The sequence below is a fragment of the Haliotis rubra genome, unplaced genomic scaffold (assembly GCF_003918875.1).
Source record: "Haliotis rubra isolate DU_JTF1 unplaced genomic scaffold, ASM391887v1 Scf140, whole genome shotgun sequence".
Classification (NCBI taxonomy): Eukaryota; Metazoa; Mollusca; class Gastropoda; order Lepetellida; family Haliotidae; genus Haliotis; species Haliotis rubra.
The window spans coordinates 1,527,721-1,650,432 of record NW_025765337.1 but is presented as its reverse complement, the minus strand read 5'-3'; the positions used below and the strand labels follow the sequence as shown (position 1 = coordinate 1,650,432).

The 122,712-nt window shown below is 40.4% G+C and overlaps 6 protein-coding genes across 6 annotated transcripts; 4 read left to right on the top strand and 2 right to left on the bottom strand.

The window, feature by feature from the left end:
- Positions 1-11,163: 11,163 nt before the first annotated feature.
- Positions 11,164-18,081, bottom strand: LOC124268895 (tryptophanase-like). The gene is made up of 2 exons (XM_046703917.1): positions 17,998-18,081; positions 11,164-12,776 (listed from the first exon to the last, which is right to left on the bottom strand). Exon 2 carries the CDS (start codon positions 12,658-12,660, stop codon positions 11,398-11,400), a length of 1,263 nt encoding a protein of 420 aa, XP_046559873.1. The 5' UTR covers positions 12,661-12,776; positions 17,998-18,081; the 3' UTR covers positions 11,164-11,397.
- Positions 18,082-32,230: 14,149 nt separating this feature from the next.
- LOC124268857 (tripartite motif-containing protein 2-like) lies at positions 32,231-53,752 on the bottom strand. Its single transcript, XM_046703884.1, has 3 exons — positions 53,669-53,752; positions 35,008-35,314; positions 32,231-34,348 (listed from the first exon to the last, which is right to left on the bottom strand). The coding sequence occupies exons 2-3, from the start codon at positions 35,312-35,314 to the stop codon at positions 32,859-32,861; spliced, it is 1,797 nt and encodes a 598-aa protein (XP_046559840.1). The 5' UTR covers positions 53,669-53,752; the 3' UTR covers positions 32,231-32,858.
- A 12,052-nt stretch (positions 53,753-65,804) lies between these two features.
- Positions 65,805-68,472, top strand: LOC124268894. The gene is made up of 2 exons (XM_046703916.1): positions 65,805-65,893; positions 67,680-68,472. Exons 1-2 carry the CDS (start codon positions 65,825-65,827, stop codon positions 68,187-68,189), a joined length of 579 nt encoding a protein of 192 aa, XP_046559872.1. The 5' UTR covers positions 65,805-65,824; the 3' UTR covers positions 68,190-68,472.
- Positions 68,473-74,147: 5,675 nt separating this feature from the next.
- LOC124268893 lies at positions 74,148-76,156 on the top strand. Its single transcript, XM_046703915.1, has 2 exons — positions 74,148-74,327; positions 75,124-76,156. The coding sequence occupies exons 1-2, from the start codon at positions 74,193-74,195 to the stop codon at positions 75,502-75,504; spliced, it is 516 nt and encodes a 171-aa protein (XP_046559871.1). The 5' UTR covers positions 74,148-74,192; the 3' UTR covers positions 75,505-76,156.
- Positions 76,157-85,630: 9,474 nt separating this feature from the next.
- LOC124268856 (neuromedin-U receptor 2-like) lies at positions 85,631-89,685 on the top strand. The gene is made up of 2 exons (XM_046703883.1): positions 85,631-87,417; positions 89,069-89,685. Exons 1-2 carry the CDS (start codon positions 86,355-86,357, stop codon positions 89,134-89,136), a joined length of 1,131 nt encoding a protein of 376 aa, XP_046559839.1. The 5' UTR covers positions 85,631-86,354; the 3' UTR covers positions 89,137-89,685.
- Positions 89,686-104,090: 14,405 nt separating this feature from the next.
- Positions 104,091-114,136, top strand: LOC124268855. The gene is made up of 3 exons (XM_046703882.1): positions 104,091-104,959; positions 108,204-108,353; positions 112,504-114,136. The coding sequence occupies exons 1-3, from the start codon at positions 104,779-104,781 to the stop codon at positions 112,701-112,703; spliced, it is 531 nt and encodes a 176-aa protein (XP_046559838.1). The 5' UTR covers positions 104,091-104,778; the 3' UTR covers positions 112,704-114,136.
- Positions 114,137-122,712: the final 8,576 nt, after the last annotated feature.

The following is a 122,712-nucleotide window of genomic DNA, read 5'->3' as shown; positions in this document are numbered from 1 at the left end:
ATATTTCAGAATAACATTATTGTTTTACAAATGTAAATAAATACTTTAACTGCGGATCCAGCCACAGTCAGGCAGGCTAAGCTCACCACCAGCTCGGAGCCCTTGCCTACTTTACCCACAGCTCAAACAGGGAATGATACTTCTCCAAGGAATGAACTCCAAAACACCAATGGCACCAGAACGTAAAACGACCCCAGTCTCTGTCTTGTAAACCCACCCTTACCTCTCCCCTCGTTGTCCTTCCGTCGACGTTCGACAAAGTCGTCGTTGTCCAGTGTCCCGGCATCCACTGACCCCTACACGCTATTCTCCAGAAAATGGCTTCGTAACTCTGAATGCAACACATTAGCAGGGTCATCTGGTACTTGTAGACACCACTCAGGTATTCATGGACAATTTTGACCTCCACAGTAATTGACCAGCTGTAATACAGACGATGGGAGTTCTGAATCAATCCACGTGGTTAAGGGAGTGGGGTAGACAACAAGATTACAAGTCGTAACGTATCAGTTTGTTAATATAACAAAACAGCGTTCTTCCAGCGGTATGTTCTTGGTATAAATACGTTTGCTATTTAAAGCGGCTAGACAAGACGGCTATTAAGGTAATATTAAAACATAACAAAACAGCACTTTCCAGTCCTTGGGCATTCATAGACAAATACATACATAGATATACCTGTATGATATAATGGACAGAATATCATAGCATCTCTAAAGTCCACCTTGGTGGGACACAGTGACAGAAAGTGGTGTTAGGCGTCTGGGATCTGGGTTTCCAAGGCGACACCTGAAACTGACTTTGGTGACCTTGGTGCTGTTCTGTGTGTATTTTATCAAGTTGATAAATTTTAAGAGATGTGGATGACTTGGACCCCACTTGTTAAATCCTGTATGCTTCCCTTCAACGTGGTCGCTTGTACGCGTGCAGATCCCCTGAAATGTTTCTTCATCGTGCCCTGCTTCAGTCCACAGACACTCACCACTGAGTTTCCAAGTGTTTTGCCAATCAACATGCGTCATTTGTTTGTCTACCTTAAACAAGCGGACATTCCGAGAAGTCCCTATTCCAAGATGAGAAAGTCACCAGCTGTGATATCAACGCGTCCTTGATGAAGGAAGCTCTGTTTGCCTAGATCTTTGTTTAGGGAAATAAAACATACAGACCAATATTCAGTTCTATAGTTAATGCAGACATAAGAAGATACATGCTTCTTGGAATACAACACACAGACCAATGTTCAGTTCTATAGTTAATGTAGACATAAGAAGCTACATGCTTCATGAAATAAAACACACAGACCAATGTTCAGTTCTATAGTTAAAGTAGACATAAGAAGCTACATGCTTCATGAAATAAAACACACAGACCAATGTTCAGTTCTATAGTTAATGAAGACATAAGAAGCTACATGGTTCATGAAATACAACACAGAGACCAATGTTCAGTTCTATAGTTAATGTAGACATAAGAAGCCACATGCTTCATGAAATAAAACACACAGACCAATGTTCAGTTCTATAGTTAATGTAGACATAAGAAGCTACATGCTTCATGAAAAAACCCACATAGACCAATGTTCAGTTCTATAGTTAATGTAGACATAAGAAGCTACATGCTTCATGAAATAAAACACACAGACCAAAGTTCAGTTCTATAGTTAATGTAGACATAAGAAGCTACATGCTTCATGAAATAAAACACATAGACCAATATTCAGTTCTATAGTTAATGAAGACATAAGAAGCTACATGCTTCATGAAATAAAACACACAGACCAATATTCAGTTCTATAGTTAATGTAGACATAAGAAGCTACATGCTTCATGAAATAAAACACATAGACCAATATTCAGTTCTATACTTAATGTAGACTTAAGAAGCCACATGCTTCATGAAATAAATCACATAGACCAATATTCAGTTCTATACTTAATGTAGACTTAAGAAGCCACATGCTTCATGAAATAAATCACATAGACCAATGTTCAGTTCTATAGTTAATGTAGACATAAGAAGCTACATGGTTCATGAAATAAAACACATAGACCAAAGTTCAGTTCTATAGTTAATGAAGACATAGGAAGCTACATGCTTCATGGAATACACCACACAGACCAATGTTCAGTTCTATAGTTAATGTAGACATAGGAAGCTACATGGTTCATGAAATAAAACACAGAGACCAAAGTTCAGTTCTATAGTTAATGAAGACATAGGAAGCTACATGCTTCATGGAATACACCACACAGACCAATGTTCAGTTCTATAGTTAATGAAGACATAAGAAGCTACATGGTTCATGAAATAAAACACAGAGACCAAAGTTCAGTTCTATAGTTAATGAAGACATAGGAAGCTACATGCTTCATGGAATACACCACACAGACCAATGTTCAGTTCTATAGTTAATGAAGACATAAGAAGCTACATGGTTCATGAAATAAAACACAGAGACCAAAGTTCAGTTCTATAGTTAATGAAGACATAGGAAGCTACATGCTTCATGAAATAAAACACACAGACCAATGTTCAGTTCTATAGTTAATGAAGACATAAGAAGCTACATGCTTCATGAAATAAAACACAGAGACCAAAGTTCAGTTCTATAGTTAATGTAGACATAAGAAGCTACATGCTTCATGAAATAAAACACACAGACCAATGTTCAGTTCTATAGTTAATGTAGACATAAGAAGCTACATGCTTCATGAAATAAAACACATAGACCAATATTCAGTTCTATAGTTAATGTAGACATAAGAAGCTACATGCTTCATGAAATAAAACACACAGACCAAAGTTCAGTTCTATAGTTAATGTAGACATAAGAAGCTACATGCTTCATGAAATAAAACACAGAGACCAATGTTCAGTTCTATAGTTAATGAAGACATAAGAAGCTACATGCTTCATGAAATAAAACACAGAGACCAATGTTCAGTTCTATAGTTAATGTAGACATAAGAAGCTACATGCTTCATGAAATAAAACACACAGACCAATGTTCAGTTCTATAGTTAATGTAGACATAAGAAGCTACATGCTTCATGAAAAAACCCACACATACCAATGTTCAGTTCTATAGTTAATGTAGACATAAGAAGCTACATGCTTCATGAAAAAACCCACACATACCAATGTTCAGTTCTATAGTTCATGAAGACATAAGAAGCTACATGCTTCATGAAATGAAACACATAGACCAATATTCAGCTCTATAGTTAATGTAGACTTAAGAAGCTACATGCTTCATGAAAAAACCCACACATACCAATGTTCAGTTCTATAGTTAATGTAGACATAAGAAGCTACATGCTTCATGAAATAAAACACACAGACCAATGTTCAGTTCTATAGTTAATGAAGACATAAGAAGCCACATGCTACATGGAATAAAACACATAGACAAATGTTCAGCTCTACATTTATTTCCATCTGCTCACTTGTTCTATGGAAAGTTTTTTGATTTTCCAGCAGGACAACGACCCAAAACCTCGTTCAAAGTATTCACAGGCCTGGTTTAGGACCCAAAATATGACGTTATTAGATTGGCCAAGCTATAACCCTGACCTAAATCCAATAGAAAATGTTTGGGGACTTATGAAGGAAAGTGTCAATAAGAAAAAGTCTGACAAATATTGCTGAAATGAAAGAAGAGGTGGTCCGATATTGGGACAGCATGGACCACGACTTTCTAACTTGTTTGATTAGTAGTATGCCCCGCCGCATTGAAGCCTGCATTGCTGCCCGTGGTGACTTGACAAAATACTAACTGTTCACCTGTCTTTGAATCTGGAGTTATGTTCTGCTAATATTCACATTTAATACGTGAGTAATGAGTGAAAAAAAATGAAAAAATACAATCTTTAAATTCTCAATAATTTCTGGTTGCACTGTACATGAAATAAAACACACAGACCAATGTTCAGTTCTATAGTTAATGTAGACATAAGAAGCTACATGCCCCATACTGCGTTTAGTAGGGTTTACAGAGTATCTGTGTAACGTTTTCTTTAAAAACGCAACGTGCCCGTTCCCATGGAACGGCGCATCGGCAGTAGACATTCGCGGCTATTGTTCCCCACAAACTAGATTTTAATTGAGAAAAACGGAGACGGTTGTCTCTGTTTGACACCTTTGTTGACACCCGTGTACCACCAGGTAATCAATATGAAACATTGAAAGGGAATTTGATGATGAATACAATGCCAGACACTAACAAGAGAACAACTGCCAGGTGATCGTTGATGGGAATGGCATCCCAGTCGTGATGATCTCACTATCTACATCACATCCCCTTGCTGTCTGTCAGATGTAACATCTGGTTGAAGAATTCACAGATTATTTATATAATGAACATTCATTTAGTCTGCATTATGTGCACAGTCGGTTTAAACAGACAGTAATTTGTCTAAGTAAATGTCTACACCAATTTGCAAATTGCCAAATTACATGCATCACTGCTACAGATACACTTAAAGTATGTGTATGTACTGGGGAATAATTCATATGCCTTGATGGATGATGGTTTACTCAAATATTCATGCAGAGCAGGAGATGGCGTGTTTTGTTGACTGACAAAACAAATACTATTTTACTTTCATTTTTTCCATTTAGACCCAAAAATTATTATTTGTATAGTGAACTTATTTGTCATGTTAATACAACAATGCATAACGGCCATCGAAGCAGGGGGTAACAGTTGTCACACATATTCTTATGTATATTGAACACAGAAGGGATAAGTTCTTTATCTTTATTATAGATGACATGTATAGATAAGAGTATTTGCAATAGTGTTTCGACTTCAGTGTACTAGATGAACTTCACCTAATTTGAATAGACGTTTGTGAAATACTGAATGTAGACTTTCCTCAATCAGTATCTGTTGTGTAAAGTGGCACAACACCTCACTCTCTCCAGTTTTATACACAACACAACATATTCGATCGTCGACAGGTATTACACAATATCGGTGTGCCTGTTGTTATCGTATCGTGCTGTATGACTGCAGTATTTGTCTGCTTCGGTGTCAAGCTACAGTCTGGTTCCCGGGGTCTGCTGCGCTACGCTTCAACTCTGACCCCGGCAATGACTACCGAATAGCGGCCAATGGCGGCCTTCACTTCTGGGCGTCACGCCATATATTTACTATAGGAAAATCAGAGAACGGTTGGTTAAAGTTATTTTCATAGCATTTTCATCGATATTATGGCAAAGTATACATCACAAGATCAACGTCCATCGTTACTAACAAGTAAATGAAGCAGTATCGAGACGGTCAGGCTCGCTGACTTGGTTGACACATGTCATTGTATCCCAGTTACGTTGATCGATGTTCATGCTGTTGATCCTGGATTGTCTAGTCCAGACTCGATTGTTTACAGACCGCCGCCATATAGCTGGAATATTGCTGAGTGCGGCGTAAAACTAAACTTACTCACTTACTATTTTAGCAAAGTTAGTTATGTATATTTCAATGGTTTGAGACCAGTTTTCTTGTAATAGCGATGGTTGAGTCTGAAATTTGTCTAACTGACTGTATTTATGTTGTTACCACCTTATAACATTAATCATGAATAGATCTAATACATTTGAAATACATTTGAAACTGTTTAATTCAACCATGTATTGGGGTACATATATTTTTGGAACCTGTTGGTATTAAAATCACAATAGTGAACTGGTCAACAAATTCAGAGCAAATTCTCCAAAATTATAAGCAAGATTGTGTGTTTAGCCATGTATTGATGCACTGCTGTAAACAATAGGACTTGTAGCAGATGACTTCTAATAGACACATCAACTCAAAATGATCTATGTAGAGCAAATATATATAAGAATAACTTCGTGCCATAAAGATTACAGTACTCTGGACAGGTTTCATTGGTAAAAATCACCCTTAATTCAACAGTTCACAAATAATAGAATGTACATCTATATAAAAGTTATGTTCTATGTATGTTTATGGTAATGTATGTATGTTTATAGCAATGTATTAACATACTAATCATACTGTGTACTTTTATATTTTCAGTTTAGTCAATTATATGTGTCAAAATCATTGTATTAGGCAGTGTATGTGTGTGTATTTTTGCATACAGATAATTTCGTTCACCATGATTATGACAATCATAAACATTTCTGAATAATATTGGTATGATAATTTTTCACGTTTTGCAAACTGGTATAGACACAGATGTGACAACATTTTGTGAAAAATAAGTATATACATGGATCTGTTTAAATATTTTTACAAATGATATGTGCCAAAGTAACCCAAAATAATGAGTATATTTTCCCCACGGTTAAAAATAACCTTGATCAATCATGTCTTCATTATGCATTAGAATACAAATAGTTAATAAATGGCTTTTCTTCATAATAAAACTCCAGAGGCTAAATATTAGAATGACAAATCCTGTCATTAATATCATTCATATGGATCTAAAACGTTTACCGTAGCTATTTCACTGGGCAGTCGAAAAATATATCCGCAAAACCTACCATGTAACAACATGGGCGATATTTTTGCCATCAAATTTGCTAACATAAAGATGCTAATTATATTTAATCATTCTCGCTGACTCGCTTATCTCCTCCTATGACATATTCTCGCTGACTCGCTGTTTTCCTGTCATGACATCTTCTCACTAACTCGCTGCTCTCCTGTCATGATATCTTCTCACTAACTCGCTGTTCTCCTGCCATGACATCTTCTCACTAACTCGCTGCTCTCCTGTCATGATATCTTCTCGCTGACTCGCTGTTCTCCTGTCATGATATCTTCTCACTAACTCGCTGCTCTCCTGTCATGACATCTTCTCACTAACTCGCTGTTCTCCTGCCATGACATCTTCTCACTAACTCGCTGTTCTCCTGCCATGACATCTTCTCGCTGACTCGCTGTTCTCCTGTCATGATATCTTCTCGCTGACTCGCTGTTCTCCTGTCATGATATCTTCTCACTAACTCGCTGTTCTCCTGTCATGACATCTTCTCGCTGACTCGCTGTTCTCCTGCCATGACATCTTCTCGCTGACTCGCTGCTCTCCTGCCATGACATCTTCTCACTAACTCGCTGCTCTCCTGCCATGACATCTTCTCGCTGACTCGCTGTTCTCCTGCCATGACATCTTCTCACTAACTCGCTGCTCTCCTGCCATGACATGTTCTCACTAACTCGCTGCTCTCCTGACATGATATCTTCTCGCTGCTCTTCTGCCATGATATCTTCTCACTGATTCACTGATCTCTTACTATGACATATCGTTGACTCGCTGCTCTCCTGCCATGATATCTCCTCACTAACTCGCTTCTCACCTGACATGATATATCAGGTTGAACTGGTGCTTACAGCATAGAAATTTTAACTGGGACAATGTGATTTTCTCAGATGAAAGTTCTGTGTGGCTGTTACCTAATACACTGAAATTCTGGACCAAACAAACTGAAAAACCTTTGTATCAGTGCCCAAAGTACAGTCCGCAATTTACGTGTGGGGTGGCATATCTGTGTTAGGGACAACGCCCCTCTGTGTATTTGAAGGAATATGAACAGTGAGCTGTACACAGATATTCTCGAGGGACATTTATTTCCATCTGCTCACGTGTTCTAAAGAAATGTTTGTATTTTCCAGCAGGACAACGACCCAAAACATCGTTCAAAGTATTCACAGGCCTGGTTTCGGACCCAAAATATGACGTTATTAGATTGGCCAAGCTATAGCCCTGACCTAAATCCAATAGAAAATGTTTGGGGACTTATGAAGGAAAGTGTCAATAAGAAAAATCTGACAAATATTGCTGAAATGAAAGAAGAGGCCGGGGTGGTCCGATATTGGGACAGCATGGACCACGACTTTCTAACTTCTTTGATTAGTAGTATGCCCCGCCGCATTGAAGCCTGCATTGCTGCCCATGGTGACTTGACAAAATACTAACTGTTCACCTGTCTTTGAATCTGGAGTTATGTTCTGCTAATATCCACATTTAATACGTGAGTAATGAGTGAAAAAAATGAAACAATGTCAATCTTTAAATTCTCAATAGTTTCTGGTTGTACTGTACAACTACGTATACAGTGTTATAACTTTTTAATATTATGGCCTAGTAATGCCAAATAGTTTTGATCCGAGAAACACATATCACATATGATACACAGCATTAAATTATAACATGTTTATCATTTATGAGTGTTATACATATTTACACAACTGAGCTCTAAAGATAACTCACTGTAAGAAACTCACTGCCGTGCCGGCTTCATATTTAAGTATACGCATACATATTCAGAGTGAAAAGAAACTATCCACAAGACTGAAGAGGAATAACTTCCATATTCCTAAAGTCAAATACCTCTTTATCACCAAACAATATTCCAGCAGCTCAGTCTGTGGTATATACACATAAGACATTTGAGTGTAGTGTCAAGGCCTTCACACGACCTTGTTGAAAAGTTAGTGCACATGTGCCACAGAAACTGAAAGGTGTAGGAAATGTATAGGCGAGTACCTTACGAAAAAAGTCAAATCAGACGTTCATACTAATTGGAAAGATTAACTTGAAATTTAAAATTGTGAAAGAAAGCACGCGCACTTGTATCTTCAAAGAATCTACTACGGTTCCATGACTTCTTTGAGTGGCATTTTAGAAGTTGGAAGTCAGATAGAACAAGTGTAAATGGATGACAACTTCTTTCATTCTAGAGCACGACGTTTCGATACAGGTTCTTTTCAAGTGATAAAGGTTCAAGGAGAGAACAGGTGATATATATACAACAAGACTAATTAACAAGGCAAGGCGGAACAACAATGTGATGATAGTGAATAAAGGGTAGCAGAGGACAACAGGGATAAACATTGAAGCCAGTAGAAGCCAGTAATGTTTATACAAGAGGCTATGGTTGATTGATGACCTCATCGTATGCAGTGGGGATAAAGTAGTCTTGATCTCTATTAATCAGTGGTCGGTATCGTTTGATGTTAATTCCTTCAAGTATCTTGCGTTTGGTAAAGTCTGATTGGTTTGTAGCGAGGATGGTGAAGTCAGTCCAGTTGATTTGGTGATTGGGATGAGTTGCTATGTGGTCTGATATCGCTGATTTCTGGTCCGATTTGATGGTTGAAGTCTGATGTTCCTTGATTCTGGTGTTGACGGGCCTGGATGTTTCTCCTATGTAAGAGTGTCCACAATTGCAGTCAATTTTGTAAATTACGCCTTTGGGGTTTCTTGGTTTGTGGGTATTTTCTACCGTTGGCCCGCAGGAGGTTGTTGATGGTGGCGGAAGTTGAAAAGGTGGTATCTATGCCTGCTTGTTGCTTAAGGAGCCTGCTGATCTGGTGGGAAGGTTTGCCGATGTATGGGATGGAGATCTTTATGGGGGCAGATTCAGGTCGAGGAACTTTAGTAGTAGATGGTGATAATGTAGCTGGAATCGGTGCGGGATACAAGGACGTCTAGGAATGGGATCTGGTTGTTGGTTTCAGTCTCCATGGTAAATTTAACTCTCGTTGTTGTCAGGTTTCAGAACCACAAATGTGTCGTCCACCTTCCAATACCAGCACATAGGTTGGAAAGGTGATGTGAGGAGGGCTTTCTCTTCTAGATCTGACATATATATCTCAGTGAGGATTGGTGATAGTGGCGGGCCCATAGGTAGTCCATGTATTTGTTCATATACATCGTCACCCCATGTGAAGTAAGTGGACTCGATGCAGGCTGAGGTGAGGTTAATGATTGAGTCTATGGAAAAGCTGGTGTCAAGTGGCTGTTGAAGTTGGTTGAGTCGTTCCCGTAGGGCTAAAAGGGCTTCTTCTCGTGGAACATTAGTAAACAAGTCGACAACGTTATAGCTGACGATAGGACCAGGATCAGATACTTCACGCAGCTGTAGGTGTAGTGTAGGGACGCACACATAGAAGGGTTATTTGTGTTAGTGTGATGGTACACACATAGAAGGGTTATTTGTGTTAGTGTAGCTCATAGAAGGGTTATTTGTGTTAGTGTGGTGGTACACACATAGAAGTGCTATTTGTGTTAGTGTGGTGGTACACACACATAGAAGTGTTATTTGTGTAAGTGTGGTGGTACACACATAGAAGGGTTATTTGTGTTAGTGTAGAGGTCGACACATAGAAGTGTTATTTGTGTTAGTGTAGGGGTGCACACATAGAAGGTTTATTTGTGTAAGTGTGGTGGTACACACATAGAAGTGTTATTTGTGTTAGTGTAGTGGTACACACATAGAAGGGTTATTTGTGTTAGTGTGGTGGTACACACATAGAAGGGTTATTTGTGTTAGTGTGGTGGTGCACACATACAAGTGTTATTTGTGTTAGTGTGGTGGAACACACATAGAAGGAGTAGTATAGTAAATGGCGAGAAATCGACGGATTGGTGCACCCTGGCTAGGAGCTCGAGACGGTCCATCGCCTACAGAATAACGTGTGGACTAATTTCGGCGAGAACGATTTGGAGTTGCCTGCTGCAAGTCGAAATTGGTTGGTGGGTATAGGTAGACAAAATCTATTATTTGTCGTCTTCTACGAAGAAAACATAGTTTGAGAAACCGCCTTGGGATCTGGTATCGCTCGTAGAAGGTGTGTCCCGATCGCACCTGGATTTGTTTCTCTTTGTAGGAAAGCAAGAGATGGGGTTATTTGTGTTAGGCCTTATCTGTGGGAACAATTATCTGTTTCCTTTCCTTCAGATGACTGTCACCTGTATCAATCGCAATTGATCTTCCTCTCTGGAGGTCATTCCACATGTCCTTTTCTCATTTGGACCATTTGGCAGCATATGATTTGACAGCATTTATACTGATTTCGATGTTTGATCCCTATCGGCGGCATCAGGCTGCTCACGAAATTATAGTGGATTTTTGAATACCTGACGAAGGTTGCCACTGGCAACAATAGAAAAGTCACTTGTGATTAACTGACCAATAGAGTGGTATCCGTATCATGCTTCTTGGTAGCCTCAAGTAATGGAATTGATATCATTAGCTGCCAAGTACACGTTCAGCGACACCGCTTTCCATGAACTTAACTAACTGGGTGCAAAGGCATCAGTGCAGGATAATGAAATTGAAGGCAGTTTCTGAAATGTGAATTATAAGGGCGAAGAATTCAAGGGTATGAATGAGAGCGAGTGATATGTCTTTTCTTATTTCCTTATTTTATTGTTTTACACACAAAAAACCCGTAAGCACAATGACAATACTATACATGTATCATGTAAACTGTTATCAGGAAGAAAAAAACAATATATTGTGGGACAGCTTGGAAAACGATCCTTTGACTGAGACTGTTACCTAGGTTACCTAGGTTTTATGGATTCCCGATCCCCAAAGGTATTACGTGTAAATGAAATATCAAGAACTCTACTCTCCAGGTTAGCGTAGCTCCTGCAGTTTCTGAGTGACACGTTTGGCTTGGCCGGAACCAACTCTGTCAAATGATATAGACTCGAGATTTGTCGCATTCTGCGTCAAGCATAACCCTAAAATACGTTCCTTTCCTGCCAATACAGACTTAAACACCTCTCCGATGTACAACAGGTGAGAAAGGGTGTAAGACCGTATCGGAAGACAGACTCGTAGGAAGTGTTGAGGATTGTCTTGATTATTGTTTTCGACATCCAGCTGTTCTGGAAGGTGTGAACATCGTATACCGCCCTCTATGTACAGGGCACAGTGCAGGGCCCACGCTGGATACTGCTCTGTGGGAATGTGCGGCAAACATCTAGCAGCGTTGATGTAGATGGCGCTTCCTACTGGCTCAACTATTGGGACACCGGCTTTCTTCAAGATGTCACCAAACATCGACAAACTTTCAATTCTGTACTTTAGGTAGCGATCTTCAATCCCTTCTGCCAGTCCCATTGTAACAGTGACAGCATCTCTAGAAGGCATTCCACCATGTCTTCTGGTGCTACCAGTTACGGAAAATCTGTATCTAAATTGTCTAAAAAGGTCCCCACTTCTACAAGCAAAGAAACCCCCGATACTGCACATGTGTGCTGCCAGATACAAGCCATCACAATAGGAAAACATCTCTGTAGCTATATCTCTTGCTGAACTATTCACATACAACTCGTCTCTTAATTTGATGAAATAGGCATTTTCGGCGAAACGACTTCCATCCATGAACAGAGGGATATCCCATTTCTTGCAAATTTGAGAGACGCGTTTTATGTTGGCCATAGATACAGGCTGGCCGTTTTGACCATCACTTGTAACTATCAAGATAACCACGGCATTTCCAGGATAATTACTGGTTAATTCCGTCCCCAACTTTTCACAATCAAGGTCACCATTAAAACAGCCGTCAATGATAAATTTGCAAGGAAGATTTCTTACTGTAGCTCCTAACATTCTGGCGATTTTATGAGCTCCGGGATGCAAATAGTTACTGAATATGGCTAACTTTGGCATTGCGAAAATGGAGAACAGAGTGTGTTCTGACGCTCTTCTTTCATGAACAGGATATATCTGTTCATGAGGAAAACCTGTTAGAGATGCCACGTTTTGGATCATATTATCGAAACTGGTAGGATTATAGGAACCCTCATGTGCCTCAAACATGCTGGCCCACTGATGTTCACTCATCGATACTGTACCAGTATCCGACCACAGGTCAAAGGCATACTTCGTCATCTTTCAGCTTCAATGGGTTGAAATTGTTGTCCTTTAAGGTGCTTTTTCTTTCTTCTTTGGTAATAGTTGGTAAACGTTCCACCATTTTGATACGAAACGGCTCCACGAAAGACATTCTGAAAGGTGAACAGAATCAATACTTATGATATCCATTCGCAATCATTCATTTTTATGCGATACCCCTGGACGGTATACATATCATATTATGGCGTTTCAATGGGGCATGGCATTAGTGGACCAACACATGCAAATGCTTCAGTTTTACGGCATTAAAGACCTGAGTAAAGGTTTCAAAAAAGTTATGAAAGACATGAAGAGCATGTTTCAAGATAGACAAAATCTATCCAATGCAATTCCCTATTTTGATTTAGAAGTGTTTTCTCGGGTAAACAACTGACTTGCCCTGATTGTGACGGATGACACTAGTGGAGCATACTTTCTAAAATGACTAGTCTCAGAATCGCACTACCCATGATATAGTCGGAATTGTACAAGTGGTAGAGATTGTTGTGAAACGGACTAGATTTATTTATTTTGGTGTTTGATTGATTTTCAAAACTTTCTCAAAATGTGTGTAATTTTGTACTTTACTACCTTTGACTTTATGCATTTTACTCAACGTTAGTACTAATCAAACAACACTGACACCGTCGATATACATTCATCGGTATTGGGGTATTATGTTTATACCAGAGCTACGTTCCAGGGACCTGACTGTGTTACGGTCCTTTGTCTACTTGTAGCTGTGTACTGCTCTGTAGTCTTCTGAGGAACGTCAATGGCCAACATTTATTACAGTTTACTTTTTGCATTCAATGTATAACCTTACACGTAATATGGTACCGATCCATTTTCGTTAATTATCATCGGATAAAACATAGTTTGTTTGCTCTGTCGCACAGTGGCGTACAATAAAACGTCGCACCTCTGGCTCCTCTGTTTGCATTTAAATGTAACGACTTCAGATAGGACATTTAATGTTCTGCATTTCTGCTTGAAGTTATAGCCAAACGTAGATGGTCCTGCGCTGTGTGATTTCAATTCGTGTAAATAATTCACTATTCATAACTCATGACTTGATCATTGGGTCATATGTCTGTAAATAGATATAGTGACATTATCTTCAGGGCTTCAGGACAATTTGTCAAAAATGAAAGCAAATGTCATCTCCCCTTTTACTGTGAAATTCTGAGTATCCTCATATATTACACTTATGAGCAATTTAGACAGATATGAAGGGATAATATAGGCATCCCCATCAGTCTACATTGTCATTCATGCCTTTCGAATTGCTGCTCAGATTAGAAAAAACACAGAGGAAGGAGATTTAGCCAAGTCTGCCTACTTCTACAGATTAACCTATTTCTCCTCCAGACTATGTTGCCTCCACTATATTAATGCTTACTTCTAATCCATATCTACTAACTTCTCTTTCCGGTCCTCTTTTCTCTAATACTGACCTTTTCACTTTTACTCAACATCTCCTCCATGAACGCTTACTTCCACTACACACCTACTTAATTCTACCCAGTATCTCCTGACTTCTCTTCTAGGCCCTCTCACTTCCACTACACACTTACTTAATTCTACCCCTCATATTCTTACTTCTCTTCTAGGCCCTCTTACTTCCACTGCACACTTACTTAATTCTACCCCTCATCTCCTTACTTCTCTTCTAGGCCCTCTTACTTCCACTACACACCTACTTAATTCTACCCATCATCTCCTTACTTCTCTTCTAGGCCCTCTTACTTCCACTACACACTTACTTAATTCTACCCCTCATATCCTTACTTCTCTTCTAGGCCCTCTTACTTCCATTACACACCTACTTAATTCTACCCATTATCTCCTTACTTCTCTTCTAGGCCCTCTTACTTCCACTACACACCTACTTAATTCTACCCATTATCTCCTTACTTCTCTTCTAGGCCCTCTTACTTCCACTACACACCTACTTAATTCTACCCATTATATCCTTACTTCTCTTCTAGGCCCTCTTACTTCCACTACACACCTACTTAATTCTACCCCTCATATCCTTACTTCTCTTCTTCTAGGCCCTCTTACTTCCACTACACACCTACTTAATTCTACCCATCATCTCCTTACTTCTCTTCTAGGCCCCTCTTACTTCCACTACACACTTACTTAATTCTACCCATTATCTCCTTACTTCTCTTCCTAGGCCCTCTCCACTTCCACTACACACTTACTTCCTTCTTCTACCCATTATCTCCACACACTTCTCTTCTAGGCCCATCTTACTTCCCTAATACACACCTCTACTTTAATTCCCACCATTCATCTCCTTACTTCTCTTCTAGGCCCTCTTACTTCCACCACACACCTACTTAACTCTACCCCTCTTCTCTCCTTACTTCTCTTCTAGGTCCCTCTTATCTCCAATACACACCTCTACTTAATTCTACCTCCTTCATCTCCTTCCTTTCTTCTAGGCCCTCTTACTTCCACTACACACTTACTTAATCTCCTACCCCTCTTCTCCTTACTCACACACCTCTCTTCTAGGTCCTCTTACTTCCACACACTTTAATTTAATTCCACCCTACTTAATTCTACCCATCATATCTCCTTACTTCTCTTCTAGGCCCTCTTACTTCCACTACACACCCTACTTAATTCTACCCCTCTTCTCCTTCATTCTTACTCCAGGCCCTCTTCTTCTCCACTCACCACACCCACTTAATCTCTACCCCATTATCTCCTCGAACTTTATCTTCTCTTCTTGGCCCTTCTTAATCTACCACCTCACTCCTCTTCTTCTTCTTCTAGGCCCTCTCTCTTCCACTACACTACCTGCTCTTAATTCTACCCCTACTTAATCCTTCTTCCTTCTCTTCTAGGCCCTCTTACTTCCTTACACACCTTACTTTTAATTTCTACCCATTATCTCCTTACTTCTCTTCTAGGCCCTCTCTTGCTTCCACTCTACACACCTACTTAATTCTACCCATCATCTCCTTACTTCTCTTCTAGGCCCTCTTACTTCCACTACACACCTACTTAATTCTACCCATTATCTCCTTACTTCTCTTCTAGGCCCTCTTACTTCCACTACACACCTACTTAATTCTACCCATTATCTCCTTACTTCTCTTCTAGGCCCTCTTACTTCCACTACACACCTACCTAATTCTACCCATTATCTCCTTACTTCTCTTCTAGGCCCTCTTACTTCCACTTACACACCTACTTAATTCTACCCATTATCTCCTTACTTCTCTTCTAGGCCCTCTTACTTCCACTACACACCTACTTAATTCTACCCATTATCTCCTTACTTCTTCTTCCCCTCCACTCCACCACCCACCTAATTCCTACCCATCATCTCCTTTCTACTTACCCCTCTTCAGGGGCCACTTACTTCCACCACACCCTACTTAATTCCCACCCTATCATCTTCTCACTTCTCTGCAGGCCCTCTTACTCCACCACACACCCTACTCTTAACCCCACCTCTCATTCCTTACTTCTCTCTAGGCCCCTCTTACTTCCACTACACACCCTACTCTTAATTCTACCCATTCTCTCCTTACTCTTCTAGGCCCCTTACTCCACCACACACCTCTACTTAATTCCTACCCCTTCATCTCTCTCCTTTCTCTCTTCTAGGCCCTCTTACTCCACCACACACTTCTTAATTCCTACCCTCATATCCCATTTCTTCTGCTGGGCCCCTCTATGTAATCCACACACCCTCATTAATTCCCACCCTCATCTCCTTACTTCTCTTCAGGGCCCCTACTCCACCACACTTCACTTAATTCCCACCCATCATCCTCTTACTCCTTCTAGGCCCCTCTTACCTCACACACACTTACTTCATTCCCACCCCCATCTCCTTACTTGCTTCTCAGGCCCTCTCTTACTTCCACTACACACCTTACTCCAATTCCCACCCATTATCTCCTTGCTTCTCTTCTAGGCCCTCTTTACTTCCACTACACACTTCTACTTAGTTCCACCCACCCTTACTTCTCTAGGGCCTCTTACTTCCTTCATAACCCACTTAATTCTACCCGTTGTCCCCTCTCCCCAGGCCCCTCTTACTTCCACCATCTCCTTACTCTCAGGCTTCTCCGACATTTCTTCTTCTCCACCTACACCTACTTAATTCTACCCAGTATCTTCTCTTCTAGGCCCTCTTACTTCCACTGCACACTTGCCTACTTAATTCTACCCCTCTTCTCCTTCTACTTCTCTTCTAGGCCCTCTTACTTCCACTACACACCTACTTAATTCTACCCATTATCTCCTTACTTCTCTTCTAGACCCTCTTACTTCCACTACACACCTATTTACCTTTCTTCCTTACCTCCTTACTTTCCCTTCGGGTGGGCTTTCGTGAAAGCAAACCTATTCGTGGTGAGTGCTTGTAACCTAGTAGCTGTTCCCCCGTGTGGACCCTGGGCAGGTTATCAACACCCAATTGCTATTCGTAAGAGGTGACCAAATTGGAAACCTGTTTCCGTGGGTTGCGCCCCTGTGTCGGTTGAGAACGGGATTCTGGTGGTTTAGGGTACTGGTTCCCGGTGTTGCTTTGCTCAACACCCCACTTCGACCTTACTTCACCTAGACGGGTGGTAGAATGGGCCCGATTCCACCAATGGATGGTCACGCCATGCCCCGAGTATGACTATAAATGTCAGTTCTATTGATATAAATATACTTTTCACAGCTATTTGTAACCTAACACCAAACTGCATTTGGTTCTGAGGATAGTTAAACCTGGGTATTCCTTTGCTCTGCCATGGTATATTCTCGTGCTACATATGGATATAACACATCGGGCAATGGTTAGGGAGCCTAGACCTAACATTAAGAGAGATCTATCAAACAGTACGGGCTACATCCTTTAGATGTGTGCTTGATTATATAGAGTAGATCGATGCTCATGATGTTGATCATTACATTGTCTGGTTCAGACTCGATCGATTAGTTACAGGAAGCCGCCATATAGCTGGAATATTGCTGAGCGCGGCGTTAACCAACCGACCGACCGACCAACCAACCAACCAACATGTAGAAAAGAACATTTTAGATCTCACTGTACTATGCATTTCACAAGATTTAGCATATCTCAAAATTCTGGCACGGCTGTATAACGTCCTAGAACAAATAAACCAAGGTACATACAGAACAAGAATCGTTTGTAGTGTGGATAGGACCATTGTTAAATGTAACATAACTCCAAGCTAGAAATTTTCACAATTTACACGTGCTTTGTGGCGATCTTACTCTCATGCAGCTCTTCCCTTTAACCTCAAGAGTGCACCTATAACATCTGCGTATAAATCTGAATTAAGAACATACCTCTTCTGACACTACCACTGATAGCTGTTATCTGTCTTCTGTCTGTACGTATGAATATTATGATGTGCTTTGAGCAAATGCCCCGGTGATGTGGAAATAGCGCTATATAAACACCCATAACAGTTGTACTATTATAACAGACTGGAAGCTCATTAAAACCGGTATTGATGACGTTTCTGGATTATTGGTTCGTGTTACGGCCACTATTTGCCAATCAGCCTTCACTTGACAAGGCGGACTGCACGATCCCGCATATCAAACAAGTGTAAAGTGAATCGAGACTCATCAGTTGACAGCACGTCAACGACATTTAGCCAGGTGTCGTCGTTGTGTACAACAATGGCGTCTAGTGGTAGTATTGTGAAGTGGGATGGGGATATAGCACCGGTTTTCGTCCGTCCACCCGTCCGCTTCTCATTTGGGATAATAGTTATAATAGTTTCTCAAACCCTAATAAAGTTGGAGATCTCCAGTTTTACACAGTGATGATACTGGCCACCATATACAATGTGCTGGTGTCTGGAACTTACACGTGACAGCGTCGGCGTCCTCGCTATGTCGCCCAATGTAAATAGAAGCGACAAAACCCTTTCCACACCCATAAGAAAAATAAGCAAGTCGATTCTACAATTGTGAGAATATCATGAGTATGTCTTTGTTTCATCAGTATTACAGCTGTACGATGTAACTGAGTCTGAACCAGACATTCCAGTGATTGACACCATGACATACGATGACAGAGTTAGTGTTTAAGAATCACTACGAAATGGTGATGATACCAGGTGTTCGCGAAAAGGTGAGCGTATCCTGACCCACCGGTGACAACCGTCATGAACATATGCAATGTCTACTCAAATGTTCACTTGACAAAATTCGGGAACGTATAGTCCAAATGGGGAACTGTATCGGCGTGATGTGAAAGTTTTCTCAAAGCCTATATTGTCAAACGCCTGACATTTAAACCAGTTGATTTTACCGATCATAATAAAAAATTCGGTGACTTAAAATATTTTGTTTTCGCTAAGCGCATACTGCGTGAAAAGGGGGCACGTTTTCTCAGAAAAGATTACATGAAAATGTTCATCTGAGAGATATTTGTCAAGAATACAAGCACCAATCTAGTAGCCTGGACAAGTAGCTCTAGAAAGTAGAGATCCAGTTATAAGTTTAGTCATGGAAATAACTCTACAAAAATTATTTAGGGCACCAATTTTTAGAGTTCCTTCCATTTCTTGTTTATCTTGAGCACAAACAGATATACAGCTCTTTATTGGTGTTATTGTACTCAGTGCATCGCGTGGCAACTGGGACAAGTATTCTCAGAAAATACTGAAGTTACTGGATTAATTATTCTTGTACATACAAGGTCCTATTTGCGTATCCATTTCATCACTTTTTCTGATGGGCTATGCTGGTGCCTTGTCTTACAGATTCAGATGGAGGTAGTTGGAGTCCACTAAACTGACATAAGTCCAAGTAAATGATAACTGTATGACAAACAGAATCAATACGACTTATAGACGTATGGGTCCTCGGAGACAATATACCTTCCCTAACTGGTCCAAACTACAGAATGTGTTTTAGTATATGGTTTTACAGACATACACGTTAATACACTGGGTGCAGCGTGCAAGCGTTATCGTCACGGTCCTGACCCTGCTTCCATTCACGACATGGGTAGATATTTCTATTCCATTACCCCTCTGTTTTGTAAGGTACAACCGATACAGGAGGACGAAGATGTTTGATATCATGCATGTAATGTCTGGATCTTACACTATGCATTTCTTGTCCTATGATTTTGAGAAGTTTACCACTTTGTGTGACAGCTGAAGGTGTTTAGCTCTGTGTAGCTCTGTGTAGCCCTGTGTAGCCCTGTTTAGCCCTGTATAGGTCTGCGTAGTCCTGTATAGCCCTGCGTAGATCTGTAGCTCTGTTTAGCCCTGTATAGCCCTGTATAGCTCTGCGTAGCTCTGTTTAACCCTCTTTAGCCCTGTTTAGCCCTGTGTAACCCTGTGTAGCCACGTATGCATATCATTAGCACTACATTCTGTTGACAACCCCACCAGACATGTAGGAGATAAACTGAAGGGAAACTCACCACCAGCTGCAGAATTCTTTCTGGTTGTGTGTTGAGCATCTGTCTGAAGTCTGTTCATATAATGATCTAAACCTGGTTCATCAAGGATGTTTAAATTGTTTGCCGGGAGCCGCAACCGCAACATGTCATCCATGTACGGAGATAAGTAAGCGACGTTGTGGATCTGTGCTGAGGAGGTCAATGCTTGAACTCGTTTGTTTGAAAAGAGACCAACCTCTTCAAATGCGCTCTTCGCGTTTATTCAGCTGGCAAATTGACCGCCTTCGTTGAGAAATTACACTTCCCGGAAGAGAATTAACATATGGTTTCTTGACCATATGTAACCACTCAAGACCGACTCCGGAGCGGGGTGAGATAACTCGTCATATTTCTCTGAAGTAATTGTGAAGTAGACGGTATACATCAGAAATACATATTTTCGGTATGAATTAAGATTCGTTTGTCAATGATTTATTACAGACCCAATATTACTGGCCAACATTTTTCTAAATTCGGTTTGATAACTTCTTTTTAACTGATTAGTTCAGACAAATCAACGTTAACATCAGAAGATGTTATTTTCAGTAACATTTAAAGTATTGTTCAGAGGGGTTCGAGTCATTCTTTGGGCAATAATTTTTTTAAAAATAAATCTAGACTTTTGCAACGTATATTTTTTTTATATGTTGTGATTAACCTATATTTCAAATTAAAACGAGATCGGGGAGAAATGAATTTTTAAGAAAATTCCAACGCTACACTCACTGCATAAAATACACAAGGAGTGACACTCGCGATGCTCAAAACCTGATCGTAAACCGGACAGCCCGACTATTTCAACGTGCGGTTCAATCAAAACTTAAGTTTTCACAAAACATTGTGTTGAGCTTGTAGGCTATTCTTTTACCTTTCTGCTCATCGTATTCAAATTGTCTACCTGCTTTTAACATTTGAACATTGACCCTCGCATTAGCATTACCCTCTGCTTTGAACAAACGTCTGGCCTCTCTTCGGTAAACATCGACAGTTTCCGTAAATCTTTCAGTGTACGAAAACATTATATAAGCAGTTTCGAGACACGAAAATCGTTACATGGGCACAATGTCGACAATAACAAAGATTCCATTTTCAACACTGACATGTGCGATGATATTTCGTGTCAGCTCGCTATTGTCTCGAAATCGTACATGTAGTGTATTGGTGATAATAAGTTGTACCACTAGTATTATCTGGGTGACCGGAAGCAGCATGGCCTGTATGGGGTAGTCATGAATAAAGTATGGGACTGTCAAGACGTGTCTCTCATCTGTGCAGGTGAGGAACCATGTGGCAAACACTACATTTGGCGACGAGGATGCAGACTCAAGTTATGGTGGAACAGAAGAGGAAAACTGTATGTTGTTGATTCAGTTCGCCGTTACCACGAAATTAGGAAACATTACAGTGTTCAAGTTTAGAAAAACAATAGAGGAGAAAGAAGACTTGTTTTGTAAGTGAGGAACACTTAAGAAGACAATTTTGGAAGAGTATAGAGACATTTATGGCAAAATGACTGCAGAATATTCGCATAGTTTACCAACTTTTGAGTGTTCAGGCGATCAGACCGCGTTAGGTCCACGATGGGAGAGATGGCGTAGAGCATTTGAACTGTCAATCACAAGTGAGGGTGTCACTGACTCAACTGTAAAACGTGCTCGCTTGCTCACTAGGGCTGGTCTAGAAGTGCAAGACATAATTTTCACTTTAGATGACATTGGAGATGCTAAAGACTATGACAAAGCTGTGAAAGCTTTAGAAAAATACGTCAAACCTAAAGTCAATACTGTTTCTGAGAGACTGGTATTTAGAGACATGAAACAAGAAAGTAATGAGACTATGCTGCAATATGTGACAAGATTGAAAACACAGATAAGTGTTTGTGCTTATGCAGCTAGTGAATTGGAACAATTGTGAGATCAGATAGTCTATGGATGTAAATGTAACAACCTGAGAGAGAAATTGATACAGAAAGGGTCAGGTTTGACTGTGGATGAGACTTCAGAATTAGCATTGGCAGGAGAAGTAACTAAAGTGAGAAATGAACACGTCATGATTGGAAAAGACATGAATGTGAAACAAGAGCCAGTTTACTTCATGTCGAAAAAGGATCAGGTCGTTTTGCAAAGAATAGGACATTTGAAGGGCAAGAAGGACATTTGGTTCAGGATGAATCGTGTCCGGCACGCAACAAAACATGCCGAAGGTGTGGCATTGTAGGACATTTTATTGACTGTTGTAGAACAAACATGTCACTCTGGGGTCGAGGAAGAAATTTTCGAAATCCCCGATCATTACGATCCTCGTATGGAAGAGGTAGAGCTAGAGGTGATCAATCATATAGAGGACAGGATCATGTCAATCTAGTAGATGAAGATCAGACAGAAATGGGAAATGGTCAGAGGAGTTTGAAACTGTAGAGGATGAAGGGTATGCATTTCAAGTATCAGGGGACAAGATGTTAACAACTGTAACCATGTGTATAGGAGGAGCAAACCTAGAGATGATTATTGATTCAGGATGCAGTGTGAACATTATAAATCATGATCATTGGAACTCTTTAAAAGAACACAACATAAAATGTGCTACCCAGAAAACATCCAGAAAATATTTCCATATGATGCATCGAAACCGTTGGAAGTTATTGGCATTTTCACAGCTCAAGTCAAGGCTGCGGGTGATAGTGATAGTTTAGTTGGAATTTTCTTTAAAACTTATATCTTCACCGATCTCGTTCAAATTTGAAATATAGGTTAATCATAACATATAAAAACAACATACGATTGCAAAAACCTAGATTTTTATTTAAAAAAATTCTTGTCCAAACAGTGATTCGAACCCCTGTGGCTCGGAGTGTCATTTTTAATTACATATATGCTGTTTCACAAGTTGATAAAATATATATACTAGCCACATAAAGAAACTGTGCATTGTCAAAATATTATCCCAGTTGATAAGTACGATAACAATGTCAAAGGTACATATAAACTTTAATGGAGGGATCATGAGACCATAACAAGTCGGGAGAATTTCAATTGAAAAGTCAATCACAATGACGTCACGAGTCCACAAGCGGGACAGGGGTCAAACGACCATGTCACAAGCTAAATAACGGGTATGTCCACCATCGGCATTGAGAACAGCAGTGCATCGACGACGCATAGAGCCTATCAAACGTGCAAGGAAGGCTTTTGGGATGTTAACCCAGGTCCATGACGTTGCAGAAAAGGAATTGCCACAGGTCGAAGAATCTGATCCCTGTAGCCCACACCAGTAAAGTTGCCCTGAACAATCACCAAAGGAGTTCTTTGGCGTGCTGTTATTCCACCCCAAATCATCACGGAACCACCACCAAAGCGATTCCTCTCCAAGACACATGCCTGTGCATAACGTTCTCCCACGCGTCTATAGGCACGTTGACGTCCATCACTATGGGAAATGTTAAACCTGGACTCATCTGTAAAAACAACATTTCTCCACCAAAACAAGGGTCTGCGGACATGATTTCGGCACCACATTCGGCGAGCTTGTCGATGACGTTGTGTCAGGATAGGCCGTATGGCGGGACGTCGTGGTCTGATCCCGTGATGACGTAAACGTTGTAGAACTGTGTTTGGGTGGATAAAGCGAAGTCCTGGGATGGTTCGGACAGTCATCACTGCAGTCTAAAACCTGTGGCGCAGATGGGTCACCCTTATTCATCTGTCCTGTCTTGGCGTTGTTACACGTGGACGTCCTGAACGTGGCCGATCGATGACGTCATTTGTGTTCTGGTAGCGTCTCACCAGTGCAGAAATGGTGTTCCGGTGGCACCCACTTGTCGTTGAGACATTCCCCCACGAACCATCCCAATGGCCTCATGACGTTGTGTAGACGTGAGCCTTGGCATGCTATGCGTTTCAATAGCCGTTTAATTTTTGAACGATCGCAAGGGCAGGGGTTGAGCTTTCCAAAGTGACAGTATTGTGTGGCATTCATTTGCTCTGTTTCTCTTTCCCGGAATGCACGTGCAACAACGTATTGCACGTCTCAAGGACGAATCCACTGACGTCACGGAACGTGGCACGTGCATGCATGTTGGATACATGTCACTAATCTCTGAGTTTAAATCCTTATGTGCCTACACAGGTTTGATAAATTTAGATTTTAAATTTTTGTATGCACAATTTCTTTATGTGCCTAGTATATTATCTGATTTATTGTAAAATGTACATGACTTGATATACAATGATATGAATGTTTAAAAGTGTTTTCATTACAGATATGTTGTGATTAGGTGTCGTTAAAGACGACGGCTCTTTTCAAGGGTTTCACTCTTAATGTTATTAGATAGAACACACCGAATGTGTTTTCCGCTAAGGATTTAACCACATTCGGAAATATGCTAAGATGTAAATATGTCGTGTATTTGTTGATATTTGATACTCTCTGCATTGAAGGGGTTGTGACATGGAGTAATGGTTCAAAGCCATGTTGAACTTGGAATATCCATTACTAGCCGCTGAATCGGCTAAAATCTCCTGAGACTTGAGTTGAGTACTTCCAAATGTTTCATCGTAATGTCTGCTTGAAGGTTGTTATACTGAAATCCAGAAAGTTTGGTACATTCGACAGGTGTGTACTTGTGTATGAGTGTCGTGACGAATGAACAATCTCTGCACTTATACACAGCTGACGAAACTTACAGTTACATTTCTCGTTTACTGTACTGTCTATTGGATAGTTCAAAGCTATACTACTGGAAAATGGATGTTTACGATGCAACATCTAGTTGAAGAGTTCATCCATGACATTGTGGTTAGTGAATACAAAACCATTCCTTCCACTTAATGGTCACCAGCATTTGCACCAGCGGTTTAGCATAAGGGTAAATTGTAAATGCCAAATACCACTTTATCAAAATCACAGTCATATCTGTCCGCAGAAAAAAATATGTGTATTTAATGATGGAAAATAACACAATCTGTTTCGTTCGATCGATACAATCTTTACAATTTGATAATTCAAACTGTGCTGTCTGAAATAATAAATAAATGGTACACTATTTAAATTAATTTGTTACTAAAGTATTTGCCTGCCAATATTTTGTAACAAAACAGCAACAATATACAAATATTTGCTGAACACTACTTGGCGTTGGCCGTGGGTAACAGGCAGTTCAATCTCAGTTTGTTTGTCCACATAAAACGAAGAGAAAATATCATGAGAGTGTACGTGTTTCTGAATCATCATCAATTTTGAAACTCTCAGGTGACCGTCCTTTTCCACGCCATTGGGAGGTCAATGAGGCCACGCCATTGGAGGTCAAGGAAGCCACGCCAATGGGAGGCCAAGGAAGCCACGTCATTCATCTGGCCACATTCACATGATAACATTTTGAACGTTTTTCTACGGCATTTAGTTCCATAAAGCCATTATCCTGATCAAATAGTTTTTCGCAGCGCAGCGCGAAGTCGACTGTACCTTAGAACGTTGTGAAATACTGCTGAATGTTACTGTGAATGTTACTGCGAATGCTGCTGTTTGTTACTGTGAATTTTACTGTGAACGCTGCTGAATGTTACTGTGAATGCTGCTGATTGTACTGTGAATGTTACTGTGAATGCAGCTAAATGTTACCGTGAATGTTACCTGTGAAAGTTGCTGCGAATGTTACTGTGAATGTTACTGTGAATGCTGCTGAATGTTATTGTGAATGTTACTGCGAATGCTGCTGATTGTTACTGTGAATGTTACTGTGAATGTTACTGTGAAAGTTGCTGCGAATGTTACTGTGAATGCTGCTGAATTTTACTGTGAGTGTTACTGTGAAAGTTGCTGCGAATGTTACTGTGAATGCTGCTGAATTTTACTGTGAGTGTTACTGTGAAAGTTGCTGCGAATGTTACTGTGAATGCTGCTGAATTTTACTGTGAGTGTTACTGTGAATGTTACTGTGAATGTTACTGTGAAAGTTGCTGCGAATGTTACTGTGAATGCTGCTGAATTTTACTGTGAGTGTTACTGCGAATGCTGCTGAATGTACCTGTTAATGTTTCTGTGAATGCTACCGAATGTTACTGTGAATGTTACTGCGAATGCTGCTGAATGTTGCTGTGAATGTTACTGTGAATGCTGCTGAATGTTACTGTGAACGTTACTGTGAAAGTTGCTGCGAATGTTACTGTGAATGCTGCTGAATGTTACTGTGAACGTTTCTGTGAAAGTTGCTGCGAATGTTACTGTGAATGCTGCTGAATTTTACTGAGTGTTTCTGTGAATGCTACCGAATGTTACTGTGAATGTTACTGTGAATGCTGCTGAATGCTACTGTGAATGTTACTGTGAATGCTGCTGAATCTTACTGTGAATGTTACTGTGAAAGTTGCTGCGAATGTTACTGTGAATGCTACTGTGAATGTTACTGCGAATGCTGCTGAATGTACCTGTTAATGTTTCTGTGAATGCTACCGAATGTTACTGTGAATGTTACTGCGAATGCTGCTGAATGTTGCTGTGAATGTTACTGTGAATGCTGCTGAATGTTACTGTGAACGTTACTGTGAAAGTTGCTGCGAATGTTACTGTGAATGCTGCTGAATTTTACTGTGAGTGTTACTGCGAATGCTGGTGAATGTTACTGTGAATGCTACTGTGAATGTTACTGCGAATGCTGCTGAATGTACCTGTTAATGTTTCTGTGAATGCTGCTGAATGTTACTGTGAATGTTACTGTGAATGCTGCTGAATGTGAACTGTGAATGTTACTGTGAATGTTACTGCGAATGCTGCTGAATGTTACTGTGAATGTTACTGTGAATGCTGCTGAATGTTACTGTGAATGTTACTGTGAATGCTACTGTGAATGTTACTGTGAATGCTGCTGAATGTTACTGTGAATGTTACTGTGAATGCTGCTGAATGTTACTGTGAAAGTTACTGTGAATGCTGCTAAATGTAACTGTGAATGCTACTGTGAATGCTACTGTGAATGTTACTGCGAATGCTGCTGAATGTTACTGTGAATGTTACTGTGAATGCTGCTGAATGTTATTGTGAATGTTACTGTGAATGTTACTGCTGAATGTTACTGTGAATTCTGCAGAATGTTATTGTGAATGTTACTGTGAATGCTGTTGAATGTTACTGTGAATGTTACTGTGAATGTTACCGTGAATGTTACTGTGAATGTTACTGCGAATGCTGCTGAATGTTACTGTGAATGCTGCTGAATGTTACTGTGAATGTTACTGTGAATGTTACCGTTAACGCCGCTGCTGAATGTTACTGTGAATGCTGCTGAATGTTACTGTGAATGTTACCGTTAACGCTGCTGCTGAATGTCAGGAATTGGCGTCATAAATATAGCTGTAAAACAAACTTGCCGGGGTTTGATCAATCAATCAATCTCAATGATGAATCAATCAAATCTTACATTGAAATCGACAAAATAGATAACTGATGTGTAACACCATGTTCATGGACAGAAGTAGTAACTGTGAAACGTCAGCGATAAAGAATATTAATTAGTCTTGATCATCTGCCTAGACATATTCCACTGGGTTACAGGACCACACGGAGATAAACATAACAAGAAGTGGGGCATTCACAGCTACTGTGATAATATGCTGTGTGTCACGGGGTTCAAAGCGCCACAAATGTGCAGCCACGAGTTGCGTCCCCTGGACTCGCCAGACACCTATCACGTGTCCCACCGGTAAGCCCCGATTGTGTTCCTAGGTTATCAGTACCATAGCGTGCTGGATGGTTTCACATGGGTCTTTTCCTCAACATTTTAACCCGTGAAGATCCGGATTAGAATTGATCTTCAGTAACCCATGCTTGTCGTAAGAGGCGACTAACGTTATCGGGTGACCAGGCTCACTGACTTGGTTGACACATGTCATCGTATGACAGTTGCGTAGATCGATGCTCATGATGTTGATCACTGGATTGTCCGGACCAGACTCCATTATTTACCGACCGCCGCCATATAGCTGGAATATTGCTGAGTGCGGAGTAAAACAACAATCAGTCAGTCAATCAATCCTCCAACTTTAGGCTGACATGTCTAAACAACGGGGAGAGTTCTATGGATAAACAACGTCTTTATTATTAATACGAGCGTAGCTCCTAACACCATTATCAGGCAAGTGATGTATAATACTGCAGGTAGGGCAATATATATATATAGTAAAGTTTCAACAGCAAGTTTGCACAATTAATAAAGGTGATGTGCACGTCTAATATTGTAATTGGGATACTCGTCAAAGCGGCGTTACAGCTAACCCCCTCACTTACTCAATTTACAGTAACCCATGCTTGGGTGAGTGTTGATACTATTTAGTTCATTTTTGTAAAGAACAATGCCTCTCTTTTCGTTTAAGTTTACTAAATCTGATGACGGTTCCTCCATTACATCATGTTTTCCATGGAGGATCCTCCGAAAATCTAAACGTACAACTACCGCCACTCGCTCAGTCTCTCCATCAGCCTCCCCTCAGCCTACCACCTCTAGCCCCGGTAATCACCTATGTCGCATTAAAAGTCCCCACTGTAATAACAGTTGTTGCTCTCCCCCTCAATGTTCCTCCCCGCCCGCAGACCGTCCCGCTGGCCATCCCCCACCCCGTGTCTGCTGCACAAACCTCCCAATGCCACTGTTTGATTGACATGATCCCCGCTCTGCATCTTCCTGGCTAAGCAGATTTCAGAAATTTGTTAATATTCAAAATTTCGCTGATGAAGAAATCATTAACGTTTTCCCCCTATATTTATCGGAATCTGCGCTGATTTGGTATGAAGTACTTCCCTGTAAAGACAATATGACATGGCCCGAACTCAAACAATCTTTTCTCAAATGGTATGGCCCCACATCTATTCAAATTATAAATCGTAAAAATGTCCTTATCGACAGGAAACAAAAAGAGCATGAGGACTTTCGATTATTTCTTCAATCAATTCGGCATGAGGCATCCCTTTTGAAATGTAACGATGACCAATTCATAAAAGATCTCATTTTCAGAAATTCCCTTCCTCATATCGTTCAATTTATTGCCACCAGACGCCATGACACTTTGTCCGATATGATAGAAAGTGCCCAGGTAGCAGAGGACACATACCAAATGTCTGGTATAGATGGAATCATGTCTCTCATCTCATCCATTAAAGTTAAGCTGGACAGACTACATGAAGAGCAGCAGAAGCAAACTAATGACTTTAAACCCTCCCCCAGCAATGCATTCCCCAACCCCTCCCTTCCCCCTGCCATCACCCAGTTTTCCCCGTCCCACCACCTCCCATCCCACCCCCAGTGTATCATGCCCACAGACACCCATACATGTGCATCCACTGTGGGTTATACCATCTCAGTCCCCCAGAGTGTCGCCTCCACCCCTTCAACTTATTTCCGACACCGCTTATTACCTTCTTTGTAAATGTGTTCCGTTTCATGTCCCTGTTCTGTATGCTCTCTATCGCAGCATACACCCGTGTGTCTATGTTCCGTCAAAGTAATTGTCTGTCCTCCTGGCCACCGCTTTCTAATATGTACTGAAGTATATATGTATGTATTCATGGGCCGTTGTTTGATTAATGTTTGAAGTTGAAAGATGTGTTTGAAATATGTCTGAGATTGATTTGCCATGCTTTGCTTTTTATGGGAATGTTATGCCCATAAGCTGGAATATGAATATGGATGTGATGTCTTAAGGACTTGAAAGTCTTGAAAGTGTATTTTTAATGGTGTGACGAGAGTAGATGAGAACGTGTGTGTGTGTGTGTGTGTGTGTGAGAGAGAGAGAGAGAGAGAGAGAGAGAGAGAGAGAGAGAGAGAGAGAGAGAGAGAGAGAGAGAGAGAGAGAGAGAGAGATTTGCGCGCGTGTGTGAGAGAGAGTGTGTGGGGGGAAAGTGGGGAATTGACTTATTTTATACCTAAAGTGCTACAAAATGTTGTGTTGTGTGTGTGTGAATGTGTGTGTGAAAGAGAGAATTGACTGTTATTTTAATGTTAGGATGATACAAAATGTTGAGGTGTGTGTGTGTGTGTGTGTTGAGAGTGTGTGAGAGAGAGAATGTGTGTGAGCGTGTGTGCGTGTGCGTGTATGTATATGTGAATGTGTGTGTCTTCTAATAAAAGAAGAGTTTCATGTTTATATTGTATGGAAGCTTGACTATTTAGGAATTTGTTACTCATGCAAAGGATACAATATGCACCTGAACATGAAATCTTTTGCCTGAATTAGTGCACCTGATCATGGACATGAAATCTTTTGCCTGAATTTCTTGAATGTACATGTATTATGTAATACAGTGATACAAGCGTATTATTCTGTCATTTATGTTATTGAGTTAAACATAAAAATAAGGTCCCACGACACAAATCTTTACCTGTCCATACTAATTTTCAACAAATATTGTCATTCTTATGTCGATATTCCTGTCAGTAAACCTCAGCTTGAATCATGTTTTCAATTTTGTGATTATCAGGGTTGGTTTTTTTCACAATGTCTGTTTATTATAGAGCTTATTCCTACTATGGAGGAATTTGTGTAACATCAGCTAACATGGGATGTTAATTTGGCAGTTTGAAACAATATCATAACTCTTCATATTGAAGACGTATAATTTATCTAATGTATTTTGTAACTTTTCACAGAAAGGGCGTATGTCGAAGGCACTTTGATGGGGTATGGGTTTTATCGGGGAAATATAGACATGTTTGTATATTCTCTGAGTTAAGTTAAAGTTGTGTTATCTACATCTAAATCACAGTGCTGACAATATACATGAAATATCAGCAGCTTATTATCATGACCATCAGCACAGCCATGTACAGGTCAGCTGCCTGCGTGTAATTGACCCTAATTAACTTTAGAGTATGGCCGGTTGGCTACGGAAGTTAGCATTGTGGATGAGGTGCATGCTGGACACTGCAGGTTGACCATACATGTATCGTAATACGATACAGGGCAGCCTGACAGTCAGTAGTATATAGACAATGAATTCTTAATGTAACGGGACTTGACCCTCGGACAGCGGCTAGGCAGGTGGGCTGACGATCGCCTCTGTGATGCTGCCTGGCCGTTGCTGCACTATCATGTAATTACATACTTAGCTGACAAATAAAGTGTTGTGGACCCACTGATGGACTTCTGTATTTGAAGAGACAGATATCCCCAAAACGCTTTAACCAAAAACGCTTTAACCAGCCCGGGATACTTGTCGTAAGAGGCGACTAACGGGATCGGGTGGTCAGGCTGGTTGACACATGTCATCGTATCCCAGTTGTTTTGATCGATGCTCATGCTGTTGATCACTGGAGTGTCGGTTATTTACAGAACGCCGACATATAGCTGGAATATTGTTGAGTGTGGCGCAAAACTAAACTCCCTTATTTACGGTATGGAACAGGCGTTTCACCTCACTCACTCTAGAAGAGTGAAAGTAGAGAACACAGTGTAACACTTTTGATTGGACAAACGCTTCATCCACTTCTGTGAAGTATAGGATTTCATGTACAAACTTTGGTAAGTTAATGAACAAACTGACTGATTTTTGAAACGATAGGGATGGCTTACGCTGCACGCAAAATAGGATTACATTACGTCGTTGGTGGTAGTTAGTGGTACAACAGCAGAACCAGTGGCACTAGAAATAACAGATGTTGGGTAAAACAGTTTCACAGAAAGTACAGGTAGTGGTACTTTCTGGGCTGAGACTCTTCCAGAATTCCAAGCCACATTCTCAATGTGAGGCACCTTATCGCCAGCACACAAAATCACCCATCCATGAATACTGAAGTGCCGCATCTGGTAGTCTAGATCACATATTGTATGTACTCTTCTGATAAGTGTAAATTAACACTGCACCAATGACCGAAAAACATGAAAAAACAATGCCTTCTGGAAAAGGTTATTACGAATTAAATGTCATTCATACGAAGGTACGTAGTGCTACTAGTGCGGACTGACCACATTCACGTGTCATCCGTTTCAAAGGCATAAGTGTTCTCCCTTAGACCACTGTCCCCCCGGATTCATACAGTTTACACAATTGTTTCTTTTTCGATTCAAGATTCACCAAAATGAAAAATACAATGTCGGTCCTCATAAATAAATTCGATAACGAACGCCTGTGTAATCTACGAAAGTTTAATAACAAACAATACTACAAATGAAATCTAACAAAAATGACATTGTCCAGCCTCCATAAGCTGACTGTTTATATATCATATGTCCTTTACAGGCCTGTACACCATGTGTTGTGGGGACGAGCAACACATTTGTTCAAGTCCAAAACATAAATTCTTTTCTTCTTCTAAATACCTCTAACTTAATCACTTCATCACTCACTAACTCACTTATTGGTTACAATATCTGCTCACACATTGCTATAACGCCCTGTATTTCCTGTATTACAGTTGACTCAAATTATTATCGTACGTTCCACACATTCCTTAAATGGCCCTAGAGAAACAGAAGAATTTTTGACTCTGTACATCTGAATAATATATTTTTTCCTAGCAATATATTCACTTTTTCTATTTTCACAAATTTTATTTTGCACTGGCTGAAGTGACGCTTTCAACATAATTGTTTTGACTTGTTTGATTGGTTATGATCGCTTGTTAAATGTTCGCTTCATGCAAAGGGCAAGGCGTCAACTCAAAAGACGAAATGCTTTCGTTCGGGACTTCTTCAATTCTTTTTACAATATTGAGCAATAGCGTTATTTTGAGCCCAAGGATCGGTAACATGGTTCAAGGTTAGGTGCTCTTGAACTCAAATACTTTCACTTTTTGAGAACTTTCCGTCACAAAGAGTCTCGTTGAATGAAGGAATACCCCACACAAAGATTCGGCTCCATTCTGGGACATGAGGAGGTCTTTGATAAACTCCCCAGTCTGTGTCAGCAGCACCAGTCTCTCCGTCCAGTAGTCTGCTACCAGGATGTAGCCAGTGTTGGTAGTTGTAATACCACGTGGTCGTTTCAGCTCTCTATCCCCTGTAGGCGTGTAGGCGAACACAAGTCCTCCCTCCCGCGTGATGCAATACACGGAGCCCGACCCACCGTCGGACACCAAGATGTTGCCGTTGATGGTAGTACTCAAGAACCATGGTTCACGTAGCAGGTTTTGACCGGTGTTGTGTCCAGAGAAGGTCTGCAGAACAACCCCCGCCATGTCCAGCACATCAACAGAAGATGGATCCATGCATCCTGCTACTAGTGTTGAGGAACTCAAGGATGTCAGGCATCGGTATTTCTTCTTTGTTTTGATGATGGACATCATGAAGAGGTCTGGTGTCACCTGTGCTAGGACTATCGCGTTGTAGGACCAGAAGGATACAGCCACCTGGTTCTCTGTCAGCTTCGTCACAGTAAATGGATTACTTTTGAGCGTCAGTTTACTCTGACGTGATTCATTCTTCAATGTGTACAATGATTTCAGGCACTTGTTGCTCCAGTCGGTCACTACGAGCGTCTCCACATCGTCTACAAACATAACAACAACATCAGCAGCATCAGGCGTGGCTTTGTCACTGTCAAACCGGACATCAACTGACTCACTTAGCATGGGAGTAGACGTAACATCAAACAACGGCTTCTCTAGTCTTCCCAGGCGGACATCTGTCAGAAATGCTCTCTCATTGAACTCATCAATGAATATAATATCCTCCTCCTCTGTTTTGTGTTGTAGATGAAAGTTTCTGTCTGTTGCCTCCTTTATTGCCCCTGACTGACACATCTGGTAAATGTCAAACATCTCCGTTTCACTCTCCGACTTCAGCACCTGCGTTATGTACTCATCATATTGCTGATACATCTGAATGTGAATTTCCCCCGATTTCACCTGTCCTTTCAGATCAACAATATGTCGTTCAGTCATTTCATTCAGCTCATTCAGCAGCTGTTTCTCCTTCTGTTTGATCATAGTCATTGCTCTCTGTGCGACCTTCCTCGTATGTAATTCCAACGACAGCTTCTTCTGGCTCATGCCGAGGATCCGTGACTGGTGATGTAAAACACTGGACCTTGTGCAATCCAGCTGCTTGCTGATCATGTCCTTGTTTTCCATGAGCACGGACTTGACCTCTGGTAACACAGTGTGTATGGGGACGACAGATGTACACGTCCCATGGTGCAGTGTACAACAGTTCACACACACGGCTTTGTTACAGTCTCTGCAGCAGAACTCCACCACGTCCCTTTTCTCCCCGAACAAAGTGCAGGAAACACACATATGCTTGCTTGCATCTGCAATCGAGATAAAATATACCTTTAATGTGAGTGAGTGAGTGAGTATGGGTTTACGCCGCTTTTAGCAGCAGTCCAGCAACATCGCGGGGGGGACACCAGAAATAGGCTTCACACATTGTAACCATGTGGGGAATCGAACCAGGGTGTTCCGCGAGACGAGACGAGCGAACGCTGTGGGTAGAAGCGATAAGCTGAGAAAACCTACCCAACCGCCCATCTCAAAATCAAGGAAGCATTTTATCGATATTATCGATAAAGGTAACATAAAAAGAGTGCAACGTGCTCTTACTTATATGTTCTTGATATGAGCGCAATGTTCCCTACCTTGAGAACTGATGTCCCGAAAGAGTGTAAAGGATGTTTTTTTCATATGAGCGGAAAATTCCTTACTTGGAGTGATGTCGTCAGTGTCATCAACCACAGGTACCCTCACCTTGAGAGCCGGAGCCCTCGTTACCAGCGGAGAGCCGGAGTCCTCGTTATCACCTTGAGAGCCGGAGCCCTCGTTATCAGCGGACAGGTCCGTACCTTGTAAGTGATGTCGTCAGTGTCATCAGCCACAAGTTCCCTCACCTTAAGAGCCGGAGCCCTCGTTATCAGCGGAGAGTTCCCTACTTTGGAAGTAATGCCCGGGAAGCGAGCGGACAGTTCCTTACCTTGTGTATTTCCGCCTCCTGGGGCGAACATGTCCAGCAGCCCCTGTATGAGGAAGCTCGGCTTGATGGGCTTCACCCACTCTTCCACCGGCCCGTCAGGGTGTGGGACACTGGTAGTCTGGCGGCAGTAGGGACACGGGATGCAACCCAGGAGGGTGTCGTGGATATTGAGGAGGTACTTCTTCAGACAGCCCTTACAGAAGGTGTGACCACACGCCAGAGTGCAAGGGTCCTTGTACACCTCGCTGCAGATACAACACGTCAGGAAATTCTCATTCAACTTCTCCAGCTTTGTGATGGCGTCCATCTACAATAAACAACACGGAAGATATAAAACAAGTTGCCAGTTGACATCATGTGTAGCTTGTGTAATGAATAGACCATGACACATCGATATAAACACGATAGGAAGTAGCGTGTTGAAGCTGGTGGAGCGCCCATACATCGGGCTACTATACTCTCGTCCAAAAGAAACTTGACCCCTATTTTTTTTGCTCTAAAGGAAATGTGTCTTTTTAAATATTGCAAAATACTATGAACCGAGTTCTCCCGTGTTCATAGAGGCTTGAAATGTCTCAAAATCATGGTTTACATGCAAGGTTATTCTAAAATCGGTTTTCTCGCAGTTGCACGAACCACGCGTGCAATATTTGGTATAAAATGCCTCCATATAACCCACTGTCATCAGTGCATTAGAAAACCACAGCGAGAATGCCCAGACTGACAGCAGAACAGCTTGAACGAACAATCGGTATAATCAAAATGGGGGCTTCTCGTGGTCACGTTGTGAGAATCTTCGGTTGCTCTACCACGGCTATATCCAACCTCATCTAGCGGTTCCAACAGACTGGCCAGACGAGGGACCGGCCCAGATCAGGGAGACCCCGCATCACAACGGCACAGGAAGACAGGTACATCCGTAATCTCCACTTACGTAACCGCTTCCTGACGTCAACGTCAACGGCAACAACGGCATTGGGTCGCCGCCTCAGTCGACAGACAGTAGCCAGACGTCTCCGTGCCTATGACATTAGGAACTACAGACCGTACAGAGGAACTTCCCTGACACTTAGACATCGCCAGCAGAGGTTACAGTGGGCACGTCATGTGCGACGCTGGCAGAGACGTGACTGGCAAAGGGTACTATTTTCGGACGAGAGCAGGTTCTCTCTGTTCCATAATGACGGAAGGACACGAGTTTACCGGAGAGTGAGCGAACGCATGGCTCCTTGTTGCATTCAGGAGACGGAGCCTTTCGGTGGAGGGAGTGTGATGATCTGGGCAGTCATTTTTGGAGACCGGACCATTAGACTTGTTGTGTTTGACGAGACACTGACTGGTCAACGCTGCATCGACCATGTTTTGAGACCGGTAGTTCTCCCTTTCCTGCAGCAACAGCAGCGAGGGACTCTCTTCCAACATGACAACGCCAGGCCCCAATTTGCTAGAGTTGTGCAGGACTTTCTTAATCGCAACAACGTCAACGTTCTGCCCTCACCTCCAGGGTCTCCTGATATGTCACCGATCGAGCACCTCCACAAACACGTCGGCAGTTGATTCAAGCCCTGATGGAGGAGTGGCAGAGAATCCCCAACAACGTCATCAGACGTTATCAATGCGCAGACGTGCGTTTGCATGCATCCAGGCCCACATCCGTTATTGACAATGCTTTTTGACCACTCTGAACGTCTATGAAATTTCACCCTGTAAATGGCACGTCATTACATCACATAATTTTCAATAAATCTTAATTAGATTTTGTGATGTGCTTGTCAATAGATTTATCTTCATAGTACAGTAGGTTTTAGTGACATGGGACTAAAATACTGCACACAGTCAGTACTTTGTCAGGTGTCAAGTTTCTTTTGGACGTGAGTATATTTACCTTTTCAGAGACAAAGCTGGTTTCATACACGCTACCGTCACCTAAACGACATCTTCTGCGGTTGTATATAGTTAAAAATAAACAACTTTATGTCCTATATGGGTATATAATTAAAAATAAACCACTATATGTCCTATTGTGGGGGGTATATAGTTACAAGTAAACCACTATATGGAGGGGGGGAGGGGTTACATAGTAACAAGCAAACCACTTTATGTCCTATATAGTTACAAGTAAAACACTATATGTTCTATATAGTTACAAGTAAACCACTATTTGCCCTATATAGTTACAAGTAAACAACTATATGTCCTAAATAGTTACAATTAAACAACTATATGTCTATATAGTTACAAATAAACCACTATATGTCCTATAGAGTTACGAGTAAACCACTATATGTGTATATAGTTACAAGTAAACGACTATATGTCTATATTTGCCCAATATAGTCTATATAGTTACAACTAAACAACTATATGTCCTATATAGTTACAATTAAACAACTATATGTCTATATAGTTACAAGTAAATTACTATATGGCCTATATAGTTATAACTAAACAACCATATGTCTATATAGTTACAAATAAACCACTATATGTCCTATATAGTTACAAGTAAACCACTATATGTCCTATATAGTTACAAGTAAACCAACTATATGTCCGATATATAGTTACAAGTAACTAAACAACTATATGTCTATATATAAGCCTACATGTATAGTTATAAATAAACCACTATATGTCCTATATAGTTACAAGTAAACCACTATATGTCCTATATAGTTACAATTAAACAACTATATGTCCTATATAGTTACAAGTCAACCACTATATGTGCATATAGTTACAAGTAAACCACTATAAGTCATATATAGTTACGAGTAAACCATTATATGTCCTATATAGTTACAAGTAAACCACTATATGTCCTATATAGTTACAAGTAAACCACTATATGTCCTATATAGTTACAATTAAACCACTATATGTCCTATATAGTTACAAGTAAACCACTATATGTCCTATATAGTTACAAGTAAACCACTATATGTCCTATATAGTTACAAGTAAACCATTATATGTCCTATATAGTTACAAGTAAACCACTATATGTCCTATATAGTTACAAGTAAACCACTATGTGTCCTATATAGTTACAAATAAACCACTATATGTCCTATATAGTTACAAGTAAACCACTATATGTCCTATATAGTTACAATTAAACAACTATATGTCTATATAGTTACAAATAAACCACTATATGTCCTATATAGTTACAAGTAAACTATTATATGTGTATATAGTTACAATTAAACCACTATATGTTCTATATAGTTACAAGTTAACCACTATATGTGTATATAGTTACAAGTAAACCACTATATGTCATATATAGTTACAAGTAAACCACTATATGTCCTATATAGTTACAAGTAAACCACTATATGTCCTATATAGTTACAAGTAAACAACTATATGTCCTATATAGTTACAAATAAACAAACATATGTCCTATATAGTTACAAGTAAACCACTATATGTCCTATATAATTACAATTAAGCAACTATATGTCTATATAGTTACAAATAAGCCACTATATGTCCTATATAGTTACAAGTAAACCACTATATGTCCTATATAGTTACAAGTAAACCACTATATGTCCTATATAGTTACAAGTAAACCACTATATGCCCTATATAGTTACAAGTAAACCACTATATGTCCTATATAGTTACAAATAAACCACTATATGTCCTATATAGTTACAAACTAGTAAACCATATATATGTCTATATAGTTACAAATAAACAACTATATGTCCTATATAGTTACAAATAAACCACTATATGTCCTATATAGTTACAAAGTAAACCACTATATGTCCTATATAGTTACAAGTAAACCACTATATGTGTATATAGTTACAAGTAAACAACTATATGTCCTATATATACTTACCAATTATATGTCCTATGTGTAGTTAAAGTAAACTATATGTCCTATATAGTTACAATTAAACCACTATATGTCCTATATAGTTACAAGTAAACCACTATATGTCCTATATAGTTATAACTAAACCATATATGTCTTATATAGTTACAAGTAAACCACTATATGTCCCATATATAGTTACAAGTAAACCACTATATGTCCTATATAGTTACAAGTAAACCACTATATGTCTATATAGTTACAAATAAACAACTATATGTCTATATAGTTACAAATAAACCACTATATGTCCTATATAGTAATAATTAAACAACTATATGTCTATATAGTTACAAGTAAACCACTATATATCTTATATAGTTACAAGTAAACCACTATATGTCCTATATAGTTACAAGTAAACCACTATATGTCCTATATAGTTACAAGTAAACCACTATATGTCCTATATAGTTACAAAGTAAACCACTATATGTCCTATATAGTTACAAGTAAAAACTATAACTATATAGTCTATATAGTTATATAGTTACAAGTAAACCACTATATGTCTTATATAGTTACAAGTAAACCACTATATGTCCTATATAGTTACAAGTAAACCACTATATGTCCTATATAGTTACAAGTAAACCACTATATGTCTATATAGTTACAAATAAACCACTATATGTCCTATATAGTTACAAGTAAACCACTATATGTGTCTATATATATAGTTACAAGTAAACCACTATATGTCCTATATAGTTATAACTAAACAACTATATGTCCTATATAGTTTACAAATAAACCACTATATGTATTATATAGTTACAAGTAAACCACTATATGTCCTATATAGTTACAATTAAACCACTATATGTCCTATATAGTTACAAGTAAACCAACCACTATATGTACAAATTAAATATATAGTTACAAGTAAACCACTATATGTCCTATATAGTTACAAGTAAACCACTATATGTCCTATATAGTTACAAGTAAACCACTATATGTCCTATATAGTTACAAGTAAACCACTATATGTCCTATATAGTTACAAATAAACCACTATATGTCCTATATAGTTACAAGTAAACCACTATATGACCTATATAGTTACAATTAAACAACTATATGTCTATATAGTTACAAATAAACCACTATATGTCCTATATAGTTACAAGTAAACTATTATATGTGTATATAGTTACAATTAAACAACTATATGTTCTATATAGTTACAAGTTAACCACTATATGTGTATATAGTTACAAGTAAACCACTATATGTCATATATAGTTACGAGTAAACCATTATATGTCCTATATAGTTACAAGTAAGTCACTACATGTCTCATATAGTTACAAGTAAACGACTATGTGTCCTATATAGTTACAAATAAACCACTATATGTCCTATATAGTTACAAGTAAACCACTATATGTCCTATATAGTTACAATTAAACAACTATATGTCTATATAGTTACAAATAAACCACTATATGTCCTATATAGTTACAAGTAAACCACTATATGTCCTATATAGTTACAATTAAACCACTATTTGCACTATATAGTTACAAGTAAACCACTATTTGCCCTATATAGTTACAAGTAAACCTTTATATGTCCTATATAGTTACAAATAAACCACTATATGTCCTATATAGTTACGAGTAAACCATTATATGTGTATATAGTTACAAATAAACAACTATATGTCCTATATAGTTACAAATAAACCACTATATGTCCTATATAGTTACAAGTAAACCACTATATGTCCTATATAGTTACAAGTAAACAACTATATGTCTATATAGTTACAAGTAAACCACTATATGTCCTATATAGTTACAAGTAAACCACTATATGTCCTATATAGTTACAATTAAACCACTATATGTGTATATAGTTACAAGTAAACCACTATATGTCTTATATAGTTACAAGTAAACCACTATATGTCTCATATATAGTTACAAGTAAACCACTATATGTCCTATATAGTTACAAGTAAACCACTATATGTCTATATAGTTACAAATAAACAACTATATGTCTATATAGTTACAAATAAACCACTATATGTCCTATATAGTTATAAGTAAACCACTATATGTCTATATAGTTACAAGTAAACCACTATATGTCCTATATAGTTACAAGTAAACCACTATATGTCCTATATAGTTACAAGTAAACCACTATATGTCTATATATACAAATACAAAGTAAACCACTATATGTCCTATATGTGTTATAAGTTAAACCACTATATGTCTCTATATAGTTACAAATAAACCACTATATGTCCTATATAGTTACAAGTAAACCACTATATGTCCTATATAGTTACAAGTAAACCACTATATGCCCTATATAGTTACAAGTAAACCACTATATGTCCTATATAGTTATAACTAAACAACTATATGTCTATATAGTTACAAATAAACCACTATATGTCCTATATAGTTACAAGTAAACCACTATATGTCCTATATAGTTACAATTAAACCACTATATGTCCTATATAGTTACAAGTAAACCACTATATGTCTATATAGTTACAAGTAAACCACTATAGTACAAGTAAAACCACTATATGTATATAGTTTACAAGTAAACCACTATATGTCCTATACTATATAGTTACGATAACGCCATATGTGTCCTGTATGGTTACGAGTAATAAACCACTATATGTCTATATAGTTACAAATAAACCACTATATGTCTATATAGTTACAAGTAAACCACTATATATGTCCTATATAGTTACAAGTAAACCACTATATGTCCTATATAGTTACAAGTAAACCACTATATGTCCCTATATAGTTACAATTAAACCACTATATGTCCTATATAGTTACAAGTAAACCACTATATGTCCTATATAGTTACAAGTAAACCACTATATGTCCTATATAGTTACAAATAAACCACTATATGTCTATATAGTTACAAGTAAACCACTATATGTCCTATATAGTTACAATTAAACCACTATATGTCCTATATAGTTACAAGTAAACCACTATATGTCCTATATAGTTACAAGTAAACCACTATATGTCCTATATAGTTACAAATAAACCACTATATGTCCTATATAGTTACAAGTAAACCACTATATGTGTATATAGTTACAAGTAAACCACTATATGTCCTATATAGTTACAAGTAAACCACTATATGTCCTATATAGTTACAAGTAAACCACTATATGTCCTATATAGTTACAAGTAAACCACTATATGTCCTATATAGTTACAAGTAAACCAACTATATGTCCTATATAGTTACAAGTAAACCACTATATGTCCTATATATAGTTACAAGTAAACCACTATATGTCCTATATAGTTACAAGTAAACCACTATATGTCCTATATAGTTACAAGTAAACCACTATATGTCCTATATAGTTACAAAATAAACCACTATATGTCCTATATAGTTACAAGTAAACCACACTATAGTTGTAAACCCTATATAGTTACAAGTAAACCACTATATATGTCTATATAGTTACAAGTAAACCACTATATGTCCTATATAGTTACAAGTAAACCACTATATGTCCTATATAGTTACAAGTAAACCACTATATGTTTATATAGTTACAAGTAAACCACTATATGTCCTATATAGTTACAAGTAAACCACTATATGTCCTATATAGTTACAAGTAAACCACTATATGTCCTATATAGTTACAAATAAACCACTATATGTCCTCTATAGTTTCAAGAAAACCACTATATGTCCTATATAGTTACAATTAAACAACTATATGTCTATATAGTTACAAATAAACCACTATATGTCCTATATAGTTACAAGTAAACCACTATATGTCCTATTTAGTTACAATTTACATATATAGTTTAAACCACTATTTGCCCTATATAGTTACAAGTAAACCACTATTTGCCCTATATAGTTACAAGTAAACCACTATATGTCCTATATAGTTACAATTAAACCACTATGTGTCCTATATAGTTACGAGTAAACCATTATATGTGTATATAGTTACAAATAAACCACTATATGTCCTCTATAGTTACAAGTAAACCACTATATGTCCTATATAGTTACAATTAAACCACTATTTGCCCTATATAGTTACAAGTAAACCACTATTTGCCCTATATAGTTACAAGTAAACCACTATATGTCCTATATAGTTACAAATAAACCACTATATGTCCTATATAGTTACGAGTAAACCATTATATGTGTATATAGTTACAAATAAACCACTATATGTCCTATGTAGTTACAAATAAACTACAATATGTCCTATATAGTTACAAGTAAACTACAATATTTCCTATATAGTTACAAGTAAACCACTATTTGCCCTATAGTTACAAGTAAACCACTATATGTCCTATATAGTTATAACTAAACCACTATATGTCTATATAGTTACAAATAAACCACTATATGTCCTATATAGTTACAAGTAAACCACTATTTGCGCTATATAGTTACAAGTAAACCACTATATGTCCTATATAGTTATAACTAAACAACTATATGTCTATATAGTTACAAATAAACCACTATATGTCTTATATAGTTACAAGTAAACCACTATATGTCCTATATAGTTACGAGTAAACCATTATATGTCCTATATAGTTACAAGTAAACCACTACATGTCCTATATAGTTACAAGTAAACGACTATGTGTCCTATATAGTTACAAATAAACCAACATATGTCCTATATAGTTACAAGTAAACCACTATATGTCTATATAGTTACAAATAAACCACTATATGTCCTATATAGTTACAAGTAAACCACTATATGTGTATATAGTTACAAGTAAACCACTCTATGTCATATATAGTTACAAGTAAACCACTATATGTCCTATATAGTTACAAGTAAACCACTATATGTCTATATAGTTACAAATAAACCACTATATGTCCTATATAGTTACAAGTAAACCACTATATGTCCTATATAGTTACAAATAAACCACTATATGTCCTATATAGTTACAAGTAAACCACTATATGTCTATATAGTTACAAGTAAACCACTATTTGTCCTATATAGTTACAAGTAAACCATTATATGTCTATATAGTTACAAATAAACCACTATATGTCCTATATAGTTACAAGTAAACCACTATATGTCCTATATAGTTACAAGTAAACCACTATATGTCCTATATAGTTACAAGTAAACCACTATATGTCTATATAGTTACAAGTAAACCACTATTTGCCCTATATAGTTACGAGTAAACCATTATATGTGCTATATAGTTACAAAATAAACCACTATATGTCCTATATAGTTACAAGTAAACCACTATATGTCTATATAGTTACAAGTAAACCACTATATGTCCTATATAGTTACAAGTAAACCATTATATGTTTCTATATAGTTACAAGTAAACCACTATTTGCCCTATATAGTTACAAGTAAACCACTATATGTCCTATATAGTTATAACTAAACAACTATATGTCTATATAGTTACAAATTAAACCACTATATGTCCTATATAGTTTCAAGAAAACCACTATATGTCCTATATAGTTACAATTAAACAACTATATGTCTATATAGTTACAAATAAACCACTATATGTCCTATATAGTTACAAGTAAACCACTATATGTCCTATATAGTTACAAATAAACCACTATATGTCCTATATAGTTACGAGTAAACCATTATATGTGTATATAGTTACAAATAAACCACTATATGTCCTATATAGTTACAAGTAAACCACTATATGTCCTATATAGTTACAAATAAACCACTATATGTCCTATATAGTTACAAGTAAACCACTATATGTCCTATATAGTTACAAGTAAACCACTATATGTCCTATATAGTTACAAGTAAACCACTATATGTCCTATATAGTTACAAGTAAACCACTATATGTCTATATAGTTACAAATAAACCACTATATGTCCTATATAGTTACAAGTAAACCACTATATGTCCTATATAGTTACAAGTAAACCACTATATGTCCTATATTGTTATAACTAAACAACTATATGTCCTATATAGTTACAAATAAACCACTATATGTCCTATATAGTTACAAGTAAACCACTATATGTCCTATATAGTTACGAGTAAACCATTATATGTGTATATAGTTACAAGTAAACCACTATATGTCCTATATAGTTACAAGTAAACGACTATGTGTCCTATATAGTTGCAAATAAACCAACATATGTCCTATATAGTTACAAGTAAACCACTATATGTCTATATAGTTACAAGTAAACCACTATATGTCCTATATAGTTACAAGTAAACTACTATATGTGTATATAGTTACAAGTGAACCACTCTATGTCCTATATAGTTACAAGTAAACGACTATGTGTCCTATATAGTTACAATTAAACAACTATATGTCTATATAGTTACAAATAAACCACTATATGTCCTATATAGTTACAAGTAAACCACTATATGTGTATATAGTTACAAATAAACCTCTATATGTCCTATATAGGTACAAGTAAACCACTATATGTCTATATAGTTACAAGTAAATCACTATTTGCCCTATATAGTTACGAGTAAACCATTATATGTGTATATAGTTACAAATAAACCACTATATGTCCTATATAGTTACAAGTAAACCACTATATGTCCTATATAGTTACAAGTAAACCACTATATGTCCTATATAGTTACAAGTAAACCACTATATGTCTATATAGTTACAAGTAAACCACTATTTGCCCTATATAGTTACGAGTAAACCATTATATGTGCATATAGTTACAAATAAACCACTATATGACCTATATAGTTACAAGTAAACCACTATATGTCTATATAGTTACAAGTAAACAACTATATGTCCTATATAGTTACAAGTAAACCATTATATGTTTGTATAGTTACAAGTAAACCACTATTTGCCCTATATAGTTACAAGTAAACCACTATATGTCCTATATAGTTATAACTAAACAACTATATGTCTATATAGTTACAATATAAACCACTATATGTCCTATATAGTTACAAGTAAACCACTATATGTCCTATATAGTTACAATTAAACAACTATATGTCTATATAGTTACAAATAAACCACTATATGTCCTATATAGTTACAAGTAAACCACTATATGTCCTATATAGTTACAAATAAACCACTATATGTCCTATATAGTTACAAGTAAACCACTATATGTCCTATATAGTTACAAATAAACCACTATATGTCCTATATAGTTACAAGTAAACCACTATATGTCCTATGTAGTTACAAATAAACTACTATATGTCCTATATAGTTACAAGTAAACTACAATATGTCCTATATAGTTACAAGTAAACCACTATTTGCCCTATAGTTACAGGTAAACCACTATATGTCCTATATAGTTATTACTAAACCACTATATGTCTATATAGTTACAAATAAACCACTATATGTCCTATATAGTTACAAGTAAACCACTATTTGCGCTATATAGTTACAAGTAAACCACTATATGTCCTATATAGTTATAACTAAACAACTATGCGTGTATATAGTTAGAAATAAACCACTATATGTCTATATAGTTACAAGTAAACAACTATATGTCCTATATAGTTACAAGTAAACCATTATATGTTTGTGTAGTTACAAGTAAACCACTATTTGCCCTATATAGTTACAAGGAAACCACTATATGTCCTATATAGTTACAAGTAAACCACTATATGTCTATATAGTTACAATTAAACCACTATATGTCCTATATAGTTACAAGTAAACCACTATATGTCCTATATATAGTTACAATTAAACAACTATATGTCCTATATAGTTACAAAATAAACCACTATATGTCCTATATAGTTACAAGTAAACCACTATATGTCCTATATAGTTACAAATAAACCACTATATGTCCTATATAGTTACGAGTAAACCATTATATGTGTATATAGTTACAAATAAACCACTATATGTCCTATATAGTTACAAGTAAACCACTATATGTCCTATGTAGTTACAAATAAACTACTATATGTCCTATATAGTTACAAGTAAACTACAATATTTCCTATATAGTTACAAGTAAACCACTATTTGCCCTATAGTTACAAGTAAACCACTATATGTCCTATATAGTTATAACTAAACCACTATATGTCTATATAGTTACAAATAAACCATATATGTAAACCACTATATAGTATATAGTTACAAATAAACCACTATTTGGCCTATATAGTTACAAGTAAACCACTATATGTCCTATATTGTTATAACTAAACAACTATATGTCTATATAGTTAGAAATAAACCACTATATGTCTTATATAGTTACAAGTAAACCACTATATGTCCTATATAGTTACGAGTAAACCATTATATGTCCTATATAGTTACAAGTAAACCACTACATGTCCTATATAGTTACAAGTAAACGACTATGTGTCCTATATAGTTACAAATAAACCAACATATGTCCTATATAGTTACAAGTAAACCTCTACATGTCCTATATAGTTACAAGTAAACCACTATATGTCTATATAGTTACAATTAAACCACTATATGTCCTATATAGTTACAAGTAAACTACTATATGTGTATATAGTTACAAGTAAACCACTCTATGTCTTATATAGTTACAAGTAAACGACTATGTGTCCTATATAGTTACAAGTAAACCACTATATGTCATATATAGTTACGAGTAAACCATTATATGTCCTATATAGTTACAAGTAAACCACTATATGTCCTATATAATTACACGTAAACGACTATGTGTCCTATATAGTTACAAATAAACCAAAATATGTCCTATATAGTTACAAGTAAACCACTATTTGCCCTATATAGTTACAAGTAAAACACTATGTGTCCTATATAGTTACAATTAAACAACTATATGTCTATATAGTTACAAATAAACCACTATATGTCCTCTATAGTTACAAGTAAACCACTATATGTGTATATAGTTACAAGTACGGCTCCGAAATATGGGGATGTCACTGTTTTCATTCAATAGAAAAACTACATTTATTCGCTTGTTCAAAAAATCTTAAATGTTGGACTCTCAACCCCTAATAACATGGTGTATGGTGAGTGTGGACGCTACCCGTTGTACATCGAATCCCACACAAGATGCTTACGCTACTGGATTAAACTGATTCATATGCCAGCCCATCGCTTACCGCAGAAAGCGTATAACATGCTTTACCACCTACACGAAATCGGCAAAAACACGTGGGCTTCATCAATAAAGAACTTACTATTCACCTATGGATTCGGCCTTGTATGGACTTCACAAACAGTGGGCGACTGTCATTCCTTTCTGAAAATATTTCGTACTCGCGCCACTGACATGTTCAAACAGGATTGGCATTCATGTCTTGAGGAGAGCTCAAGATACAACACATATCGCAATATAAAATCGATCTTTGAAACTGAAACCTGTCTCCACAACATTAAACCTAAATCTCTGCGAAATACCCTTATACGATTCAGACTTGGTCTCAGTGAATTGGAAGTGAACAAAGGAAGACACCACGGCATCGAGAAATCAGCCCGACTTTGCAAAATATGTAATAATGGCGTTGAAAACGAGTACCACTTCATATTTGTCTGCCCCATCTATGCTCAACTTAGATCTAAGTACTTACCTCCATACAACGCCATGTCTATATATAGTTTTAAGAAGCTGTTATCCTGCAATAACCCCACAATCCAATTCCAAATTGCTCTGTTTATACACCATGCTTTAATATTACGCAAAACATCCTATTGTTAACATCATTGTATTTTTGTTCTGCTTCAGAAATATATGTAACTCGAATGTATATGGGCCTATGGCCTTTCGTACAATAAAGCATTGAATATAGTTACAAATAAACCACTATATGTCCTATAGAGTTACGAGTAAACCACTATATGTGTATATAGTTACAAATAAACCACTATATGTCCTATAGAGTTACAAGTAAACCACTATATGTGTACATGTATATAGTTACAAGTAAACGACTATGTGTCCTATATAGTTATAACTAAACCACTACATGTCCTATATGGGGTGGGGGGATGCTGGGTTTGGAAACCAAATCTGTTTCAAAAACTGATCCTAAAATAATTTTACCCAGAATGTTGCATTTTCGCATCCTGAGCATTCTCGATGCTTTTAGAAATATTGTGTTTTATTAAGAAGGCGTTACCTGGGTTCTCCTTTCAGACATAAAATATTGAGATCTTGAAGCAATTTAACTATAATTGTTTCAAACAGTTTCCGGCTCAAAGAATGTTACATGGTAACACTTTAAACGATAATTTTTCCTTTGTTCCTGTCTGCTTTCTGTCGGGCGCGGTCACTATTACAGTGAACCAACGGTTGATATATCAGGTCGGGCGCGGTCACTATTACAGTGAACAAACAACGGTTGATATATCAGGTCGGGCGCGGTCACTATTACAGTGAACCAACGGTTGATATATCAGGTCGGGCGAGGTCACTATTACAGTGAACCAACGGTTGATATATCAGGTGTCTGAAAAAGTATGGTACTGTTTCCGCACTGACTGTGACAGGAGGAACAAAACGTACACTGGCACACTTTGATGTATTTTTATCAATAAACAGGAAAGCGGTTGTGAACTTCCGTCACACACAATGTACTCCCAGTTTCGGCAAGTGACATGTTGAGTTCCCTCTGACGTGCATCTCAGTGACACAGCAGTGTCCCGATATACCGCGACATCAATAGACTAGTGTCAGTAAAGTCAGCAGGAAAAGGTCTGAGAAGCGAGATACATATGGTGGAAGTTTAAGAAGTGAGACAAGGTGAAGGTGACGATATGGGTAAAATAAGTAGAGGAGAAGTTGAAGGGGACAGATAAGTAGGGGAGGAGTTCAAGGGGTGTGATACGTAGGGGAGAAGTTGAAGGGTGAGATAAGAAGGGAAGAAGCTGAAGGGGGGAGATACGTGGGGGAAAAGTTGAAGGGTGAGATAAGTAGGGGAGAAGTTGAAGGGGGAGATACGTAGGGGGAAAAGTTAAAGGGTGAGATAGAAGTAGGGGAGAAGTTGAAGGGGTGAGATACGTGGGGGAAAAGTTGAAGGGTGAGATAAAGTAGGGAGAAGTTGACTGAAGGGGGAGATACGTGGGGAAAAGTTGAAGGGTGAGATAAGTAGGGGAGAAGTTGAAGGGGTGAGATACGTGGGGGAAAAGTTGAAGGGTGAGATAAGTAGGGGATAAGTTGAAGGGGTGAGATACGTGGGGGAAAAGTTGAAGGGTGAGATAAGTAGGGGATAAGTTGAAGGGGTGAGATACGTGGGGGAAAAGTTGAAGGGTGAGATAAGTAGGGGAGAAGCTGAAGGGGTGAGATACGTAGGGGAGAAGTTGAAGGGTTAAGATAAGTAGGGGAGAAGCTGAAGGGGTGAGATACGTGGGGGAGAAGTTGAAGGGGTGAGATAAGTAGGGTGTGTGTGTTCAAGGGTTGAGATAAGTAGGGGAGAAGTTGAAGGGTGAGATAAGTAGGGGAGAAGTTGAAGGGTGAGATAAGTAGGGGAGAAGTTGAAGGGGTGAGATACGTGGGGGAAAAGTTGAAGGGTGAGATAAGTAGGGGATAAGTTGAAGGGGTGAGATACGTGGGGGAAAAGTTGAAGGGTGAGATAAGTAGGGGAGAAGCTGAAGGGGTGAGATACGTAGGGGAGAAGTTGAAGGGTTGAAGAGATAAGTAGGGGAGAAGCTGAAGGGTGAGATACGTAGGGGAGAAGTTGAAAGGGTGGAGAAGTAGGGTGTGTGTGTTGAAGGGTTGAGATAAGTAGGGAGAAGTTGAAGAGGTGAGATAAGTAGAGGGGAGAAGTTGAAGGGTGAGATATAAGTAGGGATAAGAAGTTGAAGGGGTGAGATAAGTAGGGGAGAAAGTTGAAGGGTTGAGATAAAGTAGGGGGATAAGTTGAAGGGTGAGATACGTAGGGGAAAAGTTGAAGGGTGAGATAGCAGTAGGGGAGAAGTTGAAGGGTTGAGATAAGTAGGGGAGAAGCTGTGAAGGGGTGAGATACATTAGGGGAAAAGTTGAAGGGTGAGATAAAGTAGGGGATAAGTTGAAGGGGTGAGATACATAGGGGGAAAAAGTTGAAGGGTGAGAGATAAAGTAGGGGAGAAGCTGAAAAGTGAATTGAGATAGATGGGGGAGAAGTTGAAGGGTTAGGAATAAGTAGGGGGAGAAGCTGAAGAGGGTGATGATACATTAGGGGGAGAAGTTGAAGGGGTGAGAGATAAGTAGGGTGTGTGTGTTCAAGGGTTGAGATAAGTAGGGGAGAAGTTGAAGGGTGAGATAAGTAGGGGAGAAGTTGAAGAGATTGAGAGATAAGTAGGGGGAGAAGTTGATGGGGTAAGATAAGTAGGTGCGCAGTTAAAGGGGTGAGATAAGTAGGGTGTGTGTGTTCAAGGGTTGAGATAAGTAGGGTATATGTTGAAGAGGTGAGATAAGTAGGGGAAGAAGTTAAAGGGTGAGATACGTAGGGAGAAGTTGAAGGGCGAGATAAGTAGGGGAGAAGTTGGAGGGGTAAGATAAGTAGGGGAGAAGTTGAAGGGGTGAGATAAGTAGGGTGTGTGTGTTCAAAGGGTTTGAGATAAGTAGGGGAGACGTTGAAGGGTGAGATAAGTAGGGTATATGTTGAAGGGGTGAGATAAGTAGGGAGAAGTTAAAGGGTGAGATAAGTAGGGAGAAGTTGAATGGGGTAAGATAAGTAGGTGCGCAGTTAAAGGGGTGAGATAAGTAGGGTGTGTGTGTTCAAGGGTTGAGATAAGTAGGGGAGAAGTTGAAGGGTGAGATAAGTAGGGTATATGTTGAAGGGGTGAGATAAGTAGGGGAAGAAGTTAAAGGGTGAGATACGTAGGGAGAAGTTGATGGGGTAAGATAAGTAGGGCGCTGATTAAAGGGTGGGAGATAAGTAGGGTGTGTGTGTTCAAGGGTTGAGATAAGTAGTAGGGGAGAAGTTGAAGGTCGTGGAGAGATAAGTAGGGGATATGTTGAAGGGGTAAGAGATAAGGAGGGGAAGAAGTTAAAGGGTGAGAGAAGGTTGTAGGGAGAAGTTGAAGGTTGAGATACGTATGGAGAAGTTGAAGGGTGAGATAAGAAGGGGAGAAGTTAAAGGGTGAAATACGTGGGGGAGAAGTTGAAGGGTGAGATAAGTAGGGTATATGTTGAAGGGTGAGATAAGTAGGGGAGAAGTTGAAGGATGAGATAAGTAGGGGAGAAGTTGAAGGGTGAGATAAGTAAGGGAGAAGTTGGAGGGGTGAGATAAGTAGGGGAGAAGTTGAAGGGTGAGATAAGTAAGGGAGAAGTTGGAGGGGTGAGATAAGTAAGGGAGAAGGTGAAGGGTGAGATAAGTAGGGGAATAGGTTAAAGGGTGAGATACGTAGGGAGAAGTTGAAGGGGGAGATACGTAGGGACAAGTTGAAGGGAGAGATACCAAGGGAGAAGTTGAAGGGTGAGATACGTAGGAGAGAAGTTGAAGGGTGAAATACGTAGGGGAGAAGTTGAAGGGTGAAATACGTGGGGGAGAAGTTGAAGGGTGAGATAAGTAGGGGAGAAGTTGAAGGGTGAAATACGTAGGGGAGAAGTTGAAGGGTGAGATAAGTAGGGGAGAAGTTGAAGGATGAGATAAGTAGGGGAGAAGTTGAAGGGTGAGATAAGCAAGGGAGAAGTTGGAGGGGTGAGATAAGTAGGGGAGAAGGTGAAGGGTGAGATAAGTAGGGGAATAGGTTTAAAGGGTGAGAATGCAATAGGGAGAAGTTGAAGGGGAGATACGTAGGGAGAAGGTGAAGGGTGAGATAAGTAGGGGGAATAGGTTAAAGGGTGAGATACGTAGGGAGAAGTTGAAGGGTGAGATAAAGTAGGTGGGACAAGTTGAAGGGAGAATGCAAAGTAGGGAGAGAGTTGAAGGGTGATCGAAAGTAGGGGAGAGAAGTTGAAGGATATGAAATACAGTAGGGAGAAGTTGAAGGGTGAGATAAGTAGGGAGAAGTTGAAGGATGAGATAAGTAGGGAGAAGTTGAAGGGTGAGATAAGTAGGGAGAAGTTGAAGGTGAGATAAGTAGGGGGAGAAGTTGAAGATTAAAGAGATAAGTAAAGGGGAATAGAGTTGAAGGGGTGAGAATACGTAGGGAGAAGTTGAAGGGTGAAATACGTAGGGGAGAAGGTGAAGGGTGAGATAAGTAGAGGAATAGGTTAAAGGGTGAGATACGTAGGGAGAAGTTGAAGGGTGAGATACGTAGGGACAAGTTGAAGGGAGAGATACGTAGGGAGAAGTTGAAGGGTGAGATACGTAGGGGAGAAGTTGAAGGGTGAGATACAGTAGGGAGAAGTTGAAGAAGTGAGAGAGTAGGAGAAGAAGATAAGTGAGGAGAGAGAGAGAGAGAGAGAGAGAGAGAGAGAGAGAGAGAGAGAGGAGAGAGAGAGAGTTGCAGGTTGTTTAACATACACAGTGTACATCTTGTTCGTTGGAGTTCGCTTTTAACAGACTATAGAAACCCCATTATATGTATTACATGAAACAAATCTTGTCACTGAAAACGGACACATTTTAAATCCTGAATCATCGAGCTTCACCATTCACCAGGAAGATGAAACATACCCTTGAAATAGCTGAAATGTATCTTAACAGTTTGTTTACGGAATAATATTGCTTATCATAAATTACTGAGTCTGCATAAGCACTGTAGCTAAACATGATCACAGACAGTGCGATGTGTGGGTCTCCATTACATACGTGACATAACACTTACCCCGACAGAACGACGTCTTCCAGTTGACCTGTCGTATACATTGTCGACACTCCGTTATCAGGATGCGTGCTGGCGCAACGTTTAACAGGCCGGAAACAGTCTACAGCCTGGTTTCCGCACCAGAGCAACATGTATATATATGTACATCTAAACTCAATTTAGCGGATATTATTTCCGGCAACATGTTTTTGATAAAGCACGTTATCATTTACGCCTATCGTGATCGCCTTTGTTGAACACATAACTTTTACTGATCGAATTGTTTTTCATGTATTACAAAATGTGTAGCTTATGGGATTTGTAACTAAGTGATTTGAGTATAAACTATGAAACACCGTTTCCGAACAAGAGCGGGAAGTTTATTCAGCTTAATATCCCACTTGTTGGAACACTAACACTAACATAATACATGAACGGACAGGTTGTTTTTGCAAATGTATCTCAACATGTTTAGTAAGCTTCACACTTTTTGTTGCTAACAATGCTTTCTTTATAAAATTGCAGGGGCGGTGGGGTAGCCTAGTGGTTAAAGCGTTGGCTTGTCACGCCGAAGACCCCGGGTTCGAATACCCACATGGGTACAATGTGTGAAGCCCATTTCTGGTGTTCCCCGCCGTGATGTTGCTGGAATATTGCTAAAAGCGGCGTAAAACCAAACTCAGTCAGTCAGTTATAAAATTGCCAAACTACGAGGAAATGGTATTCATCTTCAATTGTATCATGTTTACATTTATTGCACTTAAGTAAATCAGCGTTGACTTTGCATTGCTAATTGCGTTTGCCAGACAGTTGCACATACAGTATATGTAATCATTGTTACAGGCTTTTAATTATAATAATTGCTATGTAACCTACAAGAGACAGTTGGAGCTTATTGAAATAACCGTTAGAATCGTCCGTACAATCCACAGGTGGTGGCATTGCATTGACTTCCACACAAACACACTCACTCAGGTTTAAACGTTCATTTGTTTATGCCAATTGTATTCATTGACTGAACATGACAGACATAGGTGGTAAATTGACATGATTTATGAAACGAGTAGAATACTGGTATTCCTGTGATTCTTGCCTGCATATCAGGGACATCTGGGACCGACAGGTGGGAGCGTCATGCCCTGACAGATGGGAGTGTCATACCCCTACATCAGGAGTCATATTCCAACAGATGGGACCGTCATGCCCTGACAGATGGGAGTGTCATACCCCTACATCAGGGAGCGTCATATTCCAACAGATGGGACCGTCATACCCTGACAGATGGGAGTGTCATTCCCCTACATCGGGAGTCATATTCCAACAGATGGGACCGTCATACCCTGACAGATGGGAGTGTCATACCCCTACATCAGGAGTCATATTCCAACAGATGGGACCGCCATACCCTGACAGATGGGAGTGTCATACCCCTACATCGGGAGTCATATTCCAACAGATGGGACCGTCATACCCTGACAGATGGGAGTGTCATACCCCTACATCAGGGAGCGTCATATTCCAACAGATGGGACCGTCATACTCTGACAGATGGGACCGTCATTCCCCTACATCGGGAGTCATATTCCAACAGATGGGACCGTCATACACTGACAGATGGGAGTGTCATACCCCTACATCGGGGAGCGTCATATTCCAACAGATGGGACCGCCATACCCTGACAGATGGGAGTGTCATACCCCTACATCAGGAGTCATATTCCAACAGATGGGACCGTCATACACTGACAGATGGGAGTGTCATACCCCTACATCGGGGAGCGTCATATTCCAACAGATGGGACCGCCATACCCTGACAGATGGGAGAGTCATACCCCTACATCGGGAGAGTCATATTCCAACAGATGGGACCGCCATACCCTGACAGATGGGAGAGTCAAACCCCTACATCGGAGTCATATTCCAACAGATGGGACCGTCATACACTGACAGATGGGAGTGTCATACCTCTACATCGGGAGTCATATTCCAACAGATGGGACCGCCATACCCTGACAGATGGGAGAGTCATACCCCTACATCATGGGAGTCATATTCCAACAGATGGGACCGTCATACCCTGAAAGATGGGAGTGTCATACCCTAAATCAGGGGAGTGTCATGCTTCAACAGATGGGACCGCCATACCCTGACAGATGGGAGTGTCATACCCCTACATCGGGAGAGTCATAACACGACAGATGGAAGTGTCATACCCCAACAGATGGGACTGTCATACCCCAACAGATGGGACCGTCATACCCAGACAGATGGGACTATCATACCCCGACAGATGGGACCGTCATACCCCGACAGATGGGACCGTCATACCACGACAGATGGGACCGTCATACCACGACAGATGGGACCGTCATACCACGACAGATGGGACCGTCATACCCCGACAGATGGGACCGTCATACCCCGACAGATGGGACCGTCATACCCAGACAGATGGGACTATCGTACACCGACAGATGGGACCGTCACACCACGACAGATGGGACCGTCATACCACGACAGATGGGACTATCATACACCGACAGATGGGACGTCATACCAGGACAGATGGGACGTCATACCCTGACAGATGGGACCGTCATACCCTGACAGATGGGACCGCCATACCCTGACAGATGGGAGTGTCATACCCCTACATCGGGAGAGTCATAACACGACAGATGGAAGTGTCATACCCCGACAGATGGGACTGTTATACTATGACATATGGGACTATCATACCACTACAGATGGGACCGTCATACCGCGACATATGCTGCCGTCATATCCCAAAAGCTGGGACCGTAACGCGTCCATATTCCCAATTGTTGCTCGTGATACCAAGCGACGGTTTGCTTGGTCCAGGCTCGATCTGTGAAAGGCTTAGTCACTGAATTGAGAAACCTATCGACCATGTGGCGATGTATAGCAATTTCCATTTTCAACTCCATGGGAAGTATAGAATTCAAGGTGCGTGTCAGGCGCCGGTTAACGTTAATATTTAACTATATACAGTGTTTGTGTTTAACGTGGAAATATTGTTTCCGAGTTGGCGTAATTGTTCCCTGAATTGTACCTTTCCTTAACGTCAGTGTTGAATTGTGAAACATAAACAACCGTCTCAGAGACCATGGTGTCGGCCTGGATGATTAGGGAATCTGAAGGCTACACACTTGATAGCCACCTGTCAAATACCCGGGTAATACATTTCACATATCGTCAATGTCAGCAACATAAATTGATCTTAGTAATCATGACGGTAGCTACACTGACACCTTGTATTGATACAGCGATAACTTACATGGTGTTCCATTAATGTCAGTTGAAATAGACATGATATTGACAAGATTACGGTGTAAATATACCAGCACTGTACAAAGGATCGGCGAAATTGATTAGGTGGATGATATGCCTTATCTACATAATTGATGTCTTTATTTGTCTGTGGGATATCTATGTAACTAAGCGTATTCGACTAGAGATTCAATCAAGTGATATATAGACACCTATAGACACCTTTCGTGCACGTAGGACTTTCACTGTTCAATAATACTTCTCGGCAGTTTAAGTACAGGTTTGCTGGACAATGTAAGTGCGCCAAGTACATTATCGACAAAATATACACGAAGTTTAAGTCACGTGCAGTTTATAAAGTGGTTTGTGTGAATACCCAATTCCAGAATCAAATACACATTGAAGTATCCATTGCTTATGGAGAGCATGACAATACGGATGCTCGGGACGGACGGACGGACACACACACACACACACACACACACACACACACACACACACACACACATATGAAGACCATAAATGAAAAGTGCATGCAGAAAACGTTTTCTACGTAACGCACGTGCAATGTGTCGGACACATGAGTAGAGACATCGACTGTAAAAGACCAAACCAAGTTCATCTTTTCATTACGAAATTTACAACGTAAACTAAGATGACAAATGCCAATATTGAATGCTACTGACCGAAATATCGCCATTGAACGTTAGGAAGCAGGGGAGTCTCAGCCTGCCGTTGCAAGACACTTCAACGTCCACCACAGCACCATATCTCCATTATGGCATCGATATACCCGCTTCAATTCGACCCCAGATCGCCCTAGAAGTGGAGTGAGTGAGTGAGTGAGTGAGTTTAGTTTCACGCCTCTTTTAGCAATATTCCAGCAATATCACGGCGGGGGACACCAGAAATGGGCTTCACACATTGCACCCATGTGGGGAATCGAACCCGGGCCTTCGACGTGACGAGCGAACACTTTAACCACTAGACTACCCCACCGTCCCCCTAGAACTGGAAGACCAAGAGTGACCACTCCTGCTCAGGACCGATTCATCCGGGTGTTTCCCCTACGTTATCGATTTACTACAGCAACGGACACTGCAGGGCAGGTGCCTGGTTTTTGAAGAATGTCGGACCAAACCATCAGAAATTGCCTGAGAGAAGTGGGGATTCGAGCATATCGACCAAAAGTCGGACCTGTCCTGACACGACTACACCGACAACGACGTGTCCAATGGTGCAACGGGGTACAGGCATTGAACCCAAGGAACTGGCGACGCGTTTGATTTCAGTGATGAATCGCATTTCCTTCTGCAGCGACGGGATATGAGACAACCTGTCCACTGACGTCGACACGAACGTTTTGCGCCGACCTGCGTTCCGGTCGACATGGTATGGGGAGCCATGTTCAACACTGGTAGATCAGAGCTAGTGGTGATTCAAGGCAATCTTACAGCAAATTGCTACATCGACCAAGTGCTGAGGGCTCACCTCCCACTGTTTAACCTATCTCGCCAATGCATACGCCAGTGTCCTTTCCTGGCTTTCCAAATCGCCTGATCTGAACCCGATCGAGCATCTATGGGACGAACTTGATCGACGCGTCTGTAAACGTCACCATCGTCTTCAGACACTTGAAGAGCTTGCCAACGCGTTTCAGGAGGAATGGTGAAGAATTCCCCAAGCAAAAATCCGACGACATGTACAATCCCTTCCAAGGCGGTGTCGAGCAATGACGGCTGCAAGGGGAGGTGTCACCAGGTACTGACCTGAACACCCCTAGTGTCCACACATGTGCAGTAAGTGAACTGAATTAATGCTGACAATGACAACAATGCATATGTTCATCCATGTGTCGAATTTCCGTCATCTATGTTCAAGCTTAATCGACTTGTGTACGCTTAGGTTAAATACATTAAAATTGTCCTTATATTTTTCATATGTCGTCAAAAGTAACGTTCACAGAAGCTCATTGTAGCAAAGCTGATCTTCAACGAGCAATACAATTCGTTTTGGTTACATTTGAGTCGACATGGTTTTTTGGTTTTATTTCATAAAGGGTTGACGTAAATGTGTTGAAAGACGGAGAAAAACTCAATCACTACTCCACCTTTTGAGATGTGTGATTTAATGCGTTTTACACAGGACCATCGGTTGGACCTTGCATTGCATACATTTCGACTTCAAAGCACATGACTGAGAGGATTATCTAACATTCAGCTACCGCCACTCCCTAAGTCCCCCTGTAGCCAGCAGGGAAAACGATTGATCACCGCTGTCATTCCACTTCAGTTATTCCTTTGAAATTGTGTTTGCTGTATGCTGTGGACAGATGTACACTTGTCACTGGTTGTCTACCATTTACCGTTATCTTAATCAGAGTTAGGCCCTAAACCTCAAGAGTAACATAGATGATTACTGAGTGGCCCCAGGGTCTATAACTCAACTACTACTGATGTTACCGCTACTACTGCTACAACTTCTTCTGCCGCTGCTCCGGCTACCACTGTTATAACTACGAGTACTACTGCAAACACTACTACGTCAGGTACTACGGCTACCACTGCTACTACTACTACTACTACTACTACTACTACTACCACTACTACTGCTATTACTACTACTACTGCTACTACTACTACTGCTGCTATTACTACTACTACTACTACTGCTGCTGCTACCACTACTACTACTACTACTACTACTTACTACTACTACCTACCACTGCTGCTACTACTATTGCTGCTATTACTACTACTACTACTGCTGCTACTACTACTACTACTACTGCTACACCACTACTACTACTACTACTACTGCTACTACCACCACCTTCTTCCTCCTACTTGACCTGCTACTAGCTACTGCTGCTACTTCTGTTGCTACTACTACACAGACTGACTACAATATTGCCTGGGTCTGTTGCTGCTGCTGACCCTACAAGAAACATTCAGAAACAAATACCTTAAAGTAACTAAATCAAAGGTACACGAGTTAAATCACTTAATAATCGTCTAGTGAGAACTATTTGAATTTAAATGATTAAAGTCGTTATATTCTGAAATAACAGTAACGTAACACTTGTTTATGCAATGTGTTTGGAGCCTGTACAGACCACGTCCACTACAGGACCCTTGTGAACACCCTGGTCTCTGTCGCGTGGTTCACAACCTGAAGATGACCAGTGGTCGAACAACACGTGGCTTTCAGAAACTACCAGCAATACCAATGCGGGTGTATTTCTCAGATAGGATTAAACATGGGGGGAATCGAATCTCAGCGAAGTTTTAATCACAAGACTACCCACCGGACCTTCTGTGGCTGGACTCTACCCTTCAAGAATAAGATGATACATGTCCTTGATCGATGCACGGGATGGTTGGTTGGTTTTATAGTTTTAGGGCGACGTGGGCCAATAAGAGGACTATTTGCGCCCAACACATCGTCTTGACTTAATAAAACATCATAGGTAATTTCATCGCCAAAAGGAATCGTTTAGTTAAGATAAAAGAAATGACAACACTATTAATATTCATTTAGATAGACGTATACCTATATCGAATAACCTCTGCTTCGTGTTACGGATTAAATACCTTAAGTAATCACTTCCATTTCTGAAACATGAAATACTTATTCATTAAAAAAGCAGTAGGTTAACATGACAGAGCGTTAAAATGATTTAAAATCACAGAACTAAATCTGTCTAACCCACTTAGATTATATCATATTTTCCAGATGACGAGACAAAATCTAAACGTGCCCGTTGCACGGACCCTTACATGATATTCGGGCCCAAACCTGTTTCTAAAGAAAATATATCATATACCTCAAGTACAGCACTTCTGAGATTGTGTCTTATGTTATCATGCCCAGGGTTTTGCTGTACTGAGTTACTTCCCTTTTCTATTGGCATATCAGACGTATATAGCCCATCACTCACTAACTCACTCATTCATGCTAGAGGAAGTTAATAAGAAGACAACTGTAGAACGTCGAGTGGACGATGCGCTACAATTGATAAACAGAAAAACCCAAGCTATAGTCACAAATTAATAACCACACTACCTAACACAAAATACAGATATAGCCAACAAACAGCAATGTGAATCTGTAGCCATAATATAACTGACTCATTGAATAATATTAGTAACAATAATGATCAAAAATGTAAACATACCTCAGAAAATTAATAATGGATCATAAATAACTTACAAAATTTAACTTTAAACATAAAGAAGAGATAGTTACTACTACTCAAGACTGAATATAAAATCACATGCTTAGCGGCCAAATGAACACAATATCAACGTTACATGTATTAACAAAGACCACACTGAAACGAACAAGCCAACTGTAGGTGCACCAGGCGCATGCCACGACTCTAGCATGTAACACCGCGCTAAACACTAACCCTAGGACAACTGAATTACACCATACGGCCATGCCTCTACCTAAACACTAACCCTAGGACAACTGAATTACACCATACGGCCATGCCTCTACCTAAACCACAGCAGGATAACACATGTACCGGATTCTCAACAATCAAATGAAGGTAACACTCTGCCTTATAATGCTACTTTCTGTTAGCTCTCCCTCTCTACTTTCACCTTATAAACTTAAAAATCTTCTCCATGTACAAAATGATAAACACAGCACCAGTCCATTCATAACAGTACAGACCCAATACCCACTCATGAAGCACGATACAATAAAAGTTTATCTTCCAACTGTCAAGGCCTGAATAATAAGCGTAAGCGCACAGACGTATTTCGCCATCTAACAAGCAAAACAGCACATATATATTGTATCAAGATACTCACTTTACAAAAGAAATGGAAATCAAAATTAAAGAAGAATGGGGATCAAAATACTGTTATTTCAGTTCTTTTAAAAACAATGCCAGAGGAACAGAAATACTTTTTAATGATAACTTTGATTTTACCATTGAGGACTCGAGATATGATGTTAATGCAAACTATGTAGCACTAAACCTGAAAATTATTGATAAGACAATTACGTTAGTAACAATATACGGACCAAACACCGATACGCCAGAATTTTACCATGAAATCATCTCAATTACAATCCGACAGCTTCTCCATATGTGGTGATTGGAACTTTGTACAGGATATAAAAATGGATTATTTCAACTATAGAAAACGTTAATAATGCAAAAGCTAAAGAAACCTGGTTAGAATTTATGGAAGAAAATGATCAAATAGACCCGAGGAGAGAACAAAACCTACATAGCAAGAGATACACATGGAGACAAAAAAAAACCCGTCAAACAGGCAAGACTAGACTACTTTATCGTTTCCAAAAACCTCGAAAGTTTAAATTCACGATATCGACATTGACGCAGCATATAGGTCTGACCATTCAATAATTTGGATTAATCTAACGATCAGTGAGATAGAAAGAGGCAAAAGCTACTGGAAATTCAACAATTCTTTACTCTATGATAAAACATATGTGGAAAAAACAAAATACTGATAAATGAAATCAAAGAACAATACAAATCTTACGTAGACGAAACAGGGAAATATGTCTTCAAAGTAAACGATCAGCTATTCTTTGAAACGCTTTTGTTAATGATCAGAGGACACACAATAAATTATTCATCCTATAAAAAGAAAGAAAATTTGAATATGCGCCAAACGCTTGAAAAAAACATATATGAGCTTGAAATATAAATAGATTCATCACATGATACATATTCCAAAACAAAGCTACAGGATGAATTAAAAGAAGCAAATAGAGAATTAGAGACTATTAATAAAAAAGAAACAGAAGGGATACTACTACGATCTAAAGCTAAATGGAAAGAAGAAGGAGAAAAACCGACAAAATATTTTCTGTCTCTAGAAAATCGAAACTTTTTAAACAAAGCAATATATAAACTTGAAAACAATCAAAAGGAAACCCTAACCACAAAAAAGATCTTATAACTGAAACTAAATCGTTTTACCATAACCTATACACGAAAAAACATCCGAAAAAGTGAACCTAACAGAATTGCTTAAGAAAATAGACGTCCCAAAGCTATCAAAAAATCAACAAGAAAATCTAGAAGGACAATTAAGATATGAAGAAGTATTAAACAGTCTTAAAAAAATGAAAAATGAAAGAAGTCCTTGCTCATCGGGTTTCACTGTTGAATTCTTCAAAAAGATTTGGTCCAATATTCACGAGTATCTTATAAGATCATTAAATTTAGCTTACGAGAAAGGAGAATTGTCTTTGACTCAAAAGCAAGGCATTATAACCTGTTTTCCAAAAAGGTAAATCCAAACATTTGCTTCAGAATTGGAGACCCATTTCATTGCTGAATGTAGCGTATAAAATCGGATCATCAACCATTGCAAACAGAATAAAAACAGTCCTACCCTCTATAATAAATGAGGATCAAAAAGGGTTTATGTCAAAAAGATATATTGGTGAGTGTACTCGCCTAATATATGACATCATTGACTATACTGAATATATGAATATACCAGGAATTCTACTTCTTATTGACTTTGAAAAGGCATTCGATTCTGTTGACTGGCATTTCATTCAAAAAGTTCTTCTATTCTTTAACTTTGGACCATCGATTACAAGATGGATAAATACCTTCTTTAATAACATTCAATCATGTGTTGTTGTAAATGGTTTCCTTTCAAATTATTTCAATATCTCAAGAGGATGCAGACAAGGAGATCCCATCTCCCCTTATATTTTTATACTGTGCGCAGAAATTTTGGCAACAATGATTAGAAATAATAATAAAATAAAAGGAATACAAACTGGAGATACAGAATACCTAATTTCCCAATACGCTGATGATACTTCATTGATACTAGATGGCACTGAAAAATGTTTACAGGCGACATTAGAAATTCTTAGTAAATATGCCTCATTTTCAGGCTTAGGAATAAATGTAAACAAAACACAGGTATTATGGATAGGCTCAGAAAAAAATTCTGAAAGAAATTTTGCAGAAACTGGATATTTAGACTGGAAGAGTGACTCGTTTACACTATTAGGAATTGTATTTACTCACAACAACGCAGAAATGGTTGAACGCAACTATAAAGATTAACTTAAGACTCTCAAAATATCAATGAATCAATGGTTAGCAAGAGATCTAACTCCCTTAGGTAGAAATACCATATTGAAAAGTTTACTTTTACCGCAACTTAATCATTTATTTGTAACTCTACCCAACCCAAATGATCAAATTATTAAGGAAATTGAGCAGCTCTGCTATAAATTTATATGGAAAAACAAACCAGACAAAAGTCAGTCGAGAAACTATCACAAAGAATTATGAATACGGAGGAATACAAGCCCCTAGAGATAAAAAATCTAATTCAATCACAAAAAATATCATGGATTAAAAGACCCACCACCTCAGATTCAAAAGTAAGGAAATTGCTACAAACGAAGACACATTGGGACATCGACAGCTTTATACAAACATGCGAAACACACATACTTGAATCAGTAATAACACAAGAAACAAATCACTTTTGGAAAGACACTTTGAAATCATGGGGTAAATTCGTAACCAGAAAAGCAGAAAAACAAAAAATGCATGTGATATTTTATCCCAACCCTTATGGTTAAATGACAATATTAAAATAGATGGAAAACCAATCAATTATAAACATTATTCAAGCAAAGGGATTACTTATATAAACGACATGTTTGACGCCCAAGGTAACTTTTTAACGGTGGAACAATTAAAAAAATCGTTTGGGTGCAAAACTAACTTCCTAGGGCGTCAAGGAATAGTGGAATCAATTAAATACTACTGCAAATCCATAAACATCCATATTGAAGAGAAAATCCAAGCTCCGATCTTGCCCTATCTTTTACGAAATATAGTAGGAAACCCAAAAGGATGTAGAGATATCTATGACATACTCATAAATTGTAAATCTAGAAAACCTTTAACATATCGAAACAAGTGGCAAAAAGAACTTAATGAGTCTATTGACGATAACATATGGGAAACGATAGAAAAAACAACCTTTAAATCGTATAATAGTGTAAAACACTCGTGGTTTCAATACAGCATACTGCATAGGTTTCTGCCAACAAATGATTTGCTAACAAAAATGAAATATAAAGACTCCAACACATGCACATTTTGCAAATCCGAGAAAGAATCAATTCTACATCTATTTCGTGACTGTAAAGTCATAAAAACTATTTGGAAGAAAATAGAAGAATGGATATTCGAAAAAACAGGGTCAAATATTATCTAGGATATTGTGAAAAGAGAAACCATGTTCTGAATTTGATAATAACAGTAGTGAAATATAATATATACAAAATGAAACAAAGAGATAAAACACCAAATTTGAACTACATTATAGAAGACGTAAAGACAACATTTTATGCTGAACGTTTTCACGCCTATTCAAATTGCAAATATGACAGCTTCACAAAATTTTGGTCACTATGCCACAATCTGTTCTGTTAACCTAGCGCTATATATAATGTACTGCTATTATATTTTCAAGTACCTATTCATTTCCACCTGAATGCACATTTGCCTGTAAATCGACTTTGTATATATTTGCGAATCGTGTTTATACCAACCCGTTATGTAATGAACTGTATGACCTGGATGTATGGAGAATCAAAATAAAATAAATAAAAAACCCCAGAAAAACGGGAATACGGAGTCACCATAATCTCACCTTACTAAACAATGCTAAACAAAATGTTACACATTTTGAATCTAATAAAGCAAATTAACAAGATTTCAAAATGATCCATATGCTTTCTTATCGGCCAATAATCGATACATATACCACGGCCTAGTGAAAATAACGACGTAGATAAAATCCATGTCTTAACGTGGGATTTGCCACCACTACCTTCGACTGACAATGGCGCGTCCTCTGCTTGTGTGTGTGGCCGTCTGTCACCTGGGACTTGTGATTGCGGTAGACAGTTTCGTAAGTTATAGCTTTCCATATATTCTTAATTATGTTTTACGTTTTTAACCACTGATCTTTAGAAACTATTTCTTTACAATACTTTAGTTTATTAGCACTATTCTTATTGTGATTCTCTAAAGTGAATATATAACTGTTTCACCTTCAACAGTGCTGTGACAAGCAGGCTTCCTCCTCAGGCTGGGTTTCATCTACCTGTAAACAACGGGAATGTTTCATAAACTATTTTACTATCTCGACCAGCAAATGAATAATCGTCCAAACGTGAACGTAAGGGATAAAGTTGTGAAGCCATGGAATCACCTTCATATCTGCTAGTTGGTCGTAGGTGGTAAAGTAGTGAAGCCATGGAATCACCTTCACGTCTGCTAGTTGGTCGTAGGTGGTAAAGTAGTGAAGCCATGGAGTCACCTTCATGTCTGCAAGTTGGTCGTAGGGGGTAAAGTAGTGAAGCCATGGAGTCACCTTCATGTCTGCTAGTTGGTCGTAGGGGGTAAAGTAGTGAAGCCATGGAGTCACCTTCATGTCTGCTAGTTGGTCACAGGGGTAAAGTAGTGAAGCCATGGAGTCACCTTCATGTCTGCTAGTTGGTCGCAGGGGTAAAGTAGTAAAGCCGTGGAGTCACCTTCATGTCTGCTAGCTGGTCGTAGGTCATGTGAAGCTGCTAGTTGGTCGCTACTTGGGGGTAAAGTAGTGAAGCCATGGAGTCACCTTCATGTCTGCTAGTTGGTCGTAGGGGGTAAAGTAGTGAAGCCATGGAGTCACCTTCATGTCTGCTAGTTGGTCGTAGGGGGTAAAGTAGTGAAGCCATGGAGTCACCTTCATGTCTGCTAGTTGGTCGTACGGGGTAAAGTTGTGAAGCCATGGAGTCACCTTCATATCTGCTAGTTGGTCGTAGGTGGTAAAGTAGTGAAGCCATGGAGTCACCTTCATGATCTGCTAGTTGGTCGTAGGGGGTAAAGTAGTGAAGCCATGGAGTCACCTTCATGTCTGCTAGTTGGTCGTAGGGGGTAAAGTAGTGAAGCCATGGAGTCACCTTCATGTCTGCTAGTTGGTCGCAGGGGTAAAGTAGTGAAGCCATGGAGTCACCTTCATGTCTGCTAGTTGGTCGTAGGGGTAAAAGTCATGTCTGCTAGTTGGGCCATGGAAAGTCACCTTCATGTCTGCTAGTTGGTCGTAGGGGTAAAGTAGTGAAGCCATGGAGTCACCTTGATGTCTGCTAGTTGGTCGTGGTGGGTAAAGTAGTGAAGCCATGGAGTCACCTTCATGTCTGCTAGTTGGACGTAAGGATGAAGTAGTGACCACAAATGCATAAACGGTTCACTGAAAATCCGAGATGACACCAGATATTCGCGAAAAGGGTCTTTACATATACTATTCTACCCGTAGTATCCATTCAGACGAACAGAAATATTTCACAATATAATGCACATACACACTCACACATACTTATTGCCATAGCGAGTTTGTACAGTGCATTACCTTCCCAACAATGTTCTTACCTTTAGACTGAAAGACGTTTGTTGCTGTTACAGATGATAATCAAGACCGGTTTCATCTCGGGCTTTGATATTATACTTTCATGATAAAGGAGAAAGGGTTTTATCTCTTTTAGTGCCAACTGAATATTGCCTCGCCTCCATATCAAGGTTGAACCGTTTAGTGTTAAGCTTTCAGAACATTTTTCTTATGATCATGGATTATGTGACCGATATTTGTTAGGATATAACTACATCGGATATGAACATAAATCATTGATTCATTTTGGAATGTTTGTGTATTTCAGTGTGCCCGGACATGTAACTGCACTTCCGGTGGCAGCCAGGGTACGCCAATCTGGCCGGAAGCTGTTGCAGCCACTGCAGGCGTTGTCGCCCCCTTTCTCCTAGGAGGGCTGGGGTATGGAGTATGGAAGCTGGCCTCGTCGTCATCAAGTGGCTTCAACGTCACCCATCCGACCTACCCCAAACGGCAGGTGTTGACGAAGGACTTCGACAGGAAGCCATCCCTGGAAAGCAGCACACCTTCCGATTATGACCCATACAAGCGGCGGCAGTCGGCGTTGTCGGTGTTTGATAACGATGAAGACGACTTTCCTTCGGACGTTGACCTTCCTCGCAACTCCTCCGTAAGCTCCCTTGCCGGGGAGGATGGATCTATGTTCGCGGGGACCCCGAGGGGCGCACCCATGTCTCGCCCCCTCGTTCATGCCAGCCAACCATTTCGGCACTCCGCGGAGAGGAAGTATCAACTCCTGGATGTGATTAGAGTACTTCCGGTCAGTTGGTCCGACTGACAATACATACATCTATCGAGATACACTTGTGTAATTAAATCGGAATTATTTGGTAATAACTGGCTAAAATTTACTGATTTGTAATAGCTTAAGTTAACATCGCTTTCTTTCATAAATAATTAGTGTTAAAGTCAGTGTCTGGACATTTGGATCAGGTTTTCTTGATGGCAGTTGTGTGACATTGTTGATTGACTGTGATCACCAGGATCTAAAGATCTTACAATTTGCTTTTTAATATTTTTCCGTTTATACCATGGAATAAACCTGAATGTTATAATTAAAATTGTCTCGATCTGCATCATTCATCAAGGGGGAGCTATAGGTGTTCTTCCGTAAACATATATTTTGATTGTGATAAAAAACAGCGTCTCCATATGTAAAGCTTGATGGGTGAATGTTCACATTGATTGCTATTGTTGATTGCTGGGGGGACAGTTTACAGGAAATGTGATGATCATGTTCCTGACTACGATTTGATGAATACGGTAATCAGTATCCCGAGACTGCATGCGTTGTGTTGCATCATTCCAGTCTCAGTATAACAACGCTCACTACAACGCGAACAGGAGTGTACAATAAAACTACAGTTAATATCATATACAGAATTATACGTCAGCGTGTAATTGGGAAATGTGAGAAAGGTCCCTAACTATAAGTCGGCATATATTTCTGACAGGGCACTAATGTGATTCTTTTGGTCAATCCTGATTTTACCCCCTTAATGTCGAGTCCCAACCAGTCCTGATTTATCTCTTAATGCCGAGTACCAACCAGTCCTGATTTTATCTCTTAATGTCGAGCGTACCAACCAGTCTTGATTTTATCCTTAATGTCGAGTCCCAACCAGTCCTGATTTTATCTCTTAATGTCGAGTACCAACCAGTCCTGATTTTATCTCTTAATGTCGAGCGTCAACCAGTCTTGATTTTACCCCCTTAATGTCGAGTCCCAATCAGTCCTGATTTTATCTCTTAATGTCGAGTACCAACCAGTCCTGATTTTATCTCTTAATGTCGAGTGTCAACCAGTCTTGATTTTACCCCCTTAATGTCGAGTCCCAATCAGTCCTGATTTTATCTCTTAATGTCGAGTACCAACCAGTCTTGATTTTATCTCTTAATGTCGAGTACCAACCAGTCCTGATTTTATCTCTTAATGTCGAGTACCAACCAGTCTTGATTTTATCTCTTAATGTCGAGCGTCAACCAGTCTTGATTTTATCCCTTAATGTCGAGTCCCAATCAGTCTTGATTTTATCTCTTAATGTCGAGTGTCAACCAGTCTTGATTTTACCGTCTTAATGTCGAGTCCCAATCAGTCCTGATTTTATCTCTTAATGTCGAGCGTCAACCAGTCTTGATTTTACCCCCTTAATGTCGAGTCCTTATCAGTCTTGATTTTTTCTCTTAATGTCGAGTACCAACCAATCTTGATTTTACCCCCTTAATGTCGAGTGTCAACCAGTCTTGATTTTATCACCTTAACGTCGAGTGCAACCAGTCTTGATTTTATCCCCTTAATGTCGAGTCCCAATCAGTCTTGATTTTACCCCTTAATGTCGAGTCCCAGTCTTGATCAGTCAACCAGTCTTGATTTTTTATGTCTTAATGTCGAGTGTCAACCAGTCTTGATTTTACCCCCTTAATGTCGAGTCCCAATCAGTCTTGATTTTATCTCTTAATGTCGAGTGTCAACCAATCTTGATTTTACCCCCTTAATGTCGAGTCCCAATCAGTCTTGAATTTTGTCTTAATGTCGAGTACCAACCAATCTTGATTTTACCCCCTTAATGTCGAGTGTCAACCAGTCTTGATTTTATCTCCTTAATGTCGAGTACCAACCAGTCTTGATTTTACCCCCTTAATGTCGAGTCCCAATCAGTCTTGATTTTACCCCCTTAATGTCGAGTCCCAATCAGTCTTGATTTTTTGTCTTAATGTCGCGTACCAACCAATCTTGATTTTACCCCCTTAATGTCGAGTCCCAATCAGTCTTGATTTTTTGTCTTAATGTCGAATGTGAACCAGTCCTGATTTTATCTCCTTAATGTCGAATGCAACTAGTCTTGATTTTATCTCCTTAATGTCGAGTGCAACCAGTCTTGATTTTACCCCCTTAATGTCGAGTCCCAATCAGTCTTGATTTTTTCTCTTAAAGTCGAGTGTCAACCAGTCTTGATTTTATCTCCTTAATGTCGAGCGTCAACCATTCTTGATTTTATCTCCTTAATGTCGAGTGTCAACCAGTCTTGATATTTATCTCCATAATGTCGAGTGCTAACCAGGGTAACACAAATTACCAATTTTTGTAAGACGAGACTGAAAACCGTACCACCGTAACTCTGGAGAGAAGCTCTATCGATTACACCAGCGAGGCGGTCGTAGGAAGATATATCCAAGATATATATATTGACACCTCCTAGTTCCCCCACCCCACAGCGGGGACCCCCCGGAGACTGGGCCGCGTTATCCTGTCACCCCCCTGAAGTAGCAACGACGTCACCATATGGGACATACTACGACTTGAAGACCTCAACATCACATGTACATGCACCTCGCTGCGTTCACATATTCCTAATGGCAAGAGTTGAAAACACCAGAGACTTATTCATACAGTTGCCATGGTTCCCTGGCCTGTTACGACAAACAAGTAACGTCATTCTGGTCAGGACACAAACTATCAATACGGATTTTGAAGGCTTGATTGTTGGATTATAGTACCTCACGTAGAGACACTTTAGTTCAATAACAATTGAAAACACATCATTTAATTAACCATTTATCTAATAAAGCCATATATCCCTGGCTAAATATCGCAGGCTGTTCAACGGAGAACATACGCGATAGACCCGCCTATTTGTTGTAAGGATTAACATATTAACTTGAGACGAACAGAGACTAGTAAAGAGTGATCATATGAGGGTGATTCTGGTATGGCAACACCAGGCTGTGATAGGTTTATGTGTATCGACTGGTATGTGACAACGTCTATAATGAAATCGACGTTATGCTTACAGTGTTCCTGGTCAGACAATAAACATGACTTACGGCTAACGTTACCTGGCATGAAAGATTAGGTGGAGGATTTAATTAGTTTAGGTTTGTTGTAGACTTGTGCCTTACACTATCACTGTTATTCAGTTCTTACACAGTGATTTCCATTACACATCATTGCTATAGGTTACATTGTGTACTCCAGTAACCTGCTATTGGACTTTCTGTAATAAGGCAAATACTGTTACTTATTTTAGACCACGATTTGTGTTGAAACCTTAGTGCTGTACAATATCTTACATATTTAGTGTATTTATTTACGCATTATGTTATATGTTCTTTCACGACATAACCAAAAATTCCCATTGGACAAAGAAAGCATATTTTATCTTGCCATATGTAGTCGATATGGAAATTATATGAAATTATTTTAATGGTGACATTTCGTTAACTTTCAAGATTCGTAAACTGGCCCAAAAAAGATACTCATAGCTGGATTCTGATCTTCAAAGTAGATTGTTTCGAAAAATATGGCATGGAATGACTGTCAATGTTAATATTAAGTGTGAATATAGCCCATACAATTATCCAACACACGCAAACACAACCTTTGGTGATTATTCGCCAAAACACAGCACCTTGAAAAAATTCCCGTATAATCTGCATGTAGAAAACTCTGAAAGCATGATGCACGGGCAAATACGGGATCTGAATCTTGATACTGATGGGTATAAAAAGCCACCAGTCCTGTTGCGATTCATTCTCCGAAATTCTGTATATGCGACGCTCAAGATGCCACGACTAAACGAAGAAAGCAGAAACAGAGCCATTGGACACTTGGAAGCTGGAGAAAGCCAGTCATCAGTTGCCAGACATCTAAACGTGAGGCAGCGTACGATTTCCCGTCTCTGGCAGCGCTACACGCAGCACAACTCGACCAGAGATCGTCCTAGGAGTGGGAGACCAAGGGTGACAACTCCAGCGCAAGACCGCTTCATCCGGGTGTTTCATCTGCGAAATCGGACCGTCACTGCAGCGTACACCGCTGACAATGTTCCTGGGCTGCGTCGAGTCTCTGCACAAACCATCAGGAATCGCCTAAGAGAGCATGGAATCCGACCGATGTGACCACATACAGGACCTGTTCTGCGACACCACCATCGTCGTGCACGTCTTCAATGGAGCAGGGACGTTCGGCCATGGACCCTCTTGAACTGGAGGAGGATCTGGTTCAGCGACGAGTCGCGGTTTATGCTGTATCGACATGATGGCAGGATGCGGATTTACAGACGTCGAAATGAAAGATATGCTCGACAGTGTGTTCGTGAGGTCGACAGACACGGCGGCGTAGGTGTAATGATGTGGGCAGGCATATCTGTGAATGACAGAACAGAGCTGGTGCATTTCCAAGAGAATTTGAATGCTGTGCGCTATCGTGATGAAATCCTGGTACGTCATGTTATTCCCGTAATTGACGCTAGAAGAGAAATTTTCCAGCATGACAACGCAAGACCTCATACAGCACGCATTACAACAGATTTCCTTGCCATCAACAACATTACAGTTCTTCCATGGCCTTCAAAATCTCCGGATCTTAATCCATTTGAACATTTGTGGGACCAGTTGGATCAACGTGTACGACGCCGATAGCCGCAACCACAGACACGTCAACAGCTTGTCGATGCGTTGCAGGATGAGTGGAGAAGAATCCCACAACGGCGGATCCGACGTCTTATACAGTCTATGCCCAGGCGATGCAGAGCAGTGATTGAGGTTCGTGGTGGTCACACCAGATACTGACTTTGTGACTGTGCCATCAAAAAACAGAGACTCTCAATACCACTGTGAATGACTGTATTTCTATTGATACACATATCCCAATACCTGTGTGAATTGTTATTGCTCTATTATCATTACTTTTTGTGTAATTTAAGTTATTAAAGCATCACTGATAACACTGGATTTTCACCTATGCGTTTCTTTTTTGGGCCAGTGTACATGACCAGATCCAGGCCTAAAGGTTGTCAGTTTCTGTGAATGTTTGGATGAATTCAAACCGTATGAATCACGCATAAAACATATGTTCTGTTACCTAGTGTACCTGCTAATGTGTTCACTCGGGGGTAATACTTTGTCTATAACACGATGTCATTCTAACAGTAATCGATGTCCAGACAGACATGTCCCCTGTGAAGTGCCTTCAGAAACGTATGGACAATGCTAGATATATGCCGCATTGTCATGTAGTGTTTTGAAGCCTGTGTATAAAAGACCAGCATATCGGGAAACAAGATATATTAACGAGACAAACATTGAATTGAATCATGGAACTCATTGAATGTTGTTCCTGCAAGTGATTTTCTGGGCATGGTTTTGGGAGAAACTTTCCTGTATATAACAGTAGAGGTCCCGTATTAAATCATTAGCGGACGACGATGGCATGGCTCTCATACAGTTAACTCGTCTTCAACTATAGTGAGGTACAGTAATTACTGCTTCGACAGAACAATGAATTTATTTGAAAATACAATTTGTTTTTATATAAAATAAACACATCTTTTATCATTCCACAATGATCAGTAGGCATTACAAGGCCACGACAAGGGTGACGCTATTGACACGTGTGTACAAGGATAGAACACATCTTGTGCCTAGTGGACGGTTACTTCAAACGGCGACTGTTTCAGCTTCCTGGCATGTACTGGGTTCTGTACAACACGGGAGGAATTTCATCTCCAAACGTCAACAGAACATTAACCTCTTAAACAGATAAAAATAAACATAGGTCAAAGTGCCATGATACGACAACCCTACCGCGCAATGTGATAACACCGGCAGATGTATGACTTTATGAAGGCAATGTAATCCTATTGATTTCTTGTATTTTTGTCCGCTGACGTGGGGTGGAGACTTTCTACTGTATTACCCAGCGACCGCCCTGATAACGTACTGGGATTGTAGCTTACTGACACGTGAGTGTATAACGCAAGTTACGGTCACTGTGGACTGGATGGGGGTGCATTGTCGAGACTCGGACAATACCGTCACACACCAAGCTGAGTGGAAGATGAGTTTGAAGGTCCCAGTGTTTGGGATAGTACTCAGCTTGGTTGCCTTACTTCTCATCGAAGTGGTTGCAGAGGAGGTGAGTTATACAGAAACAGAGTCTGTGGTAAAAGAATATGCTGGGAAATCTACAAAGACTGTGCCATCATTTGAGTACGGTTACGAATTTACCAATATCAGTTTAAGTGTCTTACTAAATGACTAAAATTACTTTTATTAGTCTAAAAATGCTGTGCAATTCTTTAATGAGACAGATATGTAGGTAAATTTTAGATGTGAAAGGCAACGATATATTTAACAAATCGCATTTAAGAAGCGCTTAATGGTATGGATATCGATCTCAGACTTCGCCATATTTAGATGCTTTTAAAATGCCTACTTTTCATAAAATATATTATATCATTATTCCGTAGACTTCAGGATAATACTCATTGAGAGGTTGTGGGAACAACGCTGGTAGCTGGTCAATGTTTCTATCCGAGTCAGGTTTGACTCATTTCGTTAAGTCAGGTTGTCGGAAGGTAAATCCTCAGTTTAACATATCTAGATGACCTCATTTCTTCTTCAGTGATGAATGGGTATGTTCACTTCATTGATCTACCAGAATTGTCAGTCACAGATACACAACTGTCTTACCTCAATAGAAATATACATTCTGGCCACTGGCACTGATACAGTCAGGCAACAGTTTACACAATTTACATCTGATTTTCTGTCATCGTGAAAAGACAAGTTGGTTATAAATACAAGGCGTGATCTGTGGTATGGTACCCTATGCTGTGTCTCAAGAAAATACGTCTCACAGTGGCCTCACTAAGAAATATGATATGAAATTAATTTTCAAATCTGTCAGTGTTTTGTAAATTGGTTTACAGTGTAACACCAACACCGGCTGCACATGTACGTTCCAAGATGGCGACACGGCGGCTTTTGGCGCGAAAGACACCCGTAGTGTTGGTCTGGCAGCTGCCACCGGTGCTCTGAGTTCTATGGTTCTGGCAGGGGGAGGCATGGCACTGTGGAAGTACTGCAAGAACAGGGGCAGCGGAAATATCACTGACTCATACGGCCGTCCTCCCAGCAGTCAGGGGTCGTGGATGGGGGAGGAACGACGCAAGGGACCCCCAAGGAGGGGGTCTATCCCGCTGTCTGACGACGGGTATGACATGTCGGGCCGAATGACGGCCGGGTCTGGGAAGAGCAACCCCACAAATATCTACAAACACGGGGGGAAGATCTGGCCCGGGTTTAGATAAACAGTGGTTCCTCCGATGAGCTGATGAAGTGTATCTGTGATATAACGGCTGATATTGACTGGTCTGTCCAGGAAGTCTTGATGAAGCACCATGTACCATCTTACTGCTGCATTAAACAACGCTGCACGTTAGAGCTGAAGCATTTAGAAAGTAATCAACGCACGTGTGTTATCTAATGTAAAAGCTGTAACACTTATTGTATATAACCATATTTGTTGACTTTTATATTTATTTATCAGGGTATATTTATCCACAAGTAGTTAATTGATGGGTGTTTAGTTGGGAACATTTACACTTAACCTACTACGCGAATGTGCAAGAACTAAATTACCTACCTTAATACCTCAGCAGAAGAAAACATATCAATCTTCATTGTCATTTTGATCCATGTATACGTTATGAATTCGGAATCGGCTAGACAAGTAATTAACCTGTACGCTACCCTCTGTTCTCTACATTCTGTGAACTATTCTGTCTACAACAGGTACGTACATACAGCTTTGACAATACTACCTGTCACATGAAGTCTTAGTAAAGATTTAACGACATGAACCCATGAGAGGAATTTGAAAAGTGTTATTTTCCATTTACAAGTTAGTTTATGAATCTACAGATGCAAGAAACTATACTGATGTGCAAAAGAAAGTACACACTTGGTGCTTTGAGACTATCAAAACAACGTAAATATTTTGCTAGCAATGTTCCAATTGGGTACGATATCTATGGTGTTATTGCAACACGTACACAATGTTTGTGACTTGTGAGTCGCAATCAAAACACTTTTCTAAATATTACGCTGTTTTCAGGAAAACATTGTACCAACGCATCAGGTGTGTACTTTCTTTTGTACGTCAGTTTAGAAATGTGGAACAAATACTTCAACAGAAAGTTCTTCGCGTGGACTGATCAACCCCGTATATGAAGTAAACATGTATATTTTGTCCCGCTTCTGACTCGCCCTAGTGTGCAGGAAGATAGTTAACTTGACAGTTTATGTTTCCATCTGCTTGACTATATGTTTTCATAAAAAGTTGAATGAAGTACATGTGTATAATGTCTTTTAAATACCACTTAAAGTGTTTGAGGGGTAACATTCGTAAACCAATGAATGAAAGGATGCCGCCGAAGCTATCTGATTCCACCTGTATCAGGATTACACAGTTAATGTATCATCTACAGGACGTGGATCTGTAAACCGGCAACAGTTGGAGATAAGATCGTGTCTTACCTTGAGAGGTACTGTAGACTAGTCCGTTTGAGACAAAATGATACCGATGAATTGCAATCTGACACAAAAACAAATTGACATAAAATAATCAAACCAACGCGGACTGCAATAAAAACAACAGACCAAATCTTGAAACAAATTGCATAATTTATGTCACAAAAATAAAAAAGTTGTTTAAGAAACTGTCATCATTTATTTGTGCGCTTTTCGCGCTGTTCCTTTAGTTGCCACTGCGCCCTTGTAACAAACTTGACAAACGCACAAATAAATGATGACAGTTTCTTAAACAACTTTTTTAATTTTGTAACATAAATTATGCAATTTCTTCCTAGAGTTGGTCTGTTGTGTTTATTGCAGTCCGCGTTGGTTTGATTCTTTTATGTCTATTTGTTTTTGTGATAGATTGCAATTCATCGGTAACATTTTGTTTCAAACGGACTGTACAATATACCGTCTTACTGATGCAAACATAACAATGGAAGAGAGCAGAGTGTACACGTCCATTCTGACTTCATAGGGAATCTATCAATTAATGAAAGACGGGATTATATACAATAAACATGTACTGGCTAATCTGGAAACAACATACTTTCATCGACAGCCACGTAGAAAATGTCACCACGAAACGGAATTGTTCTTCTCGGAATAACGTAGAAGTTTGTTTCTTGAGAGATAATAGACAGACCTGCATTCCTATGACATTTACTGCAAATATAGTCAGTGTTTTTTATCAGTTTCATGTTCAATAACAATGCTGGCGTAGGCGCATTCGTGGGCATTTGGCTACTGATCCGATAATTTGTCATTGCATTTAAGTATACATTATCTGAACCAAAATGATCAGTGTTATTATTGACTTATCAACAGAAATATGATTTTACGTGTCAGTTGGGTGTTGGAATTAAAATATTTGCGTTTTCATATGATATGCGTGTTATGGGTACATTGATATGATGCACACACTACCTTAGCCTATACATATTGGAACAACAAACCAATATTCAAAGCAAGATGTATCTACTTATGCCTAGATATAGCTGATGGCCATAATAGCAAGATTGTCCTTTTACTAGTTACAGTTTAATAGCATATAAATCTGGACACAGGAATGCCAACGACGATCAAAATTGATCAAATAAATTCTGTGTTGATGACTGTGCTTGTTTTAGTTTATAATAGGTGGGTCATTCAGTTATTGCGGAACAATAGAAGTGATTTCTCATATCTGTTTTCTCTGTGCACGAAACCGGTTGCACGTCACGCCTAATGCCCGTGTTTGTTTCAACACATAGGCGCAATGTGTGAAGCCGACTTCAAGTGTCCACTGAGGAACATGTGTTGTTAAAAGTGACGTAACATCATACAACTCATTCTCTTTATACGTGCATATTACATACTGACATCAACAGGCCTGACTCGGGCAGTCAGATGCCTCCGACGGCGACAACTGTGGACAGCGTGTTTTGGTTTGATGACATTGGGGACACGAAAAACACGTGTTATAGAAAGAAATGTATATTATAGAACATACAAAACTCTGAGTATTCCATTGTAGGAGTATCGTCTTGTATAATGTGCGCAGTATACTCTGTGCAGTATACAACACTGTATTGACGATTCATGATAGTCGTCTACGATGACATACCAGTATGCACTGGAGGAATATCGCAGTCAGATTTTATCTGATAATTGTAAAAAGTCCATACTGCAAGATTAAATCGTACCCAAGTTATTGTGAGCGTAATGAAGACTATTGTCGTCAGTCGACTCGTCTGTAAACAACACTCCAAGCCTCTGATGGTGCGTGATGATGGACTACCAACGTTCTGCCATGCAACTCCTTAATGACCCGGTGGCGCTACGACAGTCACCGGTCTACGTGGACGTATAGGACTTACCATAACCTGAGTGCTTCGTTTGCTCTCTGGAACCGGGTTCCTGTCCCGATCCACAAAGAGTTCGTAACGTTACGACACCTCGTAACTCAAGTACTACACCACTGACTTACGAATGACGTAATGCTACGTAGTGTTTGGTGTGTCCCAGGTTATTATTAACGGGTAGGCATCCTTAAACGCTCGACGGAACATTCAATGAACGAAATCATAACCACCCATTTAGTCAGATTGTCAAATGGTAGTCGTATTCACAAGGAATCCTTGCCCAGCCGTCGTCACCCAGACTGAGACTCAGTGTCCGTATTGGCAGCCTTGTCGTGCTTCAGTCGGGTCGGTATACAGCCACAGCAATGGACAGTAGATATATGACACAATTACAGGACACATTCCGTAAACCAGTCGGAAACGTCGCTAATTAAACACGCCTACAAATAGTTTCAAAGATGTGCCTGTTTTTTTCGTGCTATTGCCTAGCTATACACGGTTTACATTGAATTAACCCCCACTACATTACAACAAGACGGGATTCAAGGTGATGAACTCATGAAGTTAAAGCTGTTGGTCCAACACGTACACAAAACATAACCTACAAGTAATGCCGTTCGTCCCTATTAACCGAATCACCTCCGTGGTCGAGGTCCGTGCTTTTGTGTTTGGTACTCCATACCAAAATCGGTAAAGAGGATGGTACTTGATGTTTCCTTTCCTAGCGTTCCGTATTAGGGGGATGTTTCTTTGTTGTGTAAAGTCACAGCCAGATAATCGATCTGGATCGGACAATCCAGTGATTGACATCATGATCATCGATCCGTGTGTTGGGGCTACGATGGTATAACCAAAACAAGTCACCGACCACATTAAGGGGAAATTGCAAGTGCCGAGTTGATAGTTGGGACCAACACACACACACACACACACGCACGCACGCACGCATGCGCGTATTTTTATGCATGCACGCACGCACGCGCACACGCACGCATACACACACGCACACACACGTTGATACACGTTGCTATAGAACTTGAGTTGAGTTGGGTTGTACGTCTCATCGGCATTATTCCAGCCATATAGTGACGAGAACAAGTACATACTCGGAATGAGTTTTATTTCAAAAGCATATATATTCATTACATTGTCATTGAAAAAACCGAAAAAGTCATAGCACCAAATTTAAAAGCAGGCAGTTCGTTTGTCACATTACACAGTTACAATTTATGATACAGATCCACTTCCCTCAGGTAGTTCACTATCAGATGAGCGCTCACGCGGGAGAACAGATCTTTCAGATTTGTTGCATCATAGTGTGAGTCCCTTGCAGACAACAAGTCTACACAGTCAAGCAGAATATGCTTGATGGTGAAAACCTTATCGCAAGAGACACACATGGAGGGTCCATCCCCATCCGTCTTCAGCAGATAGTCATGTGTAAACCGACTGTGGCCAATACGACATCGTCGTAAAATTACCTCATCGCTGACAACCCAAGTAGGTATAACCAATTGTTGGCTTCAATTCATACAGTTTATTTCTTCCTACTTGAGTGTCCCACCTTTTTTGCATGAGGTCCCGAGTATAGCTTTTGATAGTGGGTTTGAAATCACTGTATGGGATCAGCAGTGGAGATAAGGGTTTGTCAAGAGCTGCTTTAGCTGCAGCATCGGCTTTTGTGTTACCTGCTATGCCGACGTGACCCGGCAACCAGCAGAGGACGATGTCACATTGGCCAGTAGAAAGGTCGTTGTAAATTTCTAAAATGTGCAGAATGATTGGGTGACTTGAAGTTATATTTTGAAGTGCTTGAAGGCAAGATAATGAATCTGTAAAAACGATGAAGTTTTTGGAGTGATTCTGCTGTTTAATGTAGGTCAATGCTGAGAAGATAGCTTTGGCCTCGGTAGTGAAAATGGAACTGTTGTCGGGAAACCTAGAGGAGACAGTCTTGGATCCAATGACTGTAGCACTGGCAACTTATCCCTCATCCTTGGATCCGTCTGTGAAAATGGAGCTATGGGTGTCATACTTGGAACGTAACTGGTTGTATTCCTGCTGGAACACCAAAAGATTTGTTTCGGACTTTTTAAGTTACGTGAGGGTAAGATCGACGTGTGGTTTCACCATCTGCCAGGGTAGTGAAGACAGAAGCCGGTAAGGTGCTATGATATTGAGATCAATTTTAGCTGCACATATGTGTGGTTGAATTATGATTCCAAGTGGTGGAACCAGGCTTGGCAGTTTGGGAAACAGGTTTTCATAGAGAGGGTTGAAAACACAATTGTATGCTGGATTGGACTGATTTGAACGTAATTTAGTGATATATTGCAGTGAAAGTTTAATGCGGCGATGTCCAGAGCCTTCAAGCACTTGGTTTTCAAATATTTTATGTGTGGTTAGAATGTCAGGTGACGGTCGAATATGAGTCCCAGGAATTTGGCCTCTTCTACTACCTTGATGGGAGTGCCATCTAAAGATAGGTCTGGATCCTTGTGTGGTTTGTATTTACGACACAAGTGAATACAATTTGTTTGGGATTTTGAAAATTTAAAGCCATTTTCATTTGCCCATTTTTTGATTTTGTTAAGGCATAGTTGTAGCTGCCTTTCTATTGCGTGCATGTTCTTACCACGGCATGAAATATTGAAATCGTCCACGAAAAGGGACCCATCAACACAACTGTTCAAGGCGTTAGTGATGCTGTTAATCTTGATGCTAAAAAGGGTGACAGACAGAATGCTGCCTTGAGGGACGCCCTGATCTTGGTGGAAATACTCAGACAATGTGGAACCTACCCGTACTTGAAATTGTCTGTTGTTTAAAAAACTAAGATATGAACTGAGGTAATCTGCCCCTCAGTTCCAAATTCATGTAAATCTTTTAAGATACCATGTTTCCACGTTGTATCGTATGCTTTTTCGAAATCGAAAAAGATAGATGCAGTATGTTGTTTGTTGACAATGAAATTTTTTATAAAAGATTTCAGACGCACCAGATGGTCAATGGTACTTCGGTTTTTTCGGAAACCACATTGGAGGTCACTGAGGAGGTTATTGGTCTCCAAGTACCAGATTAATCGATTGTTGACCATGTGCTCCATGGTTTTACAAACGCAGCTAGTAAGTGATAGAGGACGGTAGTTTGAGGGATCAGTATGATCCCGGCCAGGTTTTGGTATAGGGATAATAATGGCGTTGTGCCACGAAGGAAGAAAGTTGCCGGTTGTCCAAATGTCATTAAATATATTGAGTAGAGTTTCAAAACTTGAACCAGGGAGGTGTTTGAGAAGCTGATTATGAATATCATCAGCTCCTGCTGCAGTGTCGTGAGCCTGCCCCAGGGTAGTGCTTAGTTCATGGAGAGAAAACGTTTCATTGTAATCCTCACCATTATCAGAGTTAAAATTGACTGATTTCCTTTTTTGTTGGGTTTGGTATTTCTGGAACTTGGGGTTATAGTTTGACGAGGAGGAGTGGTTTGCCAAAGTTTCGCCAAGTTTGTTTGCAATTTCAACTTTATTGGTTAAAAGGGAGTCACCATCTTTGATATGACGAACACCAGATTTGGATCCTTTGCACTTAATCTTTTGAAATATGTTCCACACCTTGGACATGGGTGTGCGGGAGTTGATTTTGGACACATATTTCCTCCATGACCGGCGTTTAGTTTGTATACATGTACGTCTTGCCGTGGCATTTGTCATTTTAACGGCATCCAGGTTATGCACAGTAGGATGTTGTCGGAAGTATTTTTCCGCCTTCTTCCTATTTTTCCTAGCTTGTTTGCAGTATGTGCGGGTTTGCAGAGGACTTAGGAATGGTTTCGTCTGCAATAGTATTTAAGATATCAGAAAATAGTTCCATGGGATCAGGAACATTCCTGAAGTTGTCCGGTATAAGTTTTTCAGAGCAGAGAGTTTGGAATAATGGCCAATTTATAGAAGCGACTTTTGCCAGTTATTTACACTATGTCCTTTTCCTAGTATCGGCCATGGTTAGATGTTACTTCAGATGACCTAGCTATATATGTTTGGCCTGGTGTTAGTATAATTGACTCCCAGCCCATCGTACCTAACAGGGTAGCCAGGGATTTGCAAATACACATTTTCTCCCGGACTGAAATTTATTTCTTGGGACTTATTGTCTTTTTCTATCCCTTGCAACTTCACATGCATTTAAGAAATCCTAGTCAGAAACGACGAAACATGGTCCAACAAACGCATTTCAAACATTAAGCCATTGTTCCTTCAAGTACGTTAAAGGCCCATGAAGAGTTTGGCCAAAGCCAAGCTCAAAAGCACTGAAACCTAAAGAACTGACTCGCTGAGAGCAAACAACAACAAATGAATGCCTTCATCCTTCTCAGTCTCAACACAGTCAGTCACTTTACATATTCGTAAGAGCCTTATGAAATCTCTAGAGAGAGCCCTAAAGAACCAGATGGTATAGATTAGACTTAACCTGAGTTATGCCTGCTGAAGTACACCAGAGATGAAATTGGAGCCTTGGTCTGTCTGAATATAACATAGTGAAGAACTTCGCTAAAGAGAAGAACTTGATAATAGAGTCTGGACCAGACAACCCAGTGATTGACACGAGATACGATGACAGAACATGTGTTTATGAATGACTATCAAATAGTCATGAAATCAGGTGTTCTAGAAAAAGGTGAGCGTATCCTGCCCTATCGGTGGAACCTATCATAAACACATGCAAAGACTAGGAAAATATTCATCTGAAAAACCTGAACGTATGCCACATTGTATTTTCACTGATGCATCAAATTTCGAAATGTCCTCCCCGTGTCCACAAGAAAACCTTTACTAAGGCCTTGAATGTTGTAACCTCTTGGTAAAACGACAGCGACCCCCTCGTTAAAGTTTAGAGCTTTAAAACCAGACACTGTACTTAGCTGTTAATGATTGTGCTGGCATTGTAGCCAGGCAACCGTATCAGTATCACGTACTGTGGTATATTCAATAATGGATTGCATGTGCATTACAGCTATATGTAATATTAGGTGGCAAGCAGACAGATGTCTATCATGTTTGTCGTGACACGAACCCAAGCACGTGACAGTGTTTATATTAATACAGACTGATTTCTTTCCTGTTTAGTGAGGTTTTTTTTATATATTGTAGGTCATTTCGCCACGTGACATATAAACAATCGTACACATACTCACGCACGTGCACAAACTACCGGGCAAAAGAAAGTTATCACAGACTCCACTTAACTGATAAATAGAAACAAAGATGTTTGTGAGATTTATGATAATTATCTTACAAACAGAACTCGTTTTCCAATAAATTGACTAAAAATTCATTGCATTTGCCGCTATTCTTTAAGATCTAGAAAGAGTCAAGGGTAAAAAAATGAAAAAAATACGCAAATCAGGGTTCATAAAAAAAGTGCATAGAGATTCACATAACGAGACAGGAGTCAAGGGATAGCGAGTGGGATCACCCTGGGCATCCATACAGGCCACCACACGTCTCCACATGGACGTCGACAGTCAGTGGATGACGTCAGCAGGAATCATGTTCCATACGTCCAAGAGAGTCTGTTCAAGTTCCTGGTGGTTAAAGCGTCCGCTCGTCACGCCAAAACGCGGGTTCGATTCCCCATATGGGTACAATGTATGAAGCCCATTTCTGATGTCCCCCCGCCATGATATTGCTGGAATATTGCTAAAAGCGGCGTAAAACCCTCTTTCACTCACTCACTGTTCAAGTTCCTGTCCGTTCGCTGGAGGTGGTACACACTGTCTCAGGTGACGATCATAGAGATGTTCAAAGGGGTTCGTGCCTGGAGAACGTGCTAGCCAAGGCCATACGTTGACGTTAACGTTGTGCAGGTATTCTCGAACAATTCTGGCAGTGTGAGGCCTCACTTTGTCGTGCTGCAAAATAGCTCGTCTTGGCGGTTGTCGAATAAAGGGCACCGCAAAAGGTCTCAACACTTCATCCCTTAATGGCTATGCATTCAGATTTCCTCGAATGATTACTAGTCTTGTTCTCTGGTCACAAATGCCAGTTTGGCGCCAGTTGCTTTCCTCTACGTCGAAAAAACCTGAACTCTGCCATCGTTTCTGAACCGACTTTCATATGTAAAGAATATTCTCTCCCAGTCACGTCGCTGCCAACGACGTACAGTTCGTGTCCATTGCAGTCTGCGTTGACGGTGTAGACGGATCAAGGCCATTCCAGGGAAGGGGCGGTAGGCTCGTATAGCAGTCATACCAAGTCGTCGAACGACTCTTCGTCTGTTTATGGCGTGTCCTAGTGCTGTCTTCCCCATCTTGGACGTTCTTGGTTCTAGCCTGTTTGCTGGTAGCGGTTTATCAATTTGCTGATGGCGACCTGGCTGCAGTTGTGAAGCCCCCATATTGGCCATACTGACCACCCTGTCTCGTTGCATTTGCGTAAGTCTTGGCATATTCGTAGTGTGTTTTTATTACTACATGCTTGCTCTGTCCAACATCTACAAATGTATATTTATGCCACTTCCATGCCCGTTTACGTTTTTTCACGTTTTAAAAAAATGCACGATTTGTAAGAAGTTTTCGGAAAGCTGATTTGTTATCGGGACCATGTTGCGTTTCGGCGAATGTTTTCTATTTGGGTTCAAACCCGTACCAGCGTTTTCGTTTTTTATACAGTTACTTTATAAGTGATTACTTTCCTTTGCCCGGTAGTTTACCCGCGTGCACGATCGCAGAAACATGATATTCTAACTGCTTTTTCGCTAATGGTAAAAAAACCTCTTCCTGATTTTCATAAATAGAAAAGTCACTGATATGTTTAAGATAAAGGTCTGGCAAAGTAGTTTATCAGATGAACGATAACCTTCAAGTATTGACTTACATGTTTTGTTCACAACGCTTGTCGAAATAACATGCTATTGTGTATACATTCTTCCTAGGCCGTGAAGCATGAAAGGTCTCCTTCACGATGCTGTAAAAACTTGGACACACAATGTGACATATCTGTTCCCGTGTCCTGATCCTGCAGGGTGTAATGGTGTAGTGTGACGAACTAAACGTAAGCAATATTCCGGTATGTCAAGCTGAAATCAACCCCAACATACACCGCAACTAAATGCCCTGGCCATGAAACTATCTTTACCCCCACGTCTTTGTCGTGTTGTGTTGTGCATGGGTTGTCCGTAAGCACGCACTTCTCAGCAGTTGCACGACGTCCACGGAGGGCGCTGGTGACGGTGGAGGGCGGATGCTGGGACGAACACACGACAGAACTACAGCACAGTTGGCGAGAAAAGTGTCTCATTATATGGTGGATTACACCAGGACGACGAACAACCACGAGAAGGCAAGCAGTAGTTTCACTATCCATGAATCAAACGATCTAGACACTGTTCAAAGTCGACTCACTAATCAAACGGAGATCACAATATGTTTCTGTGAAGCAAACTGAAGACCCTGTGTTTTAATGAATGAAACGTGATATGCCATGTTCACATACTGAGTGCCATGTGGAAACTTTGTTCACATGAATCAAGGGACTCATAACCGACAGTAACTGAACTGGACAGACACTGTTCACATGAATGCAACTCTGGAGGTCCTCTGCTGTCAGGAATCAAACTGTGGCACTGAAACCATCAGTAGATCGCCATCACAAGGAGCAGACAGTGGTGTAACCCTGTCCAAGGCTAACACTTCTACTAGAACAATGCACGGAACACCCCCTTCATGATCTACACGAAGTCAGGATGAATGATTCAAATTTTTCGAAGGAAGAGGATGCCTCAATATTGCAAAACAAGGAAACGGCCAAACTCCTGTGGCAGATCATTTCGCCGATCCTCCTTCTGGTTGGAACTGTAGGCAATCTCCTTTCCATTGTTGTGTTGACCCGTGGGAAAATGAGGTCCAATATGTCCAAATACTTGACCTGTCTGGCAGTGGCTGATCTAGCTGTCCTGCTATTGGGACTGCCAAGGGAATGGGTGAGGGCTGTGTTTGATAAAGACATCCGCGATATTCACGGAGCTGCTTGTAAGATCCACACGTGGCTTCTGTACTCAAGTCTCCACGCATCAGCCTGGATACTGGTCTCGGTCACCATTGAACGCACAGTGTTTGTTTACAGACCTCTGCGGTACAGGATCATGTGCACCAAGCGAGTGGCGACATTCAGCGTGGCTCTTGTTGTATGTGCGTGTCTGTTATTAAACTTTCAAATTCTGTTCCTTATGGAGCATACTGAAACAGACCCCGGCGTGTATGAGTGTGACAGTGCTTATGATCACTTTTATGATAATGTGTTCCACTGGATTGATATGTGTGTGTGGTGTATCGCACCCGTTGTGGTTCATCTTGTGTGCAATATTCTCATCATTTACCGCCTACGTACGCACGCCCGCACCATGTCAAGACACAATTCAACAGCCAGAGCAGACAGATCAAGGCAACGACTCATAACGTCCATGACAACTATGCTGCTGAGTCTGAACCTGGTGTACCTCCTCTGCACGTTGCCTGTGTCCGTCTTCTTCGTTGGGGAGAGGTATTGGAAGGTCATGTACCCAGGGAAGGAGGCAGAAGCTGCGCGGGAGCTTATTAAGGCATGTGTGAGTCTAGTCATGTACCTCAACACCTCAACGAACTTCATCACGTGTTTGGTCAAAGGTAAACGGTTTCGGGAGGAGGTTCGGATCATTTTCACCTGTCAGCGACCACGACGAATGCCACGTCTACAAAGTTCCACTTTAATCTCTACTATTTCAAGGTCATTGCGACAGACGTCACTGACACAGTCATCAAGCAGTTCATGTAAGTAGTACCAATAATTATGTATGTAAACCGTTAATGGCCTCGTCAAAATATGCCCCTTCGTCACTATCATCATCATCGGCGCTGTCGCCGTCGTCGTCATTATCATCATCATCATCATCGCGATGGATAATCATATGATTTGTCACCTTCATCAAACACTCTCCTTTGTATATAATTGTTTTTTCTTTCTGTACACAAACGTTTACTATGAACAGCATCAGTATCGGTAGTCCTCCATTGCTGTCAATTAGGTATTTAGTGTACCCTGTCCAGACACCCATCCATCAGTCTATGTGGTTCTAATACAAAGGCTCTGCTCAACATGCTTCCATGACACTTAGTAAAGTCAGTATAGTCAGGGAAGTGTGTTAGTCCTAACAGCATGAATCATACGTAAGGTTCTGCTGCCTTGTGGCAGTTGTAATTCTATAGCTATGTGTATTCACTGCATGGCGAGACCTGCAAGCCACCTGCTAGACAAGCTAATGGGAGTGTTGTTGAGAGATGAGTAATTTCCTTGAAGGTATTGCACAGATCACATTCCGTGACCTTTGCCCAATCTATTCAACTTTAGTTAAGCTTTAAAGTGCCGCATTCGTTTAAGAACAACTTCATCATGGTGTTTCACAGTCTCTGAACTCGAATAATTTCACCACTGTCTAGCCCTCCTTGAAATACTGAAGGGTTCATGAAGCAAATCTATGCCACAAGCATTAGAGCGGAATATTTAATGGGGCGAATATGAAACGTTAACGAAGGAGAATAACCACTTTCGATTATCCGATGAAACCGGTTAAAGAATATTAAAGGGTCGCTGAAAAGGGGTGATGATGCTAGATTTTCGGGAACAGGGTAACCGCGTCATACAATACCGCTTACATTCGTCGGACACCACTTGTTTTAAGAAGTGTACCGTAATGTGGGAGTGTTGATCATTGTGTAACAATGTTCCTAGTGTAATACATTGTACATGTGATAGTCAGGGGCAGTGGTGTGCTATATTTAGGCAGAGATAGGTAACTCTTGCCTCTCATCTCACATTATATCTCAAGTTATCAGAAGACCAACATCGTGTGGGATGACTATCATACCCTGCCTACACCTAGCTGCCAGGCCGATTACCGTTGCTTGGAGGTGACTAATAACACCAATGTGCAAGTACACGATCTCTCTCACACACACACACACACACACACACACACACACACACACACACACACACACACACACACACACACACACACACACACACACACACACACACACACACACACACACACACACACACACACACACACACACACACACACACACACACACACACACACACACACACACACACACATCGTGTATATAGCGTAAATAGTATTGGTCTTAGGACTGTGTTGCGGGACCCCATAAAGAGGCTGGTAGGCAGTGTGAATTGACAGATAGATACAGGCTAGTGTAGGGCAAACCCCAATGCAGGGTTCCTGTAAATAATGAATGCTACTATGCAGGCAGAGCAAGGGGAGGAGGAATTAGTTCCAACACTGTCTTCTGTGGAATGGTCTGTGTAATATTCATTCAACATGTTGCAGCAATTTGTAATTTCCACATTTGTTTTCATAACGGTTGTTGAACTCTTTCGTTCCTGTTTTGTTTCCAGCAAGCGACATAATTGGCCTGAGTTATAGACGTAGAGCCGCTCCAAAACAAGTCAATACCAGCGCGTGACGAGGTGGAAAAATCAGCACCATCACGTGACGAGGTGGACAAACCAACACCAGCACGTGACGAGGTGGACAAATCAACACCCGCACGTGACGAGGTGGACAAATCAACACCAGCGCGTGACGAGGTGGACAAATCAACACCGCCACGTGACGAGGTGCACAAACAGTCAGCTGATGCAGCGTATTGCGACGTGGTCAAACAACATACGTTCTTCTGACGAAGTGACCACATGGACGTATCAGGACATAGGGATATTTGAACAGGGCGAGATCACATGAGGGTTATTGTGAATTGAGTCAGATTCCGTTGACATGTTAATCAGAAAACACCCACCTGTTCTGATCTTCTCGACAATCTGTCCCGGGGATAGATGACTTTATGCCATATTTATGCCATATCTATAACATTGTTAGATTCCTGAACCACAGTGACCAAGCATACCAGTTAGCTTATGTATTAGGACCGAGGTATACTATTGCAATATGGAACAAGTTTTTATGGATAACAACTTCTTTATTTCGTGAGTGCGACGTTTCGATACAGATTCCTGTACCGTTGTCAAGCAAGAGTGATACATGAAGTGGAGGAGCTGCATATATAAAAACTTGTTCCATATTGTACGTCTCAACTTCTAAAATGCCACTCAAACAAGTTATACTATTGCAGTCTGGATTTCTTGAAATATTTTGTTGTAAAGGTGAATTATTGCACGAGTGTTTGCGTGTGAGTATTCCCGTGGATGGGAAGATAGTTATATTGGTACCAGATATTGATTATGTTCAGGGTTGTTCTATAATCATGTCATATATGCCTGTTTGTGCTCGCTCTGTAAGTATGTATACTAGCCACAGAATAGACTGTGCACTTAGGAAATCAATATATATATTCGAACACCACGTGTACACAAATTCAGATGTGAGCACAGGCATTCCGGAACTAAACACATCTACATGTGCCACGTTTCACGACGTCATGGGTTTCGTTTTAGGCATGTGCAACACCTTATTGCATGTGCGATACAAACATAACGATACCAAAATAGAAATCATCTTCCCGATAGCCATGGCAGCAACAGGTGACTGGGTCCCCATGGCACAGTGTGGCTCGGGCTTGGTGCCTTGCCGTGATTCCGTCACATTGTGAAAGATATATTATCACACTGCTCCAGTACACAGCCCTGGCTTGTCCCGCCCAGGTCCCGTTAGTCACAGGTGCAACCAGAAGGTAATGACAACAACAGGTAATGAGGCATGTATGATATATTGCATAAATAACACCCGGTGTCCAACACACTACAGCACATGAATACGAGACAGTTGCATTTTGAGCTTAACATTTAGGGCTTTCAGCGAAGTGTTTTCTTCCTACTTCTGTAGACACTTTGCAGATGTTTGGTGAAATCAAATTTTCAAGTGCATACTTTTGTTTACCAAGCTCTTTATAAATATGATATTGTAATTGTATTTATCTATCCCAAGTAGCTGTGCATGAATAACTGTTCATATCTTGACATAATCGTTACAATAACTAGAGATTATGCTTAACATTGATGTATAAAGCCACCATGTAGGTTCGTTTCTTGCGGATCATATCTTTTGTTTTTGTGAACAATATACAATATATATATTGTGAACAATTTTTGTGACTATATTTGATGATTGCCTGATTGTGTACACCTCTGTTGGGATCCAGAACGGGCATATACACAGGATCTACGTGGTCTCATTCATTTCACTACCGTATACAGACAGAGAGTAGTACGTGTAAACTGAATGAACCGGCTGGAAAATCTTCCCTAAATGCCAAGTACCTCATCATCCCACACTAATCAAGTACATGGTCACACTATTTGTAAACTATAGCTGACTAAAATATCCTCGGTCTAACATATGACAGTAATGGATCTGGATATCAGCCGTGTAGAATCATACTCTCGGGATATATCTGAACTACTGCCATCTATTCGGCATGTACATCCTACCTAATCACATTGGTACAGGCTATTTGAAGGCATGGTGATTGGATACAAAAACGAAAGTTTAACAAGTAATGTATGTCATGAACCATTGATATGAAACTGATATAGTCTAGCATTGGTAAGTCTTTGAGACAAGCACGTGTTTGTGATGTTTGTGATGTTTGTGATGGGAAGCTGATGTACAACGTGACCGTCATCCCTTCAGCTTGTCCACGAGCAGCACGGGTCCAGTAGCTAGGTACAGCAGTGATCCGATGATGGTCAAGATAAATGACCAGCCGATACTGTAGGTGGAAAAGGCATCGGTGTCTTCCCTCTGAGCACCAAACACGACACAGCCGAGTAAGACGAACGCTCCTGTAAGACAACTTAACATTGAACAATTTAATTTAACATGTTTAATTTGGGATTACACTTTCTCTGGCGATGAGGTGAGATACATTACTGAGGACGCGTAATCCATAAAATAAAATATGTTTTATCTGACCACTTCCTACATCCTGAGACTGGACATCACCAGGCAAATGTCTACCAGCCTGGTTAGATGGGACTAAGATTACTCATGTACTTTCCATAGAGATAGAAAAACGAACTTAATGGTGTTCATTGCCCAGTCGAACCGGTATGACGTCAGACTGTTCCAACTGAATATACTCTGAAACTCTGGGAAGTATATCAACCGCAAATACAAACAAATGTCATGCTGACAGCAATCAGTTATCAAATAGAAGAATATGTTTTGGAAGTTTTAACAAGTCTCTTCACATGATAGAATCAACCTTCACACAAATGGAACCTTGGAATGCTTGTTTGAATTCTTTCTTTCAAGGGTACATCTAAATTGCACTCCCTGTTTTCAAAATCGGCAGCAAATACAAGAGCTTGAGGCGGCGGCTAGTTCATTATTTAATTCATTCATTATTTCATTCATTCATTCATTTCATTTATTCATTCATTCATTCAATCATTTTATTCATTCCATTCATTTCAATCATTCATTCTTTTCATTCATTTCATTCATTCAATTCATTCATTCAATTGATTCCATTCATTCATTTCTTCATTCATCCATTTCATTCATTCATTCATTCATTCATTCATTCAATTCATTTCATTCATTCAATTCATTTCATTCATTCCATTCATTCCATTCATTCATTTCATTTTTGATTTCATTCATTTATTTCTTCATTCATTTCTTCATTCATTCATCCTTTCAACCATCCATCCAATTCGTCCATCCAGTTCATTCCATTCATTCCATTCCATTCATTCATTTCACTGATTCCATTCATTTCATTGATTCATTATTTCATTTATTCATTCATTCATTCATTCATTCATTCATTCATTCATTCATTCATTTCATTCATTCATTCATTCATTCATTCATCCATCCATTCCAATTCATCCATCCAATTCATTCCATTCATTCCATTCAATTCATTATTTCATTCATTTCATTCATTTCATTCATTTCATTCATTTCATTCATTTCTTCATTCCATTCATTCATTCCATTCATTCATTCTGTTCGATGTGGATTAGATCAAATATTCACTAGGAGCTTCACTTCAAAACCACATAATATTTTGATTAAAGCGAATCGATATAAACTGAAACTAAAGGCGAGACATGATTATTTGTCCGTGATGTTCTTGACGCAACTGTACACGACGTGGTCAGTTCGTTCTTAGCATGGTGACATAAATACCGTCCATTATAAACTGCATTTTTAGAAATATTCAGAAACAAACGTCTTTCTTGTTGACGTTTCTTTGCCTGCCACTAACTGAGCAGGTTCAGTTGTCATGGAAACATAACATCATCCAATCCTGAGTGACGTTATGTTTTCATCATGAGCATAAGTACAGAAGTTCGGTGGAACGGCATTGACAATTACCATCTGTAAGCAACATGTCGACAAACAATGTCCATTTTCAGAATTGTGTGTTTATCTCTCAATCACTATTAAAGTGTTCGCATGCTGCCTTTACATATATTTTCAGCAGGCATCGTAAGTTTCATGTGCTAGGATTCTGCAGTAGATTACCCACCAAAAACAAAAACAACAGAGTGACGGGGACCAATCATTCACGGCATCCAGACAGACAGACAAGCAACAGTGTGACGGGGACCTATCCTTCACGGTATCCAGACAGACGGACAGACAGACAGACAAGCAACAGTGTGACGGGGACCTATCCTTCACGGTATCCATACAGACATAGACAAGAACAGTGTGACGGGCACCTATCCTTCGCCGTATCCAGACAGACATAGACAAACAACAGTGTGACGGGGACCTATCCTTCACGGTATCCTGACAGACATTGACAGGCAACAATGTGACGGGGACCTATCCTTCACGGTATCCAGACAGACGGACAGACGGACAAGCAACAGTGTGACGGGGACCTATCCTTCACGGTATCCAGACAGACATAGACAAGCAACAGTGTGACGGGGACCTATCCTTCACGGTATCCAAACAGACGGACAGACGGACAAGCAACAGTGTGACGGGGACCTATCCTTCACGGTATCCAAACAGACGGACAGACGGACAAGCAACAGTGTGACGGGGACCTATCCTTCACGGTATCCAGACAGACGGACGGACAGACAGACAACGGACAACAGTGTGACGGGGACCTATCCTTCACGGTATCCAGACAGACGGACAGACAGACAGACAAGCAACAGTGTGACGGGGACCTATCCTTCACGGTATCCAGACAGACAGACAGACAGACAAGCAACAGTGTGACGGGGACCTATCCTTCACGGTATCCAGACAGACAGACAGACAACAACAGTGTGACGGGGACCTATCCTTCACGGTATCCAGACAGACGGACAAGCAACAGTGTGACGGGGACCTATCCTTCACGGTATCCAGACAGACAGACAAACAACAGCGTGACGGGGACCTATCCTTCACGGCATCCAGACAGACGGACAAGCAAGAGTGTGACGGGGACCTATCCTTCATGGTATCCAGACAGACGGACAGACAGACGGACAAGCAACAATGTGACTGGGACCTATCCTTCACGGTATCCAGACAGACGGATAGACAGACAGACAAGTAACAGAGTGACGGGGACCTATCCTTCACGGTATCCAGACAGACACAGACAAGCAACAGTGTGACGGGGACCTATCTATCCTTCACGGCATCCAGACAGACAGACAAACAACAAGTGTGACGGGGACCTATCCTTCACGGTATCCAGACAGACGGACAGACAGACGGACAAGCAACAATGTGACGGGGACCTATCCTTCACGGTATCCAGACAGACGGATAGACAGACAGACAAGCAACAGTGTGACGGGGACCTATCCTTCACGGTATCCAGACAGACGGACAGACAGACAGACAGACAAGCAACAGTGTGACGGGGACCTATCCTTCACGGTATCCAGACAGACAGACAAACAACAGTGTGACGGGGACCTATCCTTCACGGCATCCAGACAGACGGCAACAGTGTGACGGGACCTATGTGACGGGGTATCCAGACAGACATAGACAAACAACACTGTGATTTGGGACCTATCCATCACAACAGTGACGTGGGACCTATCCTTCACGGACAGACGGAGACAGACAGACAAGCAACAGTGTGACGGGGACCTATCCTTCACGGTATCCAGACAGGCAGACAGACAAGCAACAGTGTGACGGGGACCTATCCTTCACGGTATCCAGACAGACATAGACAAACAACAGTGTGACGGGGACCTATCCTTCACGGTATCCAGACAGACATAGACAAACAACAGGAGTGTGACGGGGACCTATCCTTCACGGTATCCAGACAGACAGACAGACAAGCAACAGTGTGACGGGGACCTATCCTTCACGGTATCCAGACAGGCAGACAGACAAGCAACAGTGTGACGGGGACCTATCCTTCACGGTATCCAGACAGGCAGACAGACAAACAACAGTGTGACGGGGACCTATCCTTCACGGTATCCAGACAGACATAGACAAACAACAGTGTGACGGGGACCTATCCTTCACGGTATCCAGACAGGCAGACAGACAAACAACAGTGTGACGGGGACCTATCCTTCACGGTATCCAGACAGACATAGACAAACAACAGTGTGACGGGGACCTATCCTTCACGGTATCCAGACAGGCAGACAGACGGACAAACAACAGTGTGACGGGGACCTATCCTTCACGGTATCCAGACAGACATAGACAAACAACAGTGTGACGGGGACCTATCCTTCACGGTATCCAGACAGACATAGACAAACAACAGTGTGACGGGGACCTATCCTTCACGGTATCCAGACAGACAAACAACAGTGTGACGGGGACCTATCCTTCACGGTATCCAGACAGACATAGACAAACAAAGCAACAGTGTGACGGGGACCTATCCTTCACGGTGTGACGGGGACCTATCCTTCACGGTATCAGACAGACAGACAAGCAACAGTGTGACGGGGACCTATCCTTCACGGTATCCAGACAGGACAGACAGACAAACAACAGTGTGACGGGGACCTATCCTTCACGGTATCCAGACACGGACAGACAGAGACAAACAACAGTGTGACGGGGACCTATCCTTCACGGTATCCAGACAGAGGACAGACAGACAAACAACAGGACAAGCAACAGTGTGTGACGGGGACCTATCCTTCACGGTATCCAGACAGGCAGACAGACAAACAACAGTGTGACGGGGACCTATCCTTCACGGTATCCAGACAGACATAGACAAACAACAGTGTGACGGGGACCTATCCTTCACGGTATCCAGACAGACAGACAGACAAACAACAGTGTGACGGGGACCTATCCTTCACGGTATCCAGACAGACAGACAGACAGACAGACAAAGCAACAGTGTGACGGGGACCTATCCTTCACGGTATCCAGACAGAGACAGACAGACAAACAACAGTGTGACGGGGACCTATCCTTCACGGTATCCAGACAGACATAGACAAACAACAGTGTGACGGGGACCTATCCTTCACGGTATCCAGACAGACATAGACAAACAACAGTGTGACGGGGACCTATCCTTCACGGTATCCAGACAGACATAGACAAACAACAGTGTGACGGGGACCTATCCTTCACGGTATCCAGACAGACAGACAGACAGACAAACAACAGTGTGACGGGGACCTATCCTTCACGGTATCCAGACAGACATAGACAAACAACAGTGTGACGGGGACCTATCCTTCACGGTATCCAGACAGAGACATAGACAAACAACAGTGTGACGCGGACCTATCCTTCACGGTATCCAGAGACAGACAGACACAGCAACAACAGTGGACGGGGACCTATCCTTCACGGTAACAGTGTGACCAGACAGACATAGACAAACAACAGTGTGACGGGGACCTATCCTTCACGGTATCCAGACAGACATAGACAAGCAACAGTGTGACGGGGACCTATCCTTCACGGTATCCAAGACAGGGACACAGACAAGACAAACAACAGTGTGACGGGGACCTATCCTTCACGGTATCCGGACAGGCAGACAGACAAACAACAGTGTGACGGGGACCTATCCTTCACGGTATCCAGACAGGCAGACAGACAAACAACAGGGTGACGGGGACCTATCCTTCATGCGGTATCCAGACAGACAAACAACAGTGTGACGGGGACCTATCCTTCACGGTATCCAGACAGACATAGACAAACAACAGTGTGACGGGGACCTATCCTTCACGGTATCCAGACACGGTATCCAGCAGACAAGCAACAGTGTGACGGGGACCTATCCTTCACGGTATCCAGACAGACATAGACAAACAACAGTGTGACGGGGACCTATCCTTCACGGTATCCAGACAGACATAGACAAACAACAGTGTGACGGGGACCTATCCCTTCACGGTGATTTGGGACCTATCTCACGGTATCCAGGACAGATGACAAACAACAGTGTGATCCACGGTATCCAGAGACAGGCAGACAGACAAACAACAGGGTGACGGGGACCTATCCTTCACGGAATCCAGACAGGTAGACAGACAAGCAACAGTGTGACGGGGACCTATCCTTCACGGTATCCCAGACATAGACAAACAACAGTGTGACGGGGACCTATCCTTCACGGTATCCAGACAGACATAGACAAACAACAGGGTGACGGGGACCTATCCTTCACGGTATCCAGACAGGACGACAGACAAGCAACAGTGTGACGGGGACCTATCCTTCACGGTATCCAGACAGGCAGACAGACAAACAACAGTGTGACGGGGACCTATCCTTCACGGTATCCAGACAGGCAGACAGACAAACAACAGGGTGACGGGGACCTATCCTTCACGGTATCCAGACAGACATAGACAAACAACAGTGTGACGGGGACCTATCCTTCACGGTATCCAGACAGGCACACAGACAAACAACAGTGTGACGGGGACCTATCCTTCACTATCCTTCACGGTATCCAGACAGACATAGACAAACAACAGTGTGACGGGGACCTATCCTTCACGGTATCCAGACAGGCAGACAGACAAACAACAGTGTGACGGGGACCTATCCTTCACGGTATCCAGACAGACATAGACAAACAACAGTGTGACGGGGACCTATCCTTCACGGTATCCAGACAGACATAGACAAACAACAGTGTGACGGGGACCTATCCTTCACGGTATCCAGACAGGCAGACAGACAAACAACAGTGTGACGGGGACCTATCCTTCACGGTATCCAGACAGGCAGACAGACAAACAACAGTGTGACGGGGACCTATCCTTCACGGTATCCAGACAGACATAGACAAACAACAGTGTGACGGGGACCTATCCTTCACGGTATCCAGACAGACATAGACAAACAACAGTGTGACGCGGACCTATCCTTCACGGTATCCAGACAGGCAGACAGACAAGCAACAGTGTGACGGGGACCTATCCTTCACGGTATCCAGACAGGCAGACAGACAAACAACAGTGTGACGGGGACCTATCCTTCACGGTATCCAGACAGGCAGACAGACAAACAACAGTGTGACGGGGACCTATCCTTCACGGTATCCAGACAGACAGACAAACAACAGTGTGATGGGGACCTATCCTTCACGGTATCCAGACAGACATAGACAAACAACAGTGTGACGGGGACCTATCCTTCACGGTATCCAGGACAGACAAGCAACAGACAAACAACAGTGTGACGGGGACCTATCCTTCACGGTATCCAGACAGACATAGACAAACAACAGTGTGACGGGGACCTATCCTTCACGGTATCCAGACAGACATAGACAAGCAACAGTGTGACGGGGACCTATCCTTCACGGTATCCAGACAGGCAGACAGACAAACAACAGTGTGACGGGGACCTATCCTTCACGGTATCCAGACAGGCAGACAGACAAGCAACAGTGTGACGGGGACCTTTCCTTCACGGTATCCAGACAGACATAGACAAACAACAGTGTGACGGGGACCTATCCTTCACGGTATCCAGGGTGACGGGGACTATCCTTCACATCCAGACAAACAACAGCAACAGTGTGACGAGGACCTATCCTTCACGGTATCCAGACAGGCCGACAGACAAGCAACAGTGTGACGGGGACCTATCCTTCACGGTATCCAGACAGGCAGACAGACAAACAACAGTGTGACGGGGACCTATCCTTCACGGTATCCAGACAGGCAGACAGACAAACAACAGATGACGGGGACCTATCCTTCACGGTATCCAGACAGACATAAACAAACAACAGTGTGAAGGGGACCTATCCTTCACGGTATCCAGACAGGCAGACAGACAAACAACAGATGACGGGGACCTATCCTTCACGGTATCCAGACAGACATAGACAAACAACAGTGTGACGGGGACCTATCCTTCACGGTATCCAGACAGACATAGACAAACAACAGTGTGACGGGGACCTATCCTTCACGGTATCCAGACAGGCAGACAGACAAACAACAGTGTGACGGGGACCTATCCTTCACGGTATCCAGAGAGACATAGACAAACAACAGTGTGACGGGGACCTATCCTTCACGGTATCCAGACAGACAAGCAACAGTGTGACGGGGACCTATCCTTCACGGTATCCAGACAGACATAGACAAACAACAGTGTGACGGGGACCTATCCTTCACGGTATCCAGAGAGACATAGACAAGCAACAGTGTGACGGGGACCTATCCTTCACGGTATCCAGACAGGCAGACAGACAAACAACAGTGTGACGGGGACCTATCCTTCACGGTATCCAGACAGGCAGACAGACAAGCAATAGTGTGACGGGGACCTTTCCTTCACGGTATCCAGACAGACATAGACAAACAACAGTGTGACGGGGACCTATCCTTCACGGTATCCAGACAGACATAGACAAACAACAGTGTGACGGGGACCTATCCTTCACGGTATCCAGACAGGCAGACAGACAAGCAACAGTGTGACGGGGACCTATCCTTCACGGTATCCAGACAGACAGACAAGCAACAATGTGACGGGGACCTATCCTTCACGGTATCCAGACAGGCAGACAGACAAACAACAGTGTGACGGGGACCTATCCTTCACGGTATCCAGACAGACATAGACAAACAACAGTGTGACGGGGACCTATCCTTCTCGGTATCCAGACAGACAAACAACAGGGTGACGGGGACCTATCCTTCACGGTATCCAGACAGACATAGACAAACAACAGTGTGACGGGGACCTATCCTTCACGGTATCCAGACAGACATAGACAAACAACAGTGTGACGGGGACCTATCCTTCACGGTATCCAGAGAGACATAGACAAACAACAGTGTGACGGGGACCTATCCTTCACGGTATCCAGACAGACAAGCAACAGTGTGACGGGGACCTATCCTTCACGGTATCCAGACAGACATAGACAAACAACAGTGTGACGGGGACCTATCCTTCACGGTATCCAGAGAGACATAGACAAGCAACAGTGTGACGGGGACCTATCCTTCACGGTATCCAGACAGGCAGACAGACAAACAACAGTGTGACGGGGACCTATCCTTCACGGTATCCAGACAGGCAGACAGACAAGCAATAGTGTGACGGGGACCTTTCCTTCACGGTATCCAGACAGACATAGACAAACAACAGTGTGACGGGGACCTATCCTTCACGGTATCCAGACAGACATAGACAAACAACAGGGTGACGGGGACCTATCCTTCACGGTATCCAGACAGGCACACAGACAAGCAACAGTGTGACGAGGACCTATCCTTCACGGTATCCAGACAGGCCGACAGACAAGCAACAATGTGACGGGGACCTATCCTTCACGGTATCCAGACAGGCAGACAGACAAACAACAGTGTGACGGGGACCTATCCTTCACGGTATCCAGACAGGCAGACAGACAAACAACAGATGACGGGGACCTATCCTTCACGGTATCCAGACAGACATAAACAAACAACAGTGTGACGGGGACCTATCCTTCACGGTATCCAGACAGGCAGACAGACAAACAACAGATGACGGGGACCTATCCTTCACGGTATCCAGACAGACATAGACAAACAACAGTGTGACGGGGACCTATGCTTCACGGTATCCAGACAGACATAGACAAACAACAGTGTCCAGACAGACAAGCAACGGGGACCTATCCTTCACGGTATCCAGACAGACAAGCAACAGCTACAGAACCATCTGTGTCTACATCTCTACACCTCCACTGACCCCTGCTACAGAACCATCTGTGTCTACATCTCTACACCTCCACTGGCCCCCATCTCTACTACAGAACCATCTGTGTCTACATCTCTACACCTCCACTGACCCCGCTACAGAACCATCTGTGTTCTACATCTCTACACCTCCACTGACCCCGCTACAGAACCATCTGTGTCTACATCTCTACACCTCCACTGACCCCGCTAAGCCACAGAACCATCTGTGCTTACATCTCTACACCTCCACTGACCCCGCTACAGAACCATCTGTGTCTACATCTCTACACCTCCACTGACCCCGCTACAGAACCATCTGTGTCTACATCTCTACACCTCCACTGACCCCGCTACAGAACCATCTGTGTCTACATCTCTACACCTCCACTGACCCCGCTACAGAACCATCTGTGTCTACATCTCTACACCTCCACTGACCCCGCTACAGAACCATCTGTGTCTACATCTCTACACCTCCACTGACCCCGCTACAGAACCATCTGTGTCTACATCTCTACACCTCCACTGACCCCGCTACAGAACCATCTGTGTCTACATCTCTACACCTCCACTGACCCCGCTATAGAACCATCTGTGTCTACATCTCTACACCTCCAACTGACCCCGCTACAGAACCATCTGTGTCTACATCTCTACACCTCCACTGACCCCACGACACCCATCAGTCTACAGGAAATGTAAACTACATCCCAATCCCGGGCGACCAGATACCACGTGCACATGACCAGTCTGAAATGCCGCCCCTTTATCACATCAGGGCAATCAAGGACGCCAGTCTCCACTGTCTCTTTGCGAAACCTCTTAAACTAATGGAAGGAAAACATTAACCGTCCATGGCCGTGATAAAAAAAGTAGGAATGCGTGTCCTTTATACAGATAACAGATATGCGTGTGAACTAAAGGTTATGAGACCATATGAGTAATCTAGCAGGTGTTCTGTGAGATAAACACTGTGTTCTATGCACAAAGATGATGTAACCAGTGGAGCGTGTTGAATGTTGAACACAAACACTGTGTTCTATTCATAAAGATGATGTAACCAGCGGAGCGTGTTGAATGTTGAACACAAACACTGTGTTCTATTCATAAAGATGATGTAACCAGCGGAGCGTGTTGAATGTTGAACACAAACACTGTGTTCTATTCATAAAGATGATGTAACCAGCGGAGCGTGTTGAATGTTGAACACAAACACTGTGTTCTATTCATAAAGATGATGTAACCAGCGGAGCGTGTTCTATTCAGAATGATGATGAACACAAACACTGTGTTCTATTCATAAAGATGATGTAACCAGTGGAGCGTGTTGAATGATGAACACAAACACTGTGTTCTATGCATAAAGATGATGTGAAACCAGCGGTTCTAGCGTGTTAAATGTTGAACACAAACACTGTGTTCTATTCATAAAGATGATGTAACCAGCGGAGCGTGTTGAATGTTGAACACAAACACTGTGTTCTATTCATAAAGATGATGTAACCAGCGGAGCGTGTTGAATGATGAACACAAACACTGTGTTCTATTCATAAAGATGATGTAACCAGCGGAGCGTGTTGAATGATGAACACAAACACTGTGTTCTATTCATAAAGATGATGTAACCAGCGGAGCGTGTTGAATGATGAACACAAACACTGTGTTCTATTCATAAAGATGATGTAACCAGCGGAGCGTGTTGAATGATGAACACAAACACCGTGTTGTATTCATAAAGATGATGTAACCAGCGGAGCGTGTTGAATGATGAACACAAACACCGTGTTGTATTCATAAAGATGATGTAACCAGCGGAGCGTGTTGAATGATGAACACAAACACCGTGTTCTATTCATAAAGATGATGTAACCAGCGGAGCGTGTTGAATGATGAACACAAACACTGTGTTCTATTTCTATTCATAAAGATGATGTAACCAGCGGAGATGTTGAATGATAAACACAAACACTGTGTTCTATTCATAAAGATGATGTAACCAGCGGAGCGTGTTGAATGATGAACACAAACACTGTTGATGAACACAAACACCGTGTTCCTATTCATAAAGATGATGTAACCAGCGGAGCGTGTTGAATGATGAACACAAACACCGTGTTCTATTCATAAAGATGATGTAACCAGCGGAGCGTGTTGAATGATGAACACAAACACCGTGTTCTATTCATAAAGATGATGTAACCAGTGGAGCGTGTTGAATGATGAACACAAAGACTGTGTTCTATTCATATAGATGATGTAACCAGCGGGCGTGTTGAATGATGAACACAAACACTGTTTTCTATGCATATAGATGATGTAACCAGCGGAGCGTGTTGAATGATGAACACAAACACCGTGTTCTATTCATAAAGATGATGTAACCAGCGGAGCGTGTTGAATGATGAACACAAACACTGTGTTCTATTCGCATAAAGATGATGTAACCAGCAGCTGTGAACACACAAACATGTGTTCTATTCATAAAGATGATGTAACCAGCGGGCGTGTTGAATGATGAACACAAACACCGTGTTCTATTCATAAAGATGATGATGTAACCAGTGGTAACCAGCGTGTTGAATGATGAACACAAACACGGTGTTCTATTCATAAAGATGATGTAACCAGCGGAGCGTGTTGAATGATGAACACAAACACTGTGTTCTATTCATAAAGATGATGTAACCAGCGGGGCGTGTTGAATGATGAACACAAACACTGTGTTCTATTCATAAAGATGATGTAACCACAAACACTGTGTTCTATGCATAAAGATGATGTAACCAGCGGGGCGTGTTGAATGATGAACACAAACACCGTGTTGTATTCATAAAGATGATGAACACAAACACTGTGTTCTATGCATAAAGATGATGTAACCAGCGGGCGTGTTGAATGAATACAAACGCTGAGACTGAGAAGACGATATTATTATTTAAACCGCCAATGCCTGAGAAATTAGTCTCAGTATCTGATGCCATAGTGCGTAAAATGCAAAACAGTGATGACAGGATAGCTGAAGATCAGTGTTCACCGAAACGTTCAACACACTCTGCCCTAAAGGCAACACCACCAACCATACAGTTTGCATAATATGTAAATATATCTTGTCTAAGTCCACTCCCAGCAATGCTCCTGCATGACGTGGCCCTTCAAAAGTTGATTCAACAGAGACTTCAGTGATCGGCATCAACAGCACCGATCAATGACGTCGTAACCATGACGTCGTAACGATGTTGCCTACTGGGACTACTGGATCCGTTCAGGCCGGTGACAGTAAGAGGGGCGAGAACATTCACTGTAAATATCATGGCACGGGAAAACCTGGCGGATCAGGTTAGCAAGCCATGTCTCATAGTTAGTAAATTACGCTGAATACACTTGGACAATCGTTATCTCACTTCATGATGATTTGTTGTATTGAATATGCAAGTGATCAAAAGTGCAAAACACTTCAATACGTCATCGGTGCAACATTTCGAAACAATCTTACTCAATTTGATTAGATATAGCACCTTTTACTCATCCGTCATAAACAGGCCTTCATAGTTCACTTCCCGTTGAGATCATTCAGAAATGTCGTTTCCAAAGGCAACACCACAACAGTGTTGCACCACAACACCTTGTGTGTTCTTACCATCCCACGGAGTATCGACCTGTAGCATCTCTCTCCTCATCCCGCGGTACGGAGGAAGGTTAGGATGGATGCTGCAGCACACGTCAGTCGATGATTTGCTGAGTGACAACCGGCTCTCTTTGTTAGGAGTTTGTTATTGTGATATCTCGTGGTAACGAACTTGGGAGTGCTTAGAAACCCACCGTTTACCTGTCGTCTAACAATATACTTCTTGACTAATTGACAACGGAGGCGAACTTGGAAGGCGATTCAACAAGACAGTGCTGCAACTAGTACTTGTGAAATATTAACATTCAAAAAGGAATTTGTGAGTTCGCTACTCGTTATGGGTTTCTCGGATGCTTCTATCTACGCCAAGGTGTCTCTGCCGTGGATCATCGTTGGCTTCATATTTCACATCATCGGTTTCCCCACGAACGCCTGGGTGGACACTAATGGAGGCAATGCCGGTCTCTTCCGACACTGTGGGGACCTGCTGGGTTGTATTACTGCCGACCAAAACACGGGTAACTATCATTCACTCTCTACAGTATCTAAGAACATCGCAGTACCTTACACCTCACTAAAGTATTACATCTCACCCAAGTATTATACCCCACCACAGTATTGTATCTCACGCAACTATTATATCTCACCACAGTATTGTATCTCACCAAAGTATTATATCTCACCACAGTATTGTATCTCACCCAACTATTATACCCCATCACAGTATTGTATCTCACCCAACTATTATATCTCACCACAGTATTGTATTTCACCAAAGTATTATACCCCATCACAGTATTGTATCTCACCCAACTATTATATCTCACCACAGTATTGTATCTCACCCAAGTATAACACCACTGTAAAGTATTACATCTCCCTCAAGTATTATACCTTTCTACAGTATAACACCACTGTAAAGTATTACATCTCCCTCAAGTATTATACCTTTCTACAGTATCATCTCACCCTTATGTCATACCTAACTACTTTTAGCATCATAACTCATAACTGCAGTATGGAACCCTAGCCAAGTACCACACCTCACTACAGTATCATACCACACTACGGTATGAGACCTCGCGATAGTATCATACCGCACTACAGTATGAGACCTCGAGTCAGTATCATACCGCATTGCAGTATGAGACCTCACGATAGTATCATACCGCACTACAGTATGAGACCTCACGATAGTATCATACCGCACTACAGTATGAGACCTCACGATAGTATCATACCGCACTACAGTATGAGACCTCACGATAGTATCATATCACACTACAGTATGAGACCTCACGATAGTATCATACCGCACTACAGTATGAGACCTCACGACAGTATCATACCGCACTAGAGTATGAGACCTCACGATAGTATCATATCACACTACAGTATGAGACCTCACGACAGTATCATACCGCACTACAGTATGAGACCTCTATAGAGTGTTACACCTTTAATTCGAGTTACTTAGCCCGATAATAGCGCAGATCGACATAACAAGAACCGATCTTGCTTCGTATGACTGCTTTTTGGTACCAAAACATGTGCATTCTGAAAGACATTATCGGAACAGAGGAAATGATACTGAGTTTGAGTCATTTTAGTGATTATATATTATGATAATAAACAGTTTTAGCATCTAATCACATCGCCACATAAACCAGATAGTTCGATATGGTGAGAATGCGATGGGAACATAAGGGATTTCAGCCATGTGGACGGCCACCTTAGACTGTCCACACCTCGGGGCGCTGCTGACCTGGATCCATATCTGATAAATGTTCGGACTGGTTCAATGTATAAATGTGCCAAGTTGGTACTTTTAAGCCCCAAATGTTCAATGACAAAACCTGTACCACCAACTGCAAGCAATGCAGTGAAGAGACGGACGTGGCAAATATGATGGAGTCTGCCAACATGGCCATTAACACACGGATATTGAACTGAAGATGCTTAGATTACACCATCACTAGTTCTGCCGTCATGTTATAGCTTCAGTTGTCAGCATCACTAATATCTCATTCAAGAGCCACATATTGACATCGCTTACGAATATAAAAAATATGTGTCGTAACCAACTGCTTTATCTCAAACCAGATATTACGCCCCTCTACAGTATTATATCTCGCCCGAGTATCTTTGTGCTCTCATACACGTATTGTCCGTTTCTTAAAACTGATTACGGAAATTTCGGAATTATGAAAATGTCCAATTTTAATTTTTAAGTTTCCGAAATGTCACAATCATATGTTCAGGATTTACTCGTGAATAGCGACGATACCATGTAATCTTTGCAATTGGTGACACAAAACACACGCAACAGCAAGGCAAGTCTTCATCTCTGCAAACACAAGAAGACATTTCAAAACATTAATCGCATCAGACATAATATTAGTCACTGATGCGTGAAATTTGAAAATGTCCTCCACTATTAGTAAAACCTTGCATGAAGTATCTCTGATTAAATAGATTATGAGCAAGATTCGTGTTATGTTCTTTATAAGTGATGGAGTAAGAAGAAGGCTCAGTTGTAGGTGAAATGTCGACACCATTTATTGCTCGATACCGAACCGGACCTTCGGGACTAAAGACTTGGTACACACCTTGGTGCCTACGATCTGGAACAGTGAACTGTAAAACGTGACATAAACGGCAACTGTGTACTGACAATGTGTAATATTGACGTACATGTGGTAAATATTATGGGGTTACCATGACTACTTCCACAGACTGGCATCATCTCCATGTAACTTTAATGCTGTTCTATATGCAGCAGATGAATGGCGGCGTATCTTTGGAAGCGACACAACATTAGTGCATGACTGAACAGACTGTGTACTTTAGATAATATTCTCAACCAGAACACAATCAATACGTCACTGATGAAGGGAAGGACACCAACATTATCGTAATTGATGAATTATGTGACGTATCTACGGCAGAAGTAGAAACAACAATCAATGGTGGTGGTTCCGATGTCACGTGATCGCACTAGTCTAATGTGAAGGATAGTGTAGGTAACCAAGCGTGACCGTTTCCACTTTTCTGGAAGTTGCAAGAGCAAAACGGCCGTGTATTGATTAACTATCGACTTCTGAGTGATATTCAACCAATGAACAAGATGTAGACATAGCTATTAGCCCACTCGTACAATAGTCCGTCAGTATTCTTTCGGACAGAAAGGAAATACATTTCATGTTAAAGGGATTGGACACTGTTTCGAACACTATTTCTGCTCTGTCTTGATGTGGCACGTTTCGCGATTCAAGTGTTAGATGTTTACAGCTTGCATGAAATGAGCACAGATAGGTTGCTGACATGGATTATGGATTCGAACCCACGATCAGCTGATACCTGCACACCTGAAGGATGCAACCCAAATAGCACATAGCGCTGCAGTAGACGATTTGCCTCACGAACCAATAACGACGATAAAAATATATATTTGTACTGTATATTTGTAAAATGATCATAAATCTGCAATCATTTAAATGTGGAATTTGAACTACTTTCTCAGTAAAATATCTATTCCCTTACAATCAAGATAGTGTTTCTACACAATGAACTCTTTGATCTGAATTTAATCGTGATCGCTTGATATGTGTGGACCACAAGTCTGATTACTGAAAACACATTTTCATCTATGAAACCAAGTTTAAGATCCTTCAGTTTGTTCAGTCAAGGGTTATTAGTCCTGGTGCCATATTCTCATTGTCCATCACTGAGTGTTATCTGTCAACCTTCCTCTGTCCTCAGCCAAAGACTGGTACAAAGTGTCTCAGGCGTTCCAGATCATCGGCTTCCTGTTCCTAGTGGCCGCCCTGGTCACCGCCATCGTCTACACCGTCATCCTCAACAACAACCGGTTCCTGAGACTCATAGCCATCGTGGTCAACAGCACATCTAGTGAGTAGAGCTCCTCAGACACATCACGCTGCCATGTTGGAATTATTCACGAATCTATACTACCAATCAAAAGTTTAGACTCACTTAAAGCTCTCACTATATGTTATGTAAATATATGTGGTTACGTCGAAGATGAATTTCTCCACCAACTTGGGGGAACCAATTGTAAACCTTATGCAGATGAATTGCACGAGGATCATGCATCAATTGCTGAAAGGCATGTGCAAATGTCGTGCATGTGAACAGCTGCGTTTTGGTGTAAAGTTTTGTTAAGAATTCGCCAATTTTCACAGATTTTTATCATTTACTGAACTCATGACAATAATCTTTTAATGTTACGAATATGTTTTACAATACATCAGTTCATGACTAAACAGTACCTTTAAACAATATGGAATATCTTGCAAAAACTAGTTTAGAACAGTTGCCTGAAGTAAGTGGCTATATTTTTACGTATCATATATATACATCTTGTCTGTTACGTATCATATACATACCTCTTGTCTGTTACGTATCATATACATACCTCTTGTCTGTTACGTATCATATACATACCTCTTGTCTGTTACGTATCATATACATACCTCTTGTCTGTTACGTATCATATACATACCTCTTGTCTGTTACGTATCATATACATATCTCTTGTCTGTTACGTATCATATACATACCTCTTGTCTGTTACGTATCATATACATACATCTTGTCTGTTACGTATCATATACATACCTCTTGTCTGTTACGTATCATATACATACCTCTTGTCTGTTACGTATCATATACATACATCTTGTCTGTTACGTATCATATACATACCTCTTGTCTGTTACGTATCATATACATACCTCTTGTCTGTTACGTATCATATACATACCTCTTGTCTGTTACGTATCATATACATACATCTTGTCTGTTACGTATCATATACATATGTCTTGTCTGTTACGTATCATATACATACCTCTTGTCTGTTACGTATCATATACATACCTCTTGTCTGTTACGTATCATATACATATGTCTTGTCTGTTACGTATCATATACATACCTCTTGTCTGTTACGTATCATATACATACCTCTTGTCTGTTACGTATCATATACATATGTCTTGTCTGTTACGTATCATATACATACCTCTTGTCTGTTACGTATCATATACATACCTCTTGTCTGTTACGTATCATATACATACATCTTGTCTGTTACGTATCATATACTTACCTCTTGTCTGTTACATCTGTTACGTATGATATACATACATCTTGTCTGTTACGTATGATATACATACATCTTGTCTGTTACGTATCATATACATACCTCTTGTCTGTTACGTCTGTTACGTATCATATACATACCTCTTGTCTGTTACGTATCATATACATACATCTTGTCTGTTACGTATCATATACATACATCTTGTCTGTTACGTATGATATACATACCTCTTGTCTGTTACGTATCATATACATACATCTTGTCTGTTACGTATGATATACATACCTCTAGTCTGTTACGTATCATATACATACATATTGTCTGTTACGTATCATATACATACATCTTGTCTGTTACGTATCATATACATACCTCTAGTCTGTTACGTATCATATACATACCTCTTGTCTGTTACGTATCATATACATACCTCTTGTCTGTTACAGTATCATATACATACCTCTTGTCTGTTACGTATCATATACATACCTCTTGTCTGTTACGTATCATATACATACATCTTGTCTGTTACGTATCATATATATACATACTCTTGTCTGTTACGTATCATATACATACCTCTTGTCTGTTACGTATCATATACATACATCTTGTCTGTTACGTATCATATACATACATCTTGTCTGTTACGTATCATATACATACATCTTGTCTGTTACGTATCATATACATACCTCTTGTCTGTTACGTATCATATACATACATCTTGTCTGTTACGTATCATATACATATGTCTTGTCTGTTACGTATCATATACATACCTCTTGTCTGTTACGTATCATATACATACCTCTTGTCTGTTACGTATCATATACATATGTCTTGTCTGTTACGTATCATATACATACCTCTTGTCTGTTACGTATCATATACATACCTCTTGTCTCTTACGTATCATATACATATGTCTTGTCTGTTACGTATCATATACATACCTCTTGTCTGTTACGTATCATATACATACCTCTTGTCTGTTACGTATCATATACATACATCTTGTCTGTTACGTATCATATACATACCTCTTGTCTGTTACGTCTGTTACGTATGATATACATACATCTTGTCTGTTACGTATGATATACATATATCTTGTCTGTTACGTATCATATACATACATCTTGTCTGTTACGTATCATATACATACCTCTTGTCTGTTACGTCTGTTACGTATCATATACATACATCTTGTCTGTTACGTATCATATACATACATCTTGTCTGTTACGTATGATATGCATACCTCTTGTCTGTTACGTATCATATACATACATCTTGTCTGTTACGTATGATATACATACCTCTAGTCTGTTACGTATCATATACATACATATTGTCTGTTACGTATCATATACACACATCTTGTCTGTTACGTATCATATACATACCTCTAGTCTGTTACGTATCATATACATACCTCTTGTCTGTTACGTATCATATACATACCTCTAGTCTGTTACGTATCATATACATACCTCTTGTCTCTTACGTATCATATACATATGTCTTGTCTGTTACGTATCATATACATACCTCTTGTCTGTTACGTATCATATACATACCTCTTGTCTGTTACGTATGATATATACATACATCTTGTCTGTTACGTATCATATACATACCTCTTGTCTGTTACGTCTGTTACGTATGATATACATACATCTTGTCTGTTACGTATGATATACATATATCTTGTCTGTTACGTATCATATACATACATCTTGTCTGTTACGTATCATATACATACCTCTTGTCTGTTACGTATCACGTCTGTAGTCTGTATCATATCATATACATCTTATCTGTTTGTTACGTATCATATACATACATCTTGTCTGTTACGTATGATATACATACCTCTTGTCTGTTACGTATCATATACATACATCTTGTCTGTTACGTATGATATACATACCTCTAGTCTGTTACGTATCATATACATACATATTGTCTGTTACGTATCATATACACACATCTTGTCTGTTACGTATCATATACATACCTCTAGTCTGTTACGTATCATATACATACCTCTTGTCTGTTACGTATCATATACATACATATTGTCTGTTACGTATCATATACATACACCACAGAGCAGCTGTTATGATGCATACAGCATGTATACTGTCGTCGCTTCTAACCACGTCTTACTGTTGAGCCACGCCGCTGGACAAGAGATGAATTTGATTTACAATAGTTAAGGTTTCTTTTGCGATCTTTCAATTATATTGCTTGGTTTACAAACTCACCAGTATATACGGTTGTAAGTGGACATTGAAAGGAGAGCATACCAGGATCATTTGGATATCCTTTTATGTTCTGAGCCTACCCGTGAAGATTCGGGTTAGGATTGGTCTTCATCAACCCAGGCTTGTCGTAAGAGGCGACTACCGGGATCGGGTGGCGAGGCTTGCTGACTTGGTTGACACATCTCACCGTATCGCAATTGTGTAGATCGGCGCCCATGTTGATCACTGGATTGTCTGACCCAGACTCGAATATCTAAAGATCGCCGCAATATAGCTAGAATATTGCTGGAACATGTACTGTACCCGTTCAATCATGTGTGCATCAAAGACAATGCTGCATGTTGCCCCGTAACACCGTATAACATGTAAAATATAAGATAATATACACTTTCTATAATCAGAGAAGTCCGATCTACGATTGTAACTACCAGCATGTATTAAACATATGCCTCAAGAAGCAAATGAATCAAACATCAAGTAGGTTATATGTCTGCTGTACAACTTTTTCAAATCTTCACTTTGGCTTTGAATGGTGTATGCTTGTTCACACAACTGTGATTCGTCTGACGATATTTAAGCTTTCTTCATATCGATATAATTATAACTGAGGCACATGTATCGGTGGTAGTTGCATCCTTTCAGTGCAGTCTTGTTATTTCAGTTTTCTTCATCTTCATCGGGTTCGTGGTGTACGCTGGACGCTATGGTGAAGTGTGGAGCGAGACCACCTACGACCTCGGCTGGTCGTTTGCTCTGGTCGTTGTCTCCTACGTCTGTCTGTTCATCGGACTGGTCTGTCAGTTCCTGGACTTGTGCATCCCAGTGTCCGAGAGTGTCCGTCTCCATAACGACCACTCTTAGGTGGACACCGCGACGTCCACCAACGTCATATGTCAACTTGAAGTAATGTGAACATATCTGATAAAATAAATGACTAAAATAAAAACATTTACGTATACTGAACAACATTAGAAACGCACCACCCATATAATACAAAATATCCCCGTCCGACTGAATTGTACCCATGATATCTGAGCATCGTCGGTGCATTTTAGTGTGGTGCGTTTCTAATGCTGTTCAGTACATATACAAAACGATGAAACAATTTGGGGTCATTGGATGAGACACTGTATTTTAAGAACAAAGATGGACATTTGCAATTTTACGAGATGTATAAAGGATTTCGGCGTCTGTTGCAGAACTTTCGATGTTGAGTTCGAGTAGACATCACTTTTGGTCTTCGGACGTAGTATCCCAGCTAACAATGTCACGTTGTCACAACGTTGTGACAGCGTCATGCTGTCGTTGTAACAACGTTATCCTGGGGACTCCCGATTACGTTGTCACAGTGTTAAAGTTATAAGATGCTAACGTATTTTACATTAACGTTCAATTTAACGTTAATAGTTGAACAGTTTTCCCAGTAGTGAACAGTACATAGAGAAACAAAGCAGGAATTCACTTCAATGTTTATCCGTCAATTTGCATGTAGTTTTGGTCGTGTGTTTTCTGAAACTACAGCAAAATAGTGAAGAAAGAATCTCAAAGTGAAAGGTTTTACAGAAAACTCTATCGTGACAACAATTTATAAGAAACGCTATTATAACGTTGTGACGAGCATAAAGCGTAACGTTTCCTCAACGTAAATTTGCAAGATTATTATTACGTTGTGAGATAACGTTATAAAATGGCGTAATACTAACGTTGTGACAACGATGTGTCCTGACGTTACCAATCTACAACCTTCCCACAACGTTGCGAAAACGACTGGACTACGACTACATACCTCTGTAAATACACCACTGTCACTGTGCCAGGACATGCTGCTGAGACTCCGGCACACGTAGTGTATATACTCAACACGTACTTACTGCTAGCAGGTTATCTCCCAAAACTTAGACAGCCATATCTTAGACACTAATGAAGGGGATTAATTAAGACAACACCCATGGCTGAAATGGAACGGTCCTAATTAGTGTTCCCTGCTGAGTTGACCTAGCTTGTAAATAAATAAAACAATTGAAACTGTAAAGTATGTGTAAATGTATGAAGGACATTTAGAAGAGGAATGCATAAGAAAAGCAAGATTTATGGATGTCAACTTCATTATTGTGAATAACACGACGTTTTGGAGTGTGTGCTTTCTCCTTCATCACCTCGACTCTCACCTGATGATTTTTTATGTACAAACGCACAAATAATTTATTCTCAAGCAAAATTTTCAAAATGTAATGACTATAACTGCTATATAGATCTACATTGTGAACATTATATGTACAACAGGAATCAGTTCTTTCCAAACCGTTTAGATGTTTTTCATGTCAATGTATCTGTACAAATAGAATTACTGTCAGAACATGAAATGCTGTCTCTCTTTTCTGGAGGTGAAATACCGGTTACATAACACATAGATGAAATGTCATGGAGATGTATGATTGTCCTATTTTGTGAATACCTGTATTCCATGGTATCCTCACTCTAGTCTGTATTTTAGATCCTCCCTTGCCTTTGCTCTGTACATGTGTGTACCCGCCTTGTGAATATGTTGTTGTGAATATTTGATGTATGCATGTGGTATGCTATCTTCGGATTGAAATATGTAGTGAGAATGTTTTATTATATGGCCGAATGCTGTTTGTCCGAGTAGGGTTACTGTATATTATATTTTTAGATTTATATATTTATTTATTTGTTCAATTATGTATTTAACTTAGTAACTAAACTTACTAAGCAACTTACCAAGCAAACAACCAACCAACCAACGGGTCAGAATACCCGTTACTTCATCAACTCTTAAAAAATATAACTGAAGTGAAAGGAATATGTATTCTTTCAATAGAAAGTAAAATAATTCTAACAGCATGAATGGTTTTAACAATATTGTCAACTGAAAAATAGTATTTTCCTACATTTTCACATGCGATTCTGGGTCAATTTCGTAGAACTTTAATTAACGGCTAATTAATGAAAAATATTGAGAACAGAAACATTTCTGAGTGACATGACATTTTACAAGGCCAAATAAAGAGAATGACACAATTTCAAGTGAATATGAAATTTTGGACTTATCCACCTCTGCATGATTTTTTGGTGGAATGCTACTTAATGGAATGGCATGATCAGCATACCATATTTATTATTTACTATTTATTTTTTTATCTCTGTTGAACTTAATAAATATGCTGAATGAACATAACGCCTTGTCTAATTGATTCTACCGGACTGATCCATTATAAGAAATAGGTATCAGCTTGAGGATTAGTTGTGTACTCTGAACCAGAAATGTTGTTGTTTTAAGTTGTCTAAGAAATGTCTGCCTAAGTTTTGGGAGGTTACCTGCTAGCCTGTTCTGTTTTATATATCCTTCATTATCAGGTATGCTTATAGCGTTTCTGTATGTTAAATATGTTGAATTATTCTTTGCTATTGTTAATGGTGTTTTTACAATCAATGTAATGTTTGTATCGTGAACAGTTATGCCTGGACTATTATCACCAGTGATGAAGGATGTACATCAATGCTTGCTGCATATCGAAGAGCTTTAATGTCTGTAAGTACCAGGCTCACTGCACTGAGATTGCTTCTTGTACATACAGTTTATCTGAATAAAATATGTTTCCCAAATATATTCTATGTGCTGTTATCAAACAGAAATTCGTAAACTTATATTTCTAATAATTAAGTGGGTACACCGTCAATATTCCTATGATGTAACTTTCATTTATTATTGCAGATAGGAATGAATATAGTAGTATCATGGAGTGACATTGACTTATTACGTACATAACAGTGGTAATACCTTGGCAGCTCGGAGTGAATGGTGTGTTTGTATAGAAAGCACAACACATAATAACCTGACAGGTTGGAATCTGTCATTATTTGTAACACTGGTAGTAACGCCACATCAGTAAACAGTCCCTCACACACATCCCACAGGTGTCACTTCGTCTCACACACATCCCAAAGGTGTCACTTCCTCTCACACACATCCCACAGCTGTCACTTCGTCTCACACATATCCCACAGCTGTCACTTCGTCTCACACACATCCCACAGGTGTCACTTCGTCTCACACATATCCCTCGAGTGTCACTTCGTCTCACACATGTCACAGGTGTCACTTCTGTCTCACACATGTCACAGGTGTCACTTCGTCTCACACATATCCCACAGGTGTCACTTCGTCTCACACATATCTCACAGCAGTACCTTCGTCTCACACACGCCTCACACATGTCTCACAAATATCCCACGAGTGTCACTTTGTCTCACACACATCCAACAGGTGTCACTTTGATTCACAGACATTCCACAGGTGTCACTTTGTCTCACACACATCCCTCGAGTGTGAATTTGTCTCACACATATGCCACATGTGTCACTTTGTCACACACATATCCCACAGGTGTCACTTTGTCTCAGACATTTCCCACAGATGTCACTTCGTCTCACACATATCTCACAGCAGTACCTTCGTCTCACACACGCCTCACACATGTCTCACAAATATCCCACGAGTGTCACTTTGTCTCACACACATCCCACAGGTGTCACTTTGATTCACACACATCCCTCGAGTGTGACTTTGTCTCACACATATGCCACATGTGTCACTTTGTCACACATATCCGACAAGTGTAACATTATTTCACACATAACCCACTGGTGTCACTTTGTCTCACACATATCCGACAAGTTTAACTTTGTCTCACACATATCCAACAGGTGTCACTTCGTCTCACACATATCTCATAGGTGTCACTTCGTTTCACACATATCTCACAGCAGTAACTTCGACTCACACATATCTCACAGCAGTAACTTCGTCTCACACATATCTCACAGCAGTACCTTCGTCTCACACATATCTCACAGCAGTAACCTCGTCTCACACATATCTCACAGCAGTAACTTTGTCTCACACATATCTCACAGGTGTATCTTTGTCTCACACATATCTCACATCAGTAACTTTGTCTCACACATATCTCACAGCAGTAACTTTGTCTCACACATATCTCACAGCAGTAACTTTGTCTCACACATATCTCACAGGTGTAACTTTGTCTCACATATCTCACATATCTCACAGCAGTAACTTTGTCTCACACATATCTCACACAGTATCTCACATGTAACTTCTGTCTCACACATATCTCACAGTCACTTTGTCTCACACATATCTCACAGCAGTAACTTTGTCTCACACATATCTCACAGCAGTAACTTTGTCTCACACATATCTCACAGCAGTAACTTTGTCTCACACATATCTCACAGCAGTAACTTTGTCTCACACATATCTCACAGCAGTAACTTTGTCTCACACATATCTCACAGATGTAACTTGTCTCACACATATCCCACAGCAGTAACTTTGTCTCACACATATCTCACAGCAGTACATATTCTGTCTCACACATATCTCACAGCAGTAACTTTGTCTCACACATATCTCACAGCAGTAACTTTGTCTCACACATATCTCACAGCAGTAACTTTGTCTTTGTCTCACACATATCACAGCAGTAACTTTGTCTCACACACATATCTCACAGCAGTAACTTCTGTCTCACACATATCTCACAGCAGTAACTTTGTCTCACACATACACAGATCTCACAGTAACTTTGTCTCATCTCACAGCAGTAACTTTGTCTCAGTAACTTTGTCTCACACACATATCTCACAGCAGTAACTTTTGTCTCACACATATCTCACAGCAGTAACTTTGTCTCACACATATCTCACAGCAGTAACTTCTGTCTCACACATATCTCACAGCAGTAACTTTGTCTCACACACATATCCACAGCAGTAACTTTGTCTCACACATATCTCACAGCAGTAACTTTGTCTCACACATATCTCACAGATGTAACTTTGTCTCCACACATATCTCACAGCAGTAACTTTGTCTCACACATATCTCACACATATCTCACAGTAACTTTGTAGTCGTCTCACACATATCTCACAGCAGTAACTTTGTCTCACACATATCTCACAGATAGTAACTTTGTCTCACACATATCTCACAGCAGTAACCTTTGTCACACACATATCTCACACACTTTGTCTCACACATATATCACACATCACAGCAGTACCTTCTCACAGCAGTGTCTCACACACATATCTCACAGCAGTAACTTTGTCTCACACATATCTCACAGCAGTAACTTTGTCTCACACATATCTCACAGCAGTACCTTTGTCTCACACATATCTCACAGCAGTAACTTTGTCTCACACATATCTCACAGCAGTAACTTTGTCTCACACATATCTCACAGCAGTAACTTCGTCTCACACATATCCCACAGCAGTATCTTTGTCTCACACATATCTCACAGGAGTACCTTCGTCTCACACATATGTCACAGCAGTAACCTCGTCTCACACATATCTCACAGCAGTACCTTCCTCTCACACATATCTCACAGCAGTACCTTCGTCTCACACATATCTCACAGCAGTAACTTTGTCTCACACATATCCCACAGCAGTAACTTTATCTCACACATTTCCCACAGCAGTAACTTTGTCTCACTCATATCTCACAGCTGTAACTTTGTCTCACACATATTCCACAGCAGTAACTTTGTCTCACACATATCCCACAGCAGTAACTTTGTCTCACACATATCTCACAGCAACAACTTTGTCTCACACATATCTCACAGCAGTAACTTTGTCTCACACATATCTCACAGCAGTAACTTTGTCTCACACATATCTCACAGCAGTAACTTTGTCCTGACAATACACATATACAGGCCCAGCGACATGTTACTCAGGAATCTAGTGACGTCATACATTGTTTGTTAAACTGACAACCAGGTGCGACATAAACAATCCTGGCTGTTTGATAATGTTTTAAACAGTTGGGACAGTTCAGACATTGGTGATGTTACATACATATCCTAGTGACCGAACGTTATGTTGGTTTGCCCAACAAACAAATATGGTTTCTAAGTATTGTGCACAACACGATCAGGGCGATGATGGAGAAGATCAATGGACCACTAAAACTGTTTGCAGCCTGGAGGTGATGCTTGAAATTACAATTACTGGATCAATTACGTCTGGTTCCATCGTGCACGATCGATAGCAAACACAAAGAACCTAGAACGTGTACAAAAGTGAGTATACCTGGGGACTACATACCTGTGTTGCTATGACACATATTTACCCTGTTCTAGATTAAACACTGATGGCTTTGTCTTCAGTGTCTGTTATCTGTGTCTGCTGTCTGGGCCTGTCTGTCTTCAGTGTCTGTTATCTGTGTCTGTCGTCTGGGCCTGTCTTCAGTGTCTGTTATCTGTGTCTGTCGTCTGCGCCTGTCTTCAATGTCTGTGGTCTGTGTCTGTCGTCTCATCCTGTCTGTCTTTAATGTCTGCTATCCGTGTCTGTCATCTGGACCTGTCAGACTTCAATGTATGTAATCTGTGTATGTCCAATGTGTCCGTCCTCTATGTATGTCTAATATGTCCGTCCTCTATGTATGTCCAATATGCCCGTCCTCTATGTATGTCTAATATGCCCGTCCTCTATGTATGTCTAATATGCCCGTCCTCTATGTATGTCTAATATGCCCGTCCTCTATGTATGTTCAATATGTCCGTCCTCTATGTATGTCTAATATGCCCGTCCTCTATGTATGTTCAATATGTCCGTCCTCTATGTATGTTCAATATGTCCGTCCTCTATGTATGTCTAATATGTCCGTCCTCTATGTATGTCCAATATGCCCGTCCTCTATGTATGTCTAATATATCCGTCCTCTATGTATGTCCAATATGCCCGTCCTCTATGTATGTCTAATATGCCCGTCCTCTATGTATGTTCAATATGTCCGTTCCTCTATGTATGTCCAATATATCCGTCCTCTATGTATGTCTAATATGTCCGTCCTCTATGTATGTTCAATATGTCCGTCCTCTATGTATGTTCAATATGTCCGTCCTCTATGTATGTCTAATATGTCCGTCCTCTATGTATGTCCAATATGCCCGTCCTCTATGTATGTCTAATATATCCGTCCTCTATGTATGTCCAATATGCCCGTCCTCTATGTATGTCTAATATGCCCGTCCTCTTTGTATGTCTAATATGTCCGTCCTCTATGTATGTTCAATATGTCCGTCCTCTATGTATGTCTAATATGTCCGTCATCTATGTATGTCCAATATGCCCGTCCTCTATGTATGTCTAATATGCCCGTCCTCTATGTATGTCCAATATGTCCGTCCTCTATGTATGTCCAATATATCCGTCCTCTATGTATGTCCAATATGTCCGTCCTCTTTGTATGTCTAATATATCCGTCCTCTATGTATGTCTAATATATCCGTCCTCTATGTATGTCTAATATATCCGTCCTCTATGTATGTCTAATATATCCGTCCTCTATGTGTGTCTAATATATCCGTCCTCTATGTATGTCTAATATATCCGTCCTCTATGTATGTCCAATATGTCCGTCCTCTATGTATGTCCAATATATCCGTCCTCTATGTATGTCTAATATGTCCGTCCTCTATGTATGTCTAATATGTCCGTCCTCTATGTATGTCCAATATGTCCGTCCTCTATGTATGTCTAATATATCCGTCCTCTATGTATGTCTAATATGCCCGTCCTCTATGTATGTCTAATATATCCGTCCTCTATGTATGTCCAATATGTCCGTCCTCTATGTATGTCTAATATGTCCGTCCTCTATGTATGTCCAATATGTCCGTCCTCTATGTATGTCTTATATATACGTCCTCTATGTATCTCTAATATATCCGTTCTCTATGTATGTCCAATATGCCCGTCCTCTATGTATGTCTAATATGCCCGTCCTCTATGTATGTTCAATATGTCCGTCCTCTATGTATGTCTAATATGTCCGTCCTCTATGTATGTCCACATGCCCTGTCCCTCTATGTATGTCTAATATGCCCGTCCTCTATGTATGTCCAATATGCCCGTCCTCTATGTATGTCTAATATGCCCGTCCTCTATGTATGTTCAATATGTCCGTCCTCTATGTATGTCTAATATGTCCGTCCTCTATGTATGTTCAATATGTCCGTCCTCTATGTATGTCTAATATGTCCGTCATCTATGTATGTCCAATATGCCCGTCCTCTATGTATGTCTAATATGCCCGTCCTCTATGTATGTCCAATATGTCCGTCCTCTATGTATGTCCAATATATCCGTCCTCTATGTATGTCCAATATGTCCGTCCTCTTTGTATGTCTAATATATCCGTCCTCTATGTATGTCTAATATATCCGTCCTCTATGTATGTCTAATATGTCCGTCCTCTATGTATGTCTAATATATCCGTCCTCTATGTATGTCTAATATATCCGTCCTCTATGTATGTCCAATATATCCGTCCCTTCTATGTATGTATATCCGTCCTCTATGTATGTCCAATATGTCCGTCCCTCTATGTATGTCCAATACGTCCGTCCCTCTATGTATGTCTAATATATCCGTCCTCTATGTATGTCTAATATGCCTGTCCTCTCTCTTATGTCTAATAGTATATGTCCAATATGTCCGTCCTCTATGTATGTCCAATATATCCTGTCCCTCTATGTATGTCCAATATGTCCGTCCCTCTATCTATGTATGTCCAATATGTCCGTCCTCTATGTATGTCTATGTATAAGTCTAATATATCCTTCCCGTCCCGTCCCTCTATGTATGTCCAATATGTCCGTCCTCTATGTATGTATGTCTAATATATCCGTCCCTCTATGTATGTCTAATATGTCCGTCCTCTATGTCTGTCTAATGTATGTATATCCGTCCTCTATGTATGTCTAATATATCCGTCCTCTATGTATGTCCCCGTCCCTCTATGTATGTCCGTCCTCTCTATGTATGTCCAATATGTCCGTCCTCTCTATGTATGTATGCCCGTCCTCTAATATATCCGTCCTCTATGTATGTCTAATATGTCCGTCATCTATGTATGTCCAATATGTCCGTCCCTCTATGTATGTCTAATATGCTCCGTCCTCTATGTATGTATGTCCGTCCAATATGTCCGTCCTCTGTATGTCCAATATGTCCGTCTCAATATGTCCGTCCATCCGTCCCTCTATGTATGTCTAATATATCCTTCCCTCTATGTATCCGTCCCTTCATGTATGTCTAATATATCCGTCCTCTATGTATATGTCTAATATGTCATCGTCCTCTATGTATGTTCAATATGTCCGTCCTCTATGTATGTCTATGTATGTCTCTAATATGCCCGTCCCGTCCTCTATGTATGTCCAATATGTCCGTCCTCTATCTATGTCCAAATATATCCGTCCTCTATGTATGTCCAATATGTCCGTCCTCTATGTCCAATATATGTCCCATATATCCGTCCGTCCTCTATGTATCCGTCCTCTATGTATGTCCAATATATCCGTCCTCTATGTATGTCCACTATGTCCGTTCTCTATGTATGTCTACATAATATGTCCGTCCTCTATGTATGTATATCCGTATGTATGTCCCCGTCCTCTATGTATGTCCTCATATGTCCAATATATGTCCTCTATGTATGTCCAATATGCCCGTCCTCTATGTATGTCCAATATGTCCGTCCTCTATATGTCCAATATATCCGTCCTCTATGTATGTCCAATATATCCGTCCTCTATGTATGTCCAATATGTCCGTCCTCTATGTATGTCTAATATGTCCGTCCTCTATGTATTCCAATATGTCCGTTGCAATATCGGCAAAATATGCCATAGTTCAAAGATTGATCTCGCTTTCGCTATGACAAATATCTTTGACACAGTAACCTGACACATGAAATGATGCGTTGTTTTGCTCCAAGTTAAGTAATGATCCATGATAT

Coding starts and splice junctions, on each gene's coding strand:
- LOC124268857 (XM_046703884.1), bottom strand. CDS start 35,314: ATGGACGCCATCACAAAGCTGGAGAAGTTGAATGAGAATTTCCTGACG. Junction 34,349..35,007: donor AGGAGGCGGAAATACACAAG/GTAAGGAACTGT, acceptor TCTCGATTGCAG/ATGCAAGCAAGCATATGTGT.
- LOC124268856 (XM_046703883.1), top strand. CDS start 86,355: ATGAATGATTCAAATTTTTCGAAGGAAGAGGATGCCTCAATATTGCAA. Junction 87,418..89,068: donor ACAGTCATCAAGCAGTTCAT/GTAAGTAGTACC, acceptor TTTTGTTTCCAG/CAAGCGACATAATTGGCCTG.
- LOC124268894 (XM_046703916.1), top strand. CDS start 65,825: ATGGCGCGTCCTCTGCTTGTGTGTGTGGCCGTCTGTCACCTGGGACTT. Junction 65,894..67,679: donor TGATTGCGGTAGACAGTTTC/GTAAGTTATAGC, acceptor TGTGTATTTCAG/TGTGCCCGGACATGTAACTG.
- LOC124268893 (XM_046703915.1), top strand. CDS start 74,193: ATGGGGGTGCATTGTCGAGACTCGGACAATACCGTCACACACCAAGCT. Junction 74,328..75,123: donor TCGAAGTGGTTGCAGAGGAG/GTGAGTTATACA, acceptor ATTGGTTTACAG/TGTAACACCAACACCGGCTG.
- LOC124268855 (XM_046703882.1), top strand. CDS start 104,779: ATGGGTTTCTCGGATGCTTCTATCTACGCCAAGGTGTCTCTGCCGTGG. Junction 104,960..108,203: donor TACTGCCGACCAAAACACGG/GTAACTATCATT, acceptor CTCTGTCCTCAG/CCAAAGACTGGTACAAAGTG. Junction 108,354..112,503: donor CGTGGTCAACAGCACATCTA/GTGAGTAGAGCT, acceptor TTGTTATTTCAG/TTTTCTTCATCTTCATCGGG.
- LOC124268895 (XM_046703917.1), bottom strand. CDS start 12,660: ATGACGAAGTATGCCTTTGACCTGTGGTCGGATACTGGTACAGTATCG.